The sequence below is a fragment of the Rhinoderma darwinii genome, chromosome 3, assembly GCF_050947455.1.
Source record: "Rhinoderma darwinii isolate aRhiDar2 chromosome 3, aRhiDar2.hap1, whole genome shotgun sequence".
Taxonomy (NCBI): domain Eukaryota; kingdom Metazoa; phylum Chordata; class Amphibia; order Anura; family Rhinodermatidae; genus Rhinoderma; species Rhinoderma darwinii.
This window is the reverse complement of record NC_134689.1, coordinates 301,817,184-301,961,362: the sequence shown is the minus strand read 5'-3', so window position 1 is coordinate 301,961,362 and position 144,179 is coordinate 301,817,184. Positions and strand designations below refer to the sequence as shown.

At 42.8% G+C, this 144,179-nt stretch overlaps 1 protein-coding gene and 1 long non-coding RNA gene across 2 annotated transcripts; one reads left to right on the top strand and one right to left on the bottom strand.

Annotated features, from left to right (window-relative positions):
* Nucleotides 1–32,184: 32,184 nt before the first annotated feature.
* Nucleotides 32,185–110,634, bottom strand: AP3S2 (adaptor related protein complex 3 subunit sigma 2). Its single transcript, XM_075858145.1, has 6 exons — nucleotides 110,484–110,634; nucleotides 110,311–110,402; nucleotides 106,676–106,787; nucleotides 78,770–78,841; nucleotides 37,907–38,014; nucleotides 32,185–33,153 (listed from the first exon to the last, which is right to left on the bottom strand). The coding sequence occupies exons 1-6, from the start codon at nucleotides 110,598–110,600 to the stop codon at nucleotides 33,025–33,027; spliced, it is 630 nt and encodes a 209-aa protein (XP_075714260.1). The 5' UTR covers nucleotides 110,601–110,634; the 3' UTR covers nucleotides 32,185–33,024.
* LOC142749745 (uncharacterized) lies at nucleotides 110,580–131,835 on the top strand. The gene is made up of 4 exons (XR_012882448.1): nucleotides 110,580–110,785; nucleotides 110,958–111,114; nucleotides 131,218–131,441; nucleotides 131,761–131,835. It is a non-coding gene; the product is annotated as an uncharacterized LOC142749745 (long non-coding RNA).
* The last annotated feature ends 12,344 nt before the right edge of the window (nucleotides 131,836–144,179 follow it).

Genomic DNA, 144,179 nt, shown 5'->3' with positions numbered 1-144,179 from the left:
GGCGATCCACAAGATCTTGCTGGATAAAATTTGTAGCCTCTCCGGAATCCAGATAAGCAGAAGAGGAGTGTGATGTCTCTCCAGAGACGATGGTTAAAGGAATAGCTAATTTGGGAGCGGATTTGGCGTTTGGGGTTGTTCCACCTAGGGCTGTCTATCCAACCAACCCTAGGTGCTGGATTTTCCCATCTTTTGGGGACACTGGCGCACAAAATGGCCTTTGAGGCCACAATATAGACACAAACCTAAAGAGTGTCTGCACTGTTTCTCCTGCTCAGATAATTTGATTCTGTCCACCTGCATAAGTTCTTCTGGCGGAATGATGGAGGAAGGCAATAATGGTCTCTGGAATGAGGGTGCCAGTCTCTAGAGATGTCTCTCCCGCCATACCTCCTGAGCACGTTCCTGGATCCTCATGTCGACCCGGGTTGCGAAAAGGATAAGAGCATCAGAGTGGAAGGAAGATTGCGAGCTGCCAGCTTGTCTTTGATGTGTGTGGACAGTCCTTGCCAAAAGGTTGCCACCAAGGCCCCATTGTTCCAAGCCAGGGCCTTGCCAGCGAGAAGAGAAATGATGAATGCTACTTTGGCATCATCAGAGGGAAAGAGATGAGCACGTAGTCTAAAATGTATGGTAAATTGGTTAATGGAACCTCTACAGGCTCTAGGATCACCGTCATAGCGAGGTGGTAGGGGTAGCAAAACTATCCGGAACAGGCAGGAGAAGTAACAGGCAGTGGAATGGCAGCAGCATCCAGAGGAGGAGCAGGATGATGATCCAGACGGGTGCTGATTGAATTTACTGCCACGAGGAGTTGATCTTGGCATGCACGCAGTTCACGCATATCCGTTTGCATCCCCTGAAGCGTACGGTCACGATCTCGGGGTATGTGGATTCACTAGGCCGCTCTGCCGCAGCGGAGTGGCAGCTGGCCAAACAACAGTCTATGCAAAAGCACGGGAGTATCTGTAAGAGTCCAGACAGTAGCAGAGGCTTAGGCATGGGTAGAACTTGACGTGGCAGATGTCAGCAGACGACACCAGGCATGGACGATGATAGCCGCATGAGCTGGCGTCTCCTAGGAGGGAGACGCTGGCAATTGGCCAGGAGTCTGCAGTCGCGTACCTCTGACAGAGGTGAGTGGTGGCGGTCCGCGGCCGCAGCTGTAACAATGTCTACACAAGTTTATTACTTTCTGAAGGTGTTATGCTTCATAGTATTTTCGGAGGGCTGGCAGGCCCACCCCGACTCTAATCTTGGGGTATGTAAGTGTATGATTGGCAATGCGGGCAGCCTTGCCAGCCAAAATAAATCTAGTGAGGCTTCTTGAAACTAGGTTTAATGTAAGAAACAGGTAGATGTATCAGGAGGGCCTGCAGGACGTACAGAAACCTGGGAAGGACATTCATCTTATAGATTGCACATCTACCAAACCATGTATAGAGGCCCTTGGACCACCGACGCGGATCTTCACTGATTCAAATTAAGAGAGTCATGTAGATGCGTTTAAAAGTAGAGGATAGATCCTGGCGGGATCCATACACTCAGGTATTTTAATGCAGAGTCAGCCCAGTGAAATGGGAGGGAGGAGGACATGGTAGTGAGTCGGTCAGTAGGAAGGGACATATTACATTTTTGTAAATAAATTTTTAAATTGGACACCTCACTGAACGTAGCCAATTCTGAGAGCAGGGACCATCAAATAAACTGTAGGTCATCCGCATATGCAGCCATGTTGAGCTCAGTCTTTCCGATTCGGAGGCCATGGACATCTGGGTTTGAATGAATGTGCCTTAATATGGGCTCTAGGGTAATAATAAAAATCAAGGGTGAGGAGGGCCAACTACGTCTTGCCCCGTTCAATATATTGAATGGGGGGGAGAGGGTACCATTAACCAAGACTGCTCTAGAAAGGTGCAAATAGATGGAGAGCATCCAGGATTTCATGTTCTTCAGTGGGTGCCTATATGCTAGAGGACCATGGTAAAGAGGTGCCAGGACACACGGTCAAAGGCCTTTTTGGAATCAGTAGATAAAAGGCACATCTAACAAGGGAGGACTGGGCTCTGTGGATTACATTACGCACTTTAATAGTCTTATCGCAGGCTTTCCTAGGGGGAGAAAGCTGACCTGATCTGGATGCATAAGTCCAGGGAGGTGTGGGGCAAGGTGTAAAGCCAGGACTTTCGCAAAAAATTTAAAATCAACATTAAGGAGGAATATGGGCCAATAACTAGAACGTTGTGATGGGTCTTTACCTTCTTTATGGATCAAAGAAATATGGGCATGCAGAATATCAGGAGGCACAACACTACTAGACGATATTGTAATAAGCTCGTGGATCAAAAGTCCAGAGAGCTGAGGGAAATATGTCTTGTAGTAGGAAACTGTTAATCCGCCCAGGCCAGGTGCCTTGCTAGGCTGCATGTCCTTAAGGGCTGCACTAACCTTTTTAACATATATAGGAGAATACAGTGATGTTACAACCTCATGAGGTAAAGAGGGGAAGGCAGAGTCCTATACATATTGTTGGAGGCAGCTTAAAGAGGCTCTGTCACCAGATTTTGCAACCCCTATCTGCTATTGCAGCAGATCGGCGCTGCAATGTAGATTACAGTAACGTTTTTATTTTTAAAAAACGAGCATTTTTGGCGAAGTTATGACCATTTTCGTATTTATGCAAATGAGGCTTGCAAAAGTACAACTGGGCGTGTTGAAAAGTAAAAGTACAACTGGGCGTGTATTATGTGCGTACATCGGGGCGTGTTTACTACTTTTACTAGCTGGGCGTTGTGTATAGAAGTATCATCCACTTCTCTTCACAACGCCCAGCTTCTGGCAGTGCAGACACACAGCGTGTTCTCGAGAGATCACGCTGTGTCGTCACTCACAGGTCCTGCATCGTGTCAGACGAGCGAGGACACATCGGCACCAGAGGCTACAGATGATTCTGCAGCAGCATCGGCGTTTGCAGGTAAGTCGATGTAGCTACTTACCTGCAAATGCTGATGCTGCTGCAGAATCAACTGTAGCCTCTGGTGCCGACACGATGCAGGACCTGTGAGTGACGTCACAGATCTGCACTGCCAGAAGCTGGGCGTTGTGAAGAGAAGTGGATGATACTTCTCATCAGAGTGCCCAGCTAGTAAAAGTAGTAAACACGCCCCGATGTACGCACATAATACACACCCAGTTGTACTTTTACTTTTCAACACGCCCAGTTGTACTTTTGCAAGCCTCATTTGCATAAATACGAAAATGGTCATAACTTGGCCAAAAATGCTCGTTTTTTAAAAATAAAAACGTTACTGTAATCTACATTGCAGCGCCTATCTGCTGCAATAGCAGATAGGGGTTGCAAAATCTGGTGAAGAGAACCTCTTTAAACATGAGGGGGAACCGGTGCCACAGGCTGAGGGGAGGATATAAAGGTTGGCATAAAAGGAACAAAATTCTTCTGGTATAGCATGAGGGTCTTGGGTGGTTTCCCCTGTGAAAGTGGAAATGGTAGGGACTAAATTACGTGCTTTCAGTTCACGTAGAGATTTAGCTAACATGCAGCTACATTTAGTGCCGTAATTCATAGTACTGGCGACGACTGCGGTACAATAAGAATTTTGTTTAAATGTCCAGCTCCGACTGCAGATTATTACAAGCTAATGTAAGTTGCACGAGGACATCAATTGCATGTGAACGCTTGTGGTTAGATTACAAACAGAGGCGTGACTACCGCTGTAGCAGCCATAGCGGCTGCTACGAGGCCCGCCATGAGGCTATAGCTGCTGCAACGGTAGCGAAGCTACATTCAATAGTATCTGCTTCCTTAGGACGCAGATACTATTGTACACTACAGCAGAGTATGCAGTTGACGTCACTTAATCACGCCAGCCTACGCAAGGATCCCGTCGGCGTTGTGGAACAGCTCCGTTCGTCGTGGGAACGGGGCCCAGGTGAGTATGATTTTTTTGGGTTTGGGTTGGTGGTATATGGCGCTGTCTACAAGGGGAGCTGTGTGGCGCTGTATACAAGGGGGGGCTGTGTGGTGCTGTCTACAAGGGGGGCTTTGTGGCACTGTCTACAAGGGGGGCTGTATAGCACTGTCTACAGGGGGAGGCTGTAAAGCACGGTCTACAGGAGGGGCTGTATAGCACTATTTACAGGAGTGGCTGTATAGCCCTGTCTTCAGGGGGGTGCTGTATAGCACTGTCTACAGGGGGGTCTGTATAGCAATGTCTCTGGGGGGCTGTATGGCACTGTCTACAGGGGGGTGTAGGGCACTGTCTACAGGGGGGCTGTAGGGAACTGTCTACGGAGGGTGGTATGGCACTGTCTATAAGGGGGGCTGTATGGCACTGTCTACAGGGGGCTGTATGGCACTGTCTACAGGTGGAGGGGCTATATGGCACTGTCTACAGGGGGGCCTCTGTATGGCACTGCCTACAGGGGGGGCTCTGTATTGCACTGTCTACAGGGTAGGCTCTGTATGGCACTGTCTACAGGGGGCGCTGTATGGCACTGTCTACAGGGGGGGCTGTATGGCACTGTCTACAGGGGGGGCTGTATGGCACTACCTACAGGGGGGCTGTATGGCCCAATCTACAGGGGGCACTATCTACAGGGGGCATTATGTACAAGGGGGGGCTGTGTGGCATGCAGGGAAGGGGGGCCCAGTCAAAAGTTTGCTATGGGGCCCAGTGTTTCATAGTTATGCCCCTGATTCCAATACTGACACCTACTGAATCAGAGCAGTTGTTTTCTTCAGCCGAGCCCTGTGTTTCACCAGGAGACCCTGTATAACACATTTATGCGCAGCCCAGATCATTAAGGGGTGAGTTTCAGGTGACGTGTTCTCAACAAAATATCTGGACAAGTCCGTCCAGAATGGGGTCGAGAAATCGGGGACGCTGGAAACACACGAAGCATCGCATGATCTGAAAAGGTAATAGCATCTATCGCCGCGGAACAAAGGAGTAGTAGGTTAGCATGTCTAAGGAAAAAGTAGTCCAACCGAGAGTAGGTGCCGTGAACAGGGACATAGAAAGACTAGTCCCTAGTGTCTGGATGGGCAGCACGCCAACTATCTATAAAATGGTAACTTCATGGAAATAGGCTAAATGAGACCACGCTCTCAAGACATCTAACATGGGGTCTAGGTGAGGTTAGAGTACGCCCAACTTAAAAAGTGTCCTCAGTGTGGACTTCAAGATGGGAAAGCATATTGTTTAAACCACTTTGTTGATTTGAATTAGGGTGGTAAATGCAAGCAAAGGTGTATGTGTGGATGGCGAGTTTGTCCTTAACAAAAACATACCTGCCCTCTGTATCAGCGCAGTCCAAGCCTAGTTCCCAGGGTACCTGGCATAAGTATGTTCACTCCACTCCACGTACTTGGAGGATGACTAACAGCCATGGTAGACATCAGGATATCTATTGGATTTCAATAAAGGCACTGCATTGCTGCGGAAGTGGTTCTCTTGTAAGAAGGTTACCTGGAACTTCTTGCTCCAGAGTCGCAGCAGGTCTAAATGTTTCTCGGGGGTATTGAGGTCTTGGGCATTGAGCGATACAAAAAAAAAGTCATCCATGGAGAAATTATAAAGGAAGGAGAAGAGGGAAGAAAAAGGGGAAGGGTTGTACAGAAAGGAAGTAGGAAAGAGGGATTAGAAATCACACACACAAAATCTAAATACTACAGTTTACTAGTCAAACTACAGTGGAGAGAAAACTCTCTAAGGCAAGTCAGGGGTGGCAGATACATCCCTCAGCTGCAATCTAGTCGGGGTAGGTGGAAGAAATGGTGCCGGATTCTGACCCAGACCTGGCCACATATTAAATATGTGAAAAACAGTAGCAAAGTCTTCACATAGAGGAGCATATTGGGATCTAAGGCCACTGTGAAATGAAAAGATATTGGCTAGACAAATAGGACAACAAGCCACAACAGGGAGCTATCTCGTGGGGTAACCCCCCTCCCCCCTCAGCCGGTTATTAGAACGTTAACTGAAAAACAGATTAAGAAAAAAATGTAAAGAAAAATATGAAGAATATTCAATAATTTAGTCCATTGCCGGACACTTCAGAAAGTATCTGTAGCGGCCATGTAGCAGGCGAGTGAAGAGAGAAGGAGGCTCCATTACTCCGCACAATAAGATGGAGAGGGTTGCCCCATCTGTAAGTGGCTCAGTCAGTACCGCTTTTAGCACTCTACGCATTGCTAGTGTACGTTTAGGGAAGTCAGGGAGGAGGGTGATAGATGAGCCATTAAAATCCACCTCTTTGCGAAGGATGTCTTAACTTTCTCTAAAGAAATGCACCAGGCAGAGGACTTTACAGGGATGAATGACGTCAGTTCACCTGGCCCTTAGTACACAGTGGACTCTATCAATATTAATGTAATTGTCCAGAGGGCGCTCCGCCACCCAATTAAAGATGGAGTAGACCATGGTGTGCAGTTACTGATTCTGGAATTTCATTAAGCATGACGTTATTGCAGCAGTCCCGGTTTTCTTGATCATCAACCTGAAGCAATAGCGATCTTTTGAAGAATTGTTAGGACGAGGATACTATTGTACACTATGGCAGAGCAGGGATTTAGCTCCCTGCTCTGCCACTTACTAGGTTAGAGGCCGTTCAGACTGCAGCCTATCAGGTGCAGGGACAGGATCTCTGCGCAGGCCAACGTGATGACGTCACTGGATCACGCCGGCCTACGCAAGGATCACGCAAGGTTCAGTCGGCTGTGTAGAGAAGCTGGACGGCTCCCTCTACACGGATCTTCTGCTTCCATGCTGCTTCTTCCTCTTCTCTAATTCCTCTCAGGGCCCCAGCATTAGTTACTTAAGAGTAAGGAACGGGCCCTATTACATTGTAGGGTCCGTTCCTTTCTCCAAGTGACTAACGCTGACTAGCCCTCATTCAAATGTTTAAAGCAGCTGAGAAGCGGGTGGGCCCCATTTTTTTCATCATTGTGGTGGGGCCCCTGAAGGCAGTACCAGTAGTACTGCCCTGATAGCAGCCCTGCCCAGCAGGAGTGAGACCAGGAGCCGCCTGTACTGAGCGATGAGTGCTCTTCGCTGTGGGTGCCATGTTGGATTTGGCTAGAGGATCCACCAGAGGAAGAGAGGGCCTGAAGAACCTCATCAATGGCGGCTCAGTGGGAGTGTCCACCTTCTTCCCCTTATGTCCCATGCTGGAGCGCCTTTCAGGTGAGTAGATAAAGGCTGAAGACCCCTCTTTAAGTGGCCGTCGGTCAGATAGCAGAGAGGCAAGCTGATCCAAAGTGCCATGCGCAAGCCACGCCCTTGACTACTCAAATTTTTACATTAACCCCTTAAGGACACGGCCGATTTTGGCCTTGAGGACAGAACAATTTTTTTACATTTCCTTCTTAGCATTCTGGCACTCATATCTTTTTTATTTTTTGTATGACATAGCTGTATGAGACTTTGTTTTTTGCAGGACGAGTTGTACTTTATGTAGGTACCATTTTTTGGTACATTTACGTTATCGTTTAATTTATATACATTTTTATTTTGGCAAAAATGCAGAAAAAAAGCAGTTCCGCTGCAGTTTTCAATTTTATTATTTTACACCATACATCGATCATCAGGAATAATGTTATACAGGTATACATTTGTTGTACAGGTTGTTACAATCCTGGTGATACCAAATATGTGTATATTATTTCATGTTTCGGGAATTATATTTTGTAAGGTTTATTAATTGTAAAAAATTTGCATATATTGATTAGGGAAAGGGAAAAGAGGGATAAGGATTGTGGTTCAGTTGAAAAGGTTATGAAAATGATAAAATAATAAACTTTATTAGCAAACTTTATTAAAAATTGTGTATAAATTATTACAATTGTCCAATGTAGGTCCGATTTAGATTATAGTGCGGATGAGCCCCTATCCTACACTATAAAGGACACAATTTGCCTTATGAATAACTGACTATCAAAATATTTCTGTCATGCAGTGGCAATATTACATCAGCTATCCATTAACATTACTAGTGGGAATGTCAGTATAAATTACAAGGGTAGATAGTGTATATATAAGGATATCACCTTGCTTATTATTTCCTTGGCGAATCCTACTCAAAATATTTTGAATTGCCTATGTTCCTATTCCCATATAACAAAATTGAATTTTATAAATATGTTAATTGCTCTGAGATGAGCTGTATGGGAGCCAAATGGGCTCCTGATTGCGCGGACACACTGGTTGTCACACAGGATGAGAATGCTCGTCCTAATACGGAAAGCACCTTCTGATCAGGATGAGTATTCTCGTCCTGTGTCTTCAACCAGTTAAAGGGGTTTCTAGATTCAGCACACTAATGTTATTTTTTTGTATAAATAAAAGTTAGAACAATTTTAACTTTCTGTATTAATTAAGAAAGAAAAAGTGGGGGCAATCCTGGTATAGAAAGTCACTCGGCTCAAATTAGCTATAAAAGTACAATATTTTATTGAATAACAAAGACTAAGATTTGCAATCTTGCATGGGATGACAAACAAACAAACAAACAAACAAACAAACAAACAAACAAACAAACAAACAAACAAACAGACATCACAAGCCCGGCCGGGTAATAAGTAACATGATCCACTAGGTTTTAAGAAACAATCTTACTCAGAAAGACCATATACTAGAAAAATTATTTGCCTGGTGCATAGGTATATACATGATAATAGACAATATAGTTATATACTAGTAGGGTAAGAATCATGAAGTGGTAAATTTATCAATAACATGATACCACTAACAGAGAAGGGCTAAGTATAGAATCATGGACTGGAAACGGAGTACTGGTTTAAATGATATAACAATCAGAAAGCAACTACTGCACATAGATATACAGGGTTATGCAAGTACATAGAAACTGGTCAGACATAAATATAGACTGCAAAATACGACATCCAACAAGTCAACCATTAAGGTAAGTGTGTAAAGGAATATACTTATCCGAAAGGTTATATGTATGGCAGCCGATAAAGGATCCCTATCAGTGGAAGCAGCTATATCATTCCTCCTGTATATAGGAGCCATAGATCAGGGAGATTGCTTCCCAAAGCCGGGAATCAATGCCGGCAGTGCAGGCACACTTCCAGTGTACTCGTCTGTTAAGAACTTCCAGACGGTAGAAATGGCTTGTAACAATGTGATAATGGAGTATCCAGTTCGTATAGAATGCAGTCGCCGTTAATACTTGCATATACAGCTGTCAGAGTGTACCGTTCCTACACCACAGTTATGGTGTCATCTGCACTCCAAAGTTGCTTCCACATTAGAGTCTCTGGAACATGTGTGCCAGTAAGTCGTCCAGTTCTCCGGCTGTGCCCGAGTTTCAAGCAGAGCATGTGTTTCAGTTGTCTCCGGACTAGACCATGGATTTCCGGCGTGGAACGTCACACAGAAAGCTGACGCGTTTCGTCAATCACGTGACTTCCTCAGAGCATATACGCAGCCGGGCTTGTGACGTCTGTTTGTTTGTTTGTCATCCCATGCAAGATTGCACATTTTAGTCTTTGTTATTTAATAAAATTCGTACTTTTATAGTTAATTGAGCCGAGTGCCTTTCTATACCAGGATTGGCCCACCATTTATTCTTTCTTTGTAAATATGTTCTTGGTTGGCACCGTACAACTGTACAGAGCTCTGTAGCTGTTGAGATCCCTTGCTTCTTTACATACGTTCTGTATTAATTCCTCACGGTTTTTAAGATCTTTGCTTCCTGTTGTTCAGCAGGAACATTCATTGCTTATTTTCAGCGGATAAAATTCTTTGATGGATACACAGGTGCACGACTCATTAACCCCTTAACCCCTTCCCGACATTTGATGTATGGATACATCATAGCCCATAGGGGAAGTATGGAGCGGGCTCACGGGCTGAGCCCTATCAATAGAATGCAGGTGCCAGATGTTACAGCCGACATTTCCCAGTAACGAGCGGTATCGCACTCGAGCGCGATCCCGCTCGTTTAACCCATTAAATGCTGCGGTCGCTACTGACGAGCGGTATCGTGCTCGAGCGCGATCCCACTAGTTTAACCAATTAAATGCCACGGTCAATAGCGACCGCGGCATTTAAATCGTTAGAAATTTTTATATCTACAGTATATTTAAGACCCTTGAGACCTCTATTTAGGCACCCAAATAATTTAAGGTTGCACACAGATTCCAAGTTACCATGTCTTACCAGAAAATTTCGAATTTGGAAGTACTTATACAAGTCTCGTGCAGGCAGTGAGTATTTGGATCTCAGATATGTAAAGTCTACCAGCTGATTATTTTCAAGTTGGGATTGATCTGTTATACCCCCTCGTTTCCATGTAGTAACATTCAGGTCTGAAATAACCAACTCCAAGAAGTCTATGGGTATGAACGATTTGGGCATAGGACGACAATCTTTGGAATATGTATGCAAATATTTCCAACAGTGTAAAGCGACTAAAGTAAGCAGGGATAGGTCTGATTGACAAGGTAAATCCCAGTAATGGAGAAATAAAAGCGCCTTTAGCGAAGTTGGGGAAATATAAGAAGCCTTGATGTGAACCCAAGGTTTCGCGTTATCAGCTTTCCACCAAGAGGAAATTTGGGCTACCACTGTTGCTATGTAGTATCTATGGATATTCGGGATTCCCATCCCTCCCAGCTTCCTGTCTCTGGTAAGTATATGAGATGCAATCCTGGGTTTCCGTTTTGCCCACACAAATTGTGATAAGATTTTCTGGATTTGATGGAAAAATGTTTTGGGGAGGTGTATGGGCAGGGTGCGAAATAAGTATAAAAGTTTCGGAAGTAAGAGCATTTTAAAGGAAGTGATCCTACCAATCCAGGAGCTTTCACATTTTTATAGTATGTTCGCTTCATTTTTTATGTCAGTAAGGAGCGGTGTGTAGTTATTCACATACAAAGACGCATGCTTAGGAGTCAAGTGGAGCCCCAGATATGAGATTTCTACCATCCTCCGATCCAATAAATACTTGTTTTGTAAGAAGTGTAGCGTGGACGGAGATAAACACAAGGGGAGTATTTGGGATTTTTGGGTGTTAAGTTTATAAAGGGAGATATTACCAAATAATTGTATGCATTCTAGGACTGCTGCCAGGGAAGTCTCCGGTTGTGATAAGGACAGAAGGATGTCATCAGCAAATAATTAAATAGTGTGGGTTAGCGAGCCTACCTGTATGCCATGGACTTGTTCATGTACTCTAAGAATCTGGGCCAGGGGTTCCATAGCCAATATAAATATGAGGGGAGATAAAGGACAACCCTGTCTCGTGCCGTTAGTAATTTTGAAATCTTCTGATAAAACCCCATTTGTAAACAGACGGATTGGAGTACAAGGCTTGGACTGCTGTAAGAATCTCCCCCTTGAACCCCATAGTGTCTAGAACTGTAAATGCATAAGACCAGTGAATACGGTCAAATGCCTTCTCGGCATCTAACGCTAGAAATATAGAGGGTATTTTATGTTTATCAATATGATGATATGATGTAATAGACCCACTACCCATCTAGTGTTATCAGACGCTTGGTATCCTTTGACGAAGCCTACTTGGTCTTCTTGAATCAGGGATGGGAGTAGAGGAGCTAACCTGTTTGCCAAGAGTTTTGCATACATCTTAATGTCCGTGTTCAACAGAGATATGGGCCTGAAATTCTGTGGGACATCCGGAGACTTCCCTGGTTTAGGGATTGTCACAACCAAGGCCACCTGATTCTCTCGATGGAGCGACCCCGAGGACATAGCTGTAATGACAGGGTAGGGAGACAGACAGGTGAGCCCTAATCTAACCGCCACTCAGTCCCTGCCTACTTGCAACGGCCCGTCCTAGGCGACGGCGTAGAACTGGGCGACGGTCCCTACGCTCAATAAGTGCATGACAGACAAACAGACAAGGGTACACAGAAGCTAAGGGAAATGGGGCAGTTGCCCACTGCAACACAGTAAGCAACAAGCGTAGTGAACGAGCCGAGTCAAACCAGGAGTGTACGAGGTACCAAACGCAGAGCAGGAGAGTAGTGAACGAGCCGAGTCAAACCAGGAGGTACAAATCGCAGAGCAGGAGCGTAGTCAGTAAAGCCAGGGTCAAAAATGAAGCAAGGTCAATAATCATAGCAGGAGCAGCAGAGCCAGGAAAAAGAAAAGAATCACAGGCAAAGGAGGAGCAGTAAATGCAGGTATAAATAGACAGAGGGCGGGAGCTAGCTCCGTCTGGCCAGGCTGTGATAGGCTCTCCCACTCCTCAGCCTCCCAGCCTGACTGGTAGAAGATCGTGTCACTCTCTCAGACTTAGGAGCAGGTGCAGACTGATTACCCACAGGCGTCGACACAGAAGCTGTGTCTGGCAGATCCTTTACAATAGCTTTCATAAAAAATTTGTTAAGAAAAGGTGTTAAAATATCTCAGAACGTTTTATAATAGTCGTTAGTCAGACCATATGGGCCAGGGGATTTACCGGGCGGCGATCCATTAATAATATCCTTTATCTCAGTTTCCGAGATTGGGGCATTAAGGGTAGAGAGTTGGGATGATGACAAATCCTCAATTTCTATTGGAGTCGGGGGGGGCCGTAAATGGGTCATCCTTCAAGTTATACAGGGATGAATAGTAAGTTTTAAACTGATCCGCTATATCTTTAGGGTGCATCATTTTGTTTTTAGTGTGGGGGTCGATCAGGAAAGGAATTCTGGATCTCCTAGTTTGAGCTTATTATTTTGCGAGTAGTATCTGGCTTTCATTTTCCTAAGAGATTTTTCATATTCCATTAATAAACATTGTCGTAACTTCTGTCTAAGTCGAAAAAGCTGCTCTGTATAACTCTGAGACGGGGCTGATTTATTCAATACCTCTATCTTATGTATGTCCTCAGTCAATGAAGCAATTTTTGCTAGTCTTTGTTTCTTAACAATATGTCCGAGGCGAATCAAGGAGCCTCGTATAAACGCTTTGTGAGCATTCCAAAGAGTATCTATAGTAATGTCAGGGGTGTCGTTAGTTTGGAAATACTCCTTAAAGGGAATGTGTTGCCAGCAAAACATGTTTTGTTTTTTTTAGTTAAACAATTAGTGTGTAGGTGATTAAACATTGTTCTAATTTTTTTTATTTTTTTCACGAGTCAGGAAATATTATAAATTGGATTCAATTTATAATATTTCCCAGCACTGGTCACTAGATGGAGCAATTCCCAAAATTGCAGCATTGCATGTGGTAAAGCAACCACATTGCTTTATGCTGCAAAATTGGGAAAAAATCCCTCGCTCTAGTGAGCTCTCAGAATCCCCCCCCTCCTTTATCCTGGCTAGTGCCGGGAGAAACGAGGGGTTTGAACGGTCTAACCTCCTACACTGTGTGTCGCCATTTTTTGAGCTAACACACAGTGTAGAAGGTTTACATACAGTAGTAAACACACAGTAAAACACGAACATACATAGAAATCACTTACCTGCTCCAGTCGCCGCCGCTCCCTCCGGTCCGTCCGCTCCGTCTGCTGCCGCTGCTCCATGAGCACAAGTCCGGAAGCCGCGACCGGAAGTAGTAATCTTACTGTCCGGCCGCGACTTCCGGTCCACAGGAAAATGGCGCCGGACGGCGCGCATTTCAAATGGGACTGTGTGGGAGCGGCGCATGCGCCGTTCCCACACACACGGCATACACCATAGTGGATGGAACGGGCCCCGTTCGCAGTCCCTATGGGACTGGAGCTGCCGTATTCCATTTCTGTATGTGTCGTTAATCGACACATACAGAAATGGGAAAAAAAATGGCAGCCCCCATAGGGAAGAAAAAGTGTAAAAATAGAAAAAAGTAACACACAAACACACAAATAAATATAAACGTTTTTAATAAAACCCGAACATAAAACTGATATAAAAAAATAAAATTTGGTGACACTGTTCCTTTAAGATCCCGTTCAAGTTCTCCCTTGTATTTACTATGGGACAAAAGAAAGGAACTACAGCGCCACAAGTAAGTCTGGTTAATGCTGTGTCTTTCGTCAAGTTTCATCGTCCAGGTCGCATGGTCAGACCACGTGATATCTTGATCTGCGTTTCTTTAGACAAGAGTAGTACCTCTCTATCTACAATGAACATGTCGATACGTGAGTAGCTATTATGAGGCTGTGAATAAAAAGAGAAGTCCGTCTCAGAGCCATGTTGTAAGCGCCATACATCATACAATTCTCTGTTCCAACACATATCTTTTAGAGAGGTCTGAGACAATCTAGTTCTGGAGGTAGAATCAATTGAGGCATCCATCACTGTGTTAAAATCTCCAAATATAAGTAATTTCCCCTCTTTATATTTATCAAGAAGTCTAAAGATTTTATGTTAAAACCTAGTTTGGTGTCTATTAGGAGCATACAGATTCACCAATGTATATTTAACATTATTAAGTAAACATACAATCACGACATAGCGTCCATCCGGGTCTATATGTGTCTGAAGCAATCGGAAGGCTACAGTATTTTTAACTGCTATCAGGACGCCTCTAGACTTAGTGGAATAATGTGACTGATATATATCAGGAAATAATTGATGTTTTATGCGATTAGCATCTTTCTTCAAGAGGTGTGTCTCTTGTATGCACAAAACATCACACATCTTAGATTTGACCTCTATCCACATGTGAGCCCGTTTTTGGGGGCTATTCAGGCCATTCACATTCAGGGACACAAATGAGATAACCATTATTCAATATGGAGATATGCTAATATCTGACCTAATCCCCGACCGTACGTATCTAGGAGAAAGCACCCCCTTCCTCGCCCAACATGAGGCCCCCTGAGTAACGTATAGCATGTCATATGTAAAGCGATTTTGTAAGTACTGGTTAGAATCTGAATTGTAAAAAACAGGTGTACAAGGAAAAAAACCAATTTGGAAACTTCAAAGGAAAATAACATCGAACAAAATTGCAGGAAAGGACAAACTATGTTGTTGTCCCGTGGGTCCGGGGTAGAACAGTCCATCCGAAACGAATCCCGATGACCGCCATCTGGTACCGAAAATGGCTAATGAGAACCGTAAGAACAAGAGAGAGTCCAAGAACATAACGCTGAGTTCCGTATTACGACCATTTAGACATCAATCTAGACATCAATCCCAGCGCTCAGCGAGGTGGTCGTCCACGATGACCAACTGTTCGCCATTCTTCTCTGATACGTTGTGGAGAACCCATAGATGGTGGTTTAGGAGGAGAAACAACAATGTTCCATTGCTTCAGAAGGGTAACGCCGTCCGATACAGACTTAATGATGTGAGACAAATTTTCGTACGAGACCATGAGGCGAACCGGAAATCCCCACCGATAGAGAATGTTATGGTCTCTTAATGCCAGAGTGATCGGGTGTAGTTGTCTGCGTAGTTGCAGGGTCACCGCAGATAAATTGGAATATACTGAAACCCCTTTAAACTTCGCTGGAATAGCTGACTCTTTTCTAGAGGCATTTAGAAATCTCTCCTTGATGTGAAAAAAGTGCACTCTGGCCAGCACATCTCGGGGTATGGGATCTATGATTAGGTCTTGTGGACTACAGGCAGGGAGCAAAGCTTGAATAAAGTCCTGAACATATTGATTAATGTCTTTTGGTGCAATGTTCTCCGAAATTCCTCTGAATTTGAGGTTATTACGTCTGGACCTATCTTCCAAATCCGCCATTTTTGCTTTAACTTGGGACAGGTCGCTTTCCAGATCGTAGTGTGCATCAATAAGAGTGTTATGAGATGAGGTGATTTCACTCATTTTCGTTTCTACATGTTGCACTCTATGTTCCATTGCTGCAACAGCGGTCGCCAGAGGGTTAATGAGCTCAGCCATGCCTGTATGGAGTGGTGTAATGCCTGCAGCATGGTCTTTAGCATAGGGTTGGAGGATGAGGGCAAATGGTCAAGGACATGCCCAGGTACAGAGGTAGCAGTTTGATTGTCTCCTACCGTGTCTTGTGTCTTGTCCGGGTCTTGCAATGTCGCCCGTAGTGTCCCATGGCTTCTGGAGGCCGGGGAAGATGGCGCCGACACGACCGGCCCACGTGGCGATGTGGAGCTATATGGAGAGCCGCGCTATCTCGGAGAGACCGCAGCCATGTCAGCTCTTGTATGCGAAATCCTCCCACCTGAAGGCGAACTAACCTCCGGTGCTGGCACAGATCTGCTCCGTCTCGGCAGCTGCTCCTCGATCTCTCCCCTCGAGGAACGATGAGGTGGCTCGGAGGTAAGTGAACTGGCCTGTGAATCGGAGGCCATCTCCTCCCAGTCTCCCTCCGATCTGCGAGGGTAGTAGAAATCCGTCAGTTTGACCGGTTTCGTCACCGGTTTTCTTCTCCTTGGCATCTCCCCTCTCTAAGTATGCTCTGAATGCGCGTTCGCTCTCGTTCTCCGGTATTAGATGGCTAATTATCTATGCTTCGTGCCGGAGCCGAAGTATCAAGCGGCCATCAGGTTCAGCCGCCAAGCCACGCCCCCGCTGTGAAAACAACTTGTCTCGCAAAAAACAAGCTCTTTTACTGCTAAAATGATGGAAAATAAAAAAGTTATGGCTTTTGGAAGGTGGGGAGGAAAAAGCGAAAACTTTACCTACTAATCTTTTATGCGGCATAGTATCAAATTCATTGGAAAAATCAAGATATAGGATATCCAATAACTCTGGTCCAGTCTAGAGCATACCACTTCATAGAAACTTATCAGATTAGTTTGACTGGACCAATCCCTTATAAAACCATGCTAATATGGAGTTATACTGTACCTTTAGTCTTATTGAGATACATTCTGGGTTAGACCAATGACATTTAATGGAGAATTTACTTTATTCCTCAGCATTACATTCTCCTTTGTTAACACAGGGGAGAAGAAAAAATCTTTAATAAATTAGCTTTTTCCTCACCACCCTCCACAATTTTTCCCTTATTACTTTTTAAAGGGCCAAAGCTTTCAGGTTTAACCTTTTTATTATTTATGTAATTGAAGAACATTTTAGGGTTAGTTTTACTCTCTTTAGCAATGAGTCTCTCTGTCTCCAGATTAGCTGTCTTTATCTGCTTTTTACATCATTTATTTTTCTCCCTATAGCTTTTTAGAGCTTTTTCACTACCACCCTGTTTTAGCAGTTGAAAATGCTTTATTTTGTTCACTTATTGCCCTCTAAACATTTTTATTTATCCACATTGTTTTTTTTCTATTCCTCAACTTTTTATTCCCATTAAGTATGTACCTCTCACAATAAAAATGTAAATGCTTTTAAAAATATCCCATTTATTATCTGTACTAGTCAATGAGGGATCTCTAAGTTGATAGAACTTTGAATTTTAGTGTTTTTGTGGCTCCTTGACAAAACATGTTAGTAAAGAGGCTCTGTCACCACATTATAAGTGGTCTATATTGTACATGATGTGATCGGCGCTGTAATGTAGATTACAGCAGTGTTTTTTATTTAGAAAAACGATCATTTTTGATGGAGTTATGACCTATATTAGCTTTATGCTAATGAGTTTCTCAATGGACAACTGGGCGTGTTTTACTTTTTGACCAAGTGGGCGTTGTGGAGAGAAGTGTATTTGTAAGTGTAAGTAAGTGTATTAAATTATGTTTGCCGGCGCATTGGAGCCGTATTTTCGGACATAAATCCAGGTTAAAACGCCCGAATTACGTCCGTAAATAGGGTGTGTGAACCCAGCCTTGGACTGGAACAGAAAATGGTTCCACCTCCTCATCCTCCACCTGTGACCGTGTCTCCTTGGAAAGACCCTCACATGACCAGACTTACTCCACAAGATGATATCGAGGCATATTTAACTACATTTGAAAGGATTGCAAGTACCTGTCAGTGGCCTAAGGAACAGTGGGTGGTGAGACTGGCACCGAATCTTACTGGGCAAGCCCAGCTAGCATATAGTCACATGAATATACAGGCTGCAAATAACTATGACTTGGTTAAAGAGACTATTTTAAGGCGGTATGACATCAGTGAGGAAACCTACAGGCAGAGGTTCAGAAACCTAAAGTACAGCTACACTGATAGTCCAAAAGAAGTCTTTACCCACCTGCAAGATTTATATATGAAGTGGATGAAACCAGACACCAAAACGACTGAACAAATTAGTGAGGTAATCATACTTCAGCGGTTTTTACAAATTCTTCCAACTGATGTCCATGCATGGGTAAAAAAAACATCGACCCAAAAATGCTGACAAAGCAATGTCTTTGGCAGATGACTTTCTCCTTGCAAAAAGAGACATAATCAGATCTGTAGCGGGACAATACAAACCATCCAGATTGATCTCTGGAGGGAGAGGTCAAGAAGCCAGGGCACCTTTGAAAACAGCCACCAGTGACAAAATGTGTTATATTTGTCAAGAGAAGGGACATGTAGCTAACGTGTGCCCAAGGAAAAGCACTAAAGGCCCGACATCTGCATCGTTCTTTGATTGCAGTGACTTTATCCGGCCAATTCAAATTAATGGACAGACTGTGGATGCTTTGCTGGATTCTGGCAGTAAACTAAGCCTTGTAAAGGAGGACTTAGTAGTTCATAAGACTGAGTTTCCCAAAATACCCATTATTTGTGTTCATGGAGCTACAAAAGAGTGCTCTACATCGAATATTGAACTACAGTTGGATGAAGAATTCTTTACCAGCCAGCCGTTGTTGTTCCGGAACTACAAGTACCAGTGATCCTGGGTAGAACCACTCCTGGATTCAAGGACTTGCTAATGGGGAAAGGCCAGCTGTCTGCTGTGACTACCAGGGCTCAAGCAAAGACTCAGGATGAAACTCAGGCGCTGGAGGAAATTTTCCCGTTTCATGAGGACATCTTGGGGCCACCATCATCAAAGAATCAGAGTGTTCCAGAACAGCAGGATGACTTCAGGAAAAGACTCTTCAAGGATGGCAAGTATATGAATTCTGGACTGTGGGACATGGATATCTCATTGGAGCAGCAACGGGACATTGATTTGTATCCATTGTATGAGCAAGGTTTGGCTAACTGTAAAGTAGTTGAGAGAAGTGGTAGACAACCCGTTACATCATTTTTTCTAGTTGAAAATAAGATTTTGTATAGGGTGTGTAGTCATCTAAAGACAGGAGAACGAGTACAACAGTTGGTTGTGCCAAAAAGTTTCAGAACAGAAATTTTGAAGTTGGCAAATAATGTTCCTGTTGCGGGCCATTTGGGTTATAAAAAAACTTTGACCAGGGTGCTTTATCGGTTCTTTTGACCTAAAGTTTATAATGAGGTAACCACTTATTTTCGTAGTTATCCAGTATGCCAGTACACTGCTTCTGCCCCTCCTAAAGCAGAACTTATACCGTTGCCAGTAATCGATGAACTATTTAATACTATTGGGATGGATATTATTGGTCCACTAGAGAAAAGTTCCAAAGGTAACCATTTTATTCTTACCATAGTGGACTACTGCACAAAGTACCCTGAGGCCATTCCTATGCGAACGGTTACTGCTAAAAGGGTTGCTGAGGAAATTTTGAATGTGTTTAGCAGGGTTGGATTGCCTAAGCATATCCTGGCTGATCAAGGTAACCCATGATAATGTCAACAAAGCCAAAGGCTACCAAAAGAAATGGTATGATCAGCATGCCAGATATAAATCCAATAAAGTAGGTGATAAGGTTCTCCTCTTACTTCCTAGTAGTGAGAATAAGTTGTTGGCAAGATGGCAAGGACCCTATAAAGTGGTTAGACAAACAGGTCCTGTAGACTTTGAAATTGAAACCCCGGATAAAAGAACCAAAAGTAAAGTCTACCATGTAAATTTATTGGAACATTGGCTAGTACCATTGCCACAGAGTATTCACAGGATATGTCTGAAGAGATTTATGATCTGATGAAAAATTGTGCAGACAGGTCAGATGTAGCATTGGATACCAAGTTATCTGAGGATCAACATTGTGACTTGAGAAGACTTACTGAGTCAAGTTCACATGCTTTTGGAAGTAAACCTGGTTGTGTGTCTTTGGTTTGTCATTAAATAAATACTGGGAATTATGCTCCAATTAGACAAAGACCTTATCGAATACCAGAAAAATTAAAGAACTTGGCAGACCAGGAAGTTCAGGAAACGCTTAAATTGGGAGTTATTGAACCGTCTAAGTTGTTGGCAAGATGGCAAGGACCCTATAAAGTGGTTAGACAAACAGGTCCTGTAGACTTTGAAATTGAAACCCCGGATAAAAGAACCATAAGTAAAGTCTACCATGTAAATTTATTGGAACATTGGCTAGAATCAGAGGTTAGTGAAGAAAGTAACACGGCTTGTACCATTGCCACAGAGTATTCACAGGATATGTCTGAAGAGATTTATGATCTGATGAAAAATTGTGCAGACAGGTCAGATGTAGCATTGGATACCAAGTTATCTGAGGATCAACATTGTGACTTGAGAAGACTTACTGAGTCAAGTTCACATGCTTTTGGAAGTAAACCTGGTTGTGTGTCTTTGGTTTGTCATTAAATAAATACTGGGAATCATGCTCCAATTAGACAAAGACCTTATCGAATACCAGAAAAATTAAAGAACTTGGCAGACCAGGAAGTTCAGGAAACGCTTAAATTGGGAGTTATTGAACCGTCTAATAATCCTTACATCTCAGGCTGTTGCAAATACAGAGACTCTCAGGTTAGCAGCATCAATCCACAATCATCTACTAACACTGATTGCGGTTTAATGATGTCCTTTTATACACTTGAAAACTCCCACAATCCTATGCAAGTTAAATATGCCTTGATATCATCAGGTGGAGTAAGTCTGGTCATGTGAGGGTCTTTCCAAGGAGACATAGTCACAGGTGGAGGATGAGGAGGTGGAACCATTTGCTGTTCCAGTCTTAGCGTCTGGAACAGTTCCCTCCAGCGTTCATCCTGACGTTGCAATTCTTCCCTGTTTCTCCTGGCTTCTTCCAATTGCCTTTGGTCTGCTTCCATCTGCTGCACCGCTAGCTAGATAACAGTTGGGAAAGGTCAGTATCTTTAGCTATTGACGGAAACCTGTTTCCTTTGTGAGATCCACAGGTTTCAGTTTCCCAATTTATATCAGGGTGGTTGAAGCAACCTCATTGTGATTTGATGCCTTACCTATTTGCCTTGCCAGAAGATTTGCTGTGGATTCTGTTATATTTGGTGGTTCATAGCAAACCCCTAACAGTATTTTATTATGTTTTTTTCATATATGTATTTCATAGATACTCCACATGATCATTCCCCTCACATATATCATCCCGTAATGTCAGCTTTAGACAAGACTTTACATAAAGGCAAACCCTTTACCCTTTACGGTTTTTACAATCCTTTCTGAACAAACTGAAACCCTGTAAGTTAACCACCCAGTCATAGGTATCATCCAGTCATGTCTCAGTTTTATCCACTCTGTAATAGTTTTCCTCTGACATTATTAATTCCAGTTCATCAATTGTATCTGTTAGGCTTCTAGTGTTGGATAGCATACAATTTAGAGATTTTTGGTAATTTTTAAATTTAAACTTGTCCTTAAAGAGTATCTGTTGTTTCATTTGACTTTTCAGGATAAGCTACCATGTGTGTGTACATGAGGAGTAGCACTATTTCTGGCCATTATATGACTTTGATTTTGCAATTTTTAGCAGTTGTCCCCTTTGCATGTTATATCTGTAGTTTGCATTTCTCTCTGAGCTGGAGGTGGAGACTGGCAGCCATACACTACACACAGTAAGAAGAGGAGAACCTGAACCATAACCATTATCTCTCACTCAGAAACAGCCCCAGGATCATGCAGGACATATATAGAGAAGTACTGACCTGATCAAATGTGAATAAAGTGCTTTGGTTGTGATAGCAGAACGACAGGTATAGGACTTTCTCTTATCTCCTGCACTTCCTGCTCACTCTTCCCCTCTCCCCTCCCCTTAGGCTTCCATAGACATGTGTAATCTAAAACATGTGAACTGCAGTCCGACTCAGGACGGATATAGATGAATTTTCAGAGTGAAAGTCAGTTTAACAGAGGGAGGGGGAACAGGAAAACAGCCAGATAATAGCAGAAAGAGGCTTGTTACTCTGATAAGATATAACGTATAAGTTTGTTAAAAAGACAGTGCCCATTTAATAACTTTTCTAACCTCTCCCTCCATTCCACCCCGGTTTCATTAAGTCCCAGTTCACTATCTACACTTTGCGCTCTACATGTGTGGCTGCCCTTCTCCAAAATCTGAGCCATATTTTCCCCAAACACAGCTGCACTTTCCCCTTTCAGGTGCTGCCCATCACTTCCGAAGAGCCTGTTACCAATAGAGAAGTCAACCCAGATCTCTAAGACCCCAAACCCCTCCCTCCCACACCAGTTCTTCAGTCACTTGTTTACCTACCAAATCTCCTGCTGATTCTCTGGGGCTGTAAGTAACATTTCAGGAAACACTACATTTGAGGTCCTTGCTCTTTTCTTAGAGCCTAAGTCCCTGAAATAATTTTTAAGTCCCTTCTACCTACCTCTAAATTTACCACTGGTGCCAATGTGCGCCATGGCAGCTGTGTCCTCACCAGCCCCTCCCAGTAATCTATCAACTCGATCCGCCAAACTCGAGCACCAGGAAGACACCTGTCTGAACTTGATGGACATGTGTCTTTTTTCAGCCTTACCAACTATGTAACTATGTAACTATGTAACACACTGTTTGTCGATACCGGTCTTTGTGACAGATTACTTATTTGTTCCCTTAATAACGTACTCCCCCACAATCAGCTTCTGTCTGGCCTGCCCTGTACTCCTATTCCCCTCATTACTGGAGCATACATTCCCCTGGCTGTCAGATGAAGTGTCTTGCTGCAGCTGTGCTACCCCTGAACTGACACCCCGCTAAATCGCCAACTTGGTAAACTTGTTGGCGTGTGCCAGATCAGAACTAGCTTCCCTGACACTCTTCCCTTTACCAAGCCTTCTAACGGTCACCCAGCTAGCTGCCCCATCAGCCTGAACCTCGATGCTACCGAAACTAATGCTCGTTTAGTTCCAGGATCTGGGTTTACAAATGTGCAAGGTGCACACATTTTGCACAGCAGTATGGACCCTCAAACGACTGTTCAAGGACTGTATACATAGAAAGGGAGATGATCTGATCAGTATTCTGAAATAATGGAAAAAAGATGGTGAGAACTTTGTGTGAAAGAAATATAAAGTAAGGATCGTTACAGGAGAGGGCCTGAAGCTCAAATTCTTTTGGCAGAGGTCATGGCCAAAAAAAAATTGCCTTTGATACATAAGATTAGTTATAGTTATTAGATAAAATTACATAACATTAGTAGAGAAGGTATCAATCTGTTCAAACGTTTTAGAAATCTCTTTATAAGAGAATCTTGAGAGACTGACTTGTCTAGGTAAGCAGAGAGTGCGGCCATCTGTATGTTTAACGTAGATGGCTTTCTTTAAACCTTCTTGAAGAAAATTCAGGATAACATAAATGGAGGGATTAGTTACATTCTTTTCCTTAGAGCTAATTCAGACGAACGTTGAAGACGTCCGAGTGACGGCCGTTAAAACAACGGAAGTCACATGGACGCATGTATTTCAATGGGGCAGTTCACACGGCCGTGGTTTCAACGGACCGCGTGAAGGGTCCGTTGAAAAATAGAACATGTCCTATTTTCTAAGTTTTCACGGATCCCTCTATAGATTCAAGTCCCGCACGGGGGCAACACGGACGGTTTTTCACGTCCGCGTTTACCCACGTTCATCTGAATAAGGCCTTAGTGGGACACTAGGCTAGAGAAATATGCTTAATTCCAGCATAAGCATTTTTTGTAAATTCTGCTCTGGAATGAGATAAGCTTTCACCACTGCATCCGAAAGTCCTCTATATCTTAATAGGGGCTGGTCATCCAGGATGCAGGTTGAATTTCTCCAGGTTGTTGAAGAATTGGGTGCCTTAAAATACTAGATAGTACACTGGGGGTAGTCTACAATAACACCCTCGACTCATTTAAATGAATTGGGAAAACCACAACCTCTTCAGCCAAAATGTTATGATGGCAATTACCGTGGCCTAGTCTTCCTGATTTTCATCAATACCCTCGGTATCAAGGAAACTGGAGGGAAATGTAGGCCATCCTCATCCTCCATGGTAAGGAGAGGGCATCCTCTAGATAAGGGATTGTCCTCTAGATAAAGAGAGAGTGAGAGAGAGAGAAACTTCTCTACTTTGGCACTGAACCTGGTCGCCATAAGATCTCTCTTTAGCACTCCCCATTTAACTGTGATCTATTTTTGAAGATCTCGGCTCATCCAGTCTGCCACAATATTGTGGGATTCTCTTATGTGGACTGCAGACAGATGGGACAGGTTAGTCTCTGCCCAGGTTAAGCTCTTTGCCACTTACATTAGAAGGGGGTCTGATCGAGTGCCTTCCTGCTTGTGATATAAATTAGACGTCATGTTGTCTGATCTTATATGGACTGCTTTCCCCACAATCTGGGTAGCAAACCGAACTGCTCTGTTCCCTGAAGTTCAAGGACATCTAACTCTCTAAATAGTTCCAGTTCCCCCTAGACCTATTTTCTAGGTGAGCTCACCATCCTATTTAGGATGCATATGACGTGGTCATAATGATGCTATCAAAGTAAATGAGAAGTCTGCAAGGACAGGTTGCGGTTCCAAAGAGAAAGGACCTCCTTTTGTAAGGGTTGAAGAGGCCACAGGGTGCACAAAACTGCTGACATGAACCCCAAAACTGTAGGAGTTCTCATGGAAATCGCACATGGTACCGATACACAGGATGGGGAGTAGCTTATGCAGCCTTTATAGTGTAGGTAGGTTTACCTATTAGTTCAATTTTATCAATTAAAAATGCCATCTGTTCTACCAGCTAAAAGGGGCAGAAATACCCCATCATTGGGCTGCTAGTAGGACATAAGGGAAGTAGGAACTGTCATAGCCTACAGCTGAATTAGTCCCACCCACTTCACTGATGCAGTGTACAGGGTAGCCCAGTTGACCTATAAAAGAATATTTATTTAAATAGGACAAACAGGCAAGGCGAGTTGAAAATTATAGTACATGCCTAGGTAGCTTTTGCTTTACATACACAGTCAATTCACATTATTATGACCACCAGCTTATATCCAGAGTAACTGAAGTATGCAGCGTGGACAGCAGCTAGACTGGATGGGAGTTACTCAGTAAGGTGCTTGTCTCAGGTATCTGGAGCCTTGCTGACTGCAGTGCATCTCACATTTTCTGGAGGGTGCGCGGGGGAGGATGCATAGAGCGAAAAAGACCATCGAGGTGGTCCCACAGATGCTCAATTGGGTTCAAGTCTGAATTAGGGGGCCATTAAATTACTTGGAAGTCTTGGTCGTGCTCTTCCAACGACTGTCGGACATTTCTAGCCGTGTGACATGTTGCTTTGTCTTGCTGGAAGATACCATCTGCCCAAGGGAAGACAAACAGCATGTATGGGTGGACATGATCTGAACCTATGGATTCATACCCAAATCGGTTCAGAGTGCCTTCCACATGGATAAGTGGGCCCAGAGAATGCCATGAAAATATGCCCCAGACCATAATGCTGCCGCTACCAGCTTGTGTTCTTCCAGCAATGGTTGCAGGATGTTTCTCTGATGTTCCTCTTCTGACACACCAACGTCCATCCGTTCGATGAAGCAAAAAACGTGACTCATCGGAGAAGGCAACACTTTGCCAAACATTGGTGGTCCAAATCAGATACTGCCATGCAAAGTGAAGCCTCTTTTTCCGATGCACCTTTGTTAGCATAGAAGCAGTGACCATCCGTCTGCTCCGGAACCCCATACGCAGTAGGGTTTGCTGAACTGTTGTTTTAGACACGTCTGGTAACCCCCTGGTTGATTTTCATGGTAAGCTGCTCCACTGTAGCGTGTCGTTCTGCCCTTGCACACCTTCGTAGCCGACGTTCACCTTTCACATAAATGTCACATGGTGCTCCGCAGTTTTCACGTCGGTTATTCCCAATGGTTCCATTTGTCCACTCACGATACACTTTCACCACAGCAGCACGCGAACAGTTCAAAAACTGTGCTGTTTGAGAAATACTGCCACCCTTTGCCCGAAAGCCAATAATCATCCCTTTTTGAAACTCTGAAAAATCGTTCCTTTTACCAATGGCAACAACGAGCAATATGTGTTTAGGCAGCCTATCGCACACCTTATATACCCACCAAGCCAGCCCACTACACATCACTTCCTACATGGGCTACGCGCTGCTGACGTCCAAAGTAATCAGTGGTCATAAAAATGTGACTCGACTGTGAATATTTCTGTCAAACAGCATTTATATTATAACATGTTAAGGCCTCCCTAAGGGTTAGCTTGAGTGCGCACCCAAGTTGTCAAACTGGTTCACATCAAATAACGGTCACTTTATTTAACAGGGAAATTTGGCCTACTTGTATAAACAGTACACCCCTTTGAGGTATCAATTATTTTTAAACAGGTAGAAATCAAAGTGATGTGCACTTACTTAGGCAACAAAGAAGGAAATTATTTGTCTGCTGTCAAACTTCACTGCAGGTCCTAACCGAATTGTTAAGCAAATATCTGTCATTTAAATTTTTAAATCTCTTTGTAGCACTTAAAATCAGAAATATTTTATGTAACTTTTGTTTCCTGAAGGAATATAGGGCTGGGCGTGGCTTGGCAGCCGAGACTGATGGCAGCTTGAGGAGAGCTCCGGCACTGAGCGACTGAAATAGCGTATAAAGCTTACTTTCACCTACAACATACCTTCCCCCGGTGAGGCCGATTCATCCCTGATGATGACCCGCGGCAAGAGGCAGCATCAGAAGCAGGAGAAGCTGGAGTTCTTCTTCGAGAAGGAACGGGGAGCGAAAGGCGCAAAATCGGGCGGGTCGCCATCTTCCTCTCACTCTGGGGCATCTCCCCCGTCGCGCTCCTTGCCTAGGCAGGAACAGCCGGAACCATCACAGGAGGTAGGAGCAGAGGAGGGAAACGGTAGTGTGGGATGTTATCGGCAGCATGCAGATCGAGAGGGGAGTTTATGATCTAAGAGCAGGCACATAAGCATCCGCGCTCTCATCTCTTTAGCTCTTGCGAGAGATCAGTCTTTTGCCTTGTCTGCCAAACCGGCAAGGGGGCGTGTCTCTGCTACAGACCGTGCAAGCGGGCGTGTCTCTGCTACAGACCGTGCAAGCGCTCCCCAGCTCTTACACTGTCCGTAGCAGTGACACGCCCCCTTGCCAGTTCGGCAGACAATGTACAAGACTGATCTCTCGCAAGAGCTGAGAACGCGCATGCGCACTCTCCTCTCAACAGCTCTTACACTGTCCGTAGCAGTGACACGCCCCCTTGCCAGTTCGTCAGAAGACGGATCTTGAAAGCTGAAGAGTGAGAGCTAACGCGCGTGCACACACACACTCACTCTCTCTCCTCACTCTTGCTGTAACACTGTCCATATCTGATTGGACAGTGTCACAGCCATAGTAACACGCCCCCTTGCCAGTTCAGGGGGTTATTTAAATATCGGGCGCCAATTATAACGGCACAGATATCTAAACAACGGAGGGAGGTCGAAAAAAAATGTAAAGTGCCCCAGGGTTTGTGCAGCCCTCCCCAGTACATGCTGCACATGTATGGGGAGGTGAAAGGTTCTCTTTAAAGGGGTTGTCCGGGCAGGATGTGGTTTTTCATGCTGATGATCTATCAACAGGATAGGTCATCAGTAAATGATCGGTGGGGGTGCGAGACCTGGACCCGCACCAATCAGCTGTCCCAGCAGCCTCCGAGTGCTGGAAGCTATACAGGGGTCGGTGCCGGAATCAGATTGTTCTGGTCACAATATACCAGTCGTGTTGTAGTACTTCTCCTATTCAAGTGAATAGGATGAGCTGCAGCAACCCAGCCCCGCCGCTATACAATGACTGGAGTCATCTGCTTCTGGCACGACCACTGCCTAGCTTCAGGCGCCCAGAGGCAGCCAGAAACAGCTGATCGGTGCGGGGCCCGTGTGTCGGAGCCCCACCGATCATATACTGATGACCTGTCCTGTGGATAGGTCATCAGTATGAAAAACTGCCCCTGCCTGGACAACCCCTTTAAGCAACTTTCCAATGCAAGGTCCCGACAGAACAGCACTGTATGTATATCAGATTCTACTCTTAGGGGCCCTAAGAGTACAACCTGAATTTTCAGGTGTAAAGGGGTTGTCTTATCAGAGACTACCTCTTCTAGTTTGCTGAGTACCGAACGAAGATGGCACCCCAAACAGCAGATTTTCCTGGGGAAAGCTGCTGGCAGCCAGACAGGAGAAATGAACGATTACTTGTTGGACATTTCCAAAGAATTGCCATCCAGGTTATACTAGATGGTTCAAGTCCACCAGAACGGCTGTGGCAGGAGAAATGTAGCATAACATGCCGGCATTTAAATAACAAGCTGTCCGTGTAATGCATCCCGGCATGTTTTCCCGGGACAACTAGCCACACTTACAGAGCGGCTCTCCGTTCTGGCCCTCTATGACGTTTAGATGTCGTAAAAGGGAATATTAACAGGATTTGTCTTCTTGAGACAACCCTTTTATGACTGATCCTTTAAATTTGCAATGGTGCTTTAAAGATGAGAAATCATATCAAGAGCCACTGGTTGAGCCAGAACTTAAATGATTTTAAGTAGCTAATGTTCATTTCTGACAGTGCAGGGAGACTTGTTAAGCTGTCCAAGGCAATAGTACATTGGCTCCTGGATAAAGGTTAGTAATTGCATGCTTGTATGAAACAAACAGCCTTACTTTTTAAATTATCAACAGTACTTATGGTGACACAGTCCCCAGGCTTAGATCTCCCATAGGCCCAAGGACTTGAAAGGTGGTGGACTTGGGGAGGATTGGTGTAGACATACAGATTAAAGGGGTATTTCCATCACAGACATTTATGGCATGTCTACAGGATATGCCTGTAATGACAGGGATAGGGAAACAGACAAGTGAGCCCTAATCTACACGCCACTTAGTCCCTGCCTACTTGCAACGACCCGCCCTAGGCGACGGGGTACAACTGGGCGACGGTCCCTACACTCAGTAAGTGCACGACAGACAACGAAACACAGAACAAAGGGAAACGGGGCAGTTGCCCACGGCAACACCGTGAGCAACAAGAGTAGTAAACGAGCCGAGTCAAACCAGGAGAGTACAAGGTGCCAAACGCAGAGCAGGAGAGTAGTGAACAAGCCGAGTCAAACCAGGAGTGTACGAGGTACCAAACGCAGAGCAGAAGAGTAGTCAGTAAGCCAGGGTCAATACGAAGCAGGGACAAGTAGTTCAAGAAGCTGCAGCAGGGCCAGGAAACCAACAGAGAAGAATCACAAGCAAGGAGGAACAGGAAAGGCAGGTATAAATAGACAGAGGGCGGGAGCTAGCTCCGTCTGGCCAGGCTGTGATAGGCTCTCCCACTCCTAAGCCTGCCATCCTGAGTGGTGGAAGATGGAGTCAGTCTCACAGACATAGAAGCAGGTGCAGACTGATTACCTATGGGCGTGGATACAGAAGCTGTGCCTGGCAGATCCTTAACAATGCTATAATAGTTTGAAAGATGCGAGCCCCCCACCTCAGGGACCCACATCTATGTTGAGAACAGGGGTTTCCACCACCTGGTGAGGTGGCCGATGGTAGTGGCATTCAGGCTGATATATGGCAAAAAAGTCTGTGATGGGAATACCCTTTAAATCTTGAAAAAAAAGGGGTAGAAAAGTGAATTCTCATCGCTTGGTTACTAAGGTAACCGCAGCTAGGAAGAGCCATGAAGTAGAAGTGTCAGGGCATGACTAAGGCCTCATTTACATGAGCGTATTATACGCGCGTGCGACGCGCGTGTTTTTCACGCGTGTCGTACGCACCTATATTAGTCTATGGGGCAGTTTAGACGATGCGTGAATTTTGTGCAGCGTGAGTGCGTTGCGTAAAACTCACGACATGTTCTATAATCATGCGTTTTTCACGCAACACGCACCCATTGAAGTCAATGGGTGCGTGAAAACAACGCATGACACACGGACGCTCATGCGTTTCATGCGCGAAAATCACGCAAGAGCTGTTATGTCCATGCCAAACAATCTATAAAGCTAGACAAAGCAAACCCAAACCAGGAAGTGCCTGCCTTTCCAGTGCGAGGGGGCAAGTCTAGCCAGTGCCTGGAGACTTCAGTCAAGAATTCTTGGAGCGTATCATCTATTCTACAGCCATGCCGCGCGGGATGGATGTGGAGCGCCTCATCCTATTTGTCCAGGACCATCGTGCTATATGGGACACCAGATGTGAGGAGTACCACAATAGGACGGTAAAAGAGGACGCATGGGAGTTGGTGGCAAAAAACATGTTTGAGCAAGAGTGGGAGACTGCCAGAACCCGGGACCGCACTCGGTTGGGTGAGTACCACGCATTTTCTGTAAATGCCTGTCATGCCTATTGTAAACCTGGGGCCCTGTATGTGTATTCCGCTCATTAGTACGAAAAACTTAGGTGGAGCAGGTGCTTCCCCGTGTCCCACGTCATTGCCACTGCAGGGCCCTTCATTTAGAAGTGAGAGGTTATAGTTCTGATGGCGTGTTATGTTTTTGTTATATCCTACAGTCCAACATATCAAGACACGGTGGCGGAGCTGCCGTGATCAATTTAGGCGAGAGATGGGTGACAAGGGACACAGCGGAGATGGGTCATCTCGCAAACGGCCCTACATATACACCAAGCAGCTCATGTTCTTGCATGAGTCTAATGTGTGTGTGCCAATGTCCTGTTTGCCAACGTGTTGTTGTCGCCAATGTTATATATTGGATTCATACGTTTTTTTCTCCTTGTAGAACCACCGACAATTTGGAGGACACAGCAGAGGAGACTGACGTGGGGGAGGCTATGGGAGAACCTCCTGCTCCCAATGTCCTGCCGCCCAGCCCCGAGCCGACACCCCAGGAGCCCGCACCAGGGCAGTCTGCACGGCCAGTCGCCTCTCCAGCCCAGGAGCGCCCCGTGCGAGCCCGCAGTCGGCGTGTTCGTGCACCACAGCCCTCCACAGCAGCCCAGGTCGATACTCGGGTACTCGACTATCTGAGGCGTTTGGTCCTGCAGCATGTGTCGGCGCTCGCCAAACCGACGTGAGATCATCCAGACAAGAAGCACACGCGCCAGCGCTGGCGAAGCCATAATAGTTGGGTGGCAAGGCAATTCCAACGTGAAGGGAAAAACACACACGGTGGTTTCTGCAGAGGCGGAAATAAGGTTCTAAACATGCTTCTACCAGCAAGCATGGGTTGGGCCAGCTGGCCTATTTGTAGGCTGGCGTACCACTAATCCCCTGTGCGTTTTTTACGCGCGATGCAAACACTAGTCGTGCGCGCGTTTAAAACGCAACAATACAAACGCGCGCAAAACGCGGCATTTTTTGCGCGCGCAAAACACACACGCTCGTGTAAATGAGGCCTAAGTCCGTAAAATGGTTTTCCTGGCTGCTGTAGTATAGTAGAGGGTTGTGATATTTGGAAAACGATGGAGCTTGATCATCATGACAGTAGGCAGTGGTAATGATAAGCCTGTCTCCACACACCTGGTACAGTTGGAAGTGGAGGGGCTTCCCATATAAGAGCTGTAAGGGTATGTTCACACGGCAGCGTCCGTAACGGCTGAAATTACGGGCCTGTTTTCAGGAGAAAACAGCACCGTAAGTTCAGCCGTAATGGCATGTTGAGGCGCTTTTTGCTGCGTCCATTACGGACGTTAAATGGAGCTGGTTTTCCATGGAGTCCATGGAAAACGGCTCCATTTACGTCTGAAGAAGTGACAGGCACTTCTTTGACGGGGGCGTCTTTTTTACGCCCCGCCTTTTGACAGAAGGGCGTAAAAAAAATGACCGTGTGCACAGAACATCGTAAGACCCATTCTAATGAATGGGCAGATGTTTGCCAACGCTATCGAGGCGCATTTTCGGACGTAAATCGAGGCGTAAAACGCCCAAATTACGTCCGTAAATAAGCTGTGTCAACATACCCTAAGCCATTCCCTGCCCATAAATTGGCCTATTTCTTCCAACTGTGGGGTTTTAAACCTTGACTAGCCCGGCTGAAGGTAAGTGCCATCCTGGTGAGTGAGGGAAGTTCACATGATTTTGGTTGCCCAGTATTGAAATAAAAAAACAAAAAATCACAACTCAATAGCTCGTTTTAATTATGGTATATTTATTTTCAGGCGAAAGTAGTTAATGGAATCAACAAATCAACTCAATGGCAAACTTTTAATATTATACTTGCTTGTAATGTTATCCATCTAATTTATTGGGAAACAATAAAATACCACACATCCACAGGATGGAAAAAATTTCACCATTATAAGAATATTTTCTTGGTACATATATCAGTGTATATATAAAAAATGTTTCAATTAAACATATAATGTGACATTCCCTTTTTAATTATTGCCTATAAAGATCTACGTGATAGATGGATGGATATATATATATATATATATATATATATATATATATATATATATATATACACACACACACACACACACACACATATACACACACATACATGCACACATAAATATGATTATAAGCTAAGGGACAACTTTGTCTTGCAGTCCTATCTAGTATGCAAGTAGAAAACCATGAGTACTTCGCTTTACTGCTGGTATTATAGGCAAGAAATGTTGGGGGATTCTACTTGTCACCTATTTAAAGTGGCAAAACACAATGTTACAGAATGTAAAAGCACAAATTTATGTTGTTTCTACCGAAAGCTGCCAGTAACGCTTTCTTTATGCATTCATTATTTGCTATTGGTGCTAATTGTTAGATTAAGAAAAAAAACATTAGGCACGGTCAACCTACCAACATCATATATACTTGAATGTTTTCCTTCAAATGTCACAATTCTATAATATGTCTACAACAACCTATTCTTTGGATAGCATTTAAATAGTAATGTAACAGTCCAGAATTTAAGTTGAGAGGAAGGTAAGTACCAGACGAAATATAGAGTAGGAAATCTTGGCCTCTTTTATACCAGATGAGAGAGGTTCGGAACCTTGATGTTGATGTCCCCAATATTTATATTTCGTGGTAGTTCCGGTAAGTTGATACTCTTCACTGCAGAAACTGCTCTGGCCGGTGCAGCAGAGAATCCAGTCTGAGTCAGAAGCAAGGTTCATGTGGGGGAAAAAAAAGAGGATAATAAGACATCGCACCACAATCTAGCTATTGTTTATCTCTTAAAGGGAATCTGTCACCAGAAGTTGGCCTATCAAAGCATCAGCAACGTAATATAGTGTAGCCTCCCCTGAATATAACTCTACCGTTTGTATTACCATTGATTTCAATGGTAATGCTTCCGTTGCAAATGATTTCCTTTTGTCTTGTTCCGTTTTTTTGAGCGAAATCAATAGCGCAGTCTGTCAAAAACACAGAAGCCTTACGTAACGAAGAGAAACAGAAACCATTTGCAACGGGAAGCATTACCATTGAAACGGTAATGCAAACGTAAAGCTATGGTTTTCGTTCATAGGTTCCCTTGACGGAATGGTCTGATGGAACATATGAATGGAAGCCCAACGCAGATGTGAACAAAGCCTAAAATGAAGGAGTTGATAAAAAACTGAATAAGGGTAAAAGGGGAAGAGGGCAGTCAGTTAGAGGAGTATAATAAATATCTTTATTATATATAAATATTAAAATATCTCAACAAAATTCATCCACGGTCGTGTGCATGGGCCCATTGAAATGAATGGGGCCGCAATTCACCCGCAGATTTGCGACCGCAATAATACGTTCGTGTGCATGGGGCCTAGCTCGGGAAGGTAGTAACATACAAAACAGGAAATATATATATATATATATATATATATATATATATATATTATACACAAGTCTCAATAATTCACTAAACACCCGTTTTTGAGGTAGGCATGTTTGGACTACTAAACCCCAGCTGCATTACGGCATGCTGGTGGTTTAGTGACTCTAAAATGTACGGACAGGTTCCTTTTAAATTGCTAGTAGTACTCACATCAGACAGGGACACACAATGGTGCCTCCTGGAAACAATTTCCCCACATGAAGTAGTGTAGAATAGATAGTAGTACCAGCACAGTAATATCAACACAGAATTGCCTAACTATTGTTTAGGTGTCACAGTCCCTTGACCCTCACCAAAATAAACTTATGACATGTCACAAATTTAATGACAGTGAAAATTTATTTTAATTTAAAGACAACCTTTCACCTGCCCATACATGTGCAGCTGAGTGCAGAATATAATAGGCGGGGCTGCACAAACCCTGTCTCACTTAAAAAAAAAAAAACTCCTATCCTCCTCTGTTATTTAGATATCAGTGCCGTTATATTTGGCGCCCAATATATAAATAACCCCCTGAACTGTCAATAGGGCGTGTAAATGGCAAGGGGGCGTGTTACTATCACTGTGACACTGTCCAATCAGCCACGGACCGTGTCACAGCTGATTGTGCTGTGTGATCTCTCTCGCGAGATCACACAGTCTTGTCGTCCTTATCTGCCGAGAGCTGAAGAGCGAGAGTGTGCGCCTGCACCGATATCTAAATAACGGAGGTTAGGAAAAAAAATAAAAATGAGACAGGGTTTGTGCAGCCCTGCCTGTTACATGCTGCACATGCATGGGCAGGTGAAAGGTTCTCCTTATCAAACATCTTGTGCCCATTTCTGCAGTTATATATCACCACTGGGGGAAGACCAGACAGAATCACAAAATCCTGGATCTTATAATCTGAAAGACGTGTGTGGTTCCCAAGCCGATATAGAAATCGAGCATGCAAGTTTGAAAAATGGGAGTAACTTATCCTGCCAACTCTAAGGCTATGTTCACACAGAGTATTTTGGGGGAGGAATATCTGCCTCAAAATTCAGTTTGGAACTTTGAGGCAGACATTCCTCTCCCTGCACGCCGATTTTCGCGCCGTTTTTCGCCCGCGGCCATTGAGCGCCGCGGGCATAAAACAGCGAGAAATACGCTTTCTCCTGCCTCCCATTGAAGTCAATGGGAGGTCAGAGGCGGAAGCGCCCGAAGATAGGGCATGACGCTTCTTTTTCCCGCGAGGCAGTTTTACTGCTCGCGGGAAAAAGACGCCGACGCCCCCCATTGAAATCAATGGGAGGCGTTCTCGGGCCGTTTTTGCCGAGTTTTGCGACGCGGTTTCCGCGTCAAAAAACTCGGCAAAATACCCCGTGTGAACATAGCCTTAGTCTGTAAATGAAGATGGAGACGAGCAGGAGGAGACGGATCAGTTTTCTCTGCCAGACTGACAAATATGTTTTTTCATTGTTTTTTTTCCCTACTTCATTTTTAGGTTTAGATTTAATATGTATAGACTGGTAGATCACACACAAATCTGTTATTTTTAAATATGTACTCTCAGTCTATAGAGCTGCTGCAATATTTCATAAGAGTGAAATGTACATTTCAAAAATTTTTACAAAGATTTAGCTATCTTACAATCAGAAACAAACACCAACCTGGATCCTTAAAATAATTGTGACACCTTCCTCGTTACAGTACGTGTGGTGCTTAACACTAACAAGCTAATTTACGAGCGACAAATGGGATCTATTTTTTGGATATAGTAAGATTCTTTGCTTAGAACTTAAAGAGGCTCTGTCACCAGATTTTCAAACCCCTATCTCGTATTGCAGCAGATCGGCGCTGCAATGTAGATTACAGTAACGTTTTTTTTTCAAAAACGAGCATTTTTGGCCAAGTTATAACCATTTTTATATTTATGCAAATGAGCCTTTCTTAAGTACAACTGGGCGTGTTTAAAGTTAAGTACAAGTGGGCGTGTATTGTGTGTGTACATCTGGGCATTTTTACTTGTTTTACTAGCTGGGCGTTGTGAATGGAAGTGTATGATGCTGACGAATCAGCATTATCCACTTCTCTTCGTTAACACCCAGCTTCTGGCAGTTCACAGACACACAGCGTGTTCTCCAGAGATCACGCTGTGACGTCACTTCCTGCCCCAGGTCCTGCAACGTGTCGGACGAGCGAGGACACATCGGCACCAGGCGACAGAGGCTACATCGACTTACCTGCAAACGCCGATGCTGCTGCAGAATCAACTGTAGCCTCTGTCGCCTGGGTCCGGGAGTCGAGACCCCGACTGATCGCTAAAAACAAATGGGCAGAAGCGCTAACTCAATTGCTTTGCCTCTCCGGCTGCGAACAGCAATACTAGAATGTCTGAAGATGAGCTCACATAGAAGGTCTGAAGACGCGCTCAAAAAACTTTCGATGTGAAGCCCATCTTTAGGCATACTAGAATTGCTAAAGCCTCTATTTCTTCCAACTGCTTGACCGCAGTGAAAAGGAGCTGCGGTTGAGCATGGCTAGGGGACTGACGAAAACAGCCGAGCTGTACTTGGCTGTTTCCGTAACTCCCATAGACTTTGAATGAAGCGACAGCACGCATGATCCGCCGCTCCGTTCAATGTCCAAATCACTGTGGTCCAGCAGTGAGGAGGAACAGGAGGTTCGGGACCCCTGTTCGCGCAATCAGTGGGGGTCCCAGCGGTGGGGTCCTTTAAGGATCAGACCGCTATCACCTATCCACAAGATATTGATCTTTCTAGGAAAACCTCTTTAAGCAATGAATTTGTGCTGGACATATCTACAGCAAGGCAAGCGTAATCTCGTTTGAAATAACAGGTTACATCGTAATCTCGCAAGATTACGCTTGCTGTGCTGTAAATATCACAGAGACGCTACAGAAGTGACAGAATTCTGAATACACATCACGTCCTGGCTGGAGGTAATGTATATTCATTGTCAGAACACTGCAGTAACGTTATAGTGTGTTTATGTGGCTGCACATAGCGATATAGCTATATCGCTATCTGCAGTGTAAATGAATGGAGAGAAGTGTATGACGCTGATTGGTCAGCGTCATACACTTCTCGCCACAACGCCCACTTGGCCAAAAAGCAAAACACGCCCAGTTGTCCATTGAGAAACTCATTAGCATAAAGCTAATATAGGAAATAACTCCGTCAAAAATTATCGTTTTTCTAAATAAAAAACACTGCTTTAATCTACATTACAGCGCCGATCACATCATGTACAATATAGGCCACTTATAATATGGTGACAGAGCCTCCGTAAGCTCATTGTAAGTCAGTGGAGTTAATCTGTGGCTTTTCTACAAGGAATCTGCAGCAATAATGAGCAAGCTGTGGATTTAAAAATTCGCAGCACAATTATTATTCTGTGCGGATATTTTCCAGAGTGTGTGAACATACATTGCCAGCAATATTTTAGCAGATTCAGTGCTTAAATCCTGACAGAATCCTCAGTGTGTGAACATGAACACACAGCTCTTGTATTTTATGGGCAGATTAACTTGGGTTTATGCTTTTAACGTTTAAAGGGGATATGTGGGGACCGAAAATTAATAGCAGTGTACTCACTGCAGTATATGGAGTACACACGCTAATATACAGTCCCATCCCGCATTGCGCTGATTATGAGATTTTAATAGTGCTGCCGAGGGAATGGAAGTCTAGTTGCATAGTTTTCCTTGATGACGACACGACTCCACGTCATGTGACCAGCCCCGCTGTACTCTTTGTACAAGCAATAGCAGTAGTATAGTGATTACATAGTGTACAGCGGGGCTGGTCACATGACGAAGAGTCGTGTCGTCATCAAAGAAGACTGTGCCACTAGACTTCCGGTCCCATATGGCGCTATAAAAAAAAATGAAAAAATAAAACAATGAAAATCTTAAAATCAGCACCACGGGGGACCAGAATGTATATTACAGAGTGTACTCACATACTACAGTGAGTACACTGCTAATAATTTTCATTCAAGGATCACAGAATAAAATAGTTTGTAGTTCTTTGCAGAAACTCACCTCAGACTTCTCCAATTTATTTTGGGCTTCTGCTTGGGCAACAACTTCATTCATATTTGTCTCCAGAACCATCCCACCCATCACCATTTCATGTAATATGTAATGTACCTGCAGGCAAAGAAAAAAACCATCACGGTCTGTGATTGTACGTTTACTAATAAGTTATTATTTTAAATTGCTTTTCAAATTACAAAATGTTTAAACATTCCAAATAAAAGAAACACCATAAGGGAAATGATACTTTATCCATATATAATGAAAATGGCATAGTAAGATTCTTGGAATAAGTTTTATGTGTTTAAATGTAATCTGTCAAGCCCCTTTAGCGCCCTAAACCACCACACTGCCGTAATACATGACCTGACAAGATTGCCATGTTTGGAAAGGCGAGGATAAAAATACACCCTGATGTGCAGGCCAGACGGGAACATTCCTACTGCTTGAAGTGGTGGTCATCAAGGCCCTAATTTTTGGAAACCAGGAAGGGGAGAGCTTAAACATATCTGCTGGAAATGTGGGCACCCATGTTGTTTCAGAGCAACACTTTACCAGTGAAGTTCTCCAAACTGCAAAGAAGGGAAGGTCCCAAAAAAGGTGCAGACACTGGCCTGTGCATAGAGGTTCGCTTCAAAGCATACCACACATATATGAATTATTTATTTACCCCATTATTATACCCATATGTACTCCGCCAAGCTTACGTATGCCCTCATATTGGAAATACCAGTAAAACCCCCCAAAAAAACTACCACGCAAAATCCAAGCTCCAAAAGCAAAAGCCAACTGGCGCTCCCTCCGTTCTGAGTCATACAGTGTGCCCAAACCGCAGTTTATATCCACATACATTGCATTGCCATACCCGGGAGAACAATTTGTGGGATGTGTGTCTCAGGTGGCAAAAACTGGGCATAACATATTGGGTGTTGACACCTTTGGAAAAATTTCAATTTTCACTGTGCACCATCCGCTGCGCATTAATTTCTGGAAAACACCTTTGGGGTCAAAATGCCCACTATACCCCCCTGATAAATGCCTTGAGGGGTGTAGTTTCTAAAATGGGGTCACTTCAAGGGTCTCCACTGTATAGGTAGCTTAGGGCAATGACACATGTTGCTCCTTTCCTTTCCAGCCCTGCTGCGTGACCAAGCAACAGTTTATGGCCACATATTGGGTATTACTGTACTCAGGAGAAATGCACCACACAATTTCTTATGCAATTTCTTCCATTACCCCTTAAAAATGAAAAATGAGGAGAAAAAATGACATATTAATATTAAAAAATATATAATTTTTTAATTTTAACAGCCCAATTCTAATAAAATCTATAAAACACCCGGGGGTCCAAATGCTAATCACACCCCTAAATGAATGCCTTGAGGGGTGTAGTATTCAAAACTGAGTCACTTCTGAGGAGTTTTCACTGTACTGGTACCTCAGAGGCTCTGCAAATACGAGATGGAAACAAAAAACAATCCAGCAAAATGGAGTTCCTTCACTTCCGAGTCCTGCTGTCTTTCCAAACAGCAGTTTATGACCACATACAGGGTATTGCTGTACTTGTGAAAGAAATTGTGTAACAAAATGTGGGGTATTATCCCTTGTGTAAATTTAACATTTAGCCAAAACTACATATTAATGAAAAAACAATGCACATTTTAACAGTCCAATTATAATAAAATCTATGAAACACTTGTGGGGTAAAAATGCTCAATATACCCCTAGATGAATGCCATGAAGGATGAAGTTTCCCGAATGGAGTCACTGCTCAGGGGTTTCTATTGTAGTTGTACCTCTCGTGCTCTGCAAATTCCACATGGCGCACAGAAATTAATCCAGCAATATCTGCGCTACAAAAGCCATGGCACTCCTTCCCTTCTAAACCCTGATGTGTGCCCAAACAGAAGTTTATGACCACCTATGTGGTATTTCCATACTTGGGAGCCGCTGCACAACATATAATGGGGTGTTTTTTTATCCTGTATTCTTTATGAAAAGTATAAACTTTGAGCTAAAACTACATTATTATTGGAAAAATTATTTTCTAGTTTCACAGCCCAATTTTAATAAAATCTAAAAAACCACACATGGGGTCAAAATGCTCGCTACATCCCTAGATCAATTCCTTGAGGAGTTTAGTTTCCAAAATGGGGTCTTTTCAAGTCCTCTACAAACCTATAATGGTGACTAGAATATATCCTAATAAAAAAAAAAAAACACAAAGTGCTCCTTCTTTTCCCAGGTCTGTGTTTCCGTTAAGCTGTACACTACAGGACATTTCTAAAAACTGCAGAAAATGAGTAATAAATATTGAGTTGTGTTTACCACTGTGTTACAGAAAAAAAATATAAAAAATCAATATCTGCAAAAAAGTGAACTTTTAAAAAATTTATTAGGCCCCTCAAAGCCACTTCAGAACTGAATTGGTTCCCCAAAAAAAGTGTTTTGGATATTATCTTGAAAATAGAGAAATTGTCGCTAAACTTATAAGCAACATAAAAAAAAGATATGTGAAATGTTAAAGGGGTTATCTGGAATATGAACCCCTTAATGACCAAGCTTGTTTGGACATTAACCCCTTCTCGCCCCAGCCATTTTTCGGATTTTCACTTTTGTTTTTTCCTCCCCACCTTCCAAAAGCCATAACTCTTTTATTTTTCTATCAATATTGGCGTATGAGGGCTTGTTTTTTGCGGGACGAGTTGTAGATTTTCACAGCACCATTTTTTTGTACCATATAATGTAGTGGGAAACGAGAAAAAAATATATGTGGGGTGGAATAGGAAAAAAAACAGCGATTCCTCAAACTTTTGAGCGGTTTTGTTTTTACGGTGTTCACCGTACGGTAAAAACAGCATGTTAACATTATTCTGCGGGTCAATACGATTACAGTGATACTAAATTTATATAGTTTTCTTCATGTTTTACTACTTTTACAAGGAAAAAATTTATTGTTAAAAATAAAATTTGAGTTTTGTCGCCACATTCTGAGAGCCACTGGTGTGATATATGAGTAAAATATAACATTTATTTATAACTCTCTAAAAACAGGGGTACAATCACCACTGTGAAAAAGCCCAACCGTGTGTATAAAAACGTATTAAATAATAAACTCTGAGTTCTAATTCAATTGTGAACCTACTATAGCTCAGTGTTCAACAAGAATATCATTACGGAATCAGCATTTGAAAAATGGGCATAACAATAGTCTTGACCCTAATTCACACTAGAGTCCGTGATAACCGCACCGGAAGCTCCTAGTGTTAAGGTAAACAAACAATGCTAGTGTTCCCTATGCTAAAAAATTCCTATTCACAACCGACCCAACGCGTTTCAATACTCATCATCAGGGGTCTGTAGCTTGGTCACTCTGGCCAGGAATGCCAGCGATATTTAGTTCAGCAGCAGGTATTCTGCTGTACTCCACAGAAGCATGCTCGCATAGATGTCAGCGGCACATTCTGAGAGCCATAACGTTTTTATTTTTCTGTCGATTTAGCCGTGTGAGGGCTTATTTTTTGCGGGGCGAGCTGCAGTTTATATTGGTACCATTTTGGGGTACGTGAGACTTTTTATTTCATTTTTTGTGGGAGAAGGACAAAAAAACAGCAATTCTGATGTTTATAATTTTTTATGGCGTTCACCGTGCGGACTAAATAATGATGTATTGTAATAGTTCAGACTTTTACCAGTTATGTTAGCGGTTTAATTTTTTTACATTGTGCTTGAGGGAAAATGTTTTTTTTTTTTAGCTTTTAATTTAAAAAAAAAATGTTATTTGTTAAAAAAAACTTTCATTTTACGTTTTTTTACTTGTCCCCCTTGGGGACTTTAACCAGCGATATATTGTAATATATGTATTGCAGTATATCGCGATTCTGACAGTCTCCTAAGAAGCCCTGCTGGAGGCAGAGCTTTAAAGGAGTACAACAAAGATGGCGGACCTGGGGGACTTTGTCAGGCCCCCAGGCAGCCGTGCCAACCAACGGATCCCCCCGATCTAGCCGCGGGGGGGGGGGCGTTGGGATGTTACAGGGGGTCTCCCCCCTGTTTTTAGTAACTTAAATGGCTCGATCTCGCTCCCAGGATTTCCTTGCCCAACCTGATGGCGGAGTTGAGTAGATACTCGAAAATTATCCAACTTCAAGATCAACTACCAGAAGTCTGAGGCGCTTAACATCTCGTTGCCACAGACCCTGGTGGCTGACCTGTCCGAGTCCTTTCCTTTTAAATGGGCGAGGGACTCGCTTAAATACTTGGGGGTTCGGCTTCCCGGTGATCTGTCTCGACTTTACGCGGTGAACTTCCCTTCGCTTCTTCAACGTGTAAAGAGCGACTTGGACATCGGGTACCTTCACCTGGTTTGGGAGGTGCGCCATATTTAAAATTAATATTTTGCCGCGGATTCTGTATCTCTTTCAGGCCCTCCCGATACATGTCCCCCGCCTGTTCTTTCAATCTCTGCTGTCTCTTCTACACAAATTTAGCTGGGCGGGGAAACCTGCGCATATTGCCCGTTCCATGCTTTTTTGTGCGAAGTGTAAGGGGGGTGTTGGTCTACCGGACTTTGTTTCTTACCACCATGCCTCCCACTTGACACGAACTCTAGACTGGTTTAGACACAGCGAGATTAAGGAGTGGGTGTACATGGAACAGGCTTTTCTGGCAGTCCCTCTACAGGCCTTACCGTGGTTGGGTAGACATACTCCCTTGGCCGCGCGGTCACACTCGACGATCGGGCCCACCCTGGCAGTTGCGGCACGGCTCTTTTCTAGGACAGAGATCTCCCCGTCCCCCTCCCCTCTGTACCCGATTTTGGGCAACCCTGCATTTCCACCAGGGCGGGAAGGAGGTCCTTTCCTGCTTTGGTTGAGGGCAGGTAAAGGACGTGCTGTACACTTTTTGCAGGAGGAGAGATGGATGTCGGGCGCGCAGTTACAGTCTCTGTCGGACCCTGTCCACTTTTCTTCATGGCAGGTCACCCAGCTACGACATTATCTGGCGTCCCTAGCTAATCCGGCGGCGTACTCGCGTGAGTGCTCCATTTGAACTTTTATGCACAGGCATGGGCACGGTGCGCCATTCACTGTCTAGACTCTATACTCTTCTGATCTCACCCTCCAATCTGCCTACCCCATCTTACCAGCTTAGTTGGGAAAAGGATTTGGGTCTATCACTCACGAACAAAAGGAGCGCCTGTTTACCATGACACATAAATCCTCAATGGCCAGTAGATATCAGGAGGCAGGGTTCAAGATTCTGTCTCGTTGGTATAGGGTGCCTTCCAGATTGCATGCAATGATTCCGGCGGTTTCGCCTCTGTGCTGGAGATGTGGTGACCATGTGGGTACGATCCTGCATATTTTTTGGGACTGCCCACTCCTGACTGATTTCTGGTCTGAGGTGTGGCGCATTTCCTCGAAATTCACATATTTCCCCCTCCCGAGGTCGCCAAACCTTTTCCTGCTCCATCTGTGTGAGATACCGTTGTCCATGTATAGGCGCTCAGTTGTTCGCCACTTGGTGAATGCGGCTAGAGCGTGTGTCCCCGCGCTGTGGAGACAATCCTGTCCCCCGTCGGTGGGCATGTGGTGTGGCAAGATCCAGGAGATTATGAGAATGGAGGACCTCACGGCATCAATGAAAGGATCCCATGCCTCCTTCCTCAGAACCTGGCGTGAATGGATCCGTTTTCAATCCTCTGTGGAATACAAGGGCATCATGGCCTCTTGACTTCTTCTCTAGGCCCAATTATGTCAGGTTCGTTCCTCTCCCTCTCTCCTTCTGTCCCCGCTTTTCTTTCTTTCTTTTTACTGTATCTCTGCTCGACTACGGAGTATTATGCATCGCTGCGGGTTCAGGGTGCATAACTGCATTGCATTTCTTCCAATAATATTCTGAGCGGTATACTGCCTTCCATTGTAATTTTATGCACTTATGTTATGCAAATTACTGGCCTGTGGCCGATGTCAATACCGACTTGGTGTGTACTGGGTATACTGTCTGTTTTTCTTTATGCTTTAAAAACATAATAAAATAATTTATTTTAAAAAAAAATGGCGCGATCTCTATTGAAGGCGGCATTTAACGGGTTAAACAAGTGGGATCCCGCTCGTTACCCGGAAGTGTTGGCTATAACACACAGCCGACACATTCGCTCTATGAAGCGGTCTCAGCGTGTGAGCCTGCTCCATATTCCCCCACCCGGCGTGCGCTATATATATATATATATATATATATATATATATATATATATGGCGGATGTCGGGAAGGGGTTAATGACCAAGCCAAATTTGTCAAATCTGGTATGTCTGATCCTATCAGAGAATAACTCTGCAATAGTTTTGCATATACAAGTAATTCTGACAATGTTGTTTCGTCGCATGTTGTACTTTATTTTAGTGGTAAAAGTAGATGGATATGATTTGCGTAAATTAATTTAAAAAATCCAAAAATTTATGAAATTTTGTAAAAATTAAAATTTTTCCCTATTTTGAACTGCAATATGTCATATGTATGTACATACTGTACAATTTTTTTTTCATATATTCCATCTCTTAACTCTATTTTGGGAGCACTTTTGAAAAAAAATGAAAAAAAAACTATTTGAGCAATTCAGAAGACTTACAAATTGAATAATAATTTTATACATTTTGATGTACATTTTGTTTTCCTTCACCAAGCCAGGTTTTCAGAGGCTCATCGGTATCAGAATGATGGAAACACCCACAAATGACCCCATTTTGAAAACTAGACCACTTAAGGTATTTATTAAGGGGTGTTGGAAGTATTTTGAGCTCACTGTTTTTTTGTAAGAATTCATGCAAAGCAGGCATAAAAAAATAGAATTAAAATTTTTTCAAAAATGTCAAAAAATTTTAAAGACAGATTTCTTTGTAAATCGCACATCAGAATGAAGAAACACACTACAAAATCTATCACCCTGTTTCTCCTGTTTTTAAAAATACTCCCATTGTGGCCTCAATCTGCTTACTAAACGTGTGGCTGGGCCAAAAAAAAGGAGGGAGCACCCTTTGGCTTTCAGGGCACAATTGAACAAATTCTAGGCCCCATATCATGCATTTAGAGGCATTGAGCTGCGTGAACAAAAAAAAACAAAACACCCAGAAATGACCCCATTTTAAAAACTAAACCCCTAAAAAGGTATTCATCTAGTGGTGTAGTGAGGATGATGACCAACAATTTTTTGAAGGAGGGAATAATGGGTATTATTTCAGACACTATGGGCATATAATGTTTTCTTCAAATCCTTATTACATTTCCACATGAAATAGGAGAGACATGTGGTAAAAAGGTTATTTTGTTAGAAATATGCCACATTAATAAATTCGTGCGGCGTACAGAAGAGAAGTGAAGCCGTGTATTCATAACGGATGCATGTCGCTATAGACGAATTTTCCTGTACTTATGACTATGCCTTGCTGAAGAAGCAGTTGTCCCGCATCTGTGCCATTATGATGTCATTGTGGACAGAATTCTGTTCTAATATAAAATCAGTCAGAGAGGAAAAAATGATCTGTACTGGAGTGACGGGCAAAATCTTCAAAAAAATGGATGAAAATGTATCCAACTATCTGGCAAACTCGAGTCTGTTCACTGGATAGAACAACACCTGTAAGGCGTTTTTTTTTTCAGTGATTGGTTGTACAACATCTCTTTAGCTCCATCAATCCCTATATGAGGGACAAACATGTCAAGTGACGCGGTGCACCATAACAGGCCCCTGCCCGGCAAGGTAGGAACCGCTATGTGCACAAAACAACCAATTGGTTAAAGTATATATAAAGGGGCAGTGTCCAAAACCATCTATAGAAACAATAAAGGTTCACTAATCCCCAAAATGATATTAGTATTTCCCGAAGAATTTTCGGCTGCACTAAGTCCAGTAAAAACCCGAACAAAAAACTGTAACAAAGTGTATTGATAAGGAACAGCTCGATTATTAGGGCTTGACCACACACAACGGAATTGCTGCAGAAAATTTCTGCTGCAATTCCATTGAAAAACGCAGATATTTTACTGCGGTAAAAACGCACCATTTCCTGCGTTTTTTACGGCAGAAAATGGTGCGAGTTTTGGTGCTTTTTTCACAATTTTAGGAAATTGAGACATCTCCTCTGAAAAACGCAGCAATTCTGGCCACTTTCCGCAGCAGGAATTGACATGCTGCAGTCCGAAGAATACACACCGCAGGCCAATTTCTGCTCTGAAGTTTTACGAGATTTGTTAAATCTCATCCGCTATGGCTGCTACTGTATTCTGCGTTTTTTTCAGTCCGAAATGCTGGTTGGAAAAAAACGCGACAAATCCGCAGTGTGTGGACGAGCCTTTATAAATCCCCCCCAAAAAAAATATATCATGCCCATATCACGGTACAGAAATAGGAATGTAACATCTGTATGTGGCAGGACATAGTCATAAGAAAAAGGAAATACATCCTCAATTTATTCTTGTAATCATTGATAAACTTCACGACTTCCACTAATTCAGGGGCGGCACGGGCCACAGGTGTTGGATTTATCTACTAATAAATGCAATGCCCACATTTATTTTTTATTTCATGAACAATTGTGGGGGACCATGTTCTAAATAGACAGATGTGGGCTCCTGCACAATAAAACTGTTTTAAGAGTGATCAAGTCCTGGATTTAATTGTCCAAGAATTGCACACAAAAAATCATAAGGGTAAAATTAGTTTTACAGTCTGAAATAAATAAATTTTACTACCTCCCCATGAGAATCCCTCCCTCCCTTGGAAAGCCCAGAAACGAAACAAAAAATATGAATAAATGAAATTGACCCCCCTAAAAGGAATCCGCCCCCCCCCCCCCCACTCAACCATTTTTGGTGTTCCCTAAATTATATATAAAATGAATAAATTAGAAACAGTGTGATAGGTTTCAAAACAGGGGAAGTTCCACAGGCCTGGATTTGAAGGGCATATGGGGCAATAAAACTGGGTATCCGCCCTCCTTCCATGTTTACTGCCCACCGGCATCTCTTTTGGGGGTATCTTTGGTTCTTAGTGGCAGGAACGGGGTAAAGGAAGTGGCGCTCAGTGAGCCTTTTGACATCCTCTGACTCAATGGATTCTCCAGGTGCGGGGGAGTCAAACAGGAGGTGCTCTATAATTTTTTCCCGATATTGGAGGAAAATTAGCGTTCCCTGGGTCTTATAGAGCACATAACTATTATATGTAGCCATCTGGATGAGGTAAATCGCTACCTTTTTATACCAGGTCAAAGTCTTACATTGGACTAAGTAAGGTTGTAGGACCTGGTCAGATAGATTGACACCCCCCCCGTGAACTTATTGTAGTCCACTAAGGAGACCGGTTTCCTCTTATCAATGGTAGTTCCCCTCACTCTCACTGCCGCTGTGGTGTCCTCGTGCACAGTGGTGAGCATGTACACCTCCTTTTTGTCAATCCACTTGAAAGCAAGTAATTGTTCACTTGCAAATGAGAGTGACGCACCCCTTGTTATTCACCTAATAATAATAATCTTTATTTGTATAGCGCCAACATATTACGCAGCACTTTACAATTTAGAGGGAACATGAAACAAACAATATCAGACATTACATAGTGACAGAGTTAATTTACAATTCAAACCTGAGGATTGAGGACCCTGCTCGCAAGAGATTACAGTCTATGAGGAAATAAAGGAGACAAAAAGTGTAACAGTGTTTGTTCAGTACAATGGTCCAGCCATCATTTATACACATGGGGTGGTACACATAAAGCTGCATGAGCCGGTCACCAGCCAGTATCCATGTATGATGGACATGAAGTGCAAGGAGTGTGAGGGAATCTTATTCTGATGACTAATGGGGCCAAGGAAAGGAGTCAGATTAGGGAATGTTATAATCCTGTCTAATAGATGTGTTTTCAGGGCACGTTTAAAACTTTGGATATTGGGAATTAATCTGATTGTCTGGGGTAGCACATTCCAGAGGACAGGTGCAGCACGAGAAACATCTGGGAGACGGGAGTGGGAGGTTCGGATTATGGAGGATTTTAATGTAAGGTTGTTAGCAGAATGTAGAGCGCGAGTAGGGTGGTAGACAGAGCTGAGGGAGGAGATGTAAGGAGGTGCAGCACTGTGGAGAGCTTTGTGGGTGAGAGTAAAAGTTTGAATTTAATTCGGAAGGGGGTGGGCAACCAGTGCAGTGACTGGCACAGATTAGAGGCGTTGGTGTAGCGGTTGGTCATAAAGATGAGCCTGGCTGCTGCATTGAGGATAGATTGGAGAGGGGAGAGTTTGGTGAGGGGAGGACCGACTAGTAATGAGTTACAGTAGTCAAGACGAGAGTGAATCAGAGCAACAATGAGAGTTTTGGCTGTTTCCTCCGTAAGAAAAGGGCGGATTCTGGATATGTTTTTGAGGTGAAAATGACAGGAGCGTGAAAGTGATTGAATGTGAGAAGTAAAAGGAAAGATCTGAGTCAAAAATAACCCCGAGACAGGGGGCATGCTGTTTAGGAGTTATGATAGTGCCACACACAGAGATGGAGACATCAGGTTTGGGTAGGTTAGTAGATGGTGGGAACACAAGGAGCTCAGTTTTAGAAAGATTCAATTTCAGATAGAGAGAGGACATGATGTTAGAGACAGCGGACATACACTCACTGGTGTCCTGTATTAGAGCAGGGGTGATGTCATGGGAAGAGGCATATAATTGGGTGTCATCAGCATAGAGATGGTACTGGAAGCCAAATATGCTGATGGTTTGTCCAATAGGGGCTGTGTAGAGAGATAAGGGGAGCGGACCTAGGACTAATCCCTGAGGAACCCCGATAGCAAGGGGAAGAGGAGAAGAAGTGGAACCAGCAAATGACACATTGAACGAGCGGTCAGAGAGATAGGAGGAAAACCAAGAGAGAGCCGCGTCCTTGAGGCCAATAGAGTGGAGCATGTTAAGTACGAGTTTGTGGTCTACAGTGTCAAAGGCTGCAGGGAGATCCAGAAGAAAAAGGGAGAGAGTATTTAACCTCCGATTTAGCCGCCAAGAGATCATTTGAGACTTTAGTAAGGGCAGTTTCTGTGGAGTGTTGAGTGCGGAAACCAAATTGTAAGGGGTCAAGAATGGAGTTGGCAGAGAGATAGCGGATAAGGCGAGAGTAGACCAAGCGTTCCAAGAGTTTGGAGATGAAGGGCAGATAAGAGACTGGTCGGTAGTTAGCAGCACTGAATGGGTCAAGAGTTGGTTTTTTCAGTAATGGGTTTATAATGGAATGTTTAAAAGAGGAGGGAAAGATACCAGAGGAAAGAGAGAGGTTAAATATTTTAGTCAAGTGACTAGTGACAGCTGGGGAGAGGGACTGGAGGAGGTGAGGGGATCGGGTCACTAGGACAGGGAGTAGGACGAGAAGAAGAGAGGAGCCTAGAGACGACTTCTTCTGTTATTGGGTCAAATGCTGAAAGTGAAGAAGAGGGAGTGCGGGAGTGAAGGGGATCGATGTTACTCGGGGACTGGGAGAAAATATCATGGCGGATGTTGTCAATTTTAACTTTAAAATAAGTGGCCAGGTCTTAAGCACTGAGATCTGTGATTGGCGTCTGCACTTTAGGACTAAAGAGGGAGTGAAAAGTATCAAAGAGGCGTTTTGGATTATTAGATATAGTCTTGAGATGAGAGAAGTGAAATAGACTTGTTTGGCGCGTTGAAGGGCAGAGTTGTAAGTTTTGAGCATAAATTTGTAATGGAGGAAGTCTGCAGCCAAATGCAATTTTCTCCACAGTCGTTCGGCACATCTTAAAGAGGCTCTGTCACCAGATTTTTCAACCCCTATCTCCTATTGCAGCAGATCGGCGCTGCAATGTAGATAAGAGTAACGTTTTTGTTTTTTTTTAAACGATTGATTTTTAAAACGATTGACAGTTGATTCTGCAGCAGCATCAGCGTTTGCAGGTAAGTAGCTACATCGACTTACCTGCAAACGCCGATTCTGCTGCAGAATCGAATGTAGCCTCTGGTGCCGATGTGTCCTCGCTCGTCCGACACGATGCAGGACCTGGGGCAGGAAGTGAGTGACGTCACAGCGTGATCTCTCGAGAACACGCTGTGTGTCTGTGCACTGCCAGAAGCTGGGTGGTAACGAAGAGAAGTGGATGATGCTGATTCGTCAGCGTCATACACTTCTATTCACAACGCCCAGCTAGTAAAAGAAGTAAAAATGCCCCGATGTAACACACACAATACACGCCCAGTTGTACTTTAACTTTAAACATGCCCAGTTGGACTTTAGAAAGCCTCATTTGCATAAATATAAAAATGGTCATAACTTGGACAAAAATGCTCGTTTTTAAAAAAAACAAAACGTTATTCTTATCTACATTGCAGCGCCGATCTGCTGCAATAGGAGATAGGGGTTGCAAAATCTGGTGACAGAGCCTCTTTAAGCACCGCTAAAGAAAGCGAGATTGAGGCGTGTGCCAGGGTTGTCGTCGTCTTTGTCGGGGGGTTCAGAGTGTAGGGGCTGTTTCATCCAATGCATTCTTGAGAGTGTTATTGTAAAGTTTGGCAGCCACATTGGGACAGGAGAGGGAAGTGATAGGGGACAATGAGAACTGTAGACTGTCTATGAGTTTTTGAGTGTTAATGGCCTAGACACCAGTTGTTGAGGGAAGCCGGCTCTATTTTTACGCACCGTCCCACAGTGCTAATACAGAGGTATTAGAAGCATGGAGCGACTTATACAGGGGGACACTAGTACAATAATTGTCGTTGTAAATATGGTACCCTTTCTGTAGGAATGGCACCATGTGTTCCAAGATAATTTTCCCACTAATGCCAATATCCTCTGGGCAGCCAGGGGGATTAAGGTGGCGGTCCCTGCCCTCATAAATAAAACCGCCACAGGTGTAGCCCGTTGTGCCCTCGCAAACCTTATAAAGTTTTATGCCGTATCGGGCTCTTTTTTGGAGGGGATAAATTGGCGAAACGGTAGACCTTGAGGCCTGATTTACACGAGCGTGTGCGTTTTGCGCACGCAAAAAACGCTGCGTTTTGCGTGCGCAAAAGGCACTTAACAGCTGCGTGTGTCATCATTTTGACACTCCGTGGTGCTTTTCTGTTTACATTCAGAGTTTGACAGCTGTTGCGCGAACCACGTAGTTCGCACAGAAGTGCTTACGTGCGACCTGCGTGGTTTTCACGCACCCATTGACTTCAATGAGTGCGTGATGCGCGAACAGCGCACAAAGAAAGGACATGTTGTGAGTTTTACTCAACGCACTCGCGCTGCGCAAAACTCACGCACTGTCTGCACTGCCCCATAGCCTAATATAGGTGCGTACGACATGCGCGTCGCACGTGCGTATATTACGCTCGTGTAAATGATGCCTGAAGCTCATAAGGGACTCGTTTACCGATAATTTTTGGCCTGGGGTGTATACATTTAAAAAGGAGTCAGTTAGGAAGGAGAGAAGGGTTCTCAATTTGTTGAGGCGATCATAGCCTGGGCCACTTCTTGGGGGGGATTTGGGAATTGTCAGAGAAGTGCATGAAATTAATTATTGTTTCATAGCACGTTCGGGGCATAACGGCTGCAAAAACAGGGGTGCTGTGGATAGCGCTCGTAGACCAGTAGGACCGGATGCAAGGCTGTTTTACTAACCCCATGTTTAGGCTAATTCCCCCTCAAATTTTTTTTTTACGCAAACTGTTGTGGGGATCCATCCTCTGGCATAGCAAGACCTGGGATTTTGGGTCACAAATTGCCTGGCATATAAATTTGTCTGCTGGACAATTAGTTCCAGGACCTGATCTCCTATGAACAAATTGAAAAAATTATAGAAAGTAAAATTTGGGACATCTGCGTTGATGCATGCAGTCGCTATTTATGGCGAAATTTGGGGGGAGAAGGTAATTGCAGGATCCCACATTGCGGGACGGACTGCGTTACTAGGCCTTGCTCCTGATGCTTCAACTGACAGCTGCGTCCACCACCATAGGGCTGGGGGGTCCAGTGGCAGAAGCAGAACTTATGTCGCTTTCTGAGCTAAGTTCTGCTTCTGACGCAGTGTCTGTATCCCTGCCTGAACTGCTGGAGCACAGCAAGGTGTACGCCTGCTCCGCAGTGAACATTCAGCGGTTCCTGAGATTCATATTCGCTACACTAATAATAGTAACTAATAACTTGTTTTGTATTTTTTATAAGACAAACAAAAAACTAACATTTTTACGGTAAACCGCAGCTGATAACCACTATTATAATCGCGCAATCAGAAAAACCGGACATCACAGTTAATCTGGAGGCGATTACGAATAATCTGGGGATGTTACGGGTAATCTGGGGGTAATTGGGGGGTAATTTCTGGTAATATAGGAACACAGGCGAATATGTGGTGTGTTTTTCACAGAATAACAGCACAAGGTTTTGAAGCAGTATCTCTCTCTCCTCTCACAAATCAACTACAGTGAGAGGAGGGAAGGAAAAAGCACACAACCTGTGCTGTATTTAGTAAATATGCTACTATGGTTCACTGTCATAGGTATATCACAGTGCCCATATGATCAGGGACCAATTATAACGGTTCCTCATCTGTTACTATTTACAGGCACAAATACAGAATGTGTCGACCAAAATGATACCAATAACAAAGTACAATGTGTCACGAAAAAACAATTGCAAAATTGCTTGGATAAGGCCTCATGCACACGACCGTAGCCATGTGCATGGCCGTGATTTTCGGGTCAGCCGGCCACGGAGTGTCACCCACGAGCCACCCGCAAATCGCGGGCCGTGCACATGGCCGCGTCCATTATTTCCTATGAGCCTGGACCGCAGAACACGGCCATAATAAGACATATCCGTTCTTTCTGCGGACCAGGCTTCTGGGCCATGCACGGACCGTGAAAACCACGGTCGTGTGCATGGGCCCATAGGAATGAATAGGGCCGCAATTCTCCCGTGGATTTTCGGGGGAATTGCGGCCGCAAAAGCACGTTCGTGTGCATGGGGCCTAAGTAAAAGCACCACAAAGTTATTACCACATAAAGTGACACATGCCAGATTTAAAAAAAATGGGACTCTGTCAAAAAAGGCCAGAACTGGCTGTGGCAGTAAAGGGTTATAATATTTTTTTTCCGTTAATATTTATTGTTGTTCCCCTTTTCGTTATGTTATACAGAAAATATAATTGTTGCATCCGTCAAGCAATAGGTCAAGTTACACATAAACACAAAGTCTAATCCATAAAAGATTGCAATAACAGTTCAGATAATTACCTATAATGTAAAAATATAATGATACAACTCTATAGAAAGAGATACGGATTCTTAAACTTCTCTTAAGATACAAATAAGCAATGTCTGCAACCGAAAAACGGATATTTCCTCCATAGTGTGTGACATACAATAACGATAAATTAACCTATTTCTTATATTGAATTGCCATTAAAACAACGCAAAAACATTCATCATAGTTACTGAATGCGACATGGAAAAGGTTATTACTCATAAACCCTTCCCTGAAATATCTACCACGGCCCCATAATGGCAGCCATTATCAGTGGCCTCTCATATTCTCCCTCTGCTGGTGTTCAGTACAGATCATTGTAGAACGTTTTCTGCTTGGCGGAGCAGTAAGTGACTGACTGCTCCAGCTGAATATACTCCTGGCTTTTCAGGACACTTGCCTCCTCTACTGGCAGAGATCTCTACTTCTTCATAAGACTCCTGAACAACTTGTTCTGACACACTACAAAATCTATATTGTCATTTGTAGAATACCTTAGATTTCATTGCAATAGGACGGAATGCTTGGAGTGTACAACACACTTTTGAAATCCCATAGTGCAAATAAATCTATCGTAACTAGGACAGGGGGGAATTCCTTAACCCTCTGTCTACTCTATTGTGCAGGTACATCATTTCCTTTTTGAAAATGGTGCAATATTAAATATTGTGACTGCTTAGACCTATCTTTTTATTTGGGATGTGGGGGGGGGGGGTCGATTAGGGGAATACTGATAAATATTCTGTGTGCTTCGCAAGTCATATTTTCAAAAGTAAACTGTTTTGAAAAGAATAGGTTACTGAGGGACACAGAGTTTAAAGAGGACTTGTCACAAGGTCCTAACATCTAAACTACATATATTACATTTAGCCCGATCCCTCTCAGTTTCCATCTCCATTTTTTTTTGTTCTGCTCCCCGCCGTTCCTAAATAACTGTATTTCGTTCTTTTGGCGCCCGATATGGTAATTCACTGCAGTTAGCCAACGGGGAGTGAACTACACTGAATTTCCCAGGGTGAGAACGAAGCAGCATATGACAAATGTGATTGATTAGAAGTCTTCTCCTAGCATGGTCTCGCGAGATCACGATTGGCAAGGCTTGTCATAAGCTGCCTTGAGCTGATTGGACAGTGTGAGTGGCAGTAAAGATGCTCAGCCTGAGGAGATTTACTGTAGTTCACACCCCGTTGGCTAGCTACAATGAATTACCATATCAGGCAGCAAAAGAATGAAGCACAATTACTCAGGAACGGGGGGGGACAGAAAAAAAAAAAATGGAAGGAGGGAGTGGGCTAAAGGTAATGTATGCACACTGGATGTTAGATCCTGGTGGCAGGTCTCCTTTAATGCTTCAAATGACATTGGAACGGAGAAACAAATAAATGATTATTTCCAAGAGAGACCAACAGTTTGATATACGGTATATCACATATTAATTTAATTTCAAAAAAATTAAGGGTGGATTTGCATAGCGTAATTTTACACCACAGATTGAACAGCAGGAAATCTACCACAAAATCTGCAAGATTTGAATGCGGATATGGTGCGGGCAGCTGCAGATTTCCAGCTTTGAAATGCAAAGGATGAAATCCGCAGCAATTCTGCGGCAAATCCGCAATTAAAACATATGGACTTTGTGTCCGTTTAGATGTGGTAAAATTTTTGGTGAAAAATGATGCCACGGATTGGCTGCGGTCAGAAACTTAACCCCTTCCCGACATTTGCCGTAAATGTACGTCATAGAAAGCATTGACTTCCGGCTGTAATGGCGGGGACCGAAATTAGCTTCGATCCCCGCCATTAACCCCTTAAGTGCAGCGCTCAAACGCGATCGCTGCACGGTGTTTGCAGCTCATCGGAACCCCAGCAATGAAATTGCCGGGGTTCCGGTGGCTGCAATGGCAACCGGAGGCCTAATACTGGCCTCCCGGTCTGCCTAGCACCGAAGCCGGTCAAGATCCGCCCGGCGGCGGAGCCTGATCGGCTTCCGTAGCTGCCGGCAAGATGGCGCCGGGTCAGGAGCTGATCCGGCGTCATCAGCGGTGGAAGTCAGCTGTACTGTACAGCTGACATCCACCTGTAACGGCAGGAACTGGAGCTAGCTCCGATCCCTGCCATTAACCCCTTCGATGCAGCAATCTAAAGCGATTGCTGCATCGTAGCAGTTACTAACAGATCGCCAGCCCTGACAGGCAATCAGGACTGGCGACTGCTGTTATGGCAACAGGAGACACAATGGTCTCCTGCTCTGCCATTACGGAAGCCGATTTAGGCCCCCAGCCGGGAGGCGAAGCCTAATCGGCTTGCTGTCAGTGAATGACTGACAGATCTAATACATTGAACTACATAGGTAGTGCAATGTATTAGGAAAAAAAAATCTGACCGTTGGACCTTCAAGTCCCCTAGTGGGACTTGAGAAAAAGTGTAAAAAAAAAGTATAAAAAAGTGTAAAAAAAAGAAGTGCAAAAAATAAAAGTTTGAAAACAATAAAAGTTTCAAGTAATCAAATAAAACACAATCCCCCTTTTACTCTTATCAAGTCCTTTATTATTGAAAAATAATAATAAACCATATGTATTTGGTATCGCCACGACCGTAACGACCTGAGGTATCAAAATATTATATTTATTGCACGCGGTGAACAGCGTAAAAAAAAAAAACGTCAAAAACTTTACCAGAGTTTCTGTTTTTTGGTCACTTTGCCCTACAAATATTAGAATAAAAAGTGATCAAAAAGTCGCACGTATCCAAAAATGGTACCTATAAAAACTATAGCTCGTCCCGCAAAAAACAAGCCCTCATACACCTCCGTCGACAAAAAAATTAAAAAGTTATGGTTCTCACAACTTGACGACAGAAAAAAGACATTCTTTTTACAAAAGTTATTTTATTGTGCAAAAAGTTGTAAAACATAAAAAAGTGCTATAAATTAGGTATCGCCGGAATCGCACTGACCCGCAGAGTAAAGTTAACATGTAATTTATAACGCATGGTGAACGCTGTATAAAAAAAACGAAAAAAGCTGTGCCAGAATTGCGTTTTTTTGTTTACCTGGCCTCCCAAAAAATTGGATAAAAGGTGATCATAAAGTCGCATGTACCCCAAAATGGTACCAATAATAACTACAGCTCGTCCCGCAACAAACCAGCCCTCATACCGCTACGTCTATGAAAAATAAAATTAGTTATGGCTCCAATAAGTCAGGAAATAAAAAAATATGCAGTTGTGCCCGAGGGGAACATTTCTTCTGTTTCAAGAGGCGATTTATCAAGGACCTAAAATTAGGGAACCAGGAAGGGGAGAGCGCAAACATATCCGCTGGAAGAGACGGTGCCCGTACTATACCAGGACAACACTTTCCCAGCAAAATTCCCCAAACTACAAAGGCGCGGAGTGTGGACCAAAAGGGGGATAAGAAATTACACCATTTATCAGTGCGACACTGGCCTGTGCAGAAAGGATTGCTTCACAGCGTAACACACATCTATGGATTATTTTTATTTATTTTTTTAACCCCGTTATTATACCACCTGACTATGCCCCTTATATACTCCGCCCCGCTTACATGTACCCCTACATTATAAATGGAAACACCAGCAATACTCAAACAAATCTACTACCAAGCAAAATCCGCTCTCCAAAAGCCAAATGGCGTTTCCTCCCATCTGAACCCTACAGCGTGCCCAAACAGCCGTTTCCTTCAACATATATGGCATCGTCATACCCGGGAGAACCCTTTTAACAATTTTTGGGGTGTGTGTCTCCAGAGTCATAAGCTTGGCATGGCATATCTAGTAAAAAAAATTATTTGCACCATCCGCAGTGCATTCATTTATGGAAAAGACCTGTGGGGTGAAAATGCTCACTACACCCCTTAATAAATGCCTTGAGGGGTGCAGTTTCCATAATGGGGTCACTTCTCAGGAGTTTCTTTTTATTATTTCACATCTGAGCCTCTGGAGTTGTGAACCAATACTTTGTAAATCGCCAAATTAGGCCTCCACTCCGCATGGTACTCTTCACTCCTGAGCCCTGTCATATATCCAGGCAAAAGATTAGGGTCACATGTAGGGTGTTTCTAAAACCGGGAAACACTGCATGATAATTAGAGAGCTGTCTTGTTATGGTGGCACAAGCCGGGCACCACATATTGGCATACCTATGGAAAAAAATCCCATTTTCACTCTGCAACATCGAGTGCACACTAATTTCTACAAAACACCTGCAGGGTTAAAATGCTTACTACACCCCTTGGTAAATGCATTGAGGGGTGTAGTTTCCAAAATGGGGTCACTTCTGGGGGGTTTCCACTGTTTTGGGCCCACAGGCGCCCAGAAACCAATCCAGCAACATCTGCACTCCAAATGGCGGTCCTTCCCTTCTGAGCCCTGCCGTTTGCCCAAACAGCAGTTTATTACCACATATGGGGTATTGCCGTATTTGAAATAAATTCACTGTATTAATTAATATATATATAATTGTGCTCCCACAATATAGAAAAATTGAAAATTCACTGAAGTGACATTTGAGTAAAATATACCTTTTATTATAGTAACTCGCTAAAAACAGGGGTAACACACCACTGTGAAAAAAGCCCCACCGTGTATATTAAAAATGTATTAAACAGTAAACACTGAATCATTTAGATAAGTATATCTCAGTGTTTATAACGATATTCACCGGAATCAGCATTTAACCTGGGCACAACAATAGTACGAGCCCCAAGAACACACCAGGGTCCGTGATCAACACCGGAATCTCCTAGCGCTGGGTCCACCACAATGCTACTGTCCCCTATGCAACAATCCCATATACAAAAACGACCCTACGCGTTTCAAATACTCATCCTCAGGGGTCTGTATCTTGGTCACTCTGGCCTGATTACCAGCAATAAAAATATTCGACAGCAGATATTCTGCTGCGCATCACGGAAGGATGCTCGCGTCGATGTCAGCGGCATACTTCATTTTGGGCACGGAGTTGCTATAAGCACCAAACTCCTCCCCTCGTTCTTGGCGGCGCTGTACGAACTAACCAATCACAGCGCCCCCTGAATTCGTGATACCTGTCCATGTGACTCCCGGCCGTCAGCTGATAGCCAAGAATCATCATCGACCGCATCTGAACGAACACGCAGGCGCAGTGGAAGCCACGGACGTATCGCCCATGCTGCCAAGAAAAAGCAAGGTAAGAGCAGAACGATATAGAATATGGGGTATATCTTGTGGGACAGTTACCCACCGCAAGTGGACTACCTCAAAACAACTCTTTTGTTGTAAACACATATTAGATAGATGAATGCGGTGTCCCTCACATTACGAAATTTGGATTAAAAACCTGTTGTACACGACCTAGCCAGATGGGCCATATCAATCAGAGTGCACTATGCAGAACACCCACCCACCCGTTAAAGCAACCAAATATTAGCCCGGCTGCTTAAAGATGGATGATATTGCATGTTAAATAAAGCACGTGTAATTTGCCTGCTCGTTTAGACCCGCTGGTTGTATACATGCCAGTCTGTGGATCCATTGGGCTTCCTTGCGTAGAATTAGGTTGTCCCAATCGCCTCCTCTTTTTGGAGGTCTAATAAGTTCAATTGCTTGAAACTTTAAACATTCTGCACGACCCTGGTGTTTAGCATGTACGTGTTTCGATATCGGGGTATCCCTAGCATGGACAATATCTCCAACATGTTCCCTTATCCGGCGCCGAAATTGTCGCACCGTTTTGCCCACATAATTAAGGGGGCATGGACATGTGATAAGGTAAACCACCCCCGCTGTTTTGCAGTTAACAAAATCACGAATGTCGTACTCCTCTTGTGTTGTGACACTCGTAAATCTGTTCCCTTTGAGGATGAAGTCGCAGGCTTTACAGCTACCACATCTATATGTACCTGGTGTTTGTCTATCCAGCCATGTGCCCCTCGGTATAATAGGGTCAAAACAACTATGCATGACTCTATCCCTAATGTTCTTCCCTCTCCGATACGTAACTGAGGGCCATTGTGTGATCTGGTCTGCCAAATCTGTATCTGCACTGAGAATACGCCAGTACCTTTTAAGGATTTGCATGATGTCATTTTGTTTCGAATCATAAGTACCTATGAGTCTTGTAACTCGTTCTTCTTTACGTTTTTTAGGAACAAGGAGACTTTGCCTGTCTGCGTCCCTCGCTCCCTCATAGGCCTTCCTGATTACACCCATGGGGAAACCTCTGTCCTTCAATCTGATTTTGAGCTCCTGTGCCTGACTCTCAAAATCACCCATGGAGCTACAATTCCGGCGTACTCTCATAAATTGGCCTTTTGGAATGCCACGTTTGAGGGAATAGGGATGACAACTGTTCCATTGTAAGAAACTGTTGGTTGCTGTTTCCTTCCGGTGTACCTTGGTGCGGATTGTGCCTTCCATTGTTTTTATAATTTTTAAATCTAGAAAGGACAGTTCTTGATCACTAATCTCGCACGTGAACCTAAGCCCTATATTATTGGTGTTGAGGGCTGCTACAAAACTCTTGAACTCCTCAGCTGTTGAGTTCCAGAACTGCAGCACGTCATCAATATATCTAATCCATATTCCAATTGACGAGGTCCATTTGGCAAATTTGTCCCCAAAGACAATTGTCTCCTCCCACCAGCCAAGAAATAAATTTGCATAGGTGGGAGCAGTAGGACTCCCCATTGCTGTGCCACATTGCTGGTGAAAGATCTTATCTTCAAAGATAAATATATTTTTTTCAAGAACAAAATGTAGTAGCTGCAAAACAAACTGGTTGTGGGCTACAAACTGAGTGCCCCTAGATCTAAGGAAGTATTCAACCGCCTCACACCCTAGTTTGTGTTGAATGGACGAGTACAACGCCTCAACATCCAGGCTAGCCAACAATGTGTTATGTTCCAAAGTAATACCTTCAATTTGTTTCAGAACATCCATGGTGTCACGTACATATGATGTAAGACCCAAAACAAATGGACGCAACACCTGATCTACATATGTACTCACGTTCTGGGTTAAGTTGTTAATGCCTGAAACAATAGGTCTGCCACGTAAGGGGGGATACCCTTTGTGGATTTTGGGCAGGCTATAAAAACATGCCATGATGGGAAACTGTGGGAACAGGAAACCAAACTCACTAGCACTGATCAAGGATCTGCTCTTTGCATCGCTCAAAATGCCCAGAAGCTCCTTCTTGAACAGTGCTGTGGGATTGTCCTTTAAAATGGTGTAACAGTCAGGATTGAGTAAAATGTCCTCACACATTTTCTTATAGTCATCTCTGCTCATGACCACGATGTTCCCACCCTTATCGGATGCTTTCAGAACAATGTTTTGTTTTTTCTCCAAAGTGGTCAGAGCTGATCGTTCGGACCAAGACAAATTGTTGTCTATACCCCTCATATCCTGACTAAGACTTTTAATCTCGTCTCCCACCATGTCTACAAATAAATCCACATTGGTAAAGTCTCCTATAGGTGGCAGCTTCCTACTCTTCATCTTAAGATTGGTAAATGGGCCTAGACCTGGGGTTCTACCAGATTCCTCTAGTAACCCCTCTAGGGCCTCAAGACCTTCCATATTCGATTCTTCCAAACCCATTTCCATGCATTTTTTTCGGTTGTGGTGTTTGAAGAATTTAATCCATTTAAGCTTACGAGCAAACAAATTTAGGTCTTTTATCCAGGTAAATGAATCGAACTTCACTGTGGGGACAAAAGAAAGCCCCTTTCTAGTAACATAATCTCAGATGCGTTCAGATTGTATTCAGATAGGTTTATAATTTGTAGCCTATCCGTACCTTTTCCCTTCACTAATCCTTTTGTCCCCTCAGCATATAGCGGGAAATGGGGGGATTGTTGGCTAAAAAATTATTGCCACTATTGGAAGAAGCTCTAGCACGGCCTCTATTTCTACCCCTAGCTCCTCCCCTGAATTTTTTGTCTCCCACCGCTAGCACCAAAGAATTATACCGAGGGGCACATGGCTGGATAGACAAACACCAGGTACATATAGATGTGGTAGCTGTAAGGCCTGCGACTTCATCCTCAAAGGGAACAGATTTACGAGTGTCACAACACAAGAGGAGTACGACATTCGTGATTTTGTTAACTGCAAAACAGCGGGGGTGGTTTACCTTATCACATGTCCATGCCCCCTTAATTATGTGGGCAAAACGGTGCGACAATTTCGGCGCCGGATAAGGGAACATGTTGGAGATATTGTCCATGCTAGGGATACCCCGATATCGAAACACGTACATGCTAAACACCAGGGTCGTGCAGAATGTTTAAAGTTTCAAGCAATTGAACTTATTAGACCTCCAAAAAGAGGAGGCGATTGGGACAACCTAATTCTACGCAAGGAAGCCCAATGGATCCACAGACTGGCATGTATACAACCAGCGGGTCTAAACGAGCAGGCAAATTACACGTGCTTTATTTAACATGCAAGATCATCCATCTTTAAGCAGCCGGGCTAATATTTGGTTGCTTTAACGGGTGGGTGGGTGTTCTGCATAGTGCACTCTGATTGATATGGCCCATCTGGCTAGGTCATGTACAACAGGTTTTTAATCCAAATTTCGTAATGTGAGGGACACCGCATTCATCTATCTAATATGTGTTTACAACAAAAGAGTTGTTTTGAGGTAGTCCACTTGCGGTGGGTAACTGTCCCGCAAGATATACCCCATATTCTATATCGTTCTGCTCTTACCTTGCTTTTTCTTGGCAGCATGGGCGATACGTCCGTGGCTTCCACTGCGCCTGCGTGTTCGTTCAGATGCGGTCGATGATGATTCTTGGCTATCAGCTGACGGCCGGGAGTCACATGGACAGGTGTCACGAATTCAGGGGGCGCTGTGATTGGTTAGTTCGTACAGCGCCGCCAAGAACGAGGGGTGGAGTTTGGTGCTTATAGCAACTCAGTGCCCAAAATGAAGTATGCCGCTGACATCGACGCGAGCATCCTTCCGTGATGCGCAGCAGAATATCTGCTGTCGAATATTTTTATTGCTGGTAATCAGGCCAGAGTGACCAAGATACAGACCCCTGAGGATGAGTATTTGAAACGCGTAGGGTCGTTTTTGTATATGGGATTGTTGCATAGGGGACAGTAGCATTGTGGTGGACCCAGCGCTAGGAGATTCCGGTGTTGATCACGGACCCTGGTGTGTTCTTGGGGCTCGTACTATTGTTGTGCCCAGGTTAAATGCTGATTCCGGTGAATATCGTTATAAACACTGAGATATACTTATCTAAATGATTCAGTGTTTACTGTTTAATACATTTTTAATATTGCCGTACTTGGGAGAAATTGCTTTACAAATCTTGGTTTCTTTTTTTCCTTTATTTGTTGAGAAAATGAAAAAATTTGCGCTAAAGCTACGTCTTATTGAAGAAAAAGGATTGTTTTTATTTTCATTGCCCAATTCTAATAAGTTCTATGAAACATCTGTGGGGTCAAAACGCTCACTACACCCCTAGATGAATTCCTCAAGAGATTTAGTTTCCTAAATGGAGTCACTTTTTGGGCGTTTTCATTGTTTTGTCCCCTCAGGGGCTTTGCAAATGTGATATGGCCTCCGCAAACTATTCCTGCTCAATGTGATCTCCAAAAGCCAAATAGCGCTCTTTCCCTTCTCAGCCACGCCGTGTCTCCAAACAACCGTTTATTACCACATGTGGGGTATTGTTTTACTCGGGAGAAATTGCTTTACAAATTTTGCAGTGCTTTTTCTCCTTTAGTCCTTGTGGAAATGAGAAAAAAAAAAAAAATCGCTAAACCTACATTTTCTTTGAAAAAATTTAGATTTTAATTTTCACGGCCTACTTCCAATAATTTCTGTCAAAAACCTGTGCGGTCTAAATGCTCACTACACCCCTAGATAATTTCCTTGAGGTGTGTAGTTTCCCAGATGGGGGTCACGTTTGGGGGATTTTCACTGTTTTGGCACCGCAAGAGCCCTTCAAACCTGACATGGTGCCTAAAATATATTCTAACAATAATAAGGCCCCAAAATCCACTAGGTGCTCCTTTGCTTCGGAGGCCGGTGCTTCAGTCCAGTAGCACGCTACGGCCACATGTGGGATATTTCCTAAAACTGCAGAAACTGGGCAACAAATATTGAGTTGCATTTCTCTGGTAAAACCTTCTGTGTTATAAAAAAAATTGTATTAAAAATGTATTTCTGCAAAAAAATATGAAATTTGTAAATTTCACCTCTACATTGCTTTAATTCCTGTGAAATGCGTAAAGGGTTAAGACATTTTCTAAATGCTGTTTTGAATACTTTGAGGGGTGAAGTTTTTAAAATGGGGTGACTTTTTGGGAGTTTCTAATATATAAGGCCCTCAAAAGCAACTTCACAACTGAACTGGCCCCTGCAAAAATAGCCTTTTGAAATTTTCTTGAAAATGTGAGAAATTGCTGCTAAAGTTCTAAGCCTTGTGATGTCATAGAAAAATAAAAGGATGTTCAAAAAACGATGCCAATCTAAAGTATACATATGGGGGATGTTAATTAGCAAAATTTTTGTGTGGTATAACTGCCTGTCTTACAAGCAGATACATTTAAATTGAGAAAAATGCAAATTTTTGCAATTTTCCGCTAAATTTTGGTGTTTTTCACAATTAAATACTGAACATATCGAGCAAATTTTGCCAGTAACTTAAAGTGCAATGTGTCACGAGAAAACAATCTCAGAATCGCTTGGATAGGTGAAAGCATTCCAGAGTTATTACCACATAAAGTGAAACATGTCAGATTTGAAAAATGAGGCTCTGTCAGGAAGGTCAAAAGCGGCTAAAGAGGGAAGGGGTTAAAGAAGTTTAATAACCTTAAAGAGGCTCTGTCACCAGATTTTGCAACCCCTATCTGCTATTGCAGCAGATAGGCGCTGCAATGTAGATTACAGTAACGTTTTTATTTTTAAAAAACGAGCATTTTTGGCCAAGAGATGACCATTTTCGTATTTATGCAAATGAGGCTTGCAAAAGTACAACTGGGCGTGTTGAAAAGTAAAAGTACAACTGGGCGTGTATTATGTGCGTACATCGGGGCGTGTTTACTACTTTTACTAGCTGGGCGTTCTGATGAGAAGTATCATCCACTTCTCTTCAGAACGCCCAGCTTCTGGCAGTGCAGATCTGTGACGTCACTCACAGGTCCTGCATCGTGTCGGCCACATCGGCACCAGAGGCTACAGATGATTCTGCAGCAGCATCAGCGTTTGCAGGTAAGTAGCTACATCGACTTACCTGCAAACGCTGATGCTGCTGCAGAATCAACTGTAGCCTCTGGTGCCGACACGATGCAGGACCTGTGAGTGACGTCACAGATCTGCACTGCCAGAAGCTGGGCGTTGTGAAGAGAAGTGGATGATACTTCTATACACAACGCCCAGCTAGTAAAAGTAGTAAACACGCCCCGATGTACGCACATAATACACGCCCAGTTGTACTTTTACTTTTCAACACGCCCAGTTGTACTTTTGCAAGCCTCATTTGCATAAATACGAAAATGGTCATAACTTGGTCAAAAATGCTCGTTTTTTAAAAATAAAAACGTTACTGTAATCTACATTGCAGCGCCGATCTGCTGCAATAGCAGATAGGGGCTGCAAAATCTGGTGACAGAGCCTCTTTAATAACAAACTTAAAAAAAAAAAAAATGTTTCTATTTTGCAAAAGCTGTAAAACATAAAAACAAAACACTATCAATGCAGTATTGCCATAATCAACTACTAACCTGCAGATTAAAGTATACATGTCAGTTTTACCGACTAGTACATTTTATGGTACATTAAATTGGTTCCATTGAAAAATAAAAACTCGTTCAACATTAAACAAGCCCTCATATTGCTATGTCCACGGAAAAATAAAAAGTTATGGCTCTTGGATAAAAAACTAAAATGAAAAATGCTGTGCCATTGAGTTAATATAAGATCCAGGCTCCGGCCAACAACTACCGGTAATTTTGCTTGGGGAAGCGGTGGCAAACCATACATCTCCCCTGGCCACTTGTGGGGGCGAAGAATGTAGTTCAACATGGTGACTTGTTAATGGATCAGTCTGCTAAGAGGTACAGTGCCAAGAACGGATTTCCTTTTCTACTTTTCTGGCTTCATTTTTCAAAACGGCCACGTAAAAAAACGGCCCGTTGGAACAGAACGCCGTTTTTCCCATTGAAGTCAATGGGCAGATGTTTGGAGGCGTTCTGCTTCCGATTTTTCTGACGTTTGAACATACCCTAATTCCTACACTAAGCAATTGAACTTGCCCAAATGTTGCTTTCCTAATATGAGATTTTTTTTTGTGCATTTTTCAGCCAAAATTAAAAGTACACAAGTCGTATATAATATGGATTTAGTTTGCGGAAAATCTGCAGCATAATACAGTAGCAGAAGAGTGGATGACATTTGAACAAATCTCATCCACACGCTGCGTAAATAAGCGGAAAAAACTTTTAGAAATTGATCTGCAGTGCGGTTTTTTAATCCGCAGCTTGTCAATTGTATTTGCGTAATCACTGCTTTTGGGTTTTCCCCATTTAATTAAATGAAAAATAGCTGATTTTACAAAAAATGCAACTCAGAATAAATATCTTATACCCCAGAATTGAGTGCTTCTTCGTCTAGGCCGGCCTCCTGGGATGACGTTTTATCCCATTTGACCGCTGCAGCGGTCACGTGGGATGAAACGTCACACCACAGGAGGCCAGGTTGCAGGATGGCAGAGGGACGCGTCGTCGCCATGTCAACGCAAGTATGAACCGTTTGTTTACGTGCAATTTTCCGCAGTGGACATTCCAGACGAAAAATTTCACCACAATTTGATGTGGTTTTTCGTCCGGAACTCCCTGCGGCGCCCAGGGCGGATATGTTGTGCACTTTTAAGGCTTATTTACACGAACGTGATATACGTCCGTGCAAGGCGCGTGATTTGCACGCGTGTCGTACGGACCTATGTTAGTCTATGGGGCCGTGCAGACAGTCCGTGATTTTTGCGCAGCGTGAGTCCATTGCGTAAAACTCACGACATGTCCTATATTTCTCCAAACAAAAGAAGAACCAAGGAGTCTCTAAGTCAAAAAATACATAATCTTTTTATTTAACAATATTACACTGTTTACACAAAACAAGTTTCTAAAAATGAATCACAAATAAAAGCATGGCCGCCACATGGGTCAATATAGATCAAATATAGTCATGTAGGTAAGGACATATTACAGTATACCTCAAAACAACAATATAGGTAGCATGATGTAGATAAGGTGAGGCATACAGGCTACAGGTAATATGTTAAACTGCTTCAAAAAACGGTGAGAGGGATGTTACTCCCATGCATGAAAGGTACAATTGAGAACAGGACTAAATGAACAATGTGTTATAATGTCCAAATAATGTCCAACATATTACCTGTAGCCTGTATACCTCACCTTATCTACATCATGCTACCTATATTGTTGTTTTGAGGTATACTGTAATATGTCCTTACCTACATGACTATATTTGATCTATATTGACCCATGTGGCGGCCATGCTTTTATTTGTGATTCATTTTTAGAAACTTGTTTTGTGTAAACAGTGTAATATTGTTAAATAAAAAGATTATGTATTTTTTGACTTAGAGACTCCTTGGTTCTTCTTTTGTTTGGTGCAATATATTTTGGGAGTACAGTCGTAAGTTATAAGGGAGGATATACTTAATTTGTGCCAGATGATGCAGCATGCATGCCCTGTATATAGGATTTAATGTCCTATATTTCTGCATTGTTCGCGCATCACGCACCCATTGAAGTCAATGGGTGCGTGAAAATCACGCGCACCACACGGAAGCACTTCCGTGGGACGAGTGTGATTCGCACAACAGCTGTCAAACTATGAATGTAAACAGAAAAGCACCACGTGCTTTTCTGCTGACAAACATCCAAACGGAGTGTCGCAGTAGGAACAATAGACCCCTAATGGGGAGATTCACACAACCAATTTTTTGATGGGCCGGGAAACCCGGTCGTCAAAAAATGGGACATGCCCTATTTTCGGCCATTCACCCGGCGCCATAGAAGTCTATGGGGCCGGGTAATACACGGCCATCACTGGAATGTGTCCCAAGTGACGGCGTGTCTACCGTCGCTCGCTCTCTCCTCACAGCGCAGAGTGCATGTGAGGAGGAGTAGTTTATGCCATTCGGACAAAGCACTGTATGCTGCAGGTAAGTTTCTACAATGTGGGGGTGCCCTTATACAGGGGTACTGTGTGGCAGGGCCAGGATGTACAACAGGTGGAAGGGGGCGCTGCGCTGGTTCCCTTCCCCTGCTTGTTTTAAAAGCGCACTGGCCCGGCGACACCTCCCATGGCCGATGGCGCCGCTAGAAGCTGCTGTGGCTGCTACTGCGACGCCACTATAGCAGAGCAGGAAGGTATATCTCCCTGCTCTGCTATGTGCTAGCCCCACTTTAGCTCCCTGAAGGAGTGGAATCCCCGTGTGTTCAGGGATTCCGCTCCTGGACAGAGCGCTTGATGTCTCTGTCCATATTTGGAGAGTGACATCAGGGGCAACTCCTGAAGCGCAATCCCTGAACACTCTGTGACCGGGGATTCCACACCTGGAGAAGCCAGTAACGTTCATTGCCCATAAATGGGCACAGACGGCAGGGGCTTTTCCTGAAGTGGAATCACCAGCCACATGGGGATTCCACTTCAGTAGTTGCCCCGGATGTCCCTGTCCAGATATGCCGGGCCCCGAATGGAATCAGAACGGATGCAAAACGGATGCAAACCGGCCGGGAAAAACGGCTCAAAACGGCCGATTTTATCGGCCGACTCTCGGACCCTGTCGTGTGAATAAGGCCTTAGGCTTATCCTTCCAGCTAAAATTTCAAAGAAAAAACAACAATTTTGTGCTGCAAAGGATTCCTAGTATACAATGTTACCATCAGGTGCTCAATTTAAAGGATTTCTGAAGTGGCATGAACTCGCAGGACAGGGCCATAAAATAACCAGTTTACAAAATATTTTTTCTTTACCTTTCTATGGATGAATATAGGGGAAATAAAGTTCTTCATTTTACCCATACCCATTTCCTTTATCCACATCCTCTTCCATCCCTTGGTTAAACGTGATGGACACCTATCTATTCGTAAGGGGGTTTTATGCTGGCAGATTATTGTGCAGACGAGCGTTCCTATAACGCTCGTTCCCGATAATTGTCCTGTGTGAACAGGGGAACGATCAGCAAATGAACGACCAAACGCTTGATCATCTGCTGGTCGTATCGTTTTAAAAAGGAAAAATATTATCGGTCAGCAGCACATCTCCCTGTGTAAACAGGAAGACGCGCTGCCGACATGATAATAACGTATGGGGACGAGCGATCGGAGTAACGACTGCTCGGCACCATCCATAGCTCTGTGTGACAGGAGCAAACGATGGCCCTTTAGTGTCCAGAAGAACTCCTAAAAGTATGTTTATTACAATGGAGGCAGTGGCTTAGTTCCCACGGAAAAAAAAAAAAAGAGATCAGGAATGTTTAAATTCAACATGTCAGGAGCTCCCTATACACACTAGATCATTGGCGGGTCCAGCCAACTTCTCTTATGCGCATGGTCAGCTTAAGACAACACAACATAACAAACTTAAAACGCCATACATGTACGTTAGTGGTTTTAAATCTGCGACACTTCAACATGCCAAAACAGCTGCATATACTCATGGTGTGAGTCAATAGCTTGAGGCTACCTGTAAATAAAGTCAATGCCTAGCAGCAAAGCACACCGAGCAATGTAGATTAGGAAAACTTTACTTTATGTGGGGCAGAGTTATGGACAGCTTTGTGAATTAGAACTCGAAAAAAATGAATGACATTAGATTTAAAGGAGGTTTTTGGAGATCGCAAAAAAATTGGTCAGGGCGAAAGGGGGGGGGGGGTATGCCATAAAATAATAAAAGATTCATTGCTCACCTGATCCATTCCCTGCCTGTCTTTGCTTACTGTGCTGCAGTGATGATGAGCCTGTATGCCCACGTGACCACTGCAACTAGTCACTGGCCTCAGCGATCTTCTGCTGTACACCACTCAGGCCACTGATTAGTTGCAGCGGTCACAGAGTTTACTGGTACGTCATTAATGCAGCAGAATAAAAAAAAAGACCAGCGGGGAATACTGGAATGGCAGTGCTGGATTTATCAGGCGAGTCATGGTTACTTTGTTATTTTATGGCATTGCCCTCCTATGGCCAATTTTTTCCGATCTTGGAAAACCCCTTTAAAAAACCAAGACAACCCTATCACACATAAGCAGCATGTCTTTTTCTGTCCATATCTGGAATTGAGCTTGAAATCTGAACTGGAGCATGACATGTCACTAGTAGAAGTATGTGGAGTATGTCTTAATCATCAGCCATAACAAGTGCAATGACATCAATAAAAACCTGAGAAATGTGCTACTATATGCTATAAAACTTTTCATGGATTTCACTTAGCTCTATAACCTTGGTACATACAAAGAATGTCTCTTTCCTGTTCACTTAATATTGGATATATTATATAAAAGCATGCTCTAAATGTAATACCTAATAGTCACAGTAATCTCTTGCTGATCGGTGCATAAAAAATATCCCAACAGCGATATTTTAGTAAAATCACCAGCCAAAGCCTAATAGAGAAAATGCTGCATAGGGAACACTAAAGGCTGCATGCACACGTTAAATACTTTGCTGCAGAAAAAACGCCGGGAAAAAAAACGCACCTGGAGGTGCGTTTTTTTTCGGTGAGTTTTTTACGTCTTGATGCGTAAATCGCGGCATTTTCATGCTGCATGTTTTGGTGCGATTTTCCTCTGCACTAGGCAGATAGAATTCGCAAGCGGAAATGCAAGATAAATTGACATGCTGCAGATTTTAAGATCCGCACCGCAGGTCAATTTATGAGCGGGGAAAATACTGCAGCGTGTACATGAGATTTCCTGGAATCTCATTTTCTATGCTGGTACTGTATTACGCTGTGGTTTTGCCGCTCGCAAATACGCGCGACAAAACCACACTTAATACGCATCGTCTGCATTGACCCTAAAAGTTTTGTCACCAGCTGTAACACCTATGCCAGAAAGAACATGGCTTTTTTTCTAGTTTTTTTTCTGGCAATGAATGTAAGGCAAAACCACCTGACAACCATAGGGCAAATATTTTAATAACTTCCATAAAACTGATGAAATGTAAAATTTTTAACTTAACAGTGACACAAAGGGTGACATTGATGGACCAGCCTGACAGCACCGAGAACATTGTGACATCAGGGTCATTCACACACTGTAGTGCCCTTATCTAACATGCCATTTTTCCAATTAATTCTAGCGCTCATAAACACAAGGGATGAATTCTGAAACAGTTTGGCTATGCTGCAAACATACATTTCTACAGCTTACCATACATTTCTGCTGTGTTTTCTACAATTCCTACATTGTACTGTAAGAATTGTGCAAATCATGAAAAGCATTACCCTTATAAAGAAGGGGGAGTCCTCAATTGGTAAGGAGTCAATAGGTGTTTTTTTTTTTTTTTAAAAAAGAAGTATTAACGTGGAATATACACACAAAAAATCACAGCAATTTCTCCCTTAAAGGGGGTTTCCCAAAATCTAATTATCACCTATCCACAGCATATGTGATAATTTTCTGATCGCTGGGGGCCCCACCGCTGAGACTCTCACGGCTCGTGAGAACAGGGATCCCGCACAGTGCACAGTTGTTTCTGTTAGATAGTGAATGGAGCAGAGTACCGCCGCTCCATTCAAGCTCCTCCTCACTGCAGGGGTGCAGTATCTGAGGGCTCGGGAACCCACGTCTCACAATTGGTGGGGGTCCCAGCAGTGGGGACCCCAGCGATCAGAAAATGATCACCTATCCTGTGCATAGGTGATCATTTATGATTTTGGGAAAACCCCTTTAATATCTTTATTAACGTCGATGTCCTATTTTGCGGTAATATTAGGGTATGTTCACACGCACTATTTTCAGACATAATTCGGGCGTTCTACGCCTTTAATTACGCCTGAAAAAACGCCCCTAATACGCCTACAAACATCTGCCCATTGCTTGCAATGGGTTTTACGGTGTTCTGTTCCCACGAGGTGTAATTTTACGCGTCGCTGTCAAAATACGGCGCGTAAAAAGACGCCTGCGAAAAAGAAGTGCATGTCACTTCTTGGGACGTTTTTGGAGGCGTTTTTCATTGACTCCATTGAAAAACAGCTACAAAAACGGCTGTAAAATACGCAGCGAAAAACGCGAGTTGCTACAAAAACGGCTAAAAATCAGGAGCTGTTTTCGCCTGAAAACAGCTCCGTATTTTCAGACTTATTTTGCTAAGCCGTGTGAACATACCCTAACAGTAAAAAATATATAAAGAATTTTTATATATGTGTCCCAGGAGATCAGCCATTTCCTCCTCCTCCTCACAATCCTTGGCCCACTGCTCTTCCGCAATAAGGGACCAGGAACACTAAGCTCAACCCCTTGAACACACCCCACTCCTTTATCAGCTGTCAGCCAAAAAATTAAGAGACCAGAAGGAAATTAATACATGTTCTCAGCAGCATTTTATACAAGACTATTTCTTTCAAGACAAATAGAGTTGGCAAGTTCTTCTTCTGTTTATGCGATCATCCATTTCTAGATTTAGTGTTCCTTTAAATAATTTGCAAACAGGATTTCTTTACGAGTCACCCTAGCCTACTTTAAACTCTGGTCCACTATAACCCAACCAATCAATATATAACTGGGCACAAACCAAAGATGCCCACTATGATCTGCCCTATTTTCTCTGGCCATAAAGCCCCTTGCTGAAGCCATCCACCCTCACACTAGTATCCAGGGGAGGATATCATCTACAATGTATCAAGGCTTGTCTGGAACGATAAAAGACAGCGTATATCTAGTAACCTCATGTATATGCACAAAATACTTAAATGGTGTTTCTTTCCCTCATTTTATTTAACATTACAGGGTGGTGAGAAATGCTCAAATTGACTTGTGGGTTCTCTTGGAAGTCCACAATGGTTAATCCTTTGTTAGCGCCCTAATGCGGGTCATCTCCATATCTCACCAATAAATCACCCCTTATACACCACTCTTTACGTATCTTGAGATCCCAATACAAGCTTCAAGTCCAATTCATCTCCTCGGCTACCAATTCCCCACAATCTCATGTCGCCCCAGGACTTTAGCATCAAGCTTTCTGGTGGTGGAAGAGGACCAGTCTTCTCACTCGTGGTAATTTCCCGGATGGAAGAAAGCTCCCTCCACTTATCAGGACAAATAACATCCCTCTCCTTCGGAATACCTTCACACAAGTCAGTTATACACCACTTTCTTCCCACGGTGGTGCCTTCCTCTCTCTATTGCAACTGAATTTGAACGCATCTGTTGGTCCGACCCAAATCGAATGCGAGACCATCTCACTGTTTTACGCAACTTTTAATACTCCTACATTCTCCATGTAGCTAGCCTTCATGAAGCTTTGGGAATGTGATCTAAATGTCAAAATGACACTAGAGCACAGTCACCACTGTTGTGAGACACTTACCAAAGGGAAGCCATGAGGTTTGTATGAACTTTGTATTAAAATACATTTTATGTTATCTCTTTATGGATTCTATCCCATTGTATCTCTGCTATGCTATAGGGCTTGTCCACACGCAACAGAATTGCTGCAGAAAATTTCTGCAGCAATTCCGTTGAAAAACAGACATTCTGGTGCGGCAAATACGCACCATTTCCTGCGGTTTTTATGGCAGGAAATGGTGCGTATTTTGCTGCGTTTTTCACAATGTTAGGAGATGGAGACATCTCCTCTAAAAAACGCAGCAATTCTGGACACTTTCTGCAGCAGGAATTGACATGCTGTGGTCCGAAAAATACACACCGCAGGTCAATTTCTGCGCAGAATTTTTTACGCAGCACGTGGGTGAGATTTGTTAAATCTCATCCACTATGCTGCTACTGTATTCTGCTGCGTTTTTTACGTCTGAAACTCCGGCTGGAAAAACCGCGGCAATTCAGCAGCGTGTGGATTAGGATATGTTCGGATAGTGGTGGCACTCTCCAAACTCGATGGACTTGAAATGTCCAAACTTTGGAAGGGTATTGCCTATTTAATCTTTGCACTACTTCATAAAGACTTTCCGTTATACTCCTGACGGTCCTGCTGGTGGAAAATAAGCCACCAGGGGTTAACCAAATCACTCATAAACGCATGCTGGAAGTTGTAGATTTGCCACAGCTGGAGAGCTGCAGGTTGGACACCACTGACTTAGTAGATTCTTTTTTTTTTTAATGTATATTTGTATAAAGACCTACTAAAAGATCAAAATAGCAAACGTAAAATAGTTTTTAACAGTTTTATTGAAATATCGCCTGTACATATCCATTGGGCTTATCGTAATTGCTTCTCTCTTACTACGTGGTATCAGGAACAGGTAGTATCGGGTGAGACTCCAATAACTGTCTCTTGATTTGTGTGGGTCCTGTGCGGTCCTGGTGAATTTAGCCTACCTGTGCCCATACAGCTTTTGTGGTATATTGTCTACAACGTAAAGTGATGAACTCAATGTTGTTTATTAGTTTGATTCTGTATCCCCCTGCCCCTTGTTTATTTTCCTACTTTCCCCACCCCTCATTCAGTGTAGATATTGGATATCTATATGTTGCGGCCAGAGGCGTAACTAGGAAAGACTGGGCCACATAGCAAACTTTTGACTGGGCCCCCCTCCCGTGTGCCTCACATAGCCCCCCCTTGTAGAGAGTGCACCCCTGTGGATTCTGCCATACAGCCCCCCTTGTAGACAGTGCTATACAGCCTCCCTGTTGACAGTGTCACAACCCCCTTGTAGATAGTGCCACCCTCCCCCCCCCTGTAGATTGTGCCCCCATCCATCTTGTAGACAGTGCCATACAGCCCCTTGTAGATAGTGTCATAATGCCGCCCCTGTAGATAGCGCCCCCACCTCCTCCTTGTAGATAGTGTCATACAGCCCCCCTGTAGAGAACGACCCCCCACCTCCCTGTAGATAGCAACATACAGACTCCCCTGTAGATGGCGCCATACAGCCCCCCTGTAGATGGCGCCATACAGCCCCCCCCCCCCAAAAAAAATAAAACAAAAAACGTTATACTCACCTAGTTCCCGCAACGAACGGAGCTGCTCCAAAGTATCAACGCCGACGAGATCCTTGCGTAGGCTGGCGTGATCTAGTGACGTCATCAGCCCGGCCTGCCGCCTATCAGGCCCTGATCCGAATGAGGCCTAGTAAATGGCAGAGCAGGGAGATACCCCCCTGCTCTGCCATAGTGTTCAACAGTATCTGCGTCCAAAGGATGAAGATACTATTGAATGTGGCGTCGCTACCGCTGTAGCAGCCATAGTGGCACCACTGGGCTTGGGTTGCTACAGCGGTAGTTACGCCACTGGTTGTGGCCTTTTCCTATAGGTCTCATTCAGTTGTTCTTATTTGCCTAATTCTGTCCATGTTTCTAATTGAAAAAATTTAAATAAACACATTTGGAAAAAAATAAAATAAAAAGAACGGCCAAGTAAAAGAACTCCTAGTGCTGAATTTATACACCATACTCAAACAGGAGCTGTAGCATTAAGAAACTATGAATGGTAAAACAGGAACAAACCCGGTTTGCTAAATCGTTGGATCTATGGGGTATCTGATTTCATCCACTTTTACATAATTAAAAGAAGTTTGATATTAAGAGGATTACTACCAGACATCAGGTTTTTCGGGGGCTTTACCTACAACACTACAATAATTGGGCTACAGGCAAATAGTGAACAGCATATAAAGACTGCAGTCACTGCATGGTAGAAGCGAACCCATGCTGGCAGTCCACTATTACAAATTGTAATATACGTGTAAATAGAATTGTAAACACATTAACTTTATTAGGGCAATAATTCGGGCTGTTAGAGTCAATAGAAAACAAACAAATGTCAGCATTTCTTATCTGAAGAGATAACTGAATTTTACAGAACCATAAAAGCATTTATGCAGGTCTTCCGCATGCTATTTCTCTTCTAATTATTGCAATATACAGCTTCAAATTTCTCTCAGATTACTTTATTGCCATGTTATGGACAAATGACAGAGAGGTCTGTGAGGACGTAACAAAAGAGAGAATTGTGCTATTGCTATGACAACGCAATATTTTTGTGCCGAGAAGCATGACCAAAGAAAAAAAAAAAAGATATAAAACAATCACAACCAGCAGGTGGACCAAAAGCAAGATACGTCTTACAAGAGAAAGTGGAAAGAGCGTTTCAAGATGTAGATATCACTTTACTTCTTAAAGGGAACCAGTCACCAGCATTTCCCCTATTGGACTCTACTCACACCTCGCTGGCCGCTGTGGTCAAAAGTTCATTGCCGTTATTCCCTCTCCTAAACTCCTCCTCCGACCGTAAATAACGGTCTGCAAACATTTTGCACCTTTTATGGTAATACGACTGGTTCGTTCGTTCGTTCGTTCGTTCGTTCGTTCGTTCGTTCGTTCCTCTTCTTATGCCCACCCACCGCCGAAAACTGGCCCGTCCTGAATGCCAAAATCTCGTCTGAGATAGCGCGCATGCGACCGTCATGTATGGTCCGATAACCTTCCCTGCTACGTCCGGGCCTCAAATCTAGTTACTGCGCATGTGCCGCTATGGTGTCCCATTGTGCACACGCACAAGAATAGGACATAGAGGAGTTGTCAATCAAAAGTAAGCAGGCGGGTTAACGTGGAAAAGCTTGAGGAATGAAGATATGACTGTTTTCGACTGAAGATAGGACTCTTTTATGCTCATTAGCAGACAGCACAGGAACACAAAAAAACTGAATACCAAAGGTACGAAGCCGACGTAGAAGATAATTATAGGTTACACAAAAATAATTTTTCACCCACTACCACCAGGTATTGCTGGCTTAATAGCTGACAGATTCCCTTTAAAGTCAAACTGAGAGCAAAAAGGATACACTGTAATATGCCTAGTCCAGGGCCTTAGAGGCAACGCATGACACAGGTCTTTGGTATTCTTTGGATCTCAGTGTTATGCGCCACTTACACTGTGTTATGGCTAGTGTAGCGTATCAGTGGTGTTCCTGTAATCAATCACACATCACTTAACCGGTTCAGGACCGGGTTTTTTGGGCCTTCAGGACCAGACACCGTTTAGCCATTTTTAGCACACGTTAGTTAAACGCTATAATATTTTTATTTGTTGGACTAGCGATGTGATTTTTGTGACGTTTTTCTCATAGACAAGGCAGGTTTATTTATTTTTTTATTATTTTTATGCACATCCTTTTTGCTATTTTAGAATTTCCAGGCTTAAAGTTTGAAAATAATAGTATAAAAAAATGTTTTTTTTAATTTTCAGCTCATTTTTTCTAGTAATAATATCGTTTTATTTGTCATCATCACTTTCTACCATAAATTTTGATATATTACATGTCTATTTTAGAGTAATTGTGTCAGGGCTAGCGTTACAACAATGATTAGCGGGGGAACGCTTATTTTAGGTGTATTTCTTATTAATTTTTTTGCACTTTACTTTACTTTTTTTCTTTATTATTATAGCCTGTCCCTCAAAGGTCAGAAGAGACCTTTGGGAGACTTTATTTTTTCTTCTCTTACACCTTTTTTTCCACTGTAACTGGGGCTGCACAGCAGGGGAGATCAGCCCTCTTATAGTGACTATTGTCATTAATAGGGCTGTGCTGGGACTAGTTAGACACAGAGGCAGCCTCCCACTAACGGCATCCTGGTGATCATGTGACCAGTCAGATGATCACTGGGACCAATAGAGGCAGCGGCGCTACAGCTGCCTCTATTCTATACACAGCATTCATTGAGCGCTGCGTACAATAGATCTGAGAAGATAGAAGCAGCTTTCACTGCTTCTATCTTCTCCTCAGGGTTAGTCGCACAGCCAGTTAAAACCTGCGCCATAAATACACTATAGCACAGGTTTTAAGGACCCCGACTGCCGGACGTTTATATACAGCCGCTGGTCGGGAACCGGTTAATAATCAGGCTGTACTTCTTTGTGTCCTGCGACTCAGCTCTGTAAGTTTTGTTCTTCCACACTAAATAGGCAACTGTATTCACACACATGAAGGTCAAATAATATTAACCTGTCACCACTACAGCCAGTTTTGACCTTCCTGACGGAGCCTCATTTTTCCAATCTGACATGTCATTTTATGTGGTAATTTCTTTGGAATGCTTTTACTTATCCAAGTGATTCTGAAATTCTTTCCACGACACATTGTACTTTATGTTAGTGGTAAAATGTTGTCAATAAGTTTAAAGGGGTTTTCCCATGAGGGACATTTATGACATATCCACAGAATATGTCATAAATGTCAGATAGATGTGGGTCCCACCTCTGGGACCCGGACCTATCTCTAGAACTGCCATTCATAGTAGTGTATGGCAGTTACGGAAGCAGCGTACCATGTGAGCTACGCGGTTTCCGTAAGTACTATTCAGTTCTATGGGAGTTACGGAAACAGCGTAGCTCAGCGAGTTACGCTGTTTCCATAACTCCCGACCATGTAATCAGGAAATGGCCGGGAGGCAGCGGGAGCACAAAAAGCTAGAGGTGGAACCCGCATCTATCTGACATTTATGACATATCCTGTGGATATGTCATAAATGTCTCTCATGGGTAAACCCCTTTAACAATGACTTTCTATATCATCTTGGGTTACTTTGATACTGGTCATAGTACAGTGTGTGACTATAAAACCACTTGCAGCCATTGAGATCACCTCTATGCGTGTTTGCCTAGAAGTATAACAGAAAGTTACGCCTTTGCAACATTAGCATTTTTCTAATTTTATATTCATCTGATTATAAGACAGCTAGTAATAACACACAAAATAGTTCCGAAATGACATTTACCATATGTCTACTTTATGTTGGAATTGTTCTTTTTTAAAGTCCTTTTTTTTTTTTTTCTAAAGACGTTAGAAGGCTTATAAATTTAGCAGCAATTTTTCACATTTTCAAAATAAGTTAGCAAAACCGAATTGTTTTGAGACCATTTAGTTCTGAATCTAGATCTCCTACAGTTATGGCATATCAATCAATAGGATATGCCATAAATGTGTGATAGTTGCATTTCCTAGAGCTGGGATTTGCATCTATCTTGAGATCAGGGATCCCCCACCCCCGTCCGGTGAGATCGCCGCCACATTCAGTTGGGTACTAAGTAGCAAGGTGGCCGGAAATATGTAAACACCCAATCTCACGGAGCTAACAGCCAGACTCCCATCGTAACTCAGACAGCTTGGCTGTTTCCGGAACCCCGACCATCTCTGCATCGATTCCTCGCCTCGATGCGGTGGCCAGCAGTTATCTAACCAGTTAAGGACAGAGGTTCCCCTACGGATATGCCATAAATGTCTGAGATGGGAATACCCGGTTAAGAAATGACTGATATATTCATATTAATGGAGAATAAAAAATATAAACATAATTCTCCTTAAATGTGAAAAATTCTGTTAAAATTCTAAAAATATCAATGTATTTTAGGAGTACCCCTCATAACTCACCTTATCCACATTAAAGATCAAGTCAAGCTCACATACATTTTCAAAGCATTTATCCAAAGTTTCCACGAAAACCTGCAAATACACAATAAACACAAGTAAATAGCAAAGAAACAATAGAGTTTTTCAAGCAGTTGCTTTGTCATAAGACATTGGCATTAAACGCCAATGAAATATGTATTCCATAATGGTAAGATGGCACGTGTACTGCTGTCAATGTGAAGACCCATCAGCAGAGAGTGTGATGTTTTTCGGTGATATACAATTCTGCCAAGCACAGTTGGTCAGTATATGGCAACACTGAATATGTAAATCTTGCCGTTCGTCTGTCATAGCGCTATATTGTCAGGAAAGCAGAGGGGCCATGTGAGCAAATTGCATCAGTTTGGATGCAGCTCCTGGCTTGAACAAGCACAAGGGGGCAGGAAAACACGGTTTGAGCCTTGTTAGCTCTATATGGCCAAGAGGTCTTGCTAAAAGGTGAGAAGTATTCTATATATTTCTTCTTTCTTCCTGATGGGCACTATGGGGGCATCTGAATCATACAGAAGGGTTTTTTCCAGACCTTGTTAACTGCAGCCCGTTTAAGGCGGTTTGCATCCTCCACAGCAACCACCATAACTTGTGCTCACACAGCTGCTTGCATGGAATACAAAAGGATGCCAAACCCTATCCACCTAAAATTCAGAGACAAAGCACAATATTATGGAATATTGCATCCCATTTTAGTCCTCGTAGTTACTTTACACTGCAGCTTTGCTTGTATAAATAGACTGCGAAGTAAAAGCACAAGTCTAACATAAGCTCAGCAGGTAAACAGGGCAAGCCGGTGTAATTTCTATTTGATCAAAAAAATAATTATAAAACAGCAAGCAACTAAACTACCAGAGGAAAAAAATATTGGATACCACATATATAATATTTCAGAGAGCATTAACAAGAGGGATCCACTTCAAAGAATGACTACACTCAGAACAAGAACAGTAAGCGAGTTACTCCAAACTCCTTCACCTCATCTCAAATCATCTTGCCACCGCATACATCAAACGTCGGGCAAAAATGAGATGTGAACAGAGTCTAAATTGCAATAATCAAGTTCTGAGTGGAGTAAAGTGTTGATAATAAATGAAGTAGAAAACTGTGAGACAAAAATATATATCATACTATCATATAATGTGGGTTAACCCTTTCCCGCGATTGGGCGTAACTGTACGTCCGAAATCAAAGTGATTTCCCGCAGACGGGCGTACAGTTACACCCTGCAGATAAAGCGAGCACAGGAGCTGTGCGCGCTTTATCTTCAGCAGCTGTCAGCTGTTATACACAGCTGACATGCCGCTGCAATGGCTGTTACCGCCGATCGCAGCCATTTAACCCCTTCAATGCGGCTGTCAATGACGTCCGCCGCATTGAAGTGGTTTACAGAGGGAGGGAGCTCCCTCTGTAACCCCCGGGCCCCCCCGCGTTGGATCGCGGGTGGCGATTGTTGCTATGGCAACCAGGAAGCCGTTACTAGGCTTCCTGGTAGCCAAGGTACGGTAGCCTATTAGGTCCTGCCCGAGGCAGGACCTAATACGCTAACTGTCAAATGAAAAATGACAATTACGATGCACTACACTACATAAGTAGTGCAGTGCATCGTAGCGGGGATCAGAAGACCAGATCTTCAAGTCCCCAGGTCAGTGTAAAAGAAAAAGTGAAAAATGTAAAAAAAAATGTGAAAGAAAAATAAATAAATAAAAGTTAATAAATAAATAATAAAAACACCACTTGTCCGGTTTCCCTGATCAACTCCTTTATTAATAAAAAAACATGAAAATATGAAAAAAAAACTATACATAATAGGTATCGCCGCGTTCGGAACGGCCTGATCTATAAAAATATCACATTATTTTTACCGCACGGTGAACACCGTAAAATTTTTTAATAAAAAACAATGACCGCATTTTATTTTTTGGTCATCTTGTCTCAAAAAAAATGTAATAAAAAGTGATCAAAAAGTTGCAAGTAACGCAAAATGGTACCAATAGAAACTAAAGTTCGCCACGCATAAAGCAAGCCCTCCCGCAGCGATATCAACGAAAAAATAAAAAAGTTACGGCTCTCAGAAAATGGCGACTCTAAAACATGATTTTTTTAGAAAAGAGTATTATTATTGTGGGAACGTAGTGAAACGTAAAAAAAAACGATATAAATTTGGTGTCGCTGTAATCGTATCGCCCCGCAGAATAAAGTTAACATGTTGTTTAAACTGCACGGTGAACACTGTAAAAATAACAAAAAAGAAACGTGCTGGAATGGCTGTTTTTTGGTTTCCTCATCTCCCAAAAAATTAAATAAATAGTGAAAAAATAAATAAATAAATAAATAAATAAAAAAATAAATAAAATCGCATGTACCCCAAAATGGAACCAATAAAAATTACAGTTCTTTCCACAAAAAAGGCGCCCTCACACACGCCCTAACGGAAAAATAACACGTTATGACTCTCAAAACGCAATGGTGCAAAATGATGCTAAATGACGACCCAGACTCATTTTTAGGTCCAGTAGAATTTCACTAAATACCCCACATCGTCATTTGCTGGACCCCACTGGTGGACCCTGTAGATGCAGCAGAGATGAGGAAACTTTAGGGCCTTGTGCGGCTTATAGGGCTAGTGAAGAAGTCAAATATAAGGCAACACTGGAGCGCAGATATTTTGTATAATACCCAATAAACCCGGCCTGTGTATAAAGGATTGGTTCCAAGCGTACCACACCAATCCATGGATTCTTCATTCACCCCATTTATTACATCATCCTATTATGACCTGTTGCACTCCACCCAGCTTACATATACCCTGATGTACTCTGCCCAGCTTACATATACCCTGATGTACTCCGCACAGCTTACATATACCCTGATGTACTCCGCCCAGCTTACATATACCCTGATGTACTCCGCACAGCTTACATATACCCCTGATGTACTCCGCCCAGCTTACATATACCCTGATGTACTCCGCACAGCTTACATATACCCCGATGTACTCCGCACAGCTTACATATACCCTGATGTACTCCGCACAGCTTACATATACCCTGATGTACTCTGCCCAGCTTACATATACCCTGATGTACTCCGCACAGCTTACATATATCCTGATGTACTCCGCACAGCTAACATATAGCTTGATGTACCCGCACATATTACATATACCCTGATGTACTCCACATATTACATATATCCTGATGTACTACGCACAGCTTACATATATCCTGATGTACTCCGCGCATATTACATATACCGTGATGTACTCCGCACAGCTTATATATACCCTGATGTACTCCGCCCAGTTTACACATACCCTGATGTACTCCGCCCAGCTTACATATACCCTGATGTACTCCGCCCAGCTCACATATGCCCCCACATTATAAGCTGAAATACCACTAATACACCAAGCAAAATCTGCGCTTCAAAAGCCAAATGGTGGTCCAACTGAGCCTGGCAGTGTACCCAAACGGCAATTTATGACCACATATGGGGTATTCTGGAGAACCCTCTTAACAATTTATGGGATGTGTGTCTACGGTGGTGAAAGCTGGGCACAACACAATGGGCACTGAAATGGCATATTTGTGGAAAACCGCAATTTTCAATCTGCAACATCTATTGTTTACTCATTTTTGCAAAACACTTGTGCGGTCAAAATGCTCACTACACCCCTAGATCAATTCTTTGAGGGATCTAGTTTCCAAAATGGGGTAATTTTTTGGGGGGTACCACTGTACTGGTACTATAGCTCAATGCAACATGGTGTCAAAAAACGAATCTTATAAAATCTCCACTCCAAATACCAAATGGCGCTCCTTCCCTTTAGAGCCTTGCTGTGTGTCCAAATAGCAGTTTATGACCACGTGTGGGGTATTTCCCTATTCTGAAGAAGTTGCTTTACAAATGTTATGGTGCTTTTTCTCCTTTATTTGTTGAGAAAATTAAACATTTTTAACTAATGCTGCGTCTTATTGGAAAATAATGTAATTTTTCATTTTCACTGCCCATTTCTAATAAAATATATGACACACCTGTGGGGTCAAAATGCTCACTACACCCCTAGATTAATTCCTCAATGGGTGTAGTTTGCCAAATGGAGTCCCTTTTGGGGAGTTTCCACTGTACTGGTACCTAAGGGGCTTTGCAAAAGCGACATGGCGCAGAAAAACCAATACAGCAAAATCTGCTCTCCAAAAGCCAAATGGCGCTCCTTCCCTTCTGAGCCCGGATGTGTATTCATACAGTACTTTATTACCACATATGGGGTATTTCCGTACTCTGGAAAAGTTGCTTTACAAATGTTACGGTGATTTTTCTCCTTTATTTGATGAGAAAATGAAACATTTTTACCTAAAGCTACGTCTTAGAGGAAAAAAATGATTTTTTTCATGTTTACTGCCCAATTCTAATGAAATCTATGAAACACCTGGGGGGTCAAAATGCTCACTACACCCCTAGATTAATTCCTCTAGGGGTGTAGTTTCCCACATAGAGTCACTTTTGGAGGGTTTCCACTGTACTGGTACCTTAGGAGCTTTACAAATGCGACATGGTGCCGAGAAATCAAACCAGCAAAATCTGTACTTCAAAAGCTAAATGGCGTGCCTTCCCTTCCGAGTCCTGCCGCTTGCCCAAACAACAGTTTATGACCACATGTTTGGTATTTCCGTACTCTGGAGAAGTTGCTTTACAAATGTTGGGGTGCTTTTCATCATTTATTTGTTGAAAAAAATAAAAATTTTGAGGTAAAGCTACGTCTTATTGGAAAATAAAGGAAATTTTCATTTTCACTGCCCAATTCTAATTAAATCTATGAAACACCTGTGGGGTCAAAATGCTCACTACACCCCTAGATGAATTCCTCAAGGGGTATAGTTTCCTAAATGAAGTCACTTTTGGGGGGTTTTCACTGTACTGGTACCTTAGGAGCTTTACAAATGCGACCTGGTGCAGAGAAATGAATCCAGAAAAATCAGCGCTCCAAAAGCTAAATGGCGTGCCTTCCCTTCCGAGTCCTGCCGCTTGCCCAAACAACAGTTTATGACCACGGTTGGTATTTCCGTACTCTGGAGACGTTGCTTTACAAATGTTGGGGTGCTTTTCCTCATTTATTTGTTGAAAAAATTAAAAATTTGGAGGTAAAAATACATGGTATTGGAAAATAATGTCATTTTTCATTTTCACTGCCCAATTCTAATGAAATCTATGAAACACCTGTGAGGTCAAAATGCTCACTACACCCCTAGATGAATTCCTCAAGGAGTTTAGTTTCCAAAATGGGGTATTTTTTGGGGTGTTTCCTTTGTTTCGGAACCACAAGACCTCTTCTAACCTGACATGGTGCCTGAAATACAATCTAAGAAAAGGAAAGCCCTAAAAGGCTCTAGGTGCTCCTTTGCTTCTGAGGCCGGTATTTCAGTCCAGTAGCGCACTAGGGCCACATGTGGGATATTTCTAAAAACTGCAGAATCAGGGCAATAAATATTCAGTTGTGCTTCTCCGGTAAAAACCTTCAGTATTACAGGAAAAATTGATTAAAATGGAATTTCTGCCAAAAAAATGAAACTTGTAGATTTCCCCGCTACATTGCTTTAATTCCTGTGAAACGCCTAAAGGGTTAAAAAAACTTTCTGAATGCTGTTTTGAATACTTTGAGGGGTGAAGTTTTTAAAGTGGGGTGATTTGTGGGGGTTTCTAATATATAAGGCCCTCAAAGCCACTTAACAACTGAACTGTTCCCTAAAAAAAATGGGCTTTTGAAATTTTCTTGAAAATGTGAGAAATTGCTGCTAAACTTATAAGCCTTGTAATGTCCTAGAAAAATAAAAGGATGTTCAAAAAATGATGCCAATCTAAAGTAGACATATTGGAAAAGTTAGCTAGTAACTATTTTGTGTGGTATAACTATCTGTCTTACAAGCAGATAAATTTGAATTTAGAAAATACTAATTTTTTGCAAATTTTCTCGAAATTTTGGTGTTTTTCACACAAAAATATTGAATATATCGACCAAATTTTTTCACTAACTTAAAGTACAATATGTCACGAGAAAACAATCTCAGAATCGCTTGGATAGGTAAAAGCATTCCCGAGTTATTACCACATAAAGTAACACGTCAGATTTAAAAAATGAGGCTCTGTCATTTGGTCCAAAAGTGTCTCAGTCCTGAAGGGGTTAATAGTGACAATTATTGCATATTTTGATTGTACAAGCTTGGCTGTATCCGTAAGACTACCATGCAAGAAGTCCGTTCTCCCAATAGTTGGAAGACTCAGACCCAAAACATTTCTTTGGTCAGAATACCTCTTTAGGTAACTTTATAAAACAACAAAGGTAAAATTGTGGTGGATCTCTGCTCTGGCTGGTGTCTGGGATTTCTACAGGATCAGGGGTAAGGCTGGTTCAAACTGGCAGTGCTTAGTATAAAATCCAGCAATTCAGATCAAGCATTTACGGTAGGTAGAATAAAAAAAATGCGTCACTAACCCGTGTAAAAGCAGCTGCACTGTATCTCCGCTGGTTTTATGCAGTTAGTTTGAAATAAAGATACCTGCTTTTACAACAGTAAGTGCCACATTTTTATATTCCACCTACATGCTTCATTGTATAAGCATTTTTAATCATTTAGCTTGCACCGATCCTGGGTTACAGCTGGCATTATAGAGCAGCAGTAATCTGAAGGCTTCAGAACTAAAATATTCCCAGCATTCATTGCTTTCTCAGTGTCAACACCAAGAAGGTTTAAAGAGAACCCGTCACCTGCCCAAAGAACTGTAGCGGACATCTCAGTTAGATTGCAGGTGCCTCACTGATTCTGCCGCTTTGCATCTTTTCTTCTAGTCCCCACCGTTGGAGATATCGGTTCCGTTAGCTTTGGTGCCCGATATGCCAAGAAGGCCTTTAATTGTCAAGTGGGCGGGTAACACTTGTCACTTGATAAGGGGTAACCGCTCCCACTTGACAGTCAAAGGCCTCATTTGCATATCGGACACCAGAAAGAACAGCCCTGCTATCTCAGGAACAGAGGGGGCTAGAAGAAAAAAATAATAAGCATCAGAATCTGTGAGGCGCCTGCAATCTAACCGAGATGTCAACTGCAGTTTTTTGGGCATGTGACAGGTCCTCTTTAAGTAATTTGCAATTACAGTTTCTCTGTAGGAAATTGTGGGAACGCCAATTTCTAAAACATCTCATGGTTTGGTTTGCTTAAACTTTGTTTCAATCTTAAAGTTTAAGGAGCGGTCACTGGAATTTAGAATCCAAAAGATGGGTCCAAATGTCACTCCATCACTTGTCTTTATTTTTCAAGTAGCCAGCTAACACAAAGAGATATAGTATATTCACTTCCCCAATTGTCAACATTAGATTTACAACTTGAAACTTCTGAGGCTACACCTATAAAACCAAGCCAAGGCTGAGAAAGCATCTGAAGTTTAATGTGAACTTTATCAACACTTGTGGAGAAATTAATGATTATCTTCTTGAAGATATGTATTAACTGCTAGTAGGAAACATTAGATATTTCTCTATCTACTTTGAGCTACATGTCTTGGTCATGAGGTCATAGTTGAAGATTAAAGGGGTTTTCCCATTAGAGACCTTTACGACATATCCACAGGATAAGTCATAAATGTCAGATAGATGCGGGTCCCACCTCTGGGACCTGCACCTATCTCTAGAATGGGGTCCCCTAAACCCCGTTCTAGCTTTTTTTGCTCCCGCTGCCTCCCGGCCATTTCCTGATTACATGGTCGGGAGTTATGAAAACAGCGTAACTCGCCGAGCTATGCTGTTTCCATAACTCCCATAGAATTAAATAGTAGTTATGGAAACAGCATAGCTCACACGCTACGTTGCTTCCATATCTGCCATTCACTACTATGGGAGTTACAGAAGTTGTTTCTGTAACTCCCATAGTTGCTGAAGCTGTTTCTGTAACTCCCGACCATGTAATCAGGAAGTGGCCGGGAGTCCGCGTGACCACAAAAAGCTAGAACGGGGTTTAGAGAACCCTGTTCTAGAGAAAGGTGCGGGTCCCAGAGGTGGGACCAGCACCTATTTGACATTTATGACATATCCTGTGTATATGTCATAAATGTACCTCATGGGTAAACCCCTTTAACAATAACTTTCTATATAATCTAGGATTACTTTGATACTGGTCATAGTACAGTGTGTGACTATAAAACCACTTGTAGCCATTGAGATCACCTCTATGCTTGTTTGCCTATGAGTATAACAGAAAGTTATGCATTTGCAAGCTCAATAATTCATCTAGCGAACACATACCTAACAAAGCCATTGTGTTTCTTGAAGCACCACTTCATATCAATGAGGTTAGTATGTACCCACTTAAAATTGCATTATAGCGGTCACAAAATATAAATTAGGTAATTTTCTTTAAATGTGTTGACAACGCCCAGGTAATTATATCCCCTTATTCGGTCAATATTACATCACCTAAACTTCATGAGGTGTGAGCAGTCATGCCAACTGTACTATATATAGTATTAGTCTTACATGGTTGGGAAAACAAGTAACAAAGGGATTTTCAGACTTGCACCAAAACCTAGTAAGCAATGATTTAGCAAGAGCTGAGTAAGTCTATGTACACATTGCCATCAGAAGCTCCGCTCTGAGCCCGTCGGCAGCCCTGGCAACTTAGTTGGGAAGAGCGCACTACACGCAGAGCTATTCTTCCAAGCAAAATGACGGAAAGCATGCTGGAACATTAAGTCTTGAGCGTTGTGGCTTCTGTTACGAAGGCAATGTTCGCATTTGCGTTGTGGTTTTCGTTATGAAGGCTACAATGAAGGTAACATGGTAAAAAAAAAGGCATGAATTATACACTAAATTATAAAACCGTGAGAAAATGTCCACTAAAAAAATCTAACAAACAAACAAACATAGTTTCTGGGAGACCCCAAAAATGAAAGCTGGCCACACATACACATTAGATGAAAAGCAGCCATAATGGCCAATTTGGACCATTTTGAGTGATCATTTTAAAATTTTACACAAATGATCATTTGCGATGGTCGACGACTAGCCAATCTCCTCCAAACTGGACGGAGATTGGTCATGCTGTGTATGTATGTATTGAATAGTTAAATACAACTCAACGTCACTTCGTTTTTTTAACACACTAAACATGTCCCTCATTGTGCGGCCTGGCAGGTAGATGGTCAACATGTGAATGATTGGCTGCCTGATGGCCGAACGTAATCTTATGTGTATGACAAGCTAAACACCAGTTAGTTGTAAGAATGGACAGCTAGCACAGGGGCTATATCAGCATTATCCTAGTGTGCGGAGGGTGTCTCTATTGCAAATCAGAAGTTTTATGTAACTGCTTATATACTTTAAGATTTGCTACCACAATCAATCTTGCTTAAAAGTCAGAGTCACTAAATGAATTGAGCGAGTGACAGCAGGATAAGTTTTATTGTTTTATGGCAAAAGCAATAAGCGTCTCTATTGCAGTTAAATTACAATCTAGAGGTCAAAAGCGATCTGTGAACTTGTCCTAATCTTCAAACTGCTGCCTCAGGGGCAAAGTGACAACAGTGCCATACGGTGAAGATTATAAAGCGGTATCTGCAGTAGGGCTGGGCGATTATGACCTAAATCAAAATCACGATTAATTGAACATGTAACCTCGATTATGATTATTGAACGATTAGTTAAGCCACACCTTTTTACGTGCCTCACCATTGAATTGATACATATCCCGAGCCGGCTGTATACTACTGTATATAATATACCCCCTGACACTGGCCCTCACACAGTATAATGCCCCATAGTAGCCCCCACACAGTATAATACCCATATAGTGCCTCCCCAAGCAGTATAATGACCGCATAGCTCACCCCACGCAGTATAATGCCGATATAGATGGCCGCCCGCGGTATAATGCCCCCATAGCTGCCCCACGCAGTATAATGCCCCCATAGCTGCCCCCAGTGTAATGCCCGAAAACCTGCCCCCACGCAGTATAATGCCCAATAGCGGCCCCCCACACAGTCCCAATACTGCCTCATAAAACACTGACCAAACCCCGTTCCCACGACGAGTGGAGGAGATCCCTCTGCTCCTCCGGTCTGTGCTCTGTGTGGCTTGGCACAGACAGGCGGGATGACGTCACTGCATCGTGCCTGTCTGTGCCGAGCCATGAGCGGCCGGCATTACATAATGGTGGAGCAGGGAGCTGACAACTCCCTGCTTTACCATTGGATTCAAACGAAATGCGCAAGACGGCATCGGTTATCTGCGCTGAATTTCGGTTTAGTTATTTTTTTCAATTAAGTATCCTGCCCTAATCTTCTGCTTATTTATTTTTTGGTACTCTGGTTATATTGTACATCTTCCTCACCTTTCAGCAGTTCGGTTCATGCATGTTCTCTGTAAACATTGAGAAACCTGCGCAGTCCATAAAAGCAAAAAAACAATCTAGAGTAATACAGTAAACAGAAGACAGGGAAGAAGGGGATGTGGCTGCACATTCTCACTCTGTCAGAGACTGCATGCTGTCAGAAGGAAGCGAGCAACAGAGGAGAGTTAGCGCTAGCATCAGATTGCAGCAAGGCTGCTTACTCAGTAGTTAAAAAACAAAATTCCAGGTTGCAGTTCATCTGTTATACATTTATAGCTGCCTCAAGAGTGACTTTGTTAACAATAGGTATTTTTTAGGAATGGCCATACATAGGCAGATTTTTCACCGACAACAGCGGCTCAGAGAGATATTACGATGCCTTGGATAAATTATGAGCCTCACACACATAGGGGCACGATCCTTCCCTTCGCTGAAAGAATAGAAAGGCTCAGTAACCAAAAAGTCTGTCCGTTTAAAAACAGCAAATAGAGGACAGGGAAAGGGGGGATGCAGCTGCAATTTCTCACTCAGTTTTTTAGTGAAACAGCATGAAGAAGATAGAGGAAAGGGAGCAACAGGGGGGGAAACATACAACAGGCTGAGGCCCCATGAACACGACCGTGCCCGCAATCACGGTCCACGATTGCGGGCACGGCCGGCCGCCGACTGACAGCCGCATTTTCGGGCCGTGCTCACATACAAAGTATGGGAGCTCGGCCTGCAAAATGCAAAAGAACGGACATGTTCCATAATTCCCGAAACATTTCCACGGCACGGACACCCTTCCGTAGTGCCACGGAAAGGTGTCAGCGTTCAATGAAAGTGAATGGCTCCGTTTTTGTGGACCGCAATTGTGGTCCGCAAAAACGGAGGTTTTCTACGTCGTGTGCATGGGGCGTAAGAGCACACAGCGCAGCCCTTACATCACACCAAGTCTTGCAACATCATTTTCCATCATAGAAGTTGTAGAATAATTCCCTAAACCTGATTCTTAATATCTTTTTTTTTTTTTAAATGTTAAGTCTTAATATGGCTTTATAGAGTACTTTGTCTTGGAGTCCAAGGCACACATACCATACAGGCAAACCACGTAGCGGTTATAAGGCCTTTGGAGAGAGGGGATCCAGCTCAGGTTAACACTGTCTACTTTGTTACTGGGCAGCAAGAACTGTGCAGAACGCCTTTCTCCAGCAGAATTGTTCTGTTAGCTAACAAAGGATTGGGCTAAAACTGATGGCACCCCCACCGATCAGCTTTTTGAAGGTGCAGCGGTGCTCGTACGAGTGCCGCAGCCTCTTCATTGTTTACATAATTCTCCTCCTTGTTCCTACTTGCACGCACCATTACTTGAGAATGTAAACAATGAAGAAGATGTGGCGCTTGTTCAAACAGCTGATCGGCGGAGGTGCCGACAGTCGGACCCCCATCGATCATTTATTAAAGGCCTATCTTAAGGATTAAGCCATTCATTTTAATTAACCCGATAACCCCTTTCAATTCTTCGCAGTATATGGTTATATGAAGAAAAACCATAATGGTTATAATTTTACAAGGTCCTGGTATGTTAAGAGAGTTAACAGAAGAAAAGGAAAAGTTGCAGTATAACTACAGATACAGTTATCAAATATTAAACAGTCATGTGTCTAAATTGAGGGTTTATTATTATTATAGAGGCCGATGTAATCTCCTTCCTCAAAAGCTAATCAACTTAATAAAAAAGAAAAAGCAGAGATCAATGGGTAGAAGTATCTCGAAGTTCTTATCAACTAAAGAAAAATAAGTTAATAATAGAAGGGCCATAAACGATATAGTCTAAAAGTCAATATTCTCCACCATTCACATATTTAGAATACAATTAGATAAGTACAGACGGGGAACATTTGCTGGGAACTAGATAGACAAAACCTGAACACTTGTCCCCAGTAAACATGAATCAGGCTCTATTCACACTTGTGTTGGGAGACTCATTCGTGGGTTTAGTGGCAATTTCGGTATTTTTGATGGCAAGAACAGTCCGCAAGGCTATATTTTGTCAAAAGTACCAGAACCCCGACAGACCCCATTAAAATTAACAGGGTTTTCCGGGACTAACTTTTATTTGATTGAACAATCCAAACTGAAGTAATTCCTAAAGGTAACTAAAAAAAAAAAAAAAAAAAAACACTTTTCAAAAACTTTAGACATGTCAGAAGTTTTGATTGGTGGGGGTCTGAGCACCGAGACCGCCACCGATCGCTAAAATAAAACGGCAGAAGTGAATGGGTTAACTCTGTGCCACCTCGTTTCTGATCGGCTTTCCTGGGAAAGCTGAGCGAGCGATGTACAAACTTTCACTATGGAATGTGAAAACTTTTTAAAAGTTTAGTTACCCTTTAAAGGAACAGTGTCACCACAAATTTTTTTTTAATATGTTAAAGATGTTAGTGCTTTATTAAAAACGTTTGGATTAATTTGTGTGTTTGTGTGTTACTTTTTCTTATTTTTACACTTTTTCTTCCCTATGGGGGCTGCCATTTTTTTTTCCATTTCTGTATGTGTCGATTAACGACACATACAGACATGGAATACGGCAGCTCCAGTCCCATAGGGACTGCGAACGGGGCCCATTCCATCCACTTCTGTGTACGCCGTCTGTGTGGGAACGGCGCATGCGCCGCTCCCACACAGTCCAATTTGAAATGCGCGCCGTCCGGCGCCATTTTCCTGTGGACCGGAAGTCGCGGCCGGACAGTAAGATTACTACTTCCGGTCGCGGCTTCCGGACTTGTGCACTTGGACCAGCGGCAGCAGACGGAGCGGACGGGCCGGAGGGAGCCGCGGCGGCAGGAGCAGGTAAGAGATTTCAATGTATGTTCGTGTTTGTGTGTGTTGACTACTGTATGTAAACCTACTACACTGTGTGTTAGCTCAAAAAATGGCGACACACAGTGTAGGAGGTTAGACCGTTCAATCCCCTCGTTTATCCCGGCACTAGCCAGGATAAAGGAGGGGGGGATGCTGAGAGCTCACTAGAGCGAGGGCTTTTTACCCAATTTTGCAGCATAAAGCAATGTGGTTGCTTTACCACATGCAATGCTGCAATTTTGGGAATGGCTCCATCTAGTGACCAGCAATGGGAAATATTATAAATTAGAATCCAATTTATAATATATCCTGACTCGTGAAAAAAAAAAAAAAAATTAGAACAATGTTTAATCACCTATACACTAATTGTTTAACTAAAAAAAAAAAAAATCATGTTTTGCTGGCAACACATTCCCTTTAAGATTGTAATTTACTGCCCTTGAAAAAATTCCCAGCAATCTGATGGTTCAAATGCGGGTCATGTGACCCCCACCCCCCTCTTCTGCTCCAGATCACAAGCCATACATTGTTCTTGTGATCTTGACTGCCTAGTTTCCTCTGCCAATCATCAGCACTGACATCGCGTACATGGGGAGGTTTTTCACAGCGTATCCGTGGGAAATACACAGCGCATAAGCAGTGAGAGACATCATGCTGGGTTCACACAGATTTTTGCAGGTGGAAAATCTGCCTCAAAATTCCATTTGGAAGTTTGAGGCAGATTTTCCTCTGCCTGCACTCCGATTTTCGCTGCCTTTTTCGCCCGCGGCCATTGAGCGAAATACGCTTTCTCTGCCTCCCATTGATGTCAATGGGAGGTCAGAGGCGTAACCACGCGAAGATGGGGAATGTCCCTTCTTTCCAAAATGGGCTCGCGGGAGAAAACCGCCTCCGATTGAAATCAATGGGAGGCATTTTCGGCCGGTTTTGGCTAGTATTACCGCACGGTTTCCGCGTCAAAAAACTCTGTGTGAACACAGCCTAACATAGGATTTTTTAAACCAGCATTGAACGATCAACATTTTGAAAAGTCCTGCATAGAGTGTCTAATGGATATTTTTCAAAATGATCCTGGCTGGGAGGAACCTCATCCACACAGGACAAGGAGGGCCACTGTTGCTAGGCAGCAGGGCCTTAGAGATCAGTGATACGGTTTTCTTTTTTTCTCTTCAATTGAATGGGGCAATAATAAAAAATTCAGCTCAACATAAAAACCATCTGCGCCATACTTTCCATTTAGAACAGAAGCCATGACCCTGTGCTGGATCCATTGCATTACAGATCCATATGGAAACCGATAAACTTATTTAACTAAGGCCCCATGCACACGAACGTGTTTTTGCGGCCGCAATTCACCCGCAAATCTCGGGTGAATTGCGGTCCCATTCATATCTATGGGCCCATGCACACGACCATGGTTTACACGGTCCGCGCCTTGCCCAGGAGCCTGGACCGCAAAAAGATAGGACATGTTTTATTACGGCCGCATTTTGCTGTACAGGCTTATTGAAATGAATGTACACGGCCATACGCACGGCCCGTGGTTAGCAGGCGGCCCGCGGGTGACACTCCGCAGCCGAGCCGCCAATCACGGGCCGTGCGCACCACTACGCTCGTGTGCATGAGCCTTTACTATGGGGTCAGTTGGGATTCTGCATTGTTTGGTCATTTTGACAGCAAGAATAGTCCTACATGCTGCGCTATTCTTGCTTTTAAAGAAGACCTCCAGTGGAAACACAACTTTCCATGTCTGCATTCCTCAAACTCTACACTTCGAAGGGTCCAAACGCCAATGTGAGCAGAATCTAGTGCTGGGCCTAAATCAAAATCACGATTAATTGAACACGTAACCTCGATTACCATGAATGAATGATTTTAGGCCTCACCCTTTTCCATGCCACGGCACCTATTTGCATGCTACACCATTGAAATAATATAGATCCCCTGAGCCTGCTGTATACTACTGTACATAATATATCCCCGACACTACCCCTCGCAAATTATAATGCCCCCAAAGGTGTCCCCACACAATATAATGTCCTTATAGCTGTACCCACACAGTATAATGTCCCTACAGCTGTCCTCCACGCAATATAATGACCCACAGCTGCCCCCACATAAGTATAATGCCCCCATAGCTTACCCCACGCAGTATAATGCCTTCATACAGCCCCAAAAGTGCCCAATAAAAATAATAAAATACATACTCACCTAACCCCGTTCTAACGACAAGTGGAGGAGATCCCTCTGCTCTTCCGGTCTGTGTGGCTCGGCACATATTTTTGGATTCCGCTGGACTTCTGCCATGTACCGGCGTTTCAGGAAACCTATTGGCTCACGGTGTCCTCAATGCCCGCCCCATTTACTTTTTGTTTACCCTCAATGCTCACGCACCACGACGAGTAGACAGTCCCCACCCAATGGTCTAAAAACAGATGATGGGAGTTATATACAGGGATGATGGTGGGCAGGTATATATAGGGATGATGGGGTCCCTGTATATAACCCCCATCCTCCATGTATATACCAGCCATCATCCCTGTATATACCAGCCAGCATCCCTGTATATGACCCCATCATTCCTGTATATACTAGGACAGCCATCATCCTGGTATTTGACCCCCATCATCCCTGTATGTAACCCCCATCATTCCTGTATATACTAGACAGCCATCATCCCTGTATATAACCCCATCATCCTTGTATACAAGGTTGATCGGGGTAATATACCGGGATAATGGGGGTTATACACACAGGGGTGATTGGTCTTTTATATATATATATATATATATATATACACATATATATATACATACACACACACATACAGGGATGATGGCTGGCATATAAAGGGATGGTGGGGGTAATATACAGAGACCCCCATCATCCCTGTATTTTACCCCATCAACGCTGTATATAAATCCAATCATCTATGTGTATACAATTGGGGCAGGCACTGTCCGTTCTGGGTAAACCAGAAGTTTGTAGGGCGGCATTGAGGCAGAAAAACTAGAAACTGGGGCGGGCATTGAGGACACCATGGACCAATAAGATGCCTGAAACTACGGTATATGGGAGAAGTCTAGCGGACTCTAAAATTATGTGTGACGAGCCACTCATGGCTCGCCACAGACTGGCGCGAGTCAGTGACGTCATCATGCCTGTCTACTCCGTGCCATGAGTGGTCGACGGTACACAGTGAATAGTAGAGCAGGGAACTGACACGACGAGTGGAGGCGATCCCTCTGCTCCTCCAGTCTGTGCTCTGTGTGGCTTGGCGAATAGCAGGCGTGATAAGTGCATTGCGCCTGTCTGTGCCGAGCTACTTGTGGCTTGGCACAGACAGACGCGAGGCAGTGACATCATCGTGCTTGTGTGTGCCAAGCTGACAGCTGCCTGATTGGTCACTGGCAATTTCTCATATTTTCAAGAAAATTTCAAAAGACAATTTTTTCAGGGACCAGTTCAGTTCTGAAGTGGCTTTGAGGGCCTTATATATTAGAAAGTCCCCATAAATCACCCCATTTTGAAAACTGCACCCCTCAAAGTATTCAAAACAGCATTCAGAAAGTGTTTTAACCCTTTAGGTGTTTCACAGGAATTAAAGCAAAGTAGAGGTGAAATTTAAAAATGTCATTTTTTTGGGGGAAAATTCATTTGTAATACATTTTTTCTGTACCACAGAAGGTTTTACCCAAGAAATGCAACTCAATATTTATTGGCCACATTCTGCAGTTTTAGAAATATCCAACATGTGGTCCTAGTGCGGTAATGGACTGAAGCACCGGCCTCAGAATCAAAGGTGCACCTCTTGGATTTTGGGGCCTCCTTTTTTTAGAATATATTTTAGGCACCATGTCAGGTTTGAAGAGGTCTTGTGGTACCAAAACAGTAAAGACCCCCCAAAAGTGACCACATTTTGGAAACTACACCCATCAAGGAATTTATCTATGGGTATAGTTAGCATTTTGAACCCACAGTTTTTTGCTAAATTTATTTGAATTAGTCTGTGAAGATGAAAATCTACTTTTTTTTCTGAAAAAATAAAGAAATTTTAAATTTTTACAAGGAATAAAGTAGAAAAAACACCCCAACATATGTAAAGCAATTTCTTCCAAGTACGGCTATACCCCACATGTGGTCATAAATGCTTTTTCATTACAAAATAATTAACCCTTTCCGGACAGATCCATGTTTTGCTTTTTCTTTTTAATTTTGCCCTCCCCACTTTCCGAGAGCCATAACTTTTTTATTTTTCCATCAATAGAGCGGTGTGAGGGCTTATTTTTTGCAGGACGAGCTGTAGTTTTTTTTGGTACATACAACTTTTTTAGCACTTTTTATTACATTTTTTGGTAGAGCCAAGGTGACCAAAAAACAGCGAATTGGCCATTTTAAATTCTTTATTTTTCACAGCGTTTACCGTGCGAGTTAAATAATGGTATATTGTAATAGTTTGGACTTTTATGGACGCAGCGATACCAATTTTGTGTATTTTTTTTACATTACTTTAGAGAAAAAATTTGAAAAGGTTGTTTTTTTGGATATTTTATTTAATTTTTTCCACTAATAATAACTATTTACTTTTGTTTTTACAAATTTTATTAATCCCCATAGGAGACTTGAACCAGCGATCGTTAGATCACTGGTAGAATACACTGCAATACTAATGTATTGCAGTATATTGTGATTTTTACAGGCTCCTGTAACAGCGCGATCGCTGTTTCTGTCCGTTAGTCCTGGGTGTCAGCTGTAATACACAGCTGACACCCGCAGCGTATGGCACGGGCTCAGTGTGTGAGACGCTCCATACATCACCCCCCCCCCACACCACGACATGCTATGAAGTCATGGTGCGCGAAAGGTTTCATGTGCAGCGGATGGTGCAAAGTGAAAATTTGACTGATTTGCCATTTTAGTGCACTATATGTTGTGCCCAGTTTGTGCCACAAATAAAATATTAAACAGGGTTCTACCGGGTATGGCGATGCAATATCGGTGGATGTAAACGGCTGTTTGGACACGCTGTAGGGCTCAGAAGGGAGGGAGCGCCATTTGGCTTTTGGAGCACAGATTTAGCTTGGTAGTAGCTCTGGCGTTTTGCTGGTATTTCAGTTTATAATGTGGGGGTACATGTAGACTGGGCAGAGTACATCAGGGGCATAATCAGAGGGTATAATAATGAGGTAAATAAATAATAATCAGCAGATATGTGGCCAGTGTTGCACTTATAAATGGCGCCCGATCTTATCCGCTTTTGGAACAATGCACATTTTGCATCGCCATATTCTGGGAGCCAGAACTTTTTTTATTTTTTTCACCACCGGAGCAGTGTGAGGGCTTATTCTTTGCGGGACAATCTGTAGTTTTAATTGGTACCATTTTGGCGTACATGCGATTTTTTTTATCACTTTTTATTCCATTTTTCGTCAAGCCAGGTGACCAAAAACCATCAATTCTGACAATGTTTTTTATTTATTTTTTACAGCTTTCACCCTGGGCTATAAATGACCATTATATTTTATTCTGCGGGTCGATACGATTACGGCGATACCATATGTATATCGTTATTTTTACATTTTGCAGCGTTTGCGCAATAAAATAACTTATTTATAAAATAAACTATTTTTTGTATCACCATACTCTGAGAGCCATAACTTTTTATTTTTCAGTCAAAAAAACTGTGTAAGTGCTTGTTTTTTGCGGGACGGGTTGTAGTTTGTATTGGTACCATTTTGGCGTACATGCGGCTTTTTGATCACTTTTTATTGTATATTTTGGGAGCGGTGGTGACCAAAAAATAGTGATTCTGGCATTTCGTATATTTTATTTGCGGTGTTCACCGTTCGGGAAAAATAATATTATAGTTTTATAGTTGGGGTTGTTACGAACGCGGTGATACCAAATATGTGTATATTCATTTTTTTCCTATAATAAAAGACTTAAAGGAAAAAAAGCAGTTCATGTTTATGTCACTTATAACTTTTATTTTGACACTTTTTTTTTAAATATTTTTATTGTTTTTTTTACTTCTTTTACTTGTCCCACTAGGGGACGGACACTAAGACTTGCAGCTCTGATCGCTGCTGACATTACACTACCTACATAGCGTAATGTGTTCTAACGGTCATTGTGACGTAACAGTCACACTGACAGGAAGCCTACAACGACCACCCTCCGGCTGGTCCTCATAGGCTTCTGTACATGGCAGCCCGGAAGCCATTGTCTGGCGTCCGGTTGCCATGGGTACCATCGCCAGCCCCCGTGATTTCACGTGAGGGCTGCCGATCTCCGCTAAACTCCTTAGATGTGGTGATCGGAATTGACAGACGCATCGAAGGGGTTAACTGCCGAAATCAGCGGCGATGGGCCGCTGATCGGCAACAGGGAATGCAGGGCAGACACCCTGCACAGTTAACCGCCGCTGCGGTGTAGCACCGCGGTTAACTGTCAAAGCACAGACGTAACTGCACGTCGAGGTGCGCGAAGTTACTGCTCACCTCGACGTGCATTAACGGCAAGGTGCGGAAAGGGGTTAATAGACAGCAACCAAAAAGAGATTTGTGTGTCTGTAAGCCAGAAAGTGCATTGTAACATGTGCTGTATTCCACAAGGCACGCTCTACTGAAAAAATTGTGCCTGCGTTCACTGCCACCTTTATCTTGGCAGTGATCAAAATCAGTCTTATTTTCCCCGCCACAAATAAAAATGGTCAATAAAACTTAATAGAATATATAGTAGTTACATACATAGTTACATACCCAGTATGGTGGTAAAATACATGTCTATCAAGTTGAACCAAAGGATGGGAGAAAGGGAAGGGATGGTAGAAATTATAGAACTTTGTTTTACCCCTATTGATCCACAGGAAGGTTTAGGCCTTGTGCACACTTCAGTTTTTTCCTTCAGGGTGCTATCCGTTTTTCTGACGGCTAGCACCCATTCATTTCAATGGGGCCATGCACACTTCAGATTTTTTGATGGTCCCGTTGCTCCGTTCCGACAAAAGTAGAGCATGTCCTACTTTGGTCTGAGATTCCGTGACCGTGAGGCCCATGCAAGTCAATGGGGCTGTCAAAAAAACTGAAGGCACACGGAAGGCATCCGTGTGCCGTCCGTGTGTGACGGAGCCGTTGCCTAGCAATGGCCGGGCGGGCAGAAGTACATTACAGATATATTACACTAATCGGCAGCCACTTGTCTCTATCAATCACTGATAGAGAGAAGAGGCTGCTGATAAAAATAAAATAAAAAGCAGTTCATACGTACCCGGTCGTTGTCTTGGTGACGAGTCTCTCTTCTTCCTCCAGTCCGACCTCTGTGTATGATGCGGCAGTCCATGTGGCCGCTGCCTGCCTGTGATTGGCTGCAGAGGAGGTCACGTGGGATGAAGCGTCATCCCTGGAGGCCGGCCTTCTGACGTCATTCAGACTTGCGTGACCGCCATTACAGCCTGTGATTGGCTGCAGCGGTGACATGGGATGAAACGTCATCCCAGGAGGCTGGACAGGAGGAAAATGCAGGGAGTTCTGGGTAAGTATGAACTGATTTTTTTATTTCATTAAAATTGCATTTTGCGAGCGCCGAGCATGGTCATTCTTCAGCGCTAGTTACTGTCCAGGGTGCTAAAAGAGTTACCGCCGATCAGTGCAGCCCATTAACTCTTTCAGCACCCTGTACAGTGACTAGTGCTGAACAACCCTGCTCTTTCAGCACCCTGGACAGTACCATGCTCTGCGCTTGGAAACACGGAAATCACACGGCCGCTAGAACGTCAAAAACGGCCGTGAAAACGGTGATGGAAGTGTGCAGGAGGCCTTGATCCGACTGGATCAACATTCAAACTAGAATTCTACACATTGACGTAGGAGCTAATATTTTTAAGTTCTAGGAAATGATCTAACCCTTTTTTATAGCCATCTACTGTCCCTGCTGTGACCAGCTCCTGCGGTGACTATTCCATAGATTCACAGTAAAGAAGGCTTGTCGCCTCCGCAGGTTGAACCTTTTTTTTCCAGACGGAGGGAGTGCCCCCTTGTTTTTTGAGGGGGTTTTACATGGAACAGGATTTCACCATATTTTTTGTATGTGCCATTAATACATTTATATAAGTTAATCATGTCCCCCCTTAGTCGTCTTTTTTCATGGCTAAATAGGTTTAATTCTTTTAATCTTTCCTCATAACTTAGATTCTCCATGCCCCTTATTATTTTAGTTGCTCTTCTTTGTATTTTTCCAACTCCAATATCCTAATAGAAGATTGCTTATTAATGCTATACTCCTGGGTAACAGAATGCTAGTTGTTACTAAGCCTTTCAGACCCACAGTCCAAATTTACCAGCCTATCCTTGTCCAAATAACAATAATAAAAATAGATTCATCAACATTAACCCCTTCCCGACATTTGCCGTACATGTACGTCATGGAAAGTACTGACTTCCCGCATCTTGCCGTACATGTACGCCAAATGTTTGGGACCGGCTCAGAAGCTGAGCCGGTGCCATCATCACCGGATCTCAGCTGTATCTTACAGCTGACATCCGGCTGTAACGGCGGGGACCGAAATTAGCTTCGATCCCCGCCATTAACCCCTTAAGTGCAGCGCTCAAACGCGATCGCTGCACTTAAGGTGTTTGCAGCTCATCGGAACCCCAGTAATGAAATTGCCGGGGTTCCGGTGGCTGCAATGGCAACCGGAGGCCTAATACTGGCCTCCCGGTCTGCCTAGCACCGAAGCCGGTCAAGATCCGCCCGACGGCGGAGCCTGATCGGCTTCCGTAGCTGCCGGCAAGATGGCGCCGGGTCAGGAGCTGATCCGGCGTCATCAGCGGTGGAAGTCAGCTGTACTGTACAGCTGACATCCACCTGTAACGGCAGGAACCGGAGCTAGCTCCGATCCCTGCCATTAACCCCTTCGATGCAGCAATCGAAAGCGATTGCTGCATCGAAGCGGTTACTAGCAGATCGCCAGCCCTGAGAGGCAATCGGGACTGGCGACTGCTGTTATGGCAACAGGAGACACAATGGTCTCCTGCTCTGCCATTACGGAAGCCGATTTAGGCCCCGCCGGGAGGCGAAGCCTAATCGGCTTGCTGTCAGTGAATGACTGACAGATCTAATACATTGCACTACATAGGTAGTGCAATGTATTAGAAAAAAAAAAATCTGACCGTTGGAACTTCAAGTCCCCTAGTGGGACTTGAGAAAAAGTGTAAAAAAAGTATAAAAAAGTGTAAAAAAAAGTGCAAAAAATAAAAGTTTGAAAGCAATAAAAGTTTCAAGTAATCAAATAAAACACAATCCCCCTTTTACTCTTATCAAGTCCTTTATTATTGAAAAATAATAATAAACCATATGTATTTGGTATCGCCACGACCGTAACGACCGGAGGTATCAAAATATTATATTATTTATTGCACGCGGTGAACAGCGTAAAAAAAACCGTAAAAAACGTTACCAGAGTTTCTGTTTTTTGGTCACTTTGCCCTACAAATATTAGAATAAAAAGTGATCAAAAAGTCGCACGTATCCAAAAATGGTACCTATAAAAACTATAGCTCGTCCCGCAAAAAACAAGCCCTCATACACCTCCGTCGACAAAAAAATTAAAAAGTTATGGTTCTCACAACTTGGCGACAGAAAAAATACATTCTTTTTACAAAAGTAATTTTATTGTGCAAAAAGTTGTAAAACATAAAAAAGTTCTATGAATTCGGTATGGCCGGAATCATACTGACCCACAGAATAAAGTTAACATGTAATTTATAACGCATGGTGAACGCTGTATAAAAAAAAAACGAAAAAAGCTGTGCCAGAATTGCGTTTTTTTGTTTACCTGGCATCCCAAAAAATAGGATAAAAGGTGATCAAAAAGTCGCATGTACCCCAAAATGGTACCAATAATAACTACAGCTCGTCCCGCAACAAACCAGCCCTCATACCGCTACGTCTATGAAAAATAAAATGAGTTATGGCTCCAATAAGTCAGGAAATAAAAAAATATGCAGTTGTGCCTGAGGGGAACATTTCTTCTGTTTGAAGAGGCGATTTTTCAAGGACCTAAAATTAGGGAACCAGGAAAGGGAGGGCCCAAACATATCCGCTGCAAGCGACGGTGCCCGTATTATACCAGGACAACACTTTCCCAGCAAAATTCCCCAAACTACAAAGGCGCGGAGTGTGGACCAAAAGGGGGATAAGAAATGACACCATTTATCAGTGCGACACCGGCCTGTGCGGAAAGGATTGCTTCACAGCGTAACACACATCTATGGATCATTTTATTGGGTTTTTTTACCCCATTATTATACCACCTGACTATGCCCCTTATATACTCCGCCCGGCTTACATATGCCCTACATTATAAACGGAAACACCAGTAAGACTCCAAACAAAACTACTACCAAGCAAAATCCACGCTCCAAAAGCCAAATGGCATTTCCTCCCATCTGAACCCTACAGCGTGCCCAAACAGCAGTTTCCTTCCACATATATGGCATCGTCATACCCGGGAGAACCCTTTTAGCAATTTTTGGGGTGTGTGTCTCCAGTGGCATAAGCTGGGCACGACATATTTGCCACTGAATGGCATATCTAGGGAAAAATATAAATTTTTAATTTGCACCATCCACAGCGCATTTATTAATGGAAAAGACCTGTGGGGTGAAAATGCTCTCTACACCCCTTAATAAATGCCTTGAGGGGTGCAGTTTCCATAGTGGGGTCACTTCCCAGGGGTTTATTTTTATTATTTCACATCTGAGCCTCTGCAGTTGTGAACCAATACTTTGTAAATCGCCAAATTAGGCCTCAATTTTACATGGTACCCTTTCACTCCTGAGCCTGGTCGACTGTCCAGGCAAGAGATTAGGGCCACATGTAGGGTGTTTCTAAAACCAGGAAACCCAGCATAATAATTAGAGAGCTGTCTCGTTATGGTGGCACAAGCCGGGCACCACATATTGTCCACATATCTGTGGAAAAAATCCCATTTTCACTCTGCAACATCGAGTTCACACTAATTTCTACAAAACACCTGCAGGGTTAACATGCTCACTACACCCGTAGGTAAATGCATTGAGGGGTGTAGTTTCCAAAATGGGGTCACTTCTGGGGGGTTTCCACTGTTTTGGGCCCACAGGCGCCCAGAAACCAATCCAGAAACATCTGCACTCCAAATGGCGGTCCTTCCCTTCTGAGCCCTGCCGTGTGCCCAAACAGCAGTTTATGACCACATATGGGGTATTGCCGTACTCGGTAGAAATTGCTTTACAAATGTTGGGTTCTTTTTTTCCTTTATTTGTTGCGAAAATGAAAAAATTTGCGCTAAAGCTACGTCTTATTGAAGAAAAAGGATTGTTTTTATTTTCACTGCCCAATTCTAATAAATTCTATGAAACATCTGTGGGGTCAAAATGCTCACTACGCCCCTAGATGAATTCCTCAAGAGGTGTAGTTTCCTAAATGGTGTCACTTTTTGGGCGTTTTCATTGTTTTTTCCCCCCAGGGGCTTTGCAAATGTGACATGGCCGCCGCAAACCATTCCTGCTCAATGTTATCTCCAAAAGCCAAATAGCGCTCTTTCCCTTCTAAGCCAAGCCGTGTCTCCAAACAGCCGTTTATTACCACATGTGGGGCATTGTTTTACTCGGGAGAAATTGCTTTACAAATTTTGTGGTGCTTTTTCTCCTTCAGTCCTTGTGGAAATGAGTAAAAATAAGCTAAACCTACATTTTCTTTGAAAAAATGTTGATTTTTATTTTCAGGGCCTACTTCCAATAATTTCTGCAAAAAACCTGTGGGGTCAAAGAGCTCACTATACCCCTAGATAATTTCCTCAATGGGTGTAGTCTCCAAAATGGGGTCACTTGTGGGGGGTTTCCACTGTTTTGTCTCCTCAGGGACTTCGTAAATGTGACATGGCCTCCGCAAACCATTCCTGCTAAACTTGAGCTCCAAAAGCCAAATAGCGCTCTTTCCCTTCTCAGCCCTGCCGTGTCTCCAAACAACCGTTTATTACCACATGTGGGGCATTGTTTTACTCGGGAGAGATTGGTTTACAAATTTTACGGTGCTTTTTCTCCTTCAGTCCTTGTGGAAATGAGAAAAAATTAGCTAAACCTACATTTTCTTTGAAAAAATTTAGATTGTCATTTTCAGGGCCTATTTCCAATAATTTATGCAAAAAACCTGTTGGGTCAAAACGCTCACTATACCCCTAGATAATTTCCTCAATGGGCGTAGTTTCCAAAATGGGGTCACCTGTGGGGGGGTTTCCACTGTTTTGTCCCCTCAGGGGCTTTGCAAATGTGACATGGCCTCCACAAACCATTCCTGCTAAACTTGAGCTCCAAAAGCCAAATAGCGCTCTTTCCCTTCTCAGCCTCGCCGTGTCTCCAAACAACCGGTTATTACCACATGTGGGGTATAGTTTTACTCGGGAGAAATTGCTTTACAAATTTTACGGTGCTTTTTCTCCTTTAGTCTTTGTGAAAATGAGAAAAAAAATCGCTAAACCTACATTTTCTTTGAAGAAATGTTGATTTTAATTTTCACGGCCTACTTCTAATAATTTCTGTAAAAAAGCTGTGCGGTCAAAATGCTCACTGTACCCCTAGATAATTTCCTTGAGGTGTGTAGTTTCCCAGATGGGGTCACTTTTGGGGGATTTTGACTGTTTTGGCACCGCAAGAGCCCTTCAAACCTGACATGGTGCCTAAAATTTATTCTAACAAAAATAAGGCCCGAAAATCCACCAGGTGCTCCTTTGCTTCTGAGGCCGGTGCTTCAGTCCAGTAGCACGCTACGGCCACATGTGGGATATTTCCTAAAACTGCAGAAACTGGGCAACAAATATTGAGTTGCATTTCTCTGGTAAAACCTTCTGTGTTATAAAAAAAATTGTACTAAAAATTTATTTCTGCAAAAAAATATGAAATTTGTAAAATTCACCTCTACATTGCTTTAATTCCTGTGACATGTGTAAAGGGTTAAGACATTTTCTAAATGCTGTTTTGAATACTTTGAGGGGTGAAGTTTTTAAAATGGGGTGACTTTTTGGGGGTTTCTAATATATAAGGCCCTCAAAGCCACTTCACAACTGAACTGGCCCCTGTAAAAATGGCCTTTTGAAATTTTCTTGAAAATGTGAGAAATTGCTGCTAAAGTTCTAAGCCTTGTGAGGTCATAGAAAAATAAAAGGATGTTCAAAAAACGATGCCAATCTAAAGTAGACATATGGGTGATGTTAATTAGCAACAATTTTGGGTGGTATAACTGCCTGTCTTACAAGCAGATACATTTAAATTGAGAAAAATGCAAATTTTTGCAATTTTTCGCTAAATTTTGGTGTTTTTCACAATTAAATACTGAACATATCGAGCAAATTTTGCCAGTAACATAAAGTCCAATGTGTCACGAGAAAACAATCTCAGAATCGCTTGGATAGGTGAAAGCATTCCGGAGTTATTACCACATAAAGTGACACATGTCAGATTTGAAAAATGAGGCTCGGTCAGGAAGGTCAAAAGTGGCTAAAGAGGGAAGGGGTTAAAGGGTAACTAAGTTTTCATAATGACATGTCAGAAGTTTTGATTGGTGCAGAAGTTTTCTGAAAGTTTAGTTACCCTTTAACATTTTCCAGATAGCACAATGACATTTTGTTTTCTACACCGTATAAAGACATTCAGAACTGGCAGGTTTGTTGTGGATTCTTGGGTTCTGCATTTAAAATCTGCAACAAAGTACAGTACCAAGTAAATGGCCGCCACAGAAGGGCCTGATCACATCTGCGTTGGATCGCAGATCCGGCCAAAAATTCAGTAAAATCATAGAAACCCAGATGGAAACGATTAAAGTCAATGGGTTCCGTCGGCCGCCTGATGAAGCAGAACAACGAAAATATCAACGCAGATGTGAACAGACCCTTATACTACATTTGTCGTACAGCGACCACAACTACCTCCAGTAATAATAGCTGATCATCAGGGACCTCTCATAGTGAGACATCCACGTTAAATGTAATTATATTCAGCTCTTCAGGTGTGGCAAATGCTCAAGGGAACAATTTCCAGTTGCCAAACTAAGTCACCCCTACATACTTTGCGTACGTAGGTTGAAACATTATATAGTTATAAATTCATCAGGATCACTCCATACAACTCTATGGCAGGTGTGAAAACACCCGAATGAGAGCCCATTAACTACTGCCTCAAAGACTCAACTTGCATGCGATAGGCAGATCGCTCTCTAAAGATGACAGCATTGATACCTTAACCCGTTCCCAGCATGGTCTGTTATGTACACGCTTTTAGGACAAATTAAAATGCAATTTTTTAGTTGGTGCGAGCTGGATAGAGTGGCACTGCAGTTGATGTGGAGTCAAGGTCAGTCCAATGACCCACAGTGACTTTGGACTATAAATCAATGGCACTCATGATACAAAGAAAAAGAAAAGTACAATTAATAGGGTGAGAGCGCCATCTACTGTGCAATGACACACCAACATTGTTTCTTTACCACTAACTGAATCGATCGGTGCTCTGCAAAATTCTTGTACAATATTTATTTGTAAAGACTTTTCTACAATATGACATACTGCACATTTAGAGTTGTTTATACCAATGTACCAACCTGTAAATAATAACATATTTACCTGGATGAGGTCAAGAATTCCCAGTTCACTCTCCGAGGAATCCACACAAAACACAAAGTAAAGGGTGGCATAATGGCGATAGATCAGTTTGTAGTCAGATCCACCAATTAAACTACAAAACGAAAGAATATAAGAAAAGAAATGTGAATCAAATATTTGTAAAATATACCTCTACTTTATGAGCTCCACTGGTTCATTCTTGGGTGTTATGTTTTTTTCAATATAATATACGGTGTGTGTGTGTGTGTGTGTGTGTATATATATATATATATATATATATATATATATATATTAGTGTCACCATATTACAACTGGATATATTAAGCATATTATAAGATTAGCCCAATCACATGAAATGTAAATGTTAAATTACTACGGTCATCTTTAACGGGAGTTTATTTTTGTTTTCCTATACTGGTTTTACACTTTGCTAGATATTGGACGTCTGAGATGTTCATATCTATAGAATGGTAGAATATTATCCTATTGTCGTCGCCATATTTCATTTTATTCTCCCCGCCTTCCAAAAGCCAAAACTTTTTTATTTTTCCGTCCACATAGCCGTATAACGGCTTTTTATAGTTTTTAAATGGCACAATTTAATGTACTGAGAGACTTATACAAACTATTTTGTGGAGTGAAAAAAAAAAAGAAACAGTAATTCCTCCATTTTTTGGGGGGTTTCATTTTACTGCGTTCCACCTGTGGAGAAAATAACATGTTACCTTTTATTCTTAGGGTCAAAACAAGTATGGTGATACCGAATTGATATAGGTTTTTCAATGTTTTACCAAACAAAGATTTGTTTAAGAGTGGTTATATTCTGAAACCCAAAACTTTTACTTTGTCGTGGTAAAGCTGCGTGATGCGGCTTGTTTTTTGTGGGGAGTGCTGCAGCTTTGATTATTACCATTATAGGGCACATGCGAATATCTGATCACTTTTTATTCCATTTTATGTGGGAGATAAAGTGACCAATTCTGGTGTTTGTTTTTTTTACTACGTTCATCCTGCGGATAATGTTACATTGTAAAAATACATTGGACTTTACGGACGTGGAGATACCAATTATGATTCGCCTTTCACATTACTTTTGGGGAAAATGGGAGGTTTATTTAACATTATTTTTTTCCCTATATTACTAACTTTATTTAACAAATTTTTACTTTCACTAGGGGACTTGAACACGCGATCTTAAGATCGGAAGTATATTGTACTTTTAGCATCCTCCTATAATAGGAGGACCGAGATAGCAGACCTGGGGGCCTTCATTAGGCCACTAGGATACCATGATAACCATCGGCAATCCATGATCACGATGCAAAGGGGGTGATAGAGGGGGCCCCCTCTGTATACCCGCTCCATACTCCCTCCACTATTGACTATGACATACATTTACTTTAAATGTCGGTAAACAAGCCTCTCAATCCAAATTCCCTTTTTGAACACAAACTCACTAGGGCTGATTTCCTTTAAGGGTATGTGCACACACACTAATTACGTCCGTAATTGACGGACGTATTTCGGCCGCAAGTCCCGGACCGAACACAGTGCAGGGAGCCGGGCTCCTAGCATCATACTTATGTACGATGCTAGGAGTCCCTGCCTCGCTGCAGGACAACTGTCCCGTACTGAAAACATGATTACAGTACAGGACAGTTGTCCTGCAGCGAGGCAGGGACTCCTAGCGTCGTACATAACTATGATGCTAGGAGCCCGGCTCCATGCACTGTGTTCGGTCCGGTACTTGCGGTCGAAATACGTCCGTCAATTACGGACGTAATTAGTGGGTGTGCACATACCCTAATGATCTAAACAAAAACCTTTGGGCAGTGCATGAAAGAGTTAAAATAGCCAATTCTTACAATACACTACATGCACAAAAGTCTTTGGACGCACATCCTAATCATTGAATTCAGGTGTTTCATTCAGTCCCATTGCCACAGGTGTATAAAATCCATCACCTCGCCATTACAAACATTAGTGAAAGAATGGGTCGTTCTAAAGAGCGCACTGAATTCCAGCGTGATACCGTAATAGGATGTCACCATTGTAACAAGTCAGTTTGTGAGATTTCTTCCCTTCTATATTTTCCACGACCAACTGCGAGTGATATTATTACAAAGTGGAAGCGTTTAGGAACCACAAAAACTCAGCCACGTAGTGGCAGACCATGAAAAGTTAACCCCTTAGTGATCAGTCTATTTTAGGCCCTAATGACCAAGCTGTTTTCGTTTTTCTATAGTCAAATTCAAAGAGCTGTAACTTTTTTTTTTTTCCGTTGACATAGCTTTATGAGGACTTGTTTTTTGCAGGATTAGTTGTACTTTTTAATGGCACAATTTTGGGGTACATACATTTTTTGATTAACTTTTATTAACTTTTTTTGGGAGGGGAATAGAAAAGGTACCTGAAATTCCACCATTGTTCTATGTGTTTTAAATTGACGCCGTTCACAGTGCGGCATAAATAACACATTACCTTTATTCTATGGGTCGGTACAATTACGACGATACCACAAATGTATGTTTTTTATGTCTTATGACTTTTTTTGCACAATAAAGGCGTATTGGTGGTCACTAAGGGGTTAAAGAGAGGGGTCGCCGAGTGCTGAGGCACAGAAGTCACCAAGGCTCTGCTGACTCAAACATCCAAACAAAATCTGTGCCCAGGAGCTTCATGGCATGGGTTTCCATGGCCGAGCAGCTGCATGCAAGCCTCTCATCACCAAGCAGAATGGTAAGCGTCGGATGGAGTAGTGTAAAGAACGCCGCCACTGGACTCTGGAGCAGGGGAAACGTGTTCTGTGGTGTGATGAATCCCTCTTCTCTATCTGGCGGTCTGATGGATGAGTCCGGGTTTTGCGGATAGAACGTTACCTGCCTGACTGCATTGTGCCAACTGTAAAGTTTGGTGGAGGGATAATGCTATGGGGCTGTTTTTCAGGAGTTGACCTTGACCCTTTAGTTCCAGTGAAGAGAAATCTTAAAGCTTTGTGGGAACAGTTTGGGGAAGGCCCTTTTCTGTTCCAGAATGACTGTGCCCCAGCGCACAAAGCAACGTCCATAGAGTCATGGTTGGGTTAGTTTGGTGTTGAAGCGTCGGTGTAACCACACCATGTTTGAGCCATATAGTCAAGAACTAGAGATGAACTAACCGATTCAGCACAAAGTGAATTCAGTCTGAATTTCCCAAAGTTTCATAATCGCCGAAATCCAAAACTTTTGGGGTTTGTGTGGCACAAATGAGCAAAATGGCAACTGCCGGCGAGCCTACACTTTCAATACTGAGAGGGAGGGGGGGCTAAAGTGAAAACTAGGGACTGTCCATCCATTAAAGTAATGCTGTCTGATTCTGACAACAAGCTCATGTCTCTGGTGACAGCCTGACTGTCTCCTAATGTATGCTTGTCAGGGGAGATAAGGATGAGCAGTGACAGGTGCCTGGCAGCCACTTCTCTCCTTTCCTGCATAGAAATAACTTGCACGGCCAGACAAGTCACTGTGGTCAGGACATATAGCTTTCAGATGACCACTATTTGTTCATGGCCAGGTTATATCCTGCCACCTTCGTGTATAGTGTGTGATATGGTAACAACATGGCTGTTTACAAGCTCTGTTCCTCCACACTTTTACCTTCCTCCCTCCAGGAAGTTGCAGACATTGTCATCCCTCTTGGACACCAGGTGGAAGGTCTCCCTCACTATCTGCTGCTGCATCTCTTCAGGCTACAAGAGATCAGAGAAGACATTAACCTTCTGAGGAGACGAGGAGCGGAGTACAGCGCAGGAAACATGGGGGTCACTCACAAAGTGCTGGTAGAAGCGCATGAAGCGCGGCTTCCCATGATTATTGAACACTAGAATGGCTTTTATCATCCTGACACAGCGTCTCTGACACCAAATCCCCGCTCCCAGCGTCAACATCCGGTCCCGGGGTCACAGTGAATGCAGTCCCCCAGCGCAGCTACTTCCGGTAACATGTAGGTCCCTGACTTGGGTTCATGGGACGAGGTACTCCTGAGTCACGTTCTCAGTGGACACCGCGGGCAATATAGAGCGGCACCTTCATGACTAATACTTGGACGAGGAAACTAAGCAATTGACGTGATGTGTGTGTCTAATCATTCATGCCTATGGACGTTTCTTCCTTTAGCCTTGACATGAATTCTCAATGGCTTGTCTTTATTGCTACATAACATTCATAGGGGGCCCCCCCACTCCTAACAAAACCTTCCTATGTGCTCACAATAACAAAACTTTAACATATACTTCCCTTTACAGGTCGTCCTCACATGATCGTAGCAGCCCACCCCTGGCTGCTGTCCGCGTCACTATGGACCACATACCACAAGGTTGCCAGAAGCAACGGTCACATGAGGTGACATGGAAGACAAGTCATTGATGACGATAAAGAGCATTGAAGTTGGGGGACCTCCAGGTGAAGAGACATAAGTCACACTATGCATTTGCTGGTCCAATGGCTGTCGGTGCCGGGTAGCCTAAGAAGAGGTGTAGACGTTTGCAAAAATGGCGCGGTGGAAATAGGTCGTTAGGGAAGGGGGTTAAAAGGCTAATGTTAAGTATTTGTCAGGCCGGATGGCGACACTACATTCTCATGATGGTGGGTTGATTTGGTTGGTCACGGTGAGTGCTAGAAGTGGGGGAGCGCAAGCCGTATCCCCAGGTAAGGTTCTGGCCTGTGGGGGTCCACCAATGACAGGCATGCTTAGTAGATTCAGCGGTATGGATGCCGAGGGCAGGCGTGCCCCAGCTTTTTAAATGTGGAGTTACGATTGGTCGAGCTCCTTTCTCCTATGTTCATAACAGGTAATGGTTATAAAGATGGCTACCAGCCATGTGTCTTGCCAAGAAATTACTGTGTGATGTGTGTTTAAAGAGACTCTGTCACTACTTTATTAATTCCCTATCTCCTAACTAATCTAATAGGCGCTTTTCTGCTGATAACTACAGTGTGATTTATTTTTATTTTTTTTAAAAACACGTTTATTTTATAAGTTATGAGCATTTTTCTAAATAATGTGGCTCTAATAGCCAAATAGGATGGGAGTCTTTCTTTTTCACTCTGGGCGGTGTAATATTTTCTGTAGGACGCTGTCCAATCATCATACAGCTTCTCCCCCTTTCCTGTCCATCAACACAGGTGATCATATAGTACACAGCTTCTATTCCCGACTGTGTATTCAACTGGTGATCTCTCCGGTTGTGTCGCAGCTAGAACTGCGATTCTGGTGCCATATAAAAAAAATTAGATTCTCCTCTTTCATATGCCACCAGAACCGTTGAACAGCCCAAGATATGGACAATGAAGTCAGGAGCTCTGTCTTTGAGCGGAATCTGAGGCCAGAGCATCGGCAATGCTTTGGCCGGGGATTCCGCTGCAGGAGGTGCCCTGCCCTAATGTCACTGCCCTTATATGGACAGTGATGTCAGGGACTCCGTTCATGAGCGGATTCCCCGACCAGGGCATCGGCAACGCTTTGGCCGAGGATTCCGGTGCTGCCATAGTATTCAATTGTATCTGTGTCCTGAGGACGCAGATACATTTGAATGTAGTGGTTGCCGAGACAAGTCCCGGAATAGTAACTTTCCACATGGATATAGCAAGTATTAATTATTTCAGTCTTAAATGGACACTAATTGTGAGTTAACAATAAAAATCATAGACCACTTAGAACCAATTCCCCACTCAGTGTGACCCCCAATAACATGTAAGCAGTCATAAGGCATAATATATGGTAGCTCACCCTGATTACTAGCGGTATAACCGTATAATACCTCGACTGGAATTTTGCTTTATATACTTTGTGTGTCCGTATGAGGTATTCACCACTCATCAAGATCGTAGGTTGACTTGTTGCACTATTCTTTTATTTGTGCACTACACAGAACTAATATGTTCACGCTTGCACAATTATGTTTACATTTTACGGCACTTATTTATGCACTATATGACATGGATTGAGCACAGCATAGGACTATTATTTTAACACTGGATGGCATGATAATCTGGTGTGAGCACTGTAAGGCAAATATATGGCAGTATTATGTTTATAAAATAGGAATGGTTTGGAATATGTGACTAATGTATCCAAGGAGCATTTCTAGAATAGAGTCAAAAGTAAAAATAAGCATACTATGTGCTCTAAGTATGACCCTCTAGGGCCGGGTTCACACATAGCGTAAGCACTGCAGATTTTCTGCAACTTATCTCATTGCGGAACATCCACAGCGTATTACAGTAGCTGAAAAGTGGTTGAGATTTAAACAAATCTCATCCATATGCTGCGTAAAAAACCAGCTGAAAAAACGTTCATAAATTGACCTGCGAGTTGTTTTTTTTTTAATCCGCAGCATGTCCATTTATGATAAGGAATCGCTGCTTTTCTGTTGCGGTTTTACCCAATTGGATTCAATGGGGAGGTAAAACCTGCATCAAATTTTTGCAGAGGAAAAGCTGCGTTTCCACCGCAAAAAATGCAACTCAAAAAAAAAAAAAATTATGCTGACTCATAACTTTCTGATCCAGTCTGGCCGCCAGGGATGACATTTCATCCCATGTGACTGCTGCAGCTGTAATCCCAGGAGGTCGGGCTGCAGGACGTCAGAGAAACTTGTTGCCATGACTACTGGTAAGTATGAACCTTTATTTATTTGTTTTTTTAAAAAGTGCTGTTCCGCAGCGCACATGCCACCTGAAAAACTGCACCACAATTTGCTGCGGTTTTTCAGCTGGAATTCTGTGCAGCGACCAGGGCGTATACGCTCCGTACTTTTACACAGCATATCTGCCCTGTGTGAACATACCCAAGTGGAAATCAAACTGGAACGTGGTTCATCTGCTACCAACCAGCGCAGACGTTACTATTTTTTTTTCTACTATGCAAAAACCTACAAAAAGGCCATATCTAGCGCATATTGCAATTTTAAAATAAGCATTATGCTCTAAAAATGCCAATAAATCCAAATGAGCATTTTCCCTAATCACATCTAACAGCTGGAAGCAGAGTTTGCTAAACAGCTAGAAAATGCTCCGTCTGAATCCAGCATAAATAAGAAGAGTACCTAAGGAATATATGGCACAGCTGCTGAATCGTCAGACTCCTTGCCAAGGGAAGCTGTAAATACAGCCTTGAAAGTATTCATGCGTAAACGGAGACGTGCTGCCGACATGATAGAAATGTTCGGGGACGAGGGATTGGAGTCACGAGTGCTGAGCGTCAAAATTGGCCGGTGTAAAAGTACCTTTATAGCCTGAAAGAGTTCATATCACAGATCCTAAAGTGCAGCCAACAGTGAAAAAAGAGGATGTCACTCAGAATCATGGGACGACTACTTATTGGAAATGTGATCTATCAATTGTACCCAGTTATTGCAATCATTTGTAAGGTAAATGCTTGTCTTTCTATACAGTATGTGGATGTCGCCATCTAGTGGACATTGTTGAAACTGAACAAAAAGGATTTCTGAACATGTTAGGCTCCCCTCATATGGCATCCAGATTATCCTTTTTGATATTTGGATGGTATACATCAGTATACTTTTTTTTACTGTATTGAAAACCAACCATTGCAAGGTGATCACAAAATGAAATGTGTATCTTGCGGTATGTTTTTTCTTACAATCAAAGTCAACTGCAGGCGAATTCAACTCCATTGGCATACTGTTGCTAACATCTGGGGCATATATTTGGTGGCACACTTCAAATCTGCATGCCAAGCATATCTACCACGATGCTAATATTTATGGTATATTGATTGGATATGTTATAAATTTCTAATTGTGGAGAATCTTACCACTAGGATTCTCACACATAGCAGTGCCCCTTACCCGGCTATTTCTGTATCACCCAAGGACTTTAAGTGCTGGTTTTGGATGTTGTTCAGGTGGTTGTAACCAATAATTTATTTTTGCCACCCCGAATTCCAATAGCCATATACTGTATATAGGTATTTATTTTTATTGTCTCAATAGCTGAATTGGGTCTTTTTTTTTTTTTTTGTTTACTTTTTTAGTTGCCATTTTGATATTATATATGTCAGCATTTGATTTATATTAATTTTTATTATGGGGGGGGGGGTTTCCATATTATTATTTTTTTCCCGCCATTCACTGATCACCTAGTGTGCTCACAGTAATACCAGAGAATGGGTAGCATCCAAGCGGTTAGTGTGCGTAATGCAAGTCCCAGCCGAGCCTCTGTCTGATTGTCTCCCAATGAGCAGGCAAGCAATACATGTAAAGGACAGCACTCATGTCTAGATGCAAGCAATCTAAGAAATGTTGTTTTTTTTAACCCCATCCCGTCATCCGCTGTGTATATATACGGCGCTGTCTGGGTGGGGTTCCCACAAACCGCAGTACCATTATGTCGCAGTGATACTGCGCACTCAGGAGGTGAGCCCGCACCATCACCGCCGGGTGCCAGCTGTATGCTGTAACGGCTAGGACCAGTGCTAGCCTTCGATCCGGCCGGTTAACCCATCAGATGCTGCGTTCAATAGGGATCGCAGCATCTGAGGGGTTTTTAGCCACCGACACCCCAGCAACGTGATCGCTGGGTGCTGGTGGCTGCAGAGGCAACCGGAGGCCTAATACTAGCCTCCCGGTCTGCCAGCTATGGAAGCCTCCTATGCCCTGCTCGGAGGCAGGGCCTAAAAGGCTTCCAGTAGCAACAGCAAAAGTGTGTTCCGGCTCAGCTTCGCGTCATCAGCAGTGCATGTCCGCTGTATGTTACAGCGGATACCCTGCTGTAACGTCAGGAACCAGAGCTAGCTCCGATCCCTGCCATTAACCCTTTAGATGCAGCGATCGCTGAATCTTAGTGGTTTGCAGCAAATCGGCAGACCTGCCATGTGATGGCAGGGCTGCCGACTGCTACTATGGCAACAGGAGGCCTAACAATGGCCTCCTGGTCAGCAATTATGGAAGCGGAGTAGGCCCCGCCCAGAGGCGGAGACAAATCTACTTGCTGTCAGTGAACGACTAACGGTTCTAATACATTGCACTACATAGTTGGCACAACGTATTAGAACAGCAATCAAACAGTTGGACCTTCAACTCCCCTAGTGGGAACAAAAAAAGTTTCAAGTAAAAAAATTAAATACAATCGCCCTTTTTCACTTATCCAATCATTTATTATTGAAAAAGATAATTAAACCATACATATTTAGTATCGCCGCGTCCGTAACGGCCTGAACTATAAAGATATTTGTTTTATATCCCGCACAGTGAACACTGTAAAAAAAAACAACCTAAAAAACATTGCCAGAATTGCTGTTTTTTGGTTACTTTGTCTTCCAAATATTGAAATAAAGAGTGATCAAAAAGTCGCACGTATCCAAAAATGGTACCTATAAAAACTATAACTCGTCTCGCTAAAAACAAGCCCTCATACAGCTCCGTCGACTAGAAAATGTTGTTATGGCTCTTACAACAAGGCGACAGAAAAAAATACATTCTTTTTACAAAAGTAGTTTTATTGTGCAAACAGTTGCAATGTAAAAAAGGGCTATAAATTAGATATCGTCGGAATCGTACTAACCCGCAGAATGAAGGTAACATGTAATTTATAATGCGTGGTGAATGCTATATATATATATATATATATATATAACTATGCCAGAATTGCTGTTTTTGTCACCTTTCCTCCCAAAAAAAAAAAGTGATCAAAAAGTGGCATGTACCCAAAAATGGTACCAATAATAACTACAGCTCGTCCTGCAAAAAAACATTTCTCATACCACTACGTCTATGAAAAAATAAAATCAGTTAAGGGTCCAATAAGTCAGGAAAGAAAGATATGCATTTGCGCAGGCCCGAGGGGAACATTTATTTTGTTTCAAGAGGCGATTTATCAAGGCCCTAAAATTAGGAAACCAGGAGGGGGAGGCAGGGGCGTAGCTAGGGGGGGGGCAAGCGGGGCACGTGCCCCGGGCGCAGTTCAGAGGGGGGCGCCAGCGCCACCTCCTCCTGCATTATAATTGTACCTGTGTCGCAAGGACACAGGTACAATTAGAAGCAATGAATGACTGGGCACGTTACGTGCCCGGCCATTCAGCGCCTCTCCACGAATGAAGCGACTGGTACCTTTTGTACCAGTGACGCTTCCGTCGATGAAAGGCACTGACTGGCAGGGAAAGTCATCCTGCCCAGCCAATCAGCGCCTTTCATAGACGCTACGTTCAACCCCCTGGAGACCTGCGCAGAAGAGAGCAGGTCTCCATGGCTGCCGGACGGCGTGGGAGCGGGAATAAGGTGAGTTTGAAATTATTATTTTTTTTTTTCAATTGTAATAGAAGTGTGGCTGTATCTGCGGGGGGGACTATATCTACTCGTGGGGGGCTTTATCTACGGGGGGTGTCTATCTACAGGGGGACTATATCTACAGGGCTGGGCTATATACAGGAGGACTATATCTACAGGGCTGGGCTATATACAGGGGGACTATATCTGCTGGGCTATATACAGGGGGACTATATCTACAGGGGGGCTATATACAGGGGGACTATATCTGCTGGGCTATATACAGGGGGACTATATCTACAGGGGGGCTATATACAGGGGGACTATATCTACAGGGCTGGGCTATCTACAGGGGGACTATATCTACAGGGGGGCTATATACAGGGGGACTATATCTACAGGGGGCTATATACAGGGGGACTATATCTACAGGGCTGGGCTATATACAGGGCGACTATATCTACAGTGGGGGCTATATACTGGAGTGGGCTGTCTATAGAGCACCATATACAGGGGTGGGCTATATAGTATATAGCCCCCTGTAGATATAGCCCACCCCTGTATATGGTGCTCCATAGATAGCCCACCCCAGTATATAGCCCCCCCCTGTATATAGCCCAGCCCTGTAGATATAGCCCCCTGTAGATATATTCCCCCTGTATATAGCCCCCTATGTATAGCCCACCCCTGTATATAGCCCCCCTATGTATAGCCCCCTCTGTTTATAGCCCCCCTCTGTAGATATAGCCCCCCTGTGTATAGCCCACCCTTGTAGATATAGCCCAGCCCTGTGTATAGCCCAGCCCTGTGTATAGCCCAGCCCTGTAGATATGGTCCCCCTGTAGATATGGTCCCCCTGTAGATATAGCCCACCCCTGTATATAGTCCCCCTGTAGATATAGCCCACCCCTGTATATAGTATCCCACAAATAGCTCCCCCTATAGTGCTCCACAGAAAGCCCACCCCTGTATATAGCCCCCTTGTACATATAGTCCACCCCTGTATATAGTGCTCCACAGATATCCCACCCTTGTATATAGTATATACAGGGGTGGGCTATCTGTGGAGCACTATATACAGGGGTGGACTATCTAGTGGAGCACTATATACAGGGGTGGACTATATGTACAAGGGGGGCTATATACAGGGGTGGGCTATCTGTGAAACACTATATACAGGGGTGGACTATATGTGGAGCACTATATACAGGGGTGGGCTATATCTACAGGGGGGCTACATACATGGTTGGGCTATCTGTAGAGCTCTATATACAGGGGTGGGCTATCTGTAGAGCGCTATAGGGGGAGTTATTTGTGGGACACTATATACAGGGGTGGTCTATATGGGGGCACTATCTACAGGGGGCTCTATGGCAGGCACTATCCACAGGGGGCATGGTGTGTGTGGGGGACACAGTGTATGTCACTATTATATTTAGGGGTATAGTGTGTGGTATAATGAGAACTTTATCTTTATTTATAGGTGCAGAAATGTTGGAAAAGTGAGAAGCTGAAGACATGTGAGCGGCAAACTGCAGAAATGGGCTGTCCCCGGGAGAAGTCATCATAGAGGTCTGGACCGGATGCAGAAAAAGAACTAGAATCTGAGACGTCACCGGTGAGTCACTTAATGTAAATGTTTATTCTGCCTCTAATCAGCACTGTAGTCACTGTATGATCTGCAGCGAGATCATGGGTGGTATGATTATGATAGGATTTATTTTTTGTGAAACGGCATCTCCCAGCATATCCTCACCATTGTTCTGGCTATGCTGGGAGCTGTAGTTTTACGCCGTACACACCTATACGGCAGGGGTTGCACTAAGTTGAGCTGTATTTGTGCTGGGGTTGTATATATGTAGTGAGCTTGCTTCTGGGGCTGTATATATGTACTGAGCTTTGTTCTGGTGTTGTGTATAGAACCATATTGCTTGTAAAATGTACAAATAATTTTATGCTCCCGTTACATAAAGAGAAATGACACGTCGATTGGTAGAGAAAACAAACACGGCGAGGGGGAAGGAGATGTCGGGAAAGTGGTTGGGGGGGGGGGGGGCGCGCCAAACTGAATCTTTGCCCCGGGTGCTGGAGAACCTAGCTACGCCTCTGGGGGAGGGCCCAAACATATCTGCTGTAAGCGAGGGTGCCCGTATTATACCAGGACAACACTTTCCTAGCAATATTACCCAAACTGTAAAGGTGCGGCGTTTGGACCAAAAAGGGGGTTAAGAAACTGCACCATTTATCAGTGCTACATCGGCCTGCGCAGAAATGATTGCTTCACAGCATAACACACATCTATGAATTATTTTATTGTTTTTTTTACCCCATTATACCACCTGACTATACCCCTAATGTACTCTGCCCACTAAAATTGGCTATCTAAGCCCGATTATAATATATATACAGGCACAAGCAAGTGGTCTGAGAATTGAGAGATGTCTGTGGGTGTCAGTGGGCGCTCTATCTACGGGGGGTCGTCTATATGTGGGGATGTGGGCCTCTATACAGGGGGGGTCGGGTCTATATGTGGGCCAATATATACATGGATCTCTATGGGGATCTGGGCCACTATATAAAGGGGGGTCTATATGGGGATGTGGGCCACTATATACAGGGGGGTCTATATGTGGGGCACTATATACAGGGGGGGTCTATATGTGGGGATGTGGGACACTCTACAGGGGGGTCCATATATGGGGATGTGGGGCACTATATACAGGGGGAGCTATATGTGGGGCACTATATACAGGGGGAGCTATATGTGGGACACTATATACAGGGGGAGCTATATGTGAGGTACTATCTACAGACACAGTGTATGATCTATTATAATGAGGGACACAGTGTATGGCGCTATTATATTTAGAGGTTTTGAGAACTTTATCATTATTTATAGGTGCAGAAATGTTTTAAAAGTGAGAAGCTGAAGACATCTGAGCGGAAAACTGCAGAAATTGGTCATGGCCGGGAGAAATCCATCATAGAGGTCTGGACCGGAGGGAGAAGAAAATAACTAGAATCTGAGACGTCACCGGTGAGTCACTTAATGTAAATGTTTATTCTGCCTCTAATCCGTAATGTAGACACTGTGTGATCTGCAGCGAGATGATGGGTGGTATGATATTTTTTTTGTGAAACCGCATCTCCCAGCATATCCTGACTATTGTTAGGGCCATGCTGGGAGCTGTAGTTTTACTCCATACAAACCTATACGGCAGGGGTTGCACTAAATTGAGCTGTATTTGTTCTGGTGCTGCATATATGTACTGGGCTTTGTTCTGGTGCTGTATATATGTATGAGCTTGGTTCTAGTGCCGCATTTGAGCTTGGTGTTTTATATATGTACTGAGGTTTGTTCTAGTGCTGTATATATATGTACTGAGCTGGGTTCTGGTGTTGTATTTATGTATGAGCTTGGATCTAGTGCTGTGTGTATATATATGTATGAACTTTGTTCTGGTGCCGTATATACATCAGAGCTTGGTTCTAGTACTGTATTTATGTACGGAGCTTGGTTGTGGTAATATATATATATATATATATATATATATATATATACCGTGTTCCAAATTACTATGCAGATTGGATTTAAGTGTCATAAACCTTTAATTATTAGTTTTTCAATTAAACTCATAGATGGTATTGTGTTTTAGGGCTCTTTGGATCATTGTAATCAATCTCAGACACCTGTGATAATTAGTTTGCCAGGTGTGCCCAATCAAAGGAAAACTACTTAAGAAGGACGTTCCACATTATTAAGCAGGCCACAGGTTTCAAGCAATATGGGAAAGAAAGGATCTCTCCTGCCGAAAAGCGTGAAATAGTGCAATACCTTGGACAAGGTATGAAAACATTGGATATTTCAAGAAAACTTAGGCGTGATCATCGTACTGTGAAAAGATTTGTGGCTGATTCAGAGCACAGACGGGTTCGTTCAGATAAAGGCATAATGAGGAAGGTTTCTGCCAGACAAATTAATAGGATTAGGAGAGCAGCTTCTAAAATGCCATTGCAAAGCAGCAAACAGGTATTTGAAGCCGCTGGTGCCTCTGGAGTCCCGCGAACCTCAAGGTGTAGGATCCTCCAGAGGTTTGCAAGTGTGCATAAAGCTATTATTCGGCCACCCCTAAACAATGCTCACAAGCAGAAACTGTTGCAGTGGGCTCAGAAATACATGAAGACTAATTTTCAAACCGTGTGGTTTACTGATGAGTGCCGTGCAACCCTGGATGGTCCAGATGGATGGAGTAGGGGATGGTTGGTGAATGGCCACCATGTTCCAACAAGGCTGCGACGTCAGCAAGGAGGTGGCGAAGTCATGTTTTGGGCTGGAATCATGGGGAGAGAGCTGGTAGGCCCCTTTAGGGTCCCTGACGGTGTGAAAATGACCTTTGCAAAGTACGTAGAGTTTATGACTGACCACTTTCTTCCGTGGTACAAAAAGAAGAACCGTGCCTTCCGTAGCAAAATTATCTTCATGCATGACAATGCACCATCTCATGCTGCAAAGAATACCTCTGTGTCATTGGCTGCTATGGGCATAAAAGGAGAGAAGCTCATGGTGTGGCCCCCATGTTGCCCTGACCTCAACCCTATTGAGAACCTTTGGAGCATCCTCAAGCAAAATATTTATGAGGGTGGGAGGCAGTTCACATCAAAACAGAAGCTCTGGGAGGCTATTCTGACATCCTGCAAAGATATTCAAGCAGAAACTGTCCAAATACTCACAAATTCAATGGATGCAAGAATTGTGAAGGTGATATCAAAGAAGGGGTCCTATGTTAACATGTAACTTGGCCTGCTAAGTTTTTTTTTGATTGAAAGAGCTTTTGATTTCTGTAAATATGACCTCCTGATGCTGCAAATTCAACAAATTACCATTTTAGTTATCTTTACAACCTTTAAAATGTTTTGATCTCTGTTGTACATAATAATTTGAAACAGTGCATTTTGAGTTTTTACTTCTAAAAAAAATCTGTTATCATTAGGAGGTTTATTCAATAAAATTCGCATTATACTCCGAAAGGTTGATGGCTTGAAGATTATACTGACTGTCATTTGCATCGACTATTTAGGAAAATCAGCGAAAAATATAACATTTGCATAATAATTTGGAATGCGGTGTATGTATGAGCTTGGTTGTGGTACTGTATATATGTATGAGCTTGGTACTGGAACTGCAATTATATAAGATATATCTATAATAACAATATTGGGCAGATGGAATTGTTCTCAATTCATTGTATATTTAATGGGAACCTGTCTGGTAGTTTTAACCCCTTGAACCGCCATCATGCGGTAATACGTGACCTGACAATATTTCCCCTGTATGTTTTTTCTCAGATGCAGCAAAATCTTTAAAATCCACTTTTAACCTCTTCACGCGCTGCTCCGCAATAGTACGTCCTGCAGAGGGGTTAGTTCCCGCATCCAGACGTACTATTGCGGAGTAGTTCCCGGCGCACACTGTCCTAAAGGACAGTGTCCGGGAACTGGGAGGTCAGCTGACACTCCAGCCTTGCCGGTCAGCGGACCATCGCCGCTGATTTCGGCAATTAACCCCATAAATGCGGCGACGGATTGCCGTCCCGCATTTAAGGGGTTTGAAGCACATCGGCAGCCCCCACGAAGTGATTGTGGGGGCTACCGATGCTTGTCACGGCAATCGGAGGTCAGACAATGACCTCCGGGTTGCCATGTACGGAAGCCTCGGAGGAGCAGCTTCCGGCTGGTCCTCCGAGGCTTCCTGTCAGTGTGACCGTTACGTCACAATGACAGTTAGAATATATTACACTACGTGTGTAGTGTAATGTATTCCAGCAGCGATCAGAGCTGCAAGTCTAAGTGTTCCCTAGTGGGACAAGTGAAAAAAGTTAAAAAAAGATAAAAATGTTTTAAAAAAAGTGTAAAAATAAGTTATAAGTTATATAAACAAACACTGCATTTTTTTCCTATAATAAGTCTTTCATTATAGGAAAAAATGAACACGTTAAAAAAAGTACACATATTTGGTATCACCCCAACTATAAAACTATAATGTTATTTTACGATGAACACCCCAAAAAAAATCAATAAAAAACTACACCAGAATCGCAATTTTTTTGGTCACCACCCCAAAAAGTTGCATGTACCCGAAAATAATACCGATATAAACTACAACCCGTCCCGCAAAAAACAAGCTCTTACACAGCTTTTTTGACTGAAAAAAAAAGTTACGGCTCTCAGAATATGGTGACACAGAAAATAAATTATTTTATAAAAAAGTGATTTTATTGCGCAAACACTGCAAAACATAAAAAAACCCTATATACATATGGTATCGCCGTAATCGTACCGACCTGCAGAATAAAATATAATGGTCATTTATAGTGCACGGTGAACGCCGCAAAAAATAAACTAAAAAACATTGTCAGAATTGATCAAAAAAATCACATGTATCCCAAAATGGTACCAATGAAATGTACAGATTGTCTCGCAACAAATAAGTCCTCATGCAGCTCCGGTGGTGAAAAAATAAAGAAGTTCTGGCTCCCAGGAATATGGCGATGCAAAATGTGCAGTGTTTTCTAAAAGCGGATAAGATCCGACACCATTTATCAGTGCGACACCGGCCACATATCTATGAATTATTATTTATTTAACGCATTATTATACCCTCTTATTATGCCCTGATGTACTCCGCACAGATTACATATGTCCCCACATTATAAACTGAAATACCAGCAAAACCCCAAACAGAAAAACTACCAAGCAAAATCTGCGCTCCAAAAGCAAAATGGCGTCCCTCCCTTCTGAGCCCTGCAGCGTGCCCAAACAGCAGTTTGTGCCCACATATATGGCATCGCCATACCCGGGAGAACCCGCTTAACGCTTTATGAGGTATTTGTCTTCAGGGGCACAAACTGGGCACGACATACGCACTAAAATGGCATATCAGTGGAAAATGGCAATATTCACACCATCCGCTGTGCATTAACCCCTTTGAGCACTATGACTTAATAGCACGTCATGGTGCGGGGGTGATGTATGGAGCGGGCTCACGTGCTGAGCCCGCTCCATACGCTGCGGGTGTCGGCTGTGTATTACAGCTGACACCCGGGACTAACGGACAGGAACAGCGATCGCGCTGTTACAGGAGTCTGTAAAAATAACAATATACTGCAATACATTAATATTGCAGAATATTGTACCCGCGGATCCAATGATCGCTGGTACAAGTCTCCTAAGGGGACTAATAAAATGTGTAGAAGAATTAATCCTTTTCCCATTTTTCTTCAAAAGTAATGTAAAACAGAAACAGAATTGATATCGCCACGTCCGTAAAAGGCCGAACTATTACAATATACCATTATTTAACTCGCACGGTGAACATCGTAAAAAACTTAAATAATTTAAACCGCCAAAATCGCTGTAGTTTTCGTTTTTACCGCACGGCGAAAGCTGTAAAAACGAAAACCCCAAAAAATGGAATCAGATTTTTTTCCTATATTCCCCTATTATTTTTCAGTTTCACAGTACTTTTTATGGCACTTTAAATGGTGACAATAGAAACTACAGCTCCTCCCGCAAGAAATAAGCTCTCACATCACTCTGCTAACGGAAAAAAAAAAAAGTTATGGCTCTTGGAAGGCGGGTAGTGAAAAACTAAAATAAGAAAGCAAAAAATGGATCAGTCCTGAAAGGGTTAATTCATTTCTAATGAAAAAAATGTCTGACCACATGTGGGGTATTTCTGTACCCGGGAGAAATAGCTTTACAAAAATTGGTTGTTTATTTCTCCTTTATCCCTTGTGAAAATGAGAAAATTAAAAATTTTAGTGGAAAAAAATAGTGATATTAATTCTCTCCGCCTAATTCTAATAATTTCTGCAAAAGACCCGTGGAGTCTAAATGCTCACTATACCCCTAGAAAAATTCCTTGAGGGGTGTTTCCAAAATGGGGTAACTTGGGGGGCTTCCACTGTTTTGGTCCCTCCAGGGCGTTTCAAAGGCGGCATGGCACCGAAAAACAATCCAGCAAAATCCGTGCTCCAAAACCCAAATGGCACTACTTCTGAGCGCTGCCATGGGTCCAATCAGCAGTTTATTACCACATATGGGGTATTGCCGTAATCAGGAGAAAATGCTTTACAAATGTTGTGGTTCTTTTTTCCTTTATTCCTTGTAAAAATTAAAAATTTCTGTTTTTTCAGAAAAAAAGTAGATTTTCATTTTTACAGACTAATTCCAATATATTTAGCGAAAAACCTGTGTGGTCAAAATGCAAAATATACCCCTAGACAAATTCCTTGATAGGTGTAGTTTCTAAAATGGGGTCACTTTTGGAGCGTTTCCCCTGTTTTTGTCCCTCCAGGGTGTTGCAAGCGCGACATGGAACCGAAAACCAATCCAGCTAAATCCGTGCTCCAAAATCCAAATGGCGCTCCTTCCCTTCTGAGCCTTGCTGTGGGTCCAATCAGCAGTTTATTACCACATATGGGATATTGCCGTAATCGGGAGACATTGCTTTACATATGTTGGGGTACATTTTCTTTATTATCTCTTGTAAATAATAAAAATTTCTATGTTTTTTCAGAAAAAAGTAGATTTTCATTTTTACAGACTAATTCTGATAAATTTTGCGAAAAACCTTTGCGGTCAAAATGCTAACTATACACCTAGATAAATTCCTTGAGGGGTGTAGTTTCCAAAATGGGGTCACTTTTGGGGTGTTTTCACTGTTTTGGCACCACAATACCTCTTCAAACCTGACAAGGTGCCTAAAATATATTAAAAAAAAAAAAAGGAGGCCCAAAATCCACTGGGTGCTCCTTTGCTTCTGAGGCCAGTGCTTCAGTCCATTATCACACTAAGGCCACATGTGGGATATTTCTAAAAATTGCAGAATCTGGGCAATAAAATATTGAGTTGCATTTCTCTGGTAAAACCTTCTGTGTTACAAAAAAAAATGTATTAGAAATTAATTTCGGAAAAAAAAATGTAATTTGTACATTTCACCTCTACTTTGCTTTAATTCCTGTGAAACGCCTAAAGGGTTAAAACACTTTGTGAATGCTGATTCGAATACCTTGAGCTGTGCAGTTTTCAAAATGGGGTGACTTCTGGGGATTTTCTAATATATAAGGCCCTCAAAGCCACCTCAGAACTGAACTGGTCCCTGAAAAAATAGCCTTTTGAAATTTTCTTTAAAATATGAGAAATTGCTGCTAAAGTTCTAAGCCTTGTAACGTCCTAGAAAAATAAAAGGACGTTCAAAAAACGATGCAAACATAAAGTAGACATATGGGAAATGTTAACTAGTAACTATTTTGTGTGGTATTACTATCTGCTTTTCAAGCAGGTACGTTTAAATTTAGAAAAATGCAAATTTTTGCTAAATTGTGGTGTTTTTCAGGAATAAATACCAAAATTATCGACAAAATTTTTTCACTAACATAGTACAACATGTCACGAGAAAACAATCTCAGAATCACTTGGATAGGTAAAAGCATCCCAACGTTATTACCACATAAATTAACACGTCAGATTTGAAAAAATTGGGTCCTGAAGGGGTTAAACCGACGCACACTATATGCTAATTACTCATTAAAGAGGCTCTGTCATCAGATTATAAATGCCCTGTCTCCTACATAATCTGATCGGCGCTGTAATGTAGATAACAGCAGTGGTTTTTATTTTGAAAAACGATCATTTTTTAGCAAGTTATGAGCTAGTTTAGATTTATGCTAATGACTCTCAATGGACAACTGGGCGTTTTTTAACTTTTTACCAACTGGGTGTTGTACAGAGGAGTGTATGAGGCTGACCTATCCGTGACTAATCAGTGTCCAGCACTTCTCATTTGCATAAATATAAAATTGCTCATAACTTAGCCAAAAATGATCGTTTTTCAAAAAAAAAAAAAAAGTTACTGTTATCTACATTGCAGCGCCGATCCCATGCAATAGGAGATAGAGATTTGATAATCTGGTGACAGAGCCTCTTTAAAGGGTCATGGGGTGGTGCCACTATCCTGAAGAGTGACACAGTCCTGTCTCCAAACCCAACTTTCCATGTTTGATTGACATCCCCTGGCTGATACAACTTTCTCGGATGCGCCATTGCCTTGTGGCACTATAGACAAAGGGGGGCTGCGTGGCACTATATACAAGGGGAGCTGTGTGGCACTATATACAAGGGGCCGTGTGGCACTACTAAGGGGGGGGGCTATGTGGCACTATTTACAAGGTGGAGGGCTGTGGCTCTATCTACAGGGGTCTGTATGTGGCACTATCTACTAAGGGGGTGGGGGGCTGTGCAGCACTATATACAAGGGAGGGGGCTGTGTGGCACTATCTACTAAGTGGGGTTGTGTGGCATATACAATGGGAGCTGTATATCGCTATATACCAGGGGGCTTTATGGCGATATCTACAGGGGGGGCTGTATGGCACTATCTACAATGGGAAGGTGGGCGTCACTATCTACAAGCGGGGTGTGACACTGTTTATAGGCGGGGCTGTATAGCACTGTCTACAGGGGGGCTGTATGTCACATTCTACAGGGGGCACGATCTATGAGGGGGGCTGCTTGTGGCACCTGGGGGGTGCCCCAGTCAAGAGTTTTTGTCTGCCTGCTATGGGGCCCAGTGTTTCCTAGTTACGCCCCTGGGCTGCATTTTGAACCAGGGACGGACTGGACCGGGGGGAGGGGGCATGCCTTATTTTACTTACCTGATGCGACGCATGATGGTGCCCATCTGTAAGAACACTCCTCCTCTCTGACGCAGCACGCGCCGCCAGAGAGGAGCAGGTCTGCAGAAGGAGCGGTCAAGTGCGCTCTCAAGAAGAGGAGTAACGAGATGCAATAGGTGAGCGGTGGCCTGTATTAAAAACTGAGCACCACTTACAGCGCTCACGCTGCTGCCTTCACTAATTTAAAAGGTGTCGGTCGGCCGTAGCTGGGGGACCGGGACCCGGGAGTATACTGCAAGGGAGGTCTGGGCATTTTACGGACAGCCAAGGGCTCTATGAGGGTGGAATAATCCACCCCATAGAGCCCTCACGTTACTACAATGGAAGGATAGGGGGATGCAGGGGAGGGGCGGTCTGAGCGTCTGACTTACTGCAGAGGGCTCTATAGGGGGGAGTATTCTGCCCCCCCCCCCTTTAGAGCAGTCAGTCGGATGCTCAGACCCCCCCCCTAACCTTTCATTATAGTAACTAGTGAGGGCTCTATGGGGGGGGATTATTCCCCTCTATAGAGCCCTCTGCTGTCAGTAAAACGCCCAGACCCCCCTTGCAGTATACTCCCGGCCCCCCAGCGTCGGCCGACCCCTTTTAAATTAGTAGGGGCAGGATCGAGCTGTTACCGATCACATATAAGTTCATAACTTAGATGTGATAGATAATAGGTGACCTAATGGATTCAGGTCTCAGCACTAGATACAGCTGCTCTGTATACAGGATACAAAGCAGCTGTATCTCAAAAAGAAAAAATAATTTTCAATAAAAAGTAATTAAAACTTGCACTAATCACATTGATGGATATATATATATATATATATGTAATGTTTTTAACCCCTTAGTGACCACCAGTACGCCTTTTCACGTTCGTCACTAAGGGGCCTTAGGCTAGGCCGTCGCCTTTTCACGTTGGCCCAGTCTAAGTCTTGCACGGGTCTCCCGTGCAGGCTGCAGCCGGGGCTCTGCTGTCTAATGATAGCTGGGCTCCTGCTCCAACACCCGCGATCGAAGTTTACTTCGATCGCGGCCGTTTAACCCGTTAAATGCCGCCGTCAATAGTGACCGCGGCATTTAACTTGTTTACAGAGGGAGTGCACTCCCTCTGTCACCCATCGGCGGCCCGCAAATGCAATCGCAGGCCTCCGATGGGGTGTCATGGCAGCCGGGGGCTTGATAAAAGCCCCCAGGTCTGCCCTGGACATATGCCTATTAGGGCGCGCCGGAGGTACGTCCTAATAGATTGCCTGTCAGATTTACACTGACGGTCAATAATGCTCTGGTATACGAAGTATACCAAAGCATTATAGCAGCGATCTGAAGATCGCACAGTAAAGTCCCCTAGTGGGACTAATAAAATAAGTAATAAATGTGAAAGTTTATTAATAAAAATGACAGTAAAAAAATAATTTTTTTTCCATAAAAAGTGGTTTTATTTAGTAAAAGTGTAAAATAAAAGTACACATATATGGTATCGCCGTGACCGTAATGACTCCATTAATAAAGTTAATATGTAATTTAAACTGCAAGGTGAACACCGTAAAATAAAAACGCAAAAAACAATGGCGAAATTGCAATTTTTTTCCATTGCCCCCCAAAAAAAGTCAAAATAAAAATGAATCAATAAGTCCCATGCACCCCAAAACAGTACCAATCAAAACTTCGTCTTGTCCCGCAGAAAACAAGCCCAAAAAATTGCTACATTGATGGAAAAATAAAAAGTTACGGCTCTTGGAATGCGACGATGCAAAAACAAATAATTTTAGTTCAAAAGTGTTTTTATTGTGCAAAAGTCGTAAAACATAAAAAAACCTCTACATATGTGGTATCGCCGTAATCGTACCGACCCATAGAATAAAGGTAACATGTTATTTACGCCGCACAGTGAACGGCGACAATTTAAAAATGCATAGAACAATGGTGGAATTTCAGGGGTTTTTTTTATAATCCCCCCCCCCCAAAAAAGTTAATAAAAGTTAATAAAAAAATTATATGTACCCTAAAATGGTGCTATTAAAAAGTACAACTAATCCCGCAAAAAACAAGTCCTCATACAGCTATGTAGACGAAAAAATAAAAAAGTTATAGCTCTTTGAATGCGACTATAGAAAAACGAATAAAATAGCTTGGTCGTTAGGGCCTAAAATGGGCTGGTCACTAAGGGGTTAAAGGTGTACATAGCCTTTAAACTGTAACTAAACTTTTATCATATCATACTGACATGTCAGAAGTTTTCATTGGTGGGGGACCGAGTACTGAGACCCCCACCGATCGCTAAAACAAAGCAGCAGAAGTGCTCACGTCAGCGCTCAGCTGCTTCGTGTTTGTTCGGCTATTTCCAGAAATAAATGTATCGGTGTACGGACTCAATAGAAAGTCTATGAGCCCGTACACAGATACATTTATTTCCGGAAAAAGCTGAACAGACATGAATCAGCTGAGCGTTCACACGAGTGCTTCAGCTGCTTCATTCTAGCGATTGGTGGGGGTCTCCATGCTCGGACCCCCACCAATCCAAACTTCTGACATATCACTATGACATGTCAGAAGTTTGTCGAACGTTTAGCTACACTTTAACCATTTTATTGAAAAAAAGCTTAAAGTGGATTGTGTGGAAGAGTTATTTCAATAAAACATTTTTTTTTATGTCTGTTTTTTAATACTTCCTTACCGCCTTAGTAATGGCAGTTGTCTGATTGAGAGCGTCCATTACTAAGAAGGGGCTTAGTGTTAGCCAGTAAAAAGGCTAGCACTAACCCCCTATTATTACCCCACTACCCACCACCACCAGGAGTACCGGGAAGAGCTGGGTACGATCCAGTACCCGACCATCTGAAGTGAAGTGTACTGGGGTGGCCGCAGGCTGGTATTATCAGGCTAGGAAGGGCTAAAAACCGTGTCCCTTCCCACCATGGTGATGCTAGGCTGCTGCTGCTGTATTGTATCTGGCTGGTTATGAAAAATGTAATCTCACGTAATTTGTTTTCAATTTATTTTAAAAAAATGATGTGGGGTTTTTGCTATTTTTCATAACTAGCCAGATACAATAAAGCAGCTTCAGCCTAGCATCACCAGGGTGGGAATGGCCACGTTTTTTGGCCCTTCCCAGCCTGATAATACCAGCCTGCGGCCTAACCGTCGTTTCAGATGGTCAGGTACTGAATCGTACTCGACTCTTCCCGATATCCCTGGCGGCAGTGGGAACCGGGGCAATAATAGGGGTTAGTGATAGCCTTGTTACTGGCTAATGTTAAGCCCCAGCCTTAGTAATTGAACGCTGTCAATCAGACAGCAGCCCTAAGGCCATAATAAAGTATTAAATAAAACAGATATAAGAATTTTTTATTTTTTTTTATTGAAATCAAAACTCCCCCATGCAACCCTCTTTCACAATTTTTTTTTTTTTTTTTAATTAGATCATTGAAGTAGTCCAATGAATCTACGACGTAGTCCAAACGGTCCAGAGGAACCTACCAAAAAAAAGTTATCAAGGTTAAAAAAAAAACTTACATTTGCCACAATAGTAACTCCTGCTCCGTCGTTTGCTCTTGTAGGCCACAGCCTGGTTTAGACCGGAGGTCTACAAGAGATCGGGAGCAACGCTGATGACATCAACAGCCCGGCACGATGACGTCACTGCATCATGCCGTCCACGCCGAGCCACTGAACTCCGTTAAAAATCATAAGTCAATTAGGTCATAAAAAGGGGGCATAGAAGATCTGTTAAACCATTTTCAGTGTTAATGCTGCGTTGCTGATCTGATACTAAAGTAACACAGTAAGTAGAATTCTTTAAATCTTATCTATACATTAAACAGCACTTTACAAATAAACAACAAATGCTTTCCTAGTTAAAAAAATGTATATGTTTGTTGTGTAAATCCAGTAATGAGAAGAGTCTGATAGATTGGGGGGGGGGGGGGGTGGCGTCTTTTTATAGTTCGCCTCAGACAGCAGAGATGCTAGGTTCACCCCTGGTCACTGCCTATAATGGGCTGATACGTCACTACCTTGCAGGGCGCTGTGGCCAGATAGAAGAGGGTAAGTATACTTTTACTCTAGTAACAGGGACACGTGTTTTTTTTTTTAATTACAAGTGTGATTTAGAAGAAGAAACCATTGACGAATATGAGGAATCACCAGATCAGTCTGAAGAGGAGGATCAATCAACAGTATGTTATTCTCTACTTAGAGTGTAAAATCATCAGGTTAAAATGAATCTACAAAATATTTTATACTTTATATATTTTGCTTATTACAGAATGAGTCATCACAAGAACAGAACAGTAGCGTTCCAGATCACGTGAATGAACCAAACAATCCTGTAAGTTACCTAATTTTGTAAACTTTGAATTTCCTTGTAAACTACCTTTTTCATCTACCTTTTTTAAAAATGTTTAGGCTTTTCAAGCGTTGCTGCAGAGACTTCGAGATCGTATAGACGAGGAAAACCGTCTTGATCCATGGTGTTTTCAAAATGACCCACAATGGGGTGTGGATGAGGAATGTCCAATGCCATCAGTAGATGTTGAAGGCAGACTACAAAACACAAATTGGTGTCATTGCAGCCAATGTAAAATAATGCCAACGCTCGAGGAAAGCATTTGTTGCAAATCATTTGAATGTATAACCAGATTTATGCAGGATTTGGATTGCATTTGTAATGTTGCAGATTTTACTACCAATGTCTTATCTCGCGAAAGAATAATTGACCTCCTGCAATTCCATACTCAACTAACCACGATTCAATTTACAAGAAATGAAAATAGGTATGTATTTTAGTTACATTTATTATATGTTGTCTTTGTTCATATATCTATTTTGATATTGGATGCTCACCCAGGTTGCGAATTAATTTTTCTTAGAAGTAAAATTGTTTGATATCAATTTTTTTTAAAAATTTGTAGTTTTGCTTTTTTATAAACTAGCATTATGCAGATGTAAAGAAATGCAAGTACGTCAATATCCTTTAATATGCAATGATTCTCGATTTTAAGTGGTTTTCCTGTATGAACCAAATGTTGATGGTTCTATGTAAAAAATTATGATTGTTCATGGTACAACTCCTGCCAAGTACAGCGACCCCCACCGTGCATCTGTTTTGAAACTACTCGTACGAGTGCTGCTTCCCCTTCATGTCTTCTTTCTTAGGCTGGGTCCACACGACCTATTTTCAGACGTAAACGAGACGTATTATGCCTTGTTTTACGTCTGAAAATAGGGCTACAATACGTCGGCAAACATCTGCCCATTCATTTGAATGGGTTTGCCGACGTACTGTGCAGACAGCCTGTCATTTACGCGTCGTTGTTTGACAGCTGTCAAACGACGACGCGTAAAAATACAGCCTCGTCAAAAGAAGTGCAGGACACTTCTTTTAGACGTAATTTGAGCCGTTCTTCATTGAACTCAATGAAGCACAGCTCAAAATTTACGGCTGTCAGAGAAGCCTCGCAAAATGCGAGGAGGAGCATTTACGTCTGAAACGAGGCAGCTGTTTTCTCCTGAAAACAGTCTGTCTTTTCAGACGTAAAAGCCTGCTGCCGTGTGCACTTACCCTTACTGTGAATCGTGGACACGTAAGTAGCATCTATTGACCGATACCGTTTACTTTTCTGACGTTCACTTCAATGGGCGAATAGGATGCTGTACCTGTGAATTGCCACTAAAAGAATTGTTGGGGATTCACAGTGATCAAGAAAACATGAAGGTGAAGCAGCGCGTGTACGACCTCTGTGGCCCTTCAAAACAGCTGATCCACGGGAGTCGGAACCCAACTGATTATCTAATTTTACTGACTCGATAACCGGCTGTCCACATTAAAATTTATTTGTTCCAAACTAAATACAGTATTAGTGGAAGCAACCAACTTCACTCTGCAATTCACATGTAACTAGACCGTATCAGTTATATTTATTCTTTCAAATTCTATTCTGCCATGCACAAAGCATTTATCCCAAAAATGTTTGCTGCAAAATTTTTTACGAATTGTACTTTTTAGGTACTTACGCCTGGCCGCTTACCGGCGCTTTACAAATTTGATTTATGGTTTCCTTGGACGTTCACATCAAATTCCTATACCGTCATGTGTTGCCAATAAAATCAGGGAAAAGCTTCCAGACCCTAATGGGACATCTACTGGCTTTCGGTGGTATGAAGAATACTCTACTGGAAATCTATCAACACATTGGAATTTCTAGATTTAATAATAGAAAACTGTATTTTCAACCAAGTTTATATTTCACAAAAAAAAAATTATTCGTAAAAGGACAACGTTTATATTGATTGTAAAATATTAATAACATTTAACCGGTTAAGGACTAGGCTGTTTTACAGCTAAATGACCAGAGCAAATTTCATAATTTTGCTTTGCGCTTCTTTAGATGACTATAACTCTGCAGGTGAATAAAGTTCATCTTTGAATTTTACACTCTTTTTAAAGGACAGATAGGGCTTTGTTTTAGTGGCATTTGTCAGTATACATCATGGGCAAAATTGGAAAAAAAATGCAAGAATTTAGCAATTGCGTCATTATATGATAGCATTTTTCACACACAGTATAGACCACGGACAAAATTAATCTCCGTTCACATTCTTCCACTTCTCCCGTGCATGGGGATACCAAAGATGTGTGCTTTATTCACTGTGTGGGCATGTGCCAGGGCTTGGCATAAAAGGAGGCTTTTTGGCCTTTTCGGTCCAGGAATTCTGCATTTGATTTTATAGCAGCATATTGTTTTCTGGGGGGCCTAATGCTGCTGAAACATTAGAAACACCCCATGAATGACTTCATTCACATAAGTAGACCCCACAAGGTATGTTCTCTTTGTGGGAGGCGGGTATGATAAGGTTGGCACCGGTCTGCCAGGACTGTTCTGTAGGCAAATCAAACAGCTCTAACAGAATTTACCAGCCTCAGCTGTAAAGCCTGGGACATACCAATTAGATCTTACCACATCGATCCTTGCAGTCTTGGGGCATATGTGAGGTCATACACCATCAATACAAGTGCCATCAAGAGTGCCTTGGGTGCTAACGGTTCACCTTCCTTTATCCGTCCACCTGTTAGAATCTGGTTTTCACGCCTTCCGCTCCCAGTTGGAGACTTCCTGTAGAGAACAATCTTTTTCATTGTATCTTAATCAGATAATTAAATTAAAGAAAAACATTAACAAATAACATCTTTACATTAAACATTCACATTGAGCTGCAACTAAAACTGATATATATATATATATATATATATATATATATATATATAAAAAGAAGAAGAATCAGTTTGTATGTATCTATACATACACATATACACTGCACAGAATTCTCTGCTCTAAAATTTTCCTTTCACAACAAAAATATTTTCAATTGGGAATCTACTTGCACTAAGAAGTTAGCATTTACACAAACATAACACTGACGCATGCTTCCAATAGTCCAATGCTAAGGCTGGTCTAGAACTTCACATAAAACTTAACCTCAGTATTTAATATTCCCACAACACTTCTTGAATACAGTTATTAAACAAACTAACTTTGGGACAACATCTGGAGAACTGCTGACATCTTATCTTATTGTACAAACACTAGCTCAATACTTGGGATAAGTACTGTTCCCCTGTCACTACACACAACGTCTGCAGTGGGGAAGATACAGGCCGGGCTTCAGACCACCCTGAGAACAGGTCTACACATACGAGCACCTTTTCATACACTTCTACCTCGCGTAGTTGTATGTTCTGCAGTCGCTGGGACGGGTAATTTGGCCGGGCCGCACTTTTCACAGGTACCTTTGCTGTTTTACCTATGTCATGCCGTGCACACATCATACAGGCTGCTACAAACCAAGCGGTGGCATTATTGAATCCAGGGACAAGCCAATTTACTGATACCTGGCTGCACATGCTCTTATTGTCGGTTCTGTCTTCTCTTGCTCTCTCAATTGGCTTACCCGATGATCCAATAAAGTTCCTACTACCAATGGGCCCATAATTGTGGGCGATGCCAAAAGCGTACCTAGTCAGTGTAAATGTCAGCCGTCTTACCTTCTGCCAGGTTACAGTCTCAGCGAGCGCCTCCAGCTCTGCTCCTTGAGATGAACAAGAAGGTGAGAGTGGTTTCTGGATGATTTACCTTGTGCCTCGTATCCTGTCTTGTACATACTGTATATGATCAAGTATCTCTACATTACAAATTTACATTGGAAACCCATGTCACATATAGATAGAACATATCAAAAGGATGGAGTTTTATTTTTCCACATTCATCTGATGATCCAGGACACTTGTAAATCCCACCCCACCAGGTCATGTAAATACCTGATTAATACAAAAACAAACAAATTATGTTACTGAAATCTGGCATAAAATTAAGAATGTTCAGACAATTTTTTTTTTGTTTTGTCTTCTCCCCCATCTAAATCTGTAAAGACTCATCTGTGAGTGACGTCACCTCACCTCCTGTGTAAATTTGCTGGAGGAGGATGGTCTCTTACACGATACCTCATATTGGGTGGAGACTACAGCACAGCATACCCAGTGCAATATTTACCGATCTGGAACCATCTATACAGAAAAAAAACCTCAAAATGTAGGTTATGGTCATACACATTTAATCTGGATTACTCATTGAGGTCTCATACACATTTTGTAGACCTCCTAGAATCAAATTCATTAATTCAAAACAAAATAAAACACAAAACAAAACTACCTGATCAGTCTCTTCACCATTCCCTCCTATTTGGACTCTGCGAAAGTAATGTAGCAGAGTTCAAAACTACATATCTCAACATAATAAAGTCGGGCACTCTATCTGGGGGGCACTAGTTTATCCCCCTGTAATACACAACAGCCTGGAACAAAAATGACTTTCTCCTGACAAAAATAAATTTTATCTTTTAAAATGACTTGCAATCATTTACCTGTAAAACATCTCACATTTTCAAAAATAACATTTAGGCAGCACTATAGCACGTGCCTCGTGTGAAAACAAAAACAAAACAATTGTAATTAGTCATTCAATAAAACAGAAAATAATATATCTGGTAATATTAATTACTGCAAACCAATAAACTATATATAAAAATAGGGAACAGTAGGGGTACAACCTACAAGCGCAAGGGACATAACATCCCAATAAAGTATGAAAGTAACTACCATGGATAGTAAAAAATATATAACTTTATTAGTACATAACAATACATGGTATAACGATATTAGATATAGTAAAAAATATGGCGGATCATATATCAAGAGGAGTAGCGATCTGGTAAAAATGACAGCATACCATAAGGAACACAAGAGACAACCAACCTCAAACAACAGTAGGGGTACTGTCAGGATTCTGTTGTTGTACTGCAAAATTACCACTAGTGGCCGCTGTTTTACACTTTGAAGAATTGTGCTGCACTTTTACTCCTTACCACTGGAGGCTGCTGTTTTGCCCTTAAACTTGCCCTTAACCAAGATGGCAAATGTTGCATCGTGTGGAACCATATTGTTTCCTGTTTGGGCCTACTTCAGACCACATGGAATACCAAACAGTGCTTGAGTATTGTGTCTTGTTCCAGTCTCCTGCTCCTGAGAACTGTCTTTGCCAGACTCTTCCTACTTCCTTGCTATTTACTACTACTCGTGTTCCACCCTCCAAGCACTGTTCCTGGGGACGTCTCACCGGGTTCTGCACTGTGCTCCGCTCGCTACTTCTGACCATAGGATTCCAGCAGTGTTCGCCAGTATCGTAACAGGTACATACATTTTCAAGACCCCGTGTCTCACAATATCTGTATTTTAATTCATTTGAATCAAAACATTCCAACATTAAATCTTATCACATCATAACATATAAATATGCAGCGCAACTTTTATCTTTTATGCAGACAAATTCGGACATAATATTTTACACACTCGGTACTTACAGACAACAGCGCATGCGCAAAGATAATAAACATTCCTTTACACGGAAAAAATAAACTGATTTTAACCCCATACACAAAACACTAAGAATTAGTGGTTAAAAATAAGAGCATACAATATAGATCTAAAATCAGTGCAATATTGTAATCCTTTGTCTCATCAGTCCATGCTCTATATATAAGCTTATACCAGTCTGCTTTTCAGACTTCACACTGCACACGTTAGATCACACACATGTTACATCACACAGCCCCTCCCCGTTACAGTCTATATTAGTCATCACATTCTACAGGAGGGGGTCACGCACTCACCAACCGCACGGCAATACATTCATTTACATATGCTATTTAATTGTGTCAGGACGGCCTGACAGTATATCTGACTGTCTACCTCTGTGATACAATTTATATATCACTTACTGTCCCTGGTAGGTCCCTCACGGCTTTGCCGTGATGGCAGCCTAAATTCATTCATTTGTGCTACTTGCTAGCTCAGGCAGCACTGAATTCTATGTGGTTACAACTGTGACAGATGCTTGCAACATACAACTTAATGTGAAATCATAGCACCATTAATTGTTACACTGGTTACATGGCCAAGAGTATGTGAGTTTGGGGGTCACTCGCACATACTTTATTGCACCATTGGATTTTTAGCTCAATAATTTTTTTTTAATACATATCAATAAATTTAAATATTAAGAGATCACACCATTTCCTCTCTCCCCCCTTCCTCCAACATATAACTTACCTAGGTGGTGTACACCAATGTGATCTAATCTCTATACCGCTGTGTGATAGGTGGTCCTCCACATTCTACTTGGTCACAAACTCACTCCTCACAGCTTCTGTTCTCACAATCTTAACAATTTCAATGTTCACTGCTGGCAAAAATTCTCCCATACCATGAACCTCCAAGATCCACACATCTGTACAACAACTCAAGACAACGTACGTATCTGCAATCATTCATCACACTAAAAGCTTTCAACATACCTGCTGGATAAACACTGCGTGTCAGGAGATGTGACGTCATGACTGCTAATTCCGGCCTCGGCAATGAATGAGTGAGCCATGTTTGTAAGAATAAGCTTCTTACGTACCGGCCGGTTTTTGATATTCACTGATGCAAATGCCGTCAGGCCTCCAGCGACAGCGTATCAGACGAGCAATCTCCCACGTTTTCGGCACCAAAAACTGTTAACGCAATCATGGGCCAAAATATATAAGACTGAAATTTGTAATGGGTATGTCAACCGATACCCGTCCTCCAGTGATTTATCCAGCTTCCAAATCATAGGTGATATATATATATATCTGAGAGAAAAGATGACACGAGCGCTTGTATGCTCAAAATCCTTCTCTGCGGTTTATTGATCCAAAACAAATATAATGTATAATGACAAGAAATGTGTAGGCTTTGCTTTCAGCCAATCATCTACAATATGATAATGACTGATTCAGCCAATGAGAATATTTCAATGCATTATAATGATTCTCCAAGGTTCCTACAAGTTAATTAGTCTCTACTTCTTATCTCGCTAGAGAATGGACTGTAGATAAGATTAAATCATTTAAACAGAGCGCTTCTCCATGGCTCATCACCCCCTCCCCCATAGTAAACAATGTCATTGTCCATTCCACGGAGGCTATTTGATCTGCTCCTTAAAAGAGTAATAAAACATTCAATTCAAGAACGCAACATAGAATTGCTTCAGGACATCTGCTGACATATTACTTTTTACTTATTAATCTCAAGATGGCTCCTTCAGGCCAAAAGATGGATTCCAATGATCCAAAATGGACACCTACCATACAAGATGGAGTCCATGCAAAATGTTATCTTTTAAACATATTCTAATCCCTCAAGGCCCCTCTGACATGTATTTTCACCAGTACACAGTCTCCTAGTTGTAGCTTGTGCACCCCTGGGACTGAATCTGAGTGTGGAATAGAAGAAAACACTGCAGCATGTGTAAGGCTGGATTCACACGAGGTCATTACGTCCGTAATTGACGGACGTATTTCGGCCGCAAGTCCCGGACCGAACACAGTGCAGGGAGCCGGGCTCCTTGCATCATACTTATGTACGATGCTAGGAGTCCCTGCCTCGCTGCCAGATAGTTGTCCCGTACTGTAATCATGTTTTCAGTACGGGACAGTTGTCCGGCAGCGACGCAGGGTCTCCTAGCATCGTACAGAAGTATGATGCTAGGAGCCCGGCTCCCTGCACTGTGTTCGGTCCCGGACTTGCGGCCGAAATACGTCCGTCTATTACGGACGTAATGACCTCGTGTGAATCCAGCCTTATGGTCAAATCTTTACTGAGGGAAATGACAAAATTAACAAGGCTATAATTTCCTACTGATTTGGTTGGGCCGGGCGTGACCTCATCAGGGAGTGGGGGGCGGCCTCTCCCACAGGAAACACATTGCTCAGCTGTGAGGGGGTTTTGCTGCCCACAATGAGGACACACCCAACATGAGGGACCGTCACCATTATAGGGCGGTGGCAGGGCCTGTGGTTTATAATACAATGCCTTTCTTATTCCTAACTTCCCTTTGTTCTCTCGAATACCTTTTCCCCAGTCTCCGGCTTGCAGCCGCCCTCCCCTATGCATCCCGCACACTTCCATCCATTTCTTCGTTATACTCACATACTGTTTCCCTCCCCTTCGCTTCACCAAATCATATGAATAGGATCGTCCGGTTGATCCTGATGATTTAAATATGGACCGTAAACCATCCATTCTAATCTTCTATATCCTTCACGTAATCTATATAACAACTTTTGGTCTGTAACCCTCTAGTGACCGGTTCACCGGGGTCTGGCCAAAATATTACCCACGACTTATCACTGTTCGGCACACCCCGCGTGCCCCTGTCCCACGACTTATCACACGTCTTATCAGTGTTTTATACACACCGCGTGTCCCTGTATAAGACAGGTTATATTTTCTATCTAGTCCCTAATTACCCAGAGGATGGTTAGTCGGGCGCGACTAATTTCTTACGGGTTCGTGACCACACAGCAGGGATGTCTCTCCTGTCGCCTGAGGTAATCCAGCCAACCGACTAGGGTTCTACAGATTCCCACAAGACCGTCCACTAACACAGATAAGACGAAGATTCATAAAATCAACTGACTTACCGTGTTATTGTGGAGGTGATCAGGCTCCTTCAGTGGGCAGTCCCGGGTCATCTGCTTAACCCTGTGATCGTCGGTTGTCTGGATTCCGAGATCCCCTCGAATGTAGCCCCACGTTTGGCGCCAACTGACAGGGTTCCTTTCCCTGTTATCTCCCAACGAATAACCACCTCTGTAAATTGGAAACTGAGGGCATGCATGAAAGAAATGCACCAGACAAAGAGTTGTTGGTAAAGATCCTCCCTCAGTGAAGTAGGAAGTACAACTGAACTTTATTAAACAAAGAATTATAAGTTTCCTCCCTAGAGATGTGGGACGTGCTTAAGCCCTATTGGCTCTATTCAGTTGTGAGTTCATCTGCACACTCCTCTTGCATTCCAGGGGCGGTGTCTTCCATAGGCGTGTTCCTTATGCAGGTTCCATCTTGTTGCATACATTCAAATTCTTTGTGAAATATACTGATATTTAGTTTATGTAAAGTAATAAATGTTTTTGCAAGCAATATACAGGCTAATGATCCCTGACAAAGTTACAGACCTGACGTCTGCGGCAGTTGTACTGTGCTAATCTCATGACATTTCTTGTTTTGAGTTCTGTTAATTCAGTGTCATCACAAGGATATTGTGTGGATTCTAAAAGCATCGATATTTAATATTGGAACCTAACTGGCTAAAAAATGGCAATTTTGTCTGTATATGTGTGTGGATATTGATGTGAATGGTGATTTGGATCCTCACAGTATCCTTTTTGTGAAAAGGTAGAGTACAGACATGTTTCTTTTTTATTGCGTTTATATTGGAAATGTGATTGATTTCTTAGCCTTCATATTGTATTCTCAATGTCACGATTATAGAATGATAATGTGACTAAATTACTGTTTGGATATATATATATATATATATATATGTTCAATGTCACTGTTCTATATAAGGTTGCTATATAATTTGTTTCAAACAAGTTGAGCATTGTCTGGGCGTAGAGCCAGCATTGTTCTGGACTAGTTATTAAACTAGGGCTGAGGAGGGAGGTCAATGTAGAAAAAAAAAGGGGTAGCCAGGTTAGAGAGGGGTCAGACTATATTGGTGGGTGGAGAAACAGAATGTGGGGAGAGGACTAGACAACAGGATAAGGAGATCCTTTTGTTACGGAACAGCAGTGTAAATAAAAATGCCCAAATAATGTCAAATCACATTTCTGATAATAAAAGTGAAAAACTGAAAGGCAAGTTAAAGTGTATGTTCACAAATGCCAGAAGTCTAGCAAGCAAAATGGGGGAGCTGGAGGCCTTGGTACTGGAAGAAAATATAGATCTAGTTGGTGTTGCTGAAACATGGCTGGACTCTTCACATGACTGGGCTGTAAATCTACAGGGTTTTACACTGTTTCGGAAAGACAGGACAAATAGGAAAGGTGGTGGTGTATGTCTGTATGTGAGAAATGATATGAAGGCAAGTGTGAAAGAGACAATAGTGGGTGAAGATTGTGAGGAGGTTGAAACCTTGTGGGTGGAATTACAAAGGGAGGTAAACACTGAAAAAATTACTTTTGGTGTAATCTATAGACCCCCCAATATAACTGAGGAGATGGAGGGTCAGCTATATAAACAGATGGAGCGGGCTGCACAGGCGGGTACTGTAGTGATAATGGGAGATTTTAATTTCCGGGATATTAATTGGTGTCATGGTTCGGCTTCAACTGCAAAGGGGAGACATTTCCTCAACCTGTTGCAGGAAAATTTTATGGGCCAGTTTGTGGAAGACCCAACTAGAGGTGAAGCTCTGTTGGATCTGGTCATTTCTAATAATGCAGAGCTTGTTGGGAACGTCAATGTTCGTGAAAACCTCGGTAACAGTGATCACAACATAGTTACGTATTACCTATACTGTAAAAAACAAACGCAGGCTGGGAGAGCAAAAACATTTAATTTTAAGAAAGCCAATTTCCCCAGGATGAAGGCTGCAATTCAGGATATAGACTGGGAAGAACTAATGTCAAATATTGGGACAAATGATAAATGGGAGATTTTCAAATCTACTTTGGGTTATTATAGTGCAAAATTTATTCCTATAGGTAACAAGTATAAACGACTAAAATTAAATCCCACATGGCTTACACCTTCTGTGAAAGGGGCAATACATGACAAAAAAAGGGCATTTAAAAAATACAAATCTGAGGGTACATCTGCAGCCTTTGTAAAATATAAAGAGCTTAATAAAATCTGTAAAAATGTAATAAAATTAGCAAAAATACAAAATGAAAGGCAGGTGGCCAAGGATAGTAAAACAAATCCCAAAAAATTCTTCAAGTATATAAATGCTAAAAAGCCATGGTCTGAACATGTAGGACCCCTAGATAGTGGTAATGGGGAGTTGGTCACAGGGGATCAAGAGAAGGCAGAGTTACTAAATGGGTTCTTTAGCTCTGTATATACAACAGAAGAAAGAGCAGCCGATGTAGCCGGTGCCAGTGCTGTTAATACATCAGTTGATATAATGAATTGAATGAATGTAGATATGGTCCAAGCTAAATTAAATAAAATAAATGTGCACAAGGCCCCGGGACCAGATGGGATACACCCTAGTGTTCTTAAGGAGCTTAGTTCAGTTATTTCTGTCCCCCTTTTCATAATATTCAGAGAATCTCTAGTGACTGGTATAGTGCCAAGGGACTGGCGCAGGGCAAATGTTGTGCCTATTTTCAAAAAAGGGCTTTAGTTCTTCCCCGGGTAATTATAGACCAGTAAGCTTAACATCCATCGTGGGGAAAATGTTTGAGGGGCTATTGAGGGACTATATACAGGACTATGTGACAATAAATAGCATTATAAGTGACAGCCAGCACGGTTTTACTAAGGACAGAAGTTGTCAAACTAACCTAATCTGTTTTTATGAAGAGGTGAGCAGAAGCCTAGACAGAGGGGCCGCTGTGGATTTAGTGTTTTTGGACTTTGCAAAGGCATTTGACACTGTCCCTCATAGACGTCTAATGGGTAAATTAAGGACTATAGGTTTAGAAAATATAGTTTGTAATTGGATTGAGAATTGGCTCAAGGACCAAATCCAGAGAGTTGTGGTCAATGATTCCTACTCTGAATGGTCCCCGGTTATAAGTGGTGTACCCCAGGGTTCAGTGCTGGGACCACTATTATTCAACTTATTTATTAATGATATAGAGGTTGGGATTAATAGCACTATTTCTATTTTTGCAGATGACACCAAGCTATGTAATATAGTTCAGTCTATGGAAGATGTTCATGAATTGCAAGCGGATTTAAACAAACTGAGTGTTTGGGCATCCACTTGGCAGATGAAGTTTAATGTAGATAAATGTAAAGTTATGCATCTGGGTACGAACAACCTGCATGCATCATATGTCCTAGGGGGAGCTACACTGGGGGAGTCACTTGTTGAGAAGGATCTGGGTGTACTTGTAAATCATAAACTAAATAACAGCATGCAATGTC

Excerpts from the sequence above, each read along its gene's own strand:
- AP3S2 (XM_075858145.1), bottom strand. The coding sequence starts at position 110,600 with ATGTTGACGCTGGGAGCGGGGATTTGGTGTCAGAGACGCTGTGTCAGG. Across the intron at positions 110,403-110,483 it reads TGCGCTTCTACCAGCACTTT|CCTGAAGAGATGCAGCAGCA; the intron begins GTGAGTGACCCC and ends GATCTCTTGTAG. Across the intron at positions 33,154-37,906 it reads ATAAATTGGAGAAGTCTGAG|ACTGGATTCTCTGCTGCACC; the intron begins GTGAGTTTCTGC and ends CTTCTGACTCAG.